This window comes from Trichomycterus rosablanca, chromosome 21, assembly GCF_030014385.1.
Source record: "Trichomycterus rosablanca isolate fTriRos1 chromosome 21, fTriRos1.hap1, whole genome shotgun sequence".
In the NCBI taxonomy this organism is placed as follows: domain Eukaryota; kingdom Metazoa; phylum Chordata; class Actinopteri; order Siluriformes; family Trichomycteridae; genus Trichomycterus; species Trichomycterus rosablanca.
In genome coordinates this window covers 22,129,216-22,259,982 of record NC_086008.1, presented here as the reverse complement: position 1 = coordinate 22,259,982, position 130,767 = coordinate 22,129,216, and the positions used below count along the sequence as shown (strand labels likewise).

General features: G+C 42.5%; 9 protein-coding genes and 5 long non-coding RNA genes across 19 annotated transcripts in view; 9 read left to right on the top strand and 5 right to left on the bottom strand.

The window, feature by feature from the left end:
- Nucleotides 1–2,730: 2,730 nt before the first annotated feature.
- LOC134335679 (uncharacterized) lies at nucleotides 2,731–7,199 on the bottom strand. Of its 2 annotated transcripts, XR_010015641.1 has the most exons (5): nucleotides 7,119–7,199; nucleotides 5,912–5,981; nucleotides 5,741–5,811; nucleotides 5,169–5,353; nucleotides 2,731–2,951 (listed from the first exon to the last, which is right to left on the bottom strand). It is a non-coding gene; the product is annotated as an uncharacterized LOC134335679 (long non-coding RNA). The 2 variants fall into 2 exon arrangements; XR_010015640.1 differs by lacking the exon at nucleotides 7,119–7,199 and having other exon boundaries at nucleotides 5,912–6,233.
- On the top strand, nucleotides 4,167–4,699 carry LOC134335680 (uncharacterized). Its single transcript, XR_010015642.1, has 2 exons — nucleotides 4,167–4,306; nucleotides 4,520–4,699. It is a non-coding gene; the product is annotated as an uncharacterized LOC134335680 (long non-coding RNA).
- Nucleotides 7,200–7,420: 221 nt separating the features above from the next.
- Nucleotides 7,421–16,386, top strand: LOC134335678 (H-2 class I histocompatibility antigen, Q9 alpha chain-like). The gene is made up of 7 exons (XM_063018265.1): nucleotides 7,421–7,577; nucleotides 11,960–12,217; nucleotides 14,269–14,541; nucleotides 14,834–15,112; nucleotides 15,201–15,320; nucleotides 15,491–15,523; nucleotides 15,604–16,386. Exons 1-7 carry the CDS (start codon nucleotides 7,514–7,516, stop codon nucleotides 15,696–15,698), a joined length of 1,122 nt encoding a protein of 373 aa, XP_062874335.1. The 5' UTR covers nucleotides 7,421–7,513; the 3' UTR covers nucleotides 15,699–16,386.
- A 321-nt stretch (nucleotides 16,387–16,707) lies between these two features.
- mmab (metabolism of cobalamin associated B) lies at nucleotides 16,708–19,512 on the bottom strand. 2 transcript variants are annotated; one of them, XM_063017838.1, is made up of 9 exons: nucleotides 19,285–19,508; nucleotides 18,670–18,734; nucleotides 18,465–18,558; nucleotides 18,327–18,384; nucleotides 18,041–18,113; nucleotides 17,848–17,945; nucleotides 17,701–17,765; nucleotides 17,205–17,264; nucleotides 16,708–16,857 (listed from the first exon to the last, which is right to left on the bottom strand). In XM_063017838.1, exons 1-9 carry the CDS (start codon nucleotides 19,383–19,385, stop codon nucleotides 16,773–16,775), a joined length of 699 nt encoding a protein of 232 aa, XP_062873908.1. In that variant the 5' UTR covers nucleotides 19,386–19,508; the 3' UTR covers nucleotides 16,708–16,772. The 2 variants fall into 2 exon arrangements, with proteins under 2 accessions (XP_062873908.1, XP_062873909.1); XM_063017839.1 differs by having other exon boundaries at nucleotides 16,808–16,895; nucleotides 19,285–19,512.
- A 2,153-nt stretch (nucleotides 19,513–21,665) lies between these two features.
- Nucleotides 21,666–26,691, top strand: LOC134335048 (BOLA class I histocompatibility antigen, alpha chain BL3-7-like). Its single transcript, XM_063017413.1, has 7 exons — nucleotides 21,666–21,962; nucleotides 23,721–23,984; nucleotides 24,521–24,796; nucleotides 25,407–25,685; nucleotides 25,774–25,887; nucleotides 26,058–26,090; nucleotides 26,179–26,691. The coding sequence occupies exons 1-7, from the start codon at nucleotides 21,893–21,895 to the stop codon at nucleotides 26,325–26,327; spliced, it is 1,185 nt and encodes a 394-aa protein (XP_062873483.1). The 5' UTR covers nucleotides 21,666–21,892; the 3' UTR covers nucleotides 26,328–26,691.
- An 834-nt stretch (nucleotides 26,692–27,525) lies between these two features.
- mvk (mevalonate kinase) lies at nucleotides 27,526–31,836 on the top strand. The gene is made up of 10 exons (XM_063017779.1): nucleotides 27,526–27,808; nucleotides 27,920–28,067; nucleotides 28,168–28,315; nucleotides 28,406–28,561; nucleotides 28,677–28,780; nucleotides 29,383–29,428; nucleotides 29,551–29,641; nucleotides 29,762–29,881; nucleotides 29,965–30,118; nucleotides 31,229–31,836. The coding sequence occupies exons 1-10, from the start codon at nucleotides 27,737–27,739 to the stop codon at nucleotides 31,378–31,380; spliced, it is 1,191 nt and encodes a 396-aa protein (XP_062873849.1). The 5' UTR covers nucleotides 27,526–27,736; the 3' UTR covers nucleotides 31,381–31,836.
- An 18,302-nt stretch (nucleotides 31,837–50,138) lies between these two features.
- Nucleotides 50,139–64,754, top strand: fam222aa (family with sequence similarity 222 member Aa). The gene is made up of 4 exons (XM_063017797.1): nucleotides 50,139–50,350; nucleotides 56,520–56,669; nucleotides 60,981–64,461; nucleotides 64,492–64,754. Exons 2-3 carry the CDS (start codon nucleotides 56,588–56,590, stop codon nucleotides 62,363–62,365), a joined length of 1,467 nt encoding a protein of 488 aa, XP_062873867.1. The 5' UTR covers nucleotides 50,139–50,350; nucleotides 56,520–56,587; the 3' UTR covers nucleotides 62,366–64,461; nucleotides 64,492–64,754.
- A 5,090-nt stretch (nucleotides 64,755–69,844) lies between these two features.
- LOC134335607 (uncharacterized) lies at nucleotides 69,845–70,354 on the bottom strand. Its single transcript, XR_010015629.1, has 2 exons — nucleotides 70,185–70,354; nucleotides 69,845–70,097 (listed from the first exon to the last, which is right to left on the bottom strand). It is a non-coding gene; the product is annotated as an uncharacterized LOC134335607 (long non-coding RNA).
- A 1,381-nt stretch (nucleotides 70,355–71,735) lies between these two features.
- Nucleotides 71,736–78,445, bottom strand: tchp (trichoplein, keratin filament binding). Of its 2 annotated transcripts, none has more exons than XM_063017746.1 (13): nucleotides 78,366–78,445; nucleotides 77,117–77,315; nucleotides 76,757–76,967; nucleotides 76,620–76,676; nucleotides 76,383–76,451; nucleotides 76,114–76,287; nucleotides 75,612–75,724; nucleotides 75,399–75,465; nucleotides 75,136–75,308; nucleotides 74,911–74,992; nucleotides 72,297–72,482; nucleotides 72,076–72,219; nucleotides 71,736–71,988 (listed from the first exon to the last, which is right to left on the bottom strand). In XM_063017746.1, the coding sequence occupies exons 2-13, from the start codon at nucleotides 77,305–77,307 to the stop codon at nucleotides 71,956–71,958; spliced, it is 1,500 nt and encodes a 499-aa protein (XP_062873816.1). In that variant the 5' UTR covers nucleotides 77,308–77,315; nucleotides 78,366–78,445; the 3' UTR covers nucleotides 71,736–71,955. The 2 variants fall into 2 exon arrangements, with proteins under 2 accessions (XP_062873816.1, XP_062873817.1); XM_063017747.1 differs by lacking the exon at nucleotides 78,366–78,445 and adding an exon at nucleotides 78,277–78,364.
- A 104-nt stretch (nucleotides 78,446–78,549) lies between these two features.
- LOC134335361 (uncharacterized) lies at nucleotides 78,550–81,359 on the top strand. Of its 2 annotated transcripts, XR_010015578.1 has the most exons (4): nucleotides 78,550–78,696; nucleotides 79,933–80,129; nucleotides 80,218–80,286; nucleotides 80,449–81,359. It is a non-coding gene; the product is annotated as an uncharacterized LOC134335361 (long non-coding RNA). The 2 variants fall into 2 exon arrangements; XR_010015577.1 differs by lacking the exon at nucleotides 78,550–78,696 and having other exon boundaries at nucleotides 79,161–80,129.
- A 1,548-nt stretch (nucleotides 81,360–82,907) lies between these two features.
- Nucleotides 82,908–87,527, top strand: gltpa (glycolipid transfer protein a). Its single transcript, XM_063017932.1, has 5 exons — nucleotides 82,908–83,040; nucleotides 85,577–85,635; nucleotides 85,716–85,849; nucleotides 86,103–86,253; nucleotides 86,441–87,527. The coding sequence occupies exons 1-5, from the start codon at nucleotides 82,938–82,940 to the stop codon at nucleotides 86,621–86,623; spliced, it is 630 nt and encodes a 209-aa protein (XP_062874002.1). The 5' UTR covers nucleotides 82,908–82,937; the 3' UTR covers nucleotides 86,624–87,527.
- Nucleotides 87,528–88,969: 1,442 nt separating this feature from the next.
- trpv4 (transient receptor potential cation channel, subfamily V, member 4) lies at nucleotides 88,970–105,856 on the top strand. 2 transcript variants are annotated; one of them, XM_063017784.1, is made up of 17 exons: nucleotides 88,970–89,127; nucleotides 91,883–91,974; nucleotides 93,709–94,076; nucleotides 94,441–94,607; nucleotides 96,109–96,261; nucleotides 97,994–98,134; nucleotides 99,004–99,302; nucleotides 99,595–99,774; nucleotides 99,884–100,042; nucleotides 100,449–100,541; nucleotides 102,794–102,867; nucleotides 102,994–103,159; nucleotides 103,487–103,553; nucleotides 103,925–104,226; nucleotides 104,343–104,470; nucleotides 104,742–104,854; nucleotides 105,322–105,856. In XM_063017784.1, exons 2-17 carry the CDS (start codon nucleotides 91,966–91,968, stop codon nucleotides 105,429–105,431), a joined length of 2,529 nt encoding a protein of 842 aa, XP_062873854.1. In that variant the 5' UTR covers nucleotides 88,970–89,127; nucleotides 91,883–91,965; the 3' UTR covers nucleotides 105,432–105,856. The 2 variants fall into 2 exon arrangements, with proteins under 2 accessions (XP_062873854.1, XP_062873855.1); XM_063017785.1 differs by lacking the exon at nucleotides 88,970–89,127 and adding an exon at nucleotides 91,616–91,637.
- Nucleotides 105,857–115,398: 9,542 nt separating this feature from the next.
- LOC134335664 (uncharacterized) lies at nucleotides 115,399–125,046 on the top strand. Its single transcript, XR_010015636.1, has 4 exons — nucleotides 115,399–115,468; nucleotides 116,276–116,331; nucleotides 120,045–120,157; nucleotides 124,540–125,046. It is a non-coding gene; the product is annotated as an uncharacterized LOC134335664 (long non-coding RNA).
- Nucleotides 125,047–129,510: 4,464 nt separating this feature from the next.
- The window catches only part of LOC134335760 (BOLA class I histocompatibility antigen, alpha chain BL3-6-like), a gene marked incomplete at its 5' end in the record, with an annotated part of 8,127 nt that continues 6,870 nt past the window's right edge, over nucleotides 129,511–130,767 (bottom strand). The window contains 4 exons of the mRNA XM_063018353.1: nucleotides 129,511–129,692; nucleotides 129,951–130,061; nucleotides 130,165–130,437; nucleotides 130,740–130,767. The exon at nucleotides 130,740–130,767 is cut by the window's right edge and continues 239 nt beyond it. Coding sequence (XP_062874423.1) covers nucleotides 129,511–129,692; nucleotides 129,951–130,061; nucleotides 130,165–130,437; nucleotides 130,740–130,767 — 594 coding nt within the window. The remainder of the gene's footprint in view (nucleotides 129,693–129,950; nucleotides 130,062–130,164; nucleotides 130,438–130,739) is intronic.

Here is a 130,767-nt window from a genome sequence, read left to right as displayed (position 1 = left end):
TGAAAGTAAATTTGTGTAAATGTGAGACTGTTGATGAGATTTGATGAAACTATAAAAGATCAGGAGCGAGAGGAGCAGAATCATGGAGTTCATGCTGGATCATCATCAGTTCAAGCTTTTCTCCAGATGTGGTAACAGAAATGAACTGATGATGCGCTGGTGCCTCGAATTATTTATTATTTAACTGGAAATGATCCAGAAAGTTTTCACATTTGTACAGTTTAAATCTCTTATATATGATCTCTGTAGTATCTACAGATTTGAATAATAAACTTTTTATATTGTTTATTTTGGTGCTGATCATAAATATGTGGACGTATTTCAAACCCTCAGAATCTTCTGTTCTTGCCCAAATCTGTTTTGATCATCATTACCTATTGATCCGCTTCATCAATTCTCACTGTTTTTAAATATCCTTTACTTTCCTATCCTATCTTTTTCTGTGTGTGATTGTTTAACTGGTGATAGTGCCCCATCACTGCAATTTACACTATATAGCCAGAAGTATGTGAACACCACTTAGCCTAGTGGGTAAGGTACTGGACTAGTAACCAGAAGGTCGCTGGTTCAAGCCCCACTACAGCCAGGTTGCTGCTATTTGACCCTTGAGCGAGGCCCTTAACCCTCAATTGCTCAGACTGTATACTGTAACTGTAATGTAAGTCGCTTTGGATAAAGGCGTCTGCTAAATGCCGAAAATATAAATGTAAATAGTTGCTACCAGCTATATACGATCATAATGTACACATGATAAGGTCATCATATGTTTTTCACTTTGTGGCAACAGTTTGGGGAAGGCTTTTCCGTTCCAGCATGACTGTGCAAACAGTCACTGAGGTACACACTAGCCAAGTCATCAAGTGCCACTGAATTCCCTTTATGAACTGAAACTAGAGTATCAGAGAATCTTCAGCTTTATGTTAAGTGAACAGCACATGATGGATAAAAAACACAAAACTATAAAGAAACACTTTTATTTGTGTGAAAGTAACAGAAGTATCAGAGCAGGTCCTCATTCAGTCAGTGGGGGTTGGAGCTGTGATCATACTAAGGTAAACACAATGTTGTTCATAATCAAGGTACATACTTCTGCAGATGCGTCACAAATCTGTAATACCAAACCGGCTTGGCAAGATTATTTAATAACAGCTCTGCCGTAAGAGACATGAGACGGACATCCACACCCTGAGCATGAAAGACATGCAGAACTTTGGACCATAGCAAGATGTGACATGGATCTCGTGTAGCTGGAAGTGTTTCTGTATTTGTGTTGAGTTTGTTCTTAGTCCTACTGGGCCAATTATTACTTTCTGTCATTTAGGTTGAGAATGACTGACTTTTATATTGAGATATTTGGAAATGTACAGCAGTTACAACCCCAATTCCAATAAAGTTGGGACGTTGTGTAAAACATAAATAAAAACAGAATATGATGATTTGCAAATCCTTTTCAACCCATATTCAATTGAATCCACTACAAAGACAAAATATTTAATGTTGAAACGGATAAACTTTTTAGTTTTTTTGCAAATATTCACTCATTTTGAATTTGATGCCTGCAACACGTTCCGAAAAAAAGTTGGGACAGGGGCAACAAAAGACTGGGAAAGTTGAGGAATGCTCAAAAAACACCTGTTTGGAACATTCCACAGGTGAACAGGTTATTGGAAACATGGAAACAGGTGAGTGTCATGATTGGGTATAAAGTCGTTCACAAGCAAGGATGGGGCGAGGTTCACCACTTTGTGAACAACTGCGTGAGCAAATGGTCCAACAGTTTAAGAACAACGTTTCTCAACGTGCAATTGCAAGGAATTTAGGGATTTCATCATCTACAGTCTATAATATCATCAAAAGATTCAGAGAATCCAGAGAAATCTGTGCAAGTAAGCGGCAAGGCCGAAAACCAACATTGAATGCCCGTGACCTTCGATCCCTCAGGCGGCACTGCATTAAAAACCAATATCATTCTGTAACGGATATTACCACATGGGCTCAGGAACACTTCAGAAAACCATCGTCAGTGAACACAGTTCGTCGCTCCATCTACAAGTGCAAGTTAAAACTCTACCATGCAAAGCGAAAGCCATATATCAACAACACCCAGAAACGCCGCCGGCTTCTCTGGAGCAACATATGCTGCCATCCAAGCAACGTCTTTTTCAGGGACGTCCCTGCTTATTTCAGCAAGACGATGCCAAGCCACCTTCTGCACGTGTTACAACAGCGTGGCTTCGTAGTAAAAGAGTGCGGGTACTAGACTGGCCTGCCTGCAGTCCAGACCTGTCTCCCATTGAAAATGTGTGGCGCACTGGCGGACTCACTGCAAAAAATGTGGAGTAAGATTTACTTAAAAAAACTTAGGAAAGTTTTTCCATGTACAAACTGCTAGTAAATTTAACAGACCATATATTCAAGTAAAAGTTACTCACAATTCTATCTGGATTTTACTAGAAATTCAAGTATATTTTAATAGCTGTATCTTAGTAGATTTTACTTAAACATTGCAGCACTAAAAGCATTAAAACATGGCTTATAAAATGCTATATTATATATATTATATATTATTAAAATGCTATATATTATTAAAATGCTATATTATAAAATGCCAAATAATTTTACATTATTCAATTCAACATCAATGATTATCATATACAAAAGCCACTATAACAGACAGACAACATTTTTTGTCAAACTTTTTTATTTGTTTTGCTCAATTAATGGAAATGCATTTTTACTTACAGTTCAGTGAACAAAATGTCTTTCAAACAGCGTGTTGTAAATGGAAAACAAACTATAAAAGTGTCACAGTGTAAGGACAAAATAAATGATATCAATCTTTTAAACACTTTTCTGAAAACTTGCAGTAAAAAAATAAAAATAGATTCAAGTAAAAGTGCAAGAGAAACCCTCGCTCCAGGTGTAGTTATCCTCCTGAACTCATCTTTCACCTAAGACAAAGTAAAAAAAAAAAACAAAGTTAGTAATTATAAAGTTTATGTAGAGCTCAGAATGTTATAATACATATTATAATTCAATTTTACTTTCTCAAGGTTTGCTCACAGGTCGCCTAATAATGCACATTTGTATTTGAAAGACCCGGGACTACACTCTAAGAAGTAATGTGTCATTTTTTCTACACAGCTACTGTGTCCTGCAGTCTGTAACACGTTTTGTGTCATTTCTGGCCCCTTTTTACACAGACACGTGTAAAGTAACTCCAATAGTTAGTCTACACATTTATGTGTAGAACTGTGAGAAAATACATTGTTTAAAAATATATATTTATTCAATTTTACTTAAATTTGTTGGATAAAATAATGGCATTTATGACTAAAAACATAGATTATTTCACATGTAAGATTTAAAATAAATTAATAAATAAAAATATGCGTTAACCAATCACATTTCTCCTATCAAGTATATCTGTGTTTCATGGTTGATTCCCTCTTTCTGGACCATGCAAGGAAAGGCAGCAGGACCCATCCTTATATCCTTATTGGTAAGTTGCAAAAGGAACTAATATTGACTTTGTTTTATTAATGTTTATGTAGTTCATGTTTATCAGTGTTTTGTTGTGTGTTTTATGAAGTCAAGCAAAGCTATAAAAAGTAGGTTTTAACCCTGTGACCTGTTTTAACAATCGACTTTAATTGACCATTGACTTAGTTAACTAAAAAAGGAGGCACTGAATTACATTAATATAAACCTAAGTTTGCTTTTCTGTTCCTATTGAGAAATAAATGTTCTGTTAAACCTGACTAGTCTTTCTTTTTATTGGTATTATTTATCGTTAGCCAACTGGCTAACCGTTAATTGGACTTTTAGTTTGCTCAAAATGGCACCAAAACAGACTGACTGTGGATAAAATTACCTCAGCAACCCTCTGTTTTTCGTTTTCTCAAGGTAATTTACTTAACTATGTGATTACACTGATTGAGTAACATTATTTAAGTTAAATCTCATTATGAGAAGCGAATTTTAATCATGCTAACATTTGTTTTAGCCTAGTTTAGCTCAGTTCGTTTTACTGAATCGGTTCTTTTAAATCATTTGTTTAAACGAATCGAAAAACTGAATCGATTGATTCATTAGTGGTCCTAATGCATTTGGTTCGGAAGTTCAGAATCGGTTCGGAAGAATCGGTTCTTTAAATCGAATCATTAGCAACATTGCTTATTGTTATTAGCATTAAAGTAGTAGTGGTGGATATATTTAGGGTAAAGCACAACCCTTCCAAAATGCATCATCCGATTTACTTTATTCTGGTAAAGGAAACATTTTAGCTTGTAGCTGTGGCTTTCAGGTGACTTGTTTAATAATTTGTTAAACAGCCTATGTGAATAATTAGACATCTGATGACAAATTTGGAGGATTATTAGTTGTGTTAGCTGATTACTCATTTGGTTGGTTGACTAATCAGAATGTTATTCAAAATATTAAATGTTGTAAACGCCTCAGTTCATATTTTGTAATGTGATTACACAGTACCTTGTGATATTGTTTGTCTTTCTTTTAGGACAGAGGAGCAGACGTGTTACGAGTTTTTGCAACCATCTTTAAGAATGGAAAAGTTCAAGGAAGATATATTTTGTACATTTACTGTTAAACTGTAATCTTGTTTTAATGTATTGTCACAAAAAAAGAATGTTATTTAACCATTGTAATATTATACAGTAAAATAAAATGGCTACATGTGTATTCGTCTTTATTTGACCCATATCACCCATTTTCTTGATTACACATAATCAACACACATTGTGTGTGTTAAGTATCCTAACACGGTGGGTGTGCAAAAACAGGATGACACATTTACTGTGTTTAAATCAACACAGTATGTGTCGTCCCTGAGCACACTCCGTACATGTGTTGAAATTCCACACAGTGTGTGTCGTTTTTAACACATGACTTTTTAGAGTGTACAGCCTCACACAGATTTATTTTTAAGTAGGAAAATGGGCTTTCATAATCATGAGACAAAAGAACTATTTTAGAACCAACATTTTAAGCCCACGTGCATTAAACGGAACAAGTTATCACGATTAACATAACTACATAACATTAATTCTGCCATGCTAACGGATGCTAATTTGGAGTCAATAGTGTAGAAAGTTAAACGACTTATTAACTGGCACGGTAATATAATTTCTTAAAAAATGACAACTTACCATAAAACAGTCCCCTTTGGCAAAAGTATGTCATCAACAACTGAAAAACTTAGACTCTAATGTAAAATTGTCCCTGTTGGCACCTACAGGCAGGATGAAGTTGGTAAGAGGTGGAAGTTCGTCCATGTAGGAGTCGACCCAGCTCTCCAGTTCTGCTACGTTCTCACCTCTGAACTCAGTCTTTTCTGGTTTAGAAGCAAAGAGAAAGTGGAAATAAACTTTCATTTCTAACCTGTGGGTTTAAATTCTTGATCTTCCAGCGGACACTGTTGAGTGCTTAAGTAGGGCTAAAATGGTATTGATAAAGATAGATTATAAACTATCAGAAACAAATAAAATAATACATTATTTTGTAGGGGTCTTGGGAATTTCACTTATTACTGTCATTATATTGGCATCAAAAACAACTAAATATTTTTTCTTCAGATGTAAAAACACTTAGAATTGTGTTTAAAATCGTGAATGAGAAGCAGAACTGGTTGTGGAGTGATAGAGATGTGTAGGATGATGTGGGATCTGGATGCTGAGCAACATCCAGGAGATAATAAAAAGTACCTGCTTCAAAATCGAACCTTAAAGATTGATTGAAGTGTGTTACTGATTACAGGGACCAAGAAGAAGCAGGCTGGAAGAGATTCTTGTGCTTAAATAAAACAAAGGTCAAGTTATTTGTCCAGATGACCAGAAGTTTGTTTATAAGAAAAGGCTGAGGAAAAAGGCAAACCCAACAACACTGTACCTACTGTAAAGCATGGTGGTGGTAGAGTTTTGTGCTCTGGAACTTCTTTGGCTGCCACTGGAACTAGTACATTGCTGAAACATTTTTAAATAGCTAAATCATTCTGAATAAGGTGGTGCAATCCATTAATATGTCTCATGCACTCTCAAATCTCAAACAATGTTTTTAACATCTTGTGGAATTCATGCCATGAATAAGCTGTTTTTAGAGCAACTGTGTTTCTGTTAGAATGTTTTTGATAAAGTGCTCTGCGAATGTACATATGTGTAATATTATTGACATCATTCATTTTAATAATTTTAGCAGCACCACCACTATAAAGATGTGTAATGTGGTCAGTTGATTTTCTAACCATGAAATTAGTTTTTTATTCATCAGCTGATGTTGATTTAATGTTGATTTTTCATCATCAACCACAAAGCAACAAATCTAACCACAATTTAACAATTTCAATGCTACTCTGGGTCAATGCTGTTCTGTGTCTTAATTAGTGTTGGATTAAAATGAATGCTCACATTTGTATCCTAGCTTTTGTAATACCATAGAATGTTTTCCTTATATGGTAAAGATCTTTGTGTCTTACAGCAAGAGACTATATGTGTAGGTATGTGTGTGTAGATGAACTAAAAATAACCTAATGACCGTTAACAACTATGTGTGTGTGTTAGACCCTGTCCTCTGAGCTTAGAGGAACAACTGAATGTATAGGTGTAGGTGGTTTTGAAATGGTTTTGCATGCAAGTGTTGTTTTACAGACAGCAGTTGACAGCTGAGAAACACCAAGATGGAGTAACCACAGCACAGATGCTTCCCTGTTCCTCTTTATGAACTGTGAAACCAACGAGATCAAGAACGGCTATGAGTGGTCAAGATGAAGACACCACTCACTTCCTCCTCCTCCTCTTAATAAAAGGCTGCACATGCCATGGATCAATGGACTTCTGCAGAGCTGTTCTGCATGCAAGGACCCTGAGCTCAGAATACTTTTACCAATTGCTTGTACTTATGTTTGAATAAACTTTGTCATGTTTAATTGAATCCTAGTGTCTAATCTTTCCTTGAATTCAGAACACGATATTAGCTGCTACAAAACATTAGCTAGCATTTTGGAATTACAATAGCGATTAATTATTACATTTTATTGATTTCGTTCAATCTAAAATAAATATGCAGTACAATTTGCTTAAAATAATAAATATTAAAAAGCTTACTTCAGAGGTTCTTTTTACTTAAAAAATCTCAAAATGCGTACTTTGGTAAGGGCTTCACAAACTTTTGTATTCAACTGTGTGTAAAACAGATTTAAATCTAATAAAATAATAAAATATAAACTTTCGTTTTTGTTCAGCCTTCAGCCTCAACATCAACCTGCAATTTTGATTTTACCTCAGCAACCGATGACGCGGCGACATCCTGAATTCTGATTGATCAAAATTCTGACGGGCTTCATTCTTATTGGTCAGATCTGGAATAGCTTTCTCCACCCTTAGAGCGGTGTGTCAGTGTAGTTGGTGTTTCTCTCCTGACTGGATTCGGTTTATAATCACAATAAAGATTTAATATTTTATATTTTATTATTATTATTATTTACTCTGGTTCCGGAGAAATGGACGCGTTTATCATGAGAGTTCTGCTTCTACTCAGCTGTGGGTTTGCTGCTGTTTCAGCAGGTGAGCACTAGAGTTTATATGTTAGTAAAAATATTAATAAATGATATAAAACATTACACTGAACATATTTATTACACAGAACTACAAACTATTACATATGTTTACACTATTACTCTTTATTTGTTCAAAACCAGGACATTTAATGTTTTATGTTTTATTCTTAGAATGTTAAATTCAGTAAATATGAGTAATTGTGTAGAAGTTTGTAGATCTGTAGTAAATGTTCTCACTTATATTCACACAGTGTTGAGTTTTGGTGATGATGCACTAAATGTTAAATGTGTTGAATATGTGGAACTGGGCCAGTGACGTCATCGTGTATACACTATAGAACTAGTGCAGGGAAAAACAAAAGTGTTAATTCATGGAGATTAAGGGAGAAAATCTGAAATATTTGGCTATGAACTGATGCTGTAATGTTATTATATTACATTTACAAGTAGAATTTTGGGTCTCCTGACTGGTCTTATGGTGTTATGTCCTGAAAATATGTTTTATATTTATTGTAAATGGGATTATAGAAAACAAAGCTGATAGAACATGAAAATAATTTGGTTTACAGGGACCAGAGTATTAATCTGTTACAGGGACCAAATTACTCATAAAGCCTCAGTTCTCTAAATTATTTTATTATTAAAATTATTATTTCGTGGCTAATAAGAACTAAAATGTTTCAGGCTAAATATAAAGTTTTTCTTGTTTAAAACTGGTAGATGTTGAATAAACCTAATAGAAGATTTTCTAACCTTTTTACTAAGAGTTTAAACTCACACTGATCTGTTGGCTGATTTTTAATGTCATGGAAGGTTTTTATTTGTTCTGTTTTAGAAAATAAATGATCAGCTTAATACAATTGACTGGATTTATTTCAGTCATAAATTCACATAAACATTTAAAAATAAAAATATTTTAAACCAAATTTAGTTTCATTTCTGAGCTGATGGAGGAGAATCTACCTGCTCACTGCTGATGATCTTTATAGCTGCTGATTATTTACAGCTGAATGTTTGGGTTTATTCTAATATAATGATAAATAAATAGTAAAGTAATAAAATTCTACTAACACGTGATCTAAATCCACCTTATTATTAATAATTATTAGAATAAAATCTGTAGGTACGGGAGGTGCAGAGATTCATTTATAATAAATAATAAACTAATAAAGAAAAACGTCACAATAAACACCAACATTAAACCAACAGCCTGAATAAAACTTTATTTACTCAGGAAACTAAAATTAAAAGTCATGAAGTGATAAATAATCACAGATTTAAATAAATTATTATTTATTATTTAGAAAGTTTCTCAATTGGTGGATTTCTAAGCTGATGGAGGAGAATCTGCTGCAGCAGGTGGATTAGTTATCAGTGAATATTCAGTAAATAATGTAATATTCAGATTTATTTTATTTATAATAATATAATTTTTAACTATTGATTCTCTACATGCAGGGGAGTTAATATAACCATATACGGCTTAATATAAATGTATTATTAAATAAATTAATTAATTAATATTTATTTAATATAAACACCAACATTAAACCAACAGTCTGACTTCAGTTGTGAGAATTTAACACTTTTATACTGTAAATAAAATAATAATATTAATAATAAAATAATAATAATAATAATCAGAGATCAGATCTCGTCTGTAACCTGATGGAGGAGAAACTTCCTGCTCACTGATGATGTAGATTATTTATATAACGTAGCTCCATGTTCTCTCCATATTCATCACACGCTTTATCCTGGTCAGGGTCACGGTGGGTCCAGTTCACCCCCTGATTTTGGAACAGAAGCTCCAACAAGCTAACTGTATAACGTTAGCGCCGATATAAGCGCTGTAGATAAATCTCTCCACATTTCTATAATCAGACGCTTTATCTCCTCACATCATCCAGCCCTGGTTCATAACGTTAGTGCAGATCCTCCAGCTTCATTCAGCTGTACAGAAGATCAGGGGTGGTGAGATGGAGGAGCTTTCAGAGCTTCTGGAGCTTCTCCTACACTGGAGCTGAAAGCAGAGAAAAACATCAGAATCCTCAAAGTGTCGCTCAGTTCAGTCCATCTGATGAGAAACTTTCAGTCATTGACTATCTGAAGCTCTTTCCTCCATCATCTGCTACTTTCACTTTCTGTACCAACCTGCACACGTCAGTTCTCCTCCACAACTGGTGATGCAGCCTGAATCCTGCATTCTGATTGGTCCAGATTCTGCTCCACCCTCCCCCTGGTGATGAGAGCCGGATCATTCCTGCTGAGAGAGACCAGGAGGAGAAGCAGGAGGAGACGCAGGAGGAGATCAGGAGAAGATCAGGAGTTCTCCTCCTCTGAAACCTCCACTGTTATTAGGAGGTGAAAGTGGTGGCTGGTTACTGTTGGTGTGTGTTTGATGGGATTTGGTTCTGGTTGTGATGTAAACTATGCTATTGACTGTTACTATGTTACTATGCACAAGTTTCTTTAATTTCTGCAACTTACTCGCATTTTTGCACCTTATTTAATTTTTAAGCACCTTATCGGCATTGCCGTTTTACGCTGCAAATGTACAACATGCCACTACCTCATGAACCATTGTACCATCTATTCACCATCATGTACTAACACTTGTCTTTAGTCCTGTCTTCTAAATTACTTGTTTAGATTAGGGATAATTAGGAATATATTTTGTAGTTATTTATTATAGGATTTTTTGTATTTATTGTTGTATTTACACTGTTTTGTTTTGTCTTGCACTTTTTGTACCGTGTTACACCGTGATCCTAGAGGAACGCTGTTTCGTTTCAATATGTACTTGTATGTAGCTGAAATGACAATAAAACCTCTCTGACTCTGACTCTGACTCTGATGGAGAACTGTAGCGTGGTGATGAACCTTCTGCTGCTTCTCATGTTTTCTCTTCATGGTTCCTCAGCAGGTCAGTTCAGGAACTGATTTTAGTTCCATTATTACAATCAGATCTCTTCAGCTCTCACGAGAAGCATCAGATCCATCAGAACATTCAGACTTTTAGATCAGACGAGAGTTAAAACAAGACGAGTCTGAATATTTCTGATGATTTCAGAGTTTAGATTAAAATCATATTTTTGATGTTTTTATTTCTTCAGCACAGTAAACCTGATCAGATCTGAACACAGAGACGTGTTTCACTTCCACATCGTGTTTTAGTTTCTTCTTTTATCCTACACACACACCAGCTCCACAATCATCACTGTGTTACCTAAAGTATGTGGACACCTGAGCACCAGCTTATTGAGATCACATTCCAACCATGTGGGTTCATATAGAGTATAGAGAGGACCTTCCCCAAACTGTTTAGCACCAACTCTCACACTCACACCTAGGAGTAATTTTAGTAATTTGCTTAATCCACCTTCTGCAGAGCACCTGGAGGAACACACACACACACACACAGGAGGACATGCCAAACACAGACAGTGACAGGTGTAAGGATCAAACCCAGCTATCCAGGATTCATGTTGCTATGCAGCACCCACTCTGTCAGGGTTGTTTTGATTATTTAAGATATTATATGACCAAAAGTATGTGGACACCTTTTCTATATAATGAGTTCTGGTGTTTCAGCCACATCCATTGCTAAAAAGTAAAAACAACAGTTTGGGGAAGGCCCTCACCTGGCCCAGCATGACCGTGGTCTGTAAAGACGTGGTTTGTTTTATTTAGCTTGGTGTGGAGGAACTTCAGTCCTGACCTCAATTTCACTGAACACTTTTGGGATGAATTGGAATGTTGATTGTGAGCCAGACCTTCTCATTCAGCATCAGTGCCTGACCTCACATACGCTTGTTTTATTGAGTAGGCACAAATCCTCATAGACACGCTCCAAATTCCAAATGTTATATTTTTTGGATTGGTATGTCAGAATTTACCATTCGGTCCCAATATTTATGGTCATGAACGTTTTACACAATGAAACAATCTCACGGTCGGGTGTCCACATACTTTTGGTTCTGCAGGAGCTGGATCAGGTGTATTGTGAGGCGTGTTGAGGGGATTTAAATAAAAAAGGTTTAAAACAAACTGCATGACGAGGTAAAAATGACCTGTTTAGATTCTACACTAAATATAAACAAACAAGCTGCTCGTTAACTGTTCCTGTATTAGATGATGATGATAAAAGTGTAATCTTATAAACGATACTCATTCTACCTGATACTGATGATCATGGAGACGCTGAGCGGATCATTCACTGACTGTAATAAAGGGGGCGGAGCATCAATTCACCAGCGCATCATTCAACTGAATTCTGATCTGATTCTAATTACATTCAATTATCTGATATTAATAAAACACGTCTGATTAGAAAAAAATATTGAAAATTTTTTCTTGTGTTAACAGAAAAATGTAAATATTTTACAGGAACTCATTCACTACAGTACTTCTACACTGGAGCCAGAGGGATTAATTTCCCAGAATTCACTATTGTCGGTATGATGGATGGAGGCCAGTTTGTGTACTATGACAGCAACATGAAGAAGATGATCCCAAAGACGGAGTGGATAAAGAAGAATGAGGGTCCAGATTACTGGAAGATGGAGACTGACAAACAGCAGGGAACTGAGGAGAGCTTCAAAGTTGGTGTCACTACACTGATGGAGCGCTTCAACCAGACTGAAGGTAAAAGTGCTGAATCCAGAACAACGTCTCTGTTCTCACATTCACATCTTCTAATCCTCAACACATTTCTACATCTATTAACCTTCAGATTTATTTCTACAGCTCTCACTAACACTTTCTCTCACTAACAGCAGAAATATGTGGACACCACTTCAACATCAACATGTACAAACTCCAGTCTGAAGCTTAAACACCAGTTTAGTTTGTAGAGCTAAAAGAGGAGGAACCTCCATCAGCCTGATGGGATTTAACCTCACACCCTTCTCTGTAACAGTCACATGATCCAGAACATCACAATAATCATAAGAACTTTATCATGTAGAATAAAGACGAGGGGGGGGGGGATCAGAGTGGGATTGTGGGTAATGAGATCAGTCCTGAGGTGAAACTCTCTCCTGCTGGAACGGTGGGGGGGGCGAGAAAGTGACACGCCCAAATTCATCTTTTATTTTCCCACCACAATAAGGTGAAATTCACACCTGTATTGAGGGAGGAGTTAAACCCACACCTGTATTGAGGGAGGAGTTAAACCCACACCTGTATTGAGGGAGGAGTTAAACTCACACCTGTATTGAGGGTGGAGTTACATTCACACCTGTATTGAGGGTGGAGTTAAATTCACACCTGTATTGAGGGTGAAGTTAAACCCACACCTGTATTGAGGGCGGAGTTAAATTCACACCTGTATTGAGGGTGGACTTAAACTCACACCTGTATTGAGGGCAGAGTTAAACTCACACCTGTATTGAGGGTGGAGTTAAACTCACACCTGTATTGAGGGGGGAGTTAAACTCACACCTGTATTGAGGGTGGAGTTAAACTCACACCTGTATTGAGGGGGGAGTTAAACTCACACCTGTATTGAGGGAGGAGTTAAATTCACACCTGTATTGAGGGAGGAGTTAAACTCACACCTGTATTGAGGGCGGAGTTAAATTCACACCTGTATTGAGGGTGGACTTAAACTCACACCTGTATTGAGGGCGGAGTTAAACTCACACCTGTATTGAGGGTGGAGTTAAACTCACACCTGTATTGAGGGAGGAGTTAAACCCACACCTGTATTGAGGGTGGAGTTAAACCCACATCTGTATTGAGGGAGGAGTTAAACACACACCTGTATTGAGGGTGGAGTTAAACCCACATCTGTATTGAGGGTGGAGTTAAACTCACACCTCTATTGAGGGGGGAGTTAAACCCACACCTGTATTGAGGGTGGAGTTAAACTCACACCTGTATTGAGGGTGAAGTTAAACCCACACCTGTATTGAGGGAGGAGTTAAACACACACCTGTATTGAGGGTGAAGTTAAACCCACACCTGTATTGAGGGAGGAGTTAAACACACACCTGTATTGAGGGTGGAGTTAAACCCACATCTGTATTGAGGGAGGAGTTAAACACACACCTGTATTGAGGGTGGAGTTAAACTCACACCTGTATTGAGGGTGAAGTTAAACCCACATCTGTATTGAGGGTGAAGTTAAATTCACACCTGTATTGAGGGAGGAGTTAAACTCACACCTGTATTGAGGGTGGAGTTAAACTCACACCTGTATTGAGGGTGGAGTTAAACTCACACCTGTATTGAGGGTGGAGTTAAATTCACACCTGTATTGAGGGTGGAGTTAAATTCACACCTGTATTGAGGGTGGAGTTAAATTCACACCTGTATTGAGGGTGGAATTAAACTGTGACGTGTTTGAGCTTCATTCTACTCGCTGATCCAAAATCACAGCGCAGCAGCAGCGTCTAAATCTAGATGGTTTATTTCCTCCAATCAGCTTCCAGATCTTCAGGAGCAGAAATGAAAGGTGTGAATGTGAGTGAATGAATGATGGAGATGAAGCTCAGTGTCCTTGTGTTTAAGTGTACAAGTGAAAGAACAGCAGAATTTTGTTTAAACTTTTCTAGTTTATTTCGGTTGGTCAGTACAGAAGCTCCACCCACTATCAGACATGCTAATCATAAAGCTAATCAGATCTAGCAGCTCTTTTTCTTAATATTCATTTGTGTGTGTGTGTGTGTGTGTGTGTGTGTGTGTGTCTGCAGGAGTTCATGTAGTGCAGTGGATGTACGGCTGTGAGCGTGATGATGATGGTACTGTTAGAGGATACGATCAGCACGGTTATGATGGAGAAGATTTCATCAGTCTGGATCTGAAAACTGGAACCTGGACTGCAGCAAACGCTAAAGCTGTACATACCAAACACAAGTGGGAATCTGCGGGTGTGGCTAATTACAAGAAGAACTACCTGGAGAAGACCTGTATTGAGTGGTTGGAGAAGTACGTGTCGTACGGCAGAGAGACTCTGGAGAGGAAAGGTAACGAGTTTCATCTTCTCTGTTACTGTAACTACATTCATCATCATCCAGGTTTATCTCTCAATCTGATCTTCATCCTGCACATCAACTTTATTCATCAGGAACCAGATCAGAACACACACACACACTCACACACTCTCATACACTGATCATCAGAGGAATGGTGTGTAACAGTGTGTGTGATTAAATGTGCTGAATAAAATGAGTGAAATTTACGCTGAATTCTTTCAAATTCTGCTGCTTCATGAGAACCAGAATCTGAGCAGTCCTGTTTCCCTCTGTGTTTCTGCAGATCGTCCTGAAGCCTCCGTGTTCCACAAGCACTTCCCTCAACCAGAGCTGGTGTGTCACGCTACAGGTTTCTTCCCCAGAGATCTGGTGATGTCCTGGCAGAAGAACGGAGAGGAAATGCACGAGGACGTGGAGATCACAACCACTGCACCAAACCAGGATGGAACCTTCCAGAAGAGAGCCGCTCTGAGAGTCTCACCTGAGGAGCTGAAGGAACATGAATACACCTGTGTGGTTCAGCACAGCAGCCTGGAGAAGGACTTAGTGCTTAAAGCTCCAGGTAGGAGAACCACGTTCCTGTAGAATCTCCACATTTCTATTGTGAAAGTGTGATTAGAGCTTCTAATAGAGCTTCTGTTCTGGTTCAGGTTCTGTAGATGTAGATGTAGGTGGAGGATCTCTTGGTATCATCGTTGGTGCAGTCGTGGCTGTTCTTGCTCTGGTTGCTCTGATTGCTGGAGTTTGGTTCTGGAAGAAGAAGAATTCTGGTAAGAAGATAAAAGTGATTTCAGGAGAACGAATGTCGAGACTTTTTGATTCTTAAACTGGATTTATTGAGTAAATGAAAGTAGATGAAGAACTTCAGGTCCATTCAGCAGTAGATCATCTAGAGTTCAGAGTTCCTGTAATAACTGCGGCTTCATCCTCTTTCTTTCAGGCTTCAAACCAGTTCCAGCAAAACCCAACAGCTGTAAGTGCTTTTTCTTTTAAACAAATACTTAATTTTACCAAGCTGTGTTGTTAATTTTACACCATTTTACTTTTATACAGCCTGTAAAATGGATTATGAACATCTCGGCTCTGACTCTACAATGTCATCCACATCCTCCAACGACTCTGATGCTCCTTTAATGAAGAAAAAATAAGTTAACCTGACAACTGGAACGAGGAGCCAGAGATGAAGAACTCTCTCAAACATCCACACACATCTGCAGATCTTTCCTTTTCTTCTTCTGGAGGGGGTTTATACTGAGAGTCTCTTATTCATGTTAGATGGAATTATTGGGGAGAGTTTTTTTTTTTTTAAAGCTGTATGATTACTTCTGTTCTTCTGAATCTGCTCCCAGAACTGCAGCTTTCTATCATTATTAACCCCACAGTTCCCAGAATGCACCAGGGCTGATGGATCTGTTCAGTTCCAGTGACTGAAGAACCAGATTCAAGCTGGTGGAGAAGCTGCAGGTTGTTTCAGGAGGACGAGGAGATGATTTACTCTCTATATAAAGTTCCTGTAGAATTCAATAGAAATTTTGTACGTTTGAATCCAGTGAAGTTGAAAATGTTTGATGTTGAAAGTAAATTGGTGTAAATGTGAGACTTTGTTGAAGAGATTTGATGAAACTATAAAAGATCAGGAGCGAGAGGAGCAGAATCATGGAGTTCATGCTGGATCATCATCAGTTCAAGCTTCTCTTGATGATGCGCTGGTGCCTCGAATTATTTATAATTTCACTGTAAATGATTCTGAAAGGAATTTGTACATTTGTACAGTTTAAATCTCTTATATAAGATCTCTGTAGTGTCTTGATAAATAATAAACTCTATTTTTCTATATGTGTGGATGAACTGATTATTATTACTGTCTTAATGCTGATCATAAATATGTGGACGTGTTTCAATAGCATTAAACATTTTGCTCCACCTACAAGAGCATCAAACCTTCAAAATATTCTGTTCATGCCCAAATCTGTCCTGATCATCATCACCTCTTGATCTGCTTCTTGTGTGTGACTGTTAAACAGATGCTAAAGCACAGACTGGCCAAGTCACCAAGCCACCGAATTGAATTACGTTCATGAACTGAAACTAGAGTATCAGAGAATCTTCAGCTTTATGTAACTGAACAGCTCATGATAGATAAGAAAAACAAAACTATAAAGAAAAACTTTAATTTATTTGTGTGAAAGTAACAGAAGTATCAGAGCAGAGTTTGCAGGTCCTCATTCAGGTCTCCTGTAGATCTTCTCCACGTTTCCTTCTTTAATAGCCGCATATCTGGCCAGTGTGAAGAGATAATCACTCAACCTGAGGAACCGAAGCAGAACATCAGAGCGGCACCAGAACTGAGAACCAAAGAACAAGAACGTTTTGGATTTAAAGTCAGTGTAAGCTCCACATATATTGTATCCTGCATCACTTTACATCTCCCTGGAGATATATGGAGGGTATATGGTCTGTATATAGCGTGGCGGCATCTACCTATGAATACCAGGGAGCAGTAACACTCTTCATATGAGCTACAGTGTTTACAGCTCTGTTAAGGAAAGGTGTGTGTGTGTGTGTGTGTGTGTGTTGCGCAAGTCATTTTCTGTTTCCTGTTACACCATGAATGTAAAGCAGCTCTGGATATAAAAAAGCTCACAAGTTTTTACCTGTTGAGATATTTGGAGACGTTGGGATCGGCCTCACCTGAACGCACTATAGGAGCCACACTGCACAGAATAAAACAAGTATTACTTATACCAGGGTGTCATAACCACAGGGCCGTAGATCACAAGTGGGCTGTAAACCAGAAAGCCAGTCAGTGGGGGTTGGAGTTATGATCATACTAAGGTAAACACAATGTTGTTCAGAATCACGGTACATACTTCTGCAGAGGCGTCACAAATCTGTAATATCAAACCAAACTGGCTTAGCAAGATTATTTAATAACAGCTCAGAGATATGAGACGAACATCCACACCCTGAGCATTAAAGACATGCAACCACTGCAGCGCCACCATGCTGCAACACTTGTACCTGCAGAACTTTGTACTATGAACTTCATAGTAAGGTGTGACTTCAGGTTTAGGTTGAGAATGACTGACCTTTATATTGAGATATTTGGAAATGTACTGCAGTTATATGGTGTGTGGGTGTGGCACTGACCATCGCTCAGCCCGGCGACACACAGCTCGAGCTACATGTAGGCTGGCGCTGCTTTTCCCCCCAGACTGCAGAGAATAAAACACAATAAGAGACGCGAGGACAGGAGCACTTAGATTTTAATGTAAAAATGTCCCTGATGGCACCTACAGGCAGGATGAAGTTGGTAAGAGGTGGAAGTTCGTCCGTGTAGGAGTCGATCCAGCTCTCCAGTTCTGCTACGTTCTCACCACTGAACTCGGTCTTCTCTGGTTTAGAAGCAAAGAGAAAGTGGAAATAAACTTTCAGCGCTCGGTCTCTGATTTTAATGCAAATACAGAGAAGCTGCAGGTTGCAGACGCACTTATGTGGCTCTCACGGGCCGACGAGCGAGGAGCGGCGATGTTCGAACCCAAGTCCTGCAGCACACACTGGATCTGGAAGATGAAACACTGAACTCACTAATGATACTCGTTTAAATGTTACTGTAAAACACTAAAACTTCAGCAAAACATCATTAGCATCAGCTCACGGACAGATGACCTTACATGAATGGAACTTTATCATTAAAGCATCCCCACACTTTTGGGTTGAGACCATTTTGGGTGAGTGCAGGGTGATATTGCAACAGTGCTCATGTCAGTACTCACCTTGTCCAGCTGATGGGTGAAGGAGTGACCCTTCTCCAGGCAGAACTCTCTAGCCAGTCTGAAAATAAAGTACGTTTGCATGATGAAGGCTTTCTCACATCACAGGGATCATCAGATGAACGAGCAAACACAGTTTACCCAATGACAGATGACAGCTCATCTGTGGTTCCCAACGCCTGGAAAATCTGATCCTCTTTGGGTCGCCTCTCTCCTGTGAAAGTGCCGGAAAATCCTGAAATAAAAAAAATCGTGGTGTAAAAATCAGAAACGATCAGATCAGGCTGAATGTTTTTATGTCTTGTGTGTACAAAATAAAGAAATGAAAAAAGGAAAGGTGAGGAACCTTTGTCTCCTGTTTTGGTGTAGATCTTGGGAATCGGCCGGTCATCCTCCGACTTTGTACCAAAACTGAGTGAGGTAAAAGAGTCACAGGTAAGAGGGGAACTGACACGTTTGGTTCTTTTTAATAGCAGTACGAGTAGTTACTCAATGCTTTAAGATGACAGAGTTCATTCAGTTCTACATGAAGCCGACTTTTGCAAAGTCTTTCCCCAGATGTTTAATCTTGTTAGAAGTCATGACTGACCCCGGACGCTGCTAGATGAAGTGTTTGTGGAACTGGTCATTATAAAATTTAATACCAACATGGTTTCTGAGGTCTTAGATTTGATCCTTGTTACTGTTTATAAGGAGTTTTGCATGTTCCCCACTGTTTTATCCCACCTCAAAAGAAAATATAAGATGGATTGGCTACACTAAACTGACCCTGGATGCATAAGTGTGTCCTTGTGTTTCTCAGTAGTACCGAACCCACCACGACCCTGATCAGCAGAACTGGTTAGTAAAAATAACTGAATATCACGATGTTCCACTGATGATCGCTGACTGAATGATCAGATCAGGTTATAAAGCCTCGGTGTTTCTGTATGAAGGAGAAAGTAAAAGTCAGCTCTTCTACCTTCTCTGTACGGAGGATATAATCTGCAGCCGCTGCCATTTTAAACCGGTTCTAACCTGAAGAGCACAGCGGCTAAACCGAACCAGGCACGATGACGTCATTGACCCGGGTTATATATGTGTGTAGGATAAATCAGAGCGGTACGGCTCTGGGATAAATGAAGCGTTTCTACATGTAAATAGAGTCCAGGTGTAGCGACCAAAACAACCCCCCTGCAGAACTGGTACCCCCTACGTCACAGCTACTATTCTATTGGCTAAAATAAACCACGTGGTAACGTGTGGCCGTTGACACGTAGTTATTTGAAAACGTTATCATCAGTTAGTTCGTCCTTGTAAACAACATAAGTAAACATGTATGGATTTTTATTTTAAGTGTTTGGATATTTATTTGAAGTTAAAACACACCTCCTGCACGTATTGAGAGCTAACCAGATTACAGTGAGAAAGTTCACATGAACACAGAGAGAACATGTCAAGCTATTCACACTGAGTTTGTTTATTAGGACTTTTAACGTCATGTTTTACACTTTGGTTACATTCATGACAGGAACGGTACTTACTCATTACACAAGATTCATCAGTTCACAAGGTTGTATCAAACACGGTCATGGACAATTTAGTGTCTGTGGGAGGACACCGGAGCACCCGGAGGAAACCCACGCGGACACGGGGAGAACATGCAAACTCCACACAGGAAGGACCCGGACCACCCCACCTGGGGATCGACCCATGACCTTGCTGTGAGGCGACAGTGCTACCATGCCGCCCCTATTCACATTGAGTAAAGCTGTCTTAAATTTAATTGGACACAGTAAAAATCTTGCAAAAGGGCATATTAATGTCCATGGTTTATAATTTTTAACTGTTATTAGGACATTGAACATTATAGTATTTATTAATAATCACTAGTTCTTCTCTGAATATATGAATTACATTTGAAACCTATTTCCTTTCATTGACTCCAGATTATATATATATATATAATTCCAATATTAGATTTGTAATAATTATGAGAAGTTAAATCAGTCTACTACGGAGCCCCTAAGGTGACATCCTCTGAAAAAAAAATAACGCGTGGCCACGACTTAGTAACGCTTTCCCACGCCTTATTAACGCGTGGCCACGACTTACTTAACGCGTTCCCACGCCTTACTAACGCGTTCCCACGCCTTAATAACGCGTGGCCACGACTTAGTAAGGAGTGGGAATGAGATCGTGGCCACGACTTAAAAAGGTTGAAACAGTTGAATATTGTTTACTCTGTTTACTTTCTTGACTATCGTGTCAATAAACAGAATGCATGATTAAAGCATTGTACTTGCTTACTTTATATTTATTACATCTACAACAGTAGCGAACATTAACGTGTGTATAAACATTACTATGACAACTCGCATACGTCTGTGTGTGCGTAACAGTTCCGTACTGAAACATAAAACCATCACACGTTCCATACATTAACACATGTTGTTAGGGGAAACAGTTGAATGTGGTGTGATCATCTGTTACACCCAGGAGGGAGACTGCATATTACATCAAGGCTCCAAAACAAACAATCTACGGCTAACAACATGTGTGAATGTATAGAACGTGTGATGGTTTTATGTTTCAGTACGGAACTGTTACGCACACACAGACGTATGCGAGTTGTCATAGTAATGTTTATACACACGTTAATGTTCGCTACTGTTGTAGATGTAATAAATATAAAGTAAGCAAGTACAATGCTTTAATCATCCATTCTGTTTATTGACACGATAGTCAAGAAAGTAAACAGAGTAAACAATATTCAACTGTTTCAACCTTTTTAAGTCGTGGCCACGATCTCATTCCCACTCCTTACTAAGTCGTGGCCACGCGTTATTAAGGCGTGGGAACGCGTTAAGTAAGTCGTGGCCACGCGTTAATAAGGCGTGGGAACGCGTTACTAAGTCGTGGCCACGCGTTATTAAGGCGTGGGAACGCGTTAAGTAAGTCGTGGCCACGCGTTACTAAGGCGTGGGAACGCGTTAAGTAAGTCGTGGCCACGCGTTAATAAGGCGTGGGAACGCGTTACTAAGTCGTGGCCACGCGTTATTTTTTTTTCAGAGGATGTCACCTTAGGGGCTCCGTAGGTCTACCGTAACCAGTGTTAATATTTTATTTTATACAGCCTTATAAAATGTACAGTATAATCCACACTTTCTTTTCCATCATCAGCTCCTTTTATTTACTGCATTAACTTGCTAAACTTTATTTAGCCCAACAACTGATGACGCGCACGGAATCCTGAATTCTGATTGGTCGAAATATGTTTCTGTTTTGTAAAACTTTTTGGCTAGATGTTCGCTGGGCTGCTACAGATGTGGAGGTTCGGAGTCACAAATCGGCGTTTGTTCTGGGCTCGAATAAATATCGATCCCTGATCGTTATGTGTGAGCTGTTCAACCACTCCATCCGAGCGACTCTCCCATCGTGCACAGACTCAATAAAACTATTCATATTTAAACTGTGGCTGCAGGAAACCAGAGTTTCATTACCAACATCAAACTTTTACTGAAAAATTAAAGCAGATTATTAATAGTTCAGTGTTTTTGATATGTCTTGGTTATTTTTGGTTCTGAGCGATGGTTCCGAGCAGTGTTGCAACAGAACTTCAGCTTTTTTTTACACTTTTGATTCACACTTCATCAGCAGGTACGTTCAATATTTCAGCAACATGCTAACTATTTACTAATGTTTAGATTTATTATTAGTTAAAGTGTATAATTAGTATAGTATAATTAGTAAATAAGTATAAATAAGTTCTTTATTACTGCTTATTACCTCCTGTTTAGTACTCTTTTAACAAATTTGTAAAATAGAGAACCTGACCACATAACATACACTCCTTTGCATAATAATGGCACTCCTGGAAATCATTTATTGCTGATTGCTTTGATTTTTCATGCAAAATATTTAAAAGAATCCCCCCCCCCCTCCCTCACACACACACACACACACACACACAGACACACACTAGTGCTGGCCTTGTTTGGGATGAATTGGAACATTGACTGTGAGCAAGACCTTCTTGTCCAACATCAGATCCTGACCTTACAAACGCATTTTTGACGAAATAGACTCAAACACAAACCTCATCCCCACTAAACACCTTGGGGATAAATAGAAACATTGATTGTGACTTTTCTTTTTCTTTTTTATTATTAACTTATTAGTATTGTAACATCATGTTTTACACTTTGGTTACATTCATGACAGAAACGGTCGTTACTCATTACACAAGGTTCATCAGTTCACAAGTTATATTAAACACAGTCATGGACAATTTAGTATCTCCAGATCACCTCACTTGCACTTGGACTGTAGGAGGAAACCGGAGCTCCCGGAGGAAACCCACACAGACACGTGGAGAACATGCAAACTCCACACAGAAAGGAACTTTTCTTTTTAACATCAGTGTCTGACTCACAAATGCTCTTTTCACTAAATTGGCTCAGATTCCCACATACAAATCTTGAGGAAGGCATTAACAGAAGGAATGCTTTTACAGCAATGCCATAATGCTGGAGTGGAATTGCAGTGGAACAATCAGGTGTCCAGGTGTTACTGCCTGATTAAGCTGAAGGAAGTAGGTGGATTTGTGTGTAAGCGTAGAACAATGAAAAGCCATGAATCAGTAAAGTGAAGAATCTAGGTGGAATTAAAAAACGTCCATACTGGTTTCTACTTGGAAATCCCACCTACCAGTAATTTTCCAGTCACTGTAAGAGTCAGCTGATCTAAAATGAGAGCTTCTCTTCATGCTTTATAGATGATCTGTCTGTATCAGTTTGGGATTCAGAGCATTTACAATGCTGTCCCAATATTTCTGCTAATGGATCTCACTTTTTTTTTTTTACAGTTGATATTTATTTATTCATTGCCTGTTTTACTAGGCATTGAAGTGATTGTAGAGGGCGGCACGGTGGCTTAGTGGGTAGCACTGTCGCCTCACAACAAGAAGGTCCTGGGTTCGATCCCCAGGTGGGGCGGTCCGGGTCCTTTCTGTGCGGAGTTTGCATGTTCTCCCCGTGTCTGCATGGGTTTCCCCCGGGTACTCCGGTTTCCCCCCACAGTCCAAAAACATGCCACCAGGTTAATTGGAAACACTGAATTGTCCTATAGATACCTAGCCGCTAGATGCACTAGTGCATTGTAGTGCCGGTCCCAAGCCCGGATAAATTAGGGAGGGTCGTGTCAGGAAGGGCATCCGGCGTAAAAACTGTGCCAAATCAATGAGCGATCATGAGGATGACTCGCTGTGGCGACCCCTGAAAAAGGGAAAAAGCCGAAAGAAGAAGAAGAAGAAGTGATTGTAGAGATGTGGACCCGTTCAAAATTTAAATATTTTTATTATTATTGGTCTGTGAAAATATTTTTCTTGGATTTGTGTTAATAGAAAATGTTTTATAGGAACTCATTCACTGAAGTACTTCAACACTGGAGTCAGAGAAATGAATTTCCCAGAATTCACTGCTGTTGGTATGGTGGATGGAGGCCAGTTTTCCTACTACGACAGCAACATAACAAAAATGATCCCAAAGACGGAGTGGATAAAAAAGATTGATGCTGATGATCCAGATTACTGGAACAGAGAGACTCAGCGCTGTCAGGGTGATGAGGAGAACTTTAAAGTAAATGTTGCTATGGTGATGAAGCGCTTCCATCAGACTGAAGGTAAAAGTGCTGAATCCAGAACCACGTCTCTGTTCTCACATTCACATCTTCTAATCCTCAACACATTTCTACATCTATTAACCTTCAGATTTATTTCTACAGCTACAGGTGTTGATGTGATGTGATGATGTGATTGGTCAGTAGAAGGTGTTGATTTGATGATGTGATGATGTTAGTGGTCAGTAGAAGGTTCTGTAGGTGAGAGGAAGGACAGAACAGGAAGTGAGCGGTACTCTCAGTGAGCAGGTAAGCTCAGTGCTGTTAATGTGATGAACTGATGATGAAGAAAAGTGAAGAGGAAGATGAACTCACCCACTATCAGTACAGAAGCCCTGCCCACTATCAGTACCCACTACTCCTCACCTTTATATGATATTCATTTAAATACATCCATTAAATCAGTAAATTCATTTCAACTTGTGACTGTCAGATAAAAATGGAGAGGAAAGTGTAGGGTGATGTTTTAATGGAGAGTGTAAAAGATGACGCTCAGGTGACCCCATCACACTAATATGTCTGTGTGTGTGTGTGTGCAGGAGTTCATGTACTGCAGAGGATGTACGGCTGTGAGCTTGATGATGATGGAACCATTAGAGGATACGATCAGTTTGGTTATGATGGAGAAGATTTCATCAGTCTGGATCTAAACACTCTCACCTGGACTGCACCAAAACCTCAAGCTGTAATTACCAAAAACAAGTGGGATCCTAATGCTGGTAATAATAATAACTGGAAGAACTACTTTGAGAAGGAGTGTATCTTTTGGTTGAGGAAGTACGTGTCGTACGGCAGAGAGACTCTGGAGAGGAAAGGTAACGAGTTTCATCTTCTCTGTTACTGTAACTACATTCGTCACTGAAAACCTGTTGCTCATTTACTCACTTTATCAACATTCACCACTATCCATCCACCATCTACACACCCAAACAATACACTTTTATTACGATTTAATTGCAAGTGAGAAGAATAAATGTTTAACTTTTCTAGAGATCAGATTTTCTCAGATCGGGTGGAACAGCAGTCTAGCTTGCTAGACCACTGGCCTGGTCAGCTGGTCAACAGACACAATTTGCTGTGCATGTGGGAGGTTCGGATGCATGGGAATTACGTTCTTGTTATTGGAACAGCAAATTCTACTGTCTGGCACAAGTGGGGGAGAAATTCATGAAGAATGTTTCTTCAGTAAAAAGATGCGGTTGGTGGCTCCACATGTGGGTGCGGTGCATGTGACAAATAATAGCAATTGAAAATGACAGGTGAAAAGTGAAAAAACTGCAGCATCTTTAACACTTTAATGGTAGTGTTGGACAATCTCATTCTTTTTTGTCTTGCCTATGTTAATCAGATACAACAGTTTCAAGCATATATTATTGACTGTACATGGTTAGTCCTGCTTTCTGTAATGTTTCTCTGTCTCTAAAGATCGTCCTGAGGTGTCAGTGTTCCACAAGAACTTCCCTCGACCAGAGCTGGTGTGTCACGCTACAGGTTACTTCCCCAGAGGACTGATGATGTTCTGGCAGAAGGACGGACAGGAACTGCATGAGGACGTGGAGATCAGAGAGACTCTACCAAACCAGGATGGAACCTTCCAGAGAGAAGCCGTTCTGAGAGTCTCACCTGAGGAGCTGAAGGAACATGAATACACCTGTGTGGTTCAGCACAGCAGCCTGGAGAAGGACTTAGTGCTTAAAGCTCCAGGTAGGAGAACCACGTTCCTGTAGAATCTCCACATTTCTATTGTGAAAGTGTGATTAGAGCTTCTAATAGAGCTTCTGTTCTGGTTCAGGTTCTGTAGATGTAGATGGAGGATCTCTTGGTATCATCGTTGGTGCAGGCGTGGCTGTTCTTGCTCTGGTTGCTCTGATTGCTGGAGTTGTGATCTGGAAGAAGAAGAATTCTGGTAAGAAGATAAAAGTGATTTCAGGAGAACGAATGTCGAGACTTTTTGATTCTTAAACTGGATTTATTGAGTAAATGAAAGTAGATGAAGAACTTCAGTTCCATTCAGCAGTAGATCATCTAGAGTTCAGAGTTCCTGTAATAACTGCGGCTTCATCCTCTTTCTTTCAGGCTTCAAACCAGTTCCAGCAAAACCCAACAGCTGTAAGTGATTATTATTCATACTTGGGTGGTTTAAAAAAAAGTAAAACAGAGTTTGTTGTTTATTGACCCAATATTTACTTTTTTACAGCCTCTGAAAAGGATTCTGAGATGAAATCTTGTACAGACGATGAACGGGGAGATGAAGTCTCATGTTTCAGTACACCACAAACTGCCTTGACAAGATATTTTTCAAAACAGCGCTTTTGTGAGAGACCTGTGGAGTTAGATGTATTCTGAACAAGAAAGACTTGCTCCCACTGCAGCATCAGCTCACAGATGGATGACCTCACATGATACGTCTACATTGTCTATGTTGATACGTTGGTCGAGTAATTATTTGAAAACGCTACTAGCCGACTAGCTAGTTTTCAATAAAGAAACGAACTGTTATTACCAAAATATCACTTATTATAATAACAGATGAATTGAGAAAAAATTAAGCTTTTAAAAGTGAAGTTTTATTTATGGTTGTTAAAACATCTCATGATTAGACTGGGGTTTTATTTTAGCACTGCGTATTCGCGACTCCTGGTGGTCAAATCCCGTAAATCTGTAAATTGAGGATTTTAATATCTGTACAGTCATTTCTTTATTTTATATGTCAAGTGCATTAATAATATTAAATAAAACAAATTATTGCATAAAATAAGTTTAACACAATAACTTGGTGTTGAACTTAGATGGTATTAAGTATTAGGTAACCCAAACAACCCAAATTATATCAACACCAAGCAAAATATTTACAGTATTTATATTACATTTGAGTTTTTTAACAGCTGACATTTTTGGTCTCTGTCGCTGTCCGTAGGCAGGTGAGTGTGGCTTAAACACGCTACTATGGATGCGCTTTAATATCAGTACTAGTCTTCTTACTGTAGTCTACTAAGTAGTGTACAACTGCATTCAAAACACTAAAATACTAAACAATAACGGCGTTTCACTGTCGACATTTGTAGCTCTCCGTAGTTTGTGGGCGGGGCTGTTCCGCGCTATACCATGGCTGTCTTCCAATTTCTACACTAGTGCCTTATTATATAGTCAACTAAATAGTGCACAAGTGTACAAGACTGGCGTTAACACAATAAAAGTTTACTGCGTTTTTTGTAAGTAATTTTTGTCCTTTGTGAGCATCCGTACACTTGGTATGATCGCTGTTTTATTTGTATACGGAAACCATACAAGAGTACACTAGGTAGTGCGCACTATAAATACAAATGTAAACACAACCAGTGAGTGGGCGGAGCAACACATGACACGAGCAGGCGATGTGTGTTCTGATTGGACGGACTACAAGCGTGCTTGCTGGTTCTGTCTCTGATTGGTCACTAAGCGGCGCTTTTAATAAGCTGCGCCACTAACGGGAGGAAGTTTGAGTTTTTGGTGATGACAGGTCGGTTTTCTGTCTGTTTATATATTTTTATTTATCACTTCTATTCAAATTCAGAGTTTCATGAGTTTAAATTGAATTCTGGTGATTAATTCGATACGCTGCCGGTGTTTTGCTTTAACACCCGCTTTGCGTAAGTCCACACAGCTTGTGATTGAGTCGGAATACGGGTGGGAGACGCAGTGATCTGGTACTGGTGGTACTGGTGGTACTGGTGCAGAGCTGCTGGTTCTTCAGCTGAATCCTGGTGCAGGTCGGAATGCAGAGCCTGCAGGTTTCTGCTCCTGGGAAATGCATCCTGCACGGAGAACATGCTGTAGTGCACGGGAAGGTGAGCAGCATGATGACTTTATAAACCATAAACATGGTGTGGGTTCATTTTTGATATTTCATCAGGCGTCTATAAACTTCTGAGCCGCTGATGTTGGTGTTTGTTGAACAGGTCGCTCTGGCGGTGAGTTTGAACCTGCGCACGTTTCTCCGGCTGCAGGTCACATCTACACATGAACTTCACATCAACCTGCCCAACATCAGCACCTTCATGCGCTGGGACACCGAAGCTCTGAAGCTCCTGCTGCCCCCCAGCAAAGGTACTGCGAGTCACCGCACTGCACCATCACAGGGCGTGTCCCAAATATTTCTCCTGGTGGTTGTAGATGTTTCTCCTGATGTTTCTCCTGGTGGTTGTAGATTCCTCTCTGAGCAGGACGGAGCTGGACGTCGAGCTGATGAAGAAGCTGCGTGATTTTGCCGGCGTGGCTGAAGGTTCCACAGACACCAGAAGCATGGCGGTTCTGTGCTTCCTCTACATGTACCTGTGTGTGTTCTCCGACTCTCAGTAAGATCTTCCTCACCTTCTACCATCATCTTCATTTCTGATGTGACATGTACAGCGTTATAACGTGTGTGTGTGTATATGTGATTTCAGAGTCCTGCCCAGTATGACGGTCAGCGTGTGGTCAGAACTTCCTACTGGTGCTGGTTTGGGTTCCAGTGCTGCGTACAGTGTGTGTGTATCAGCTGCTCTACTGTCGGCCAGAGGAACCATCAGCTCACCACACACACACCAGGAGGAGACGGTCAGGTAACACACACACACACACACGCACACACACACACACACACACACACACACACACACACACACGCTGGTTAATGTCGGGTGTATGTGGGTGTTTTATCTGGACTGTGTGTTTCAGATGGACTGAGGAGGAGCTGGAGCTGATCAATCAGTGGGCATATCAGGGTGAAAAGATCATTCATGGCAACCCGTCTGGAGTGGACAACGCTGTGGGTACATGGGGTGAGACACTCATTATAATAAAATTCATAAAAATAATAAAAATAATAAAAAGATGAAATTAATACTGATCATAATAATAAACATAATCATAAAGGACAATAATAAAAACTATAATAATAAAATAATCAAAACTAATGATATGAAGTAATAATATGATAGAAATGATAATAATAATATAATAATATAGTAATAATTATAATAATATGATAAGATGTGTAATAATAGTATTATAAAGATAATAATAATAACTCTGATGTAATAAAATGCAGTTAGTTTTTGTCCTGCATGTTTGCAGCTTCCACAAAATAAAAAACTATAATAAAATAATAAAACTATAAATAAAAAGCTACATTTTAGATTGAGCTCCATTCTGGTAGCGAGATGAGATTTTGCACCGTCCTGTTTGGACAGAGGATCCCTGCTGTACATGATACCCACATCCAGTCACGCAGTCGAGTCTCGGTTTTCAGAGCTGCTTTAACTTCTGTATAAAAGAAAAGAAGAATGTTTGTTCTGTTTGGCTTCATGCTGTGTGTGTGTGTGTGTGTGTGTGTGTGTGTGTGTGTGTGTGTGTGTGTGTGTGTGTGTGTGTGTGTGTGCAGGGGGCTTTCTGCGATACCAAGCTGGGAAAATTACACCACTCAGCAGGTAAACACAATGCTGTCCACACACACACACACACACACACACACACAGATTCTCACACTTAATAACACATGTTTTTGTTCTTGCTTTTTGGAATTTGGAACATGTTGTGATGTGTTGTGCAGGGTGCCCACGCTCAGGATCCTCCTCACCAACACCAAAGTTCCCCGCAGCACCAAGCTCCTCGTTTCCAGAGTCAAGGACAACGTCAACAAGGTGATTCCACCCGCACTCGTCCTGTTCATCAAAACTGCACTCGATTTGGAACACAGCCGGTCAGTGTAAGTACTCTCATTAATAATAATTACTGGCCTTTTCGGGTGTTTGTTGGTTCAGTACCCGACAGTGATGGTGCCGGTGCTGGAGTCGGTGGACGCCATATCCCGACTGTGCGAGCAGACTCTGGCGGAGATGACCACGCAGGGCGCCAGCGCCGAACACTACAGCACGCTGGAGGTACGAGCACGAGCCCACGCGAACACTGCTGTTTTCCTCACGGCGCTCCGGCTGTGTGATGACCTCACTGTTTCATCCTACAGGACCTGATGGACATGAATCAGCACCAGCTGGACGTTCTGGGCGTCGGCCACCCGTCTCTCAGCGCGCTGTGCCAGCTCACGCTCGCCCGGGGTCTTCACAGTAAACTGACCGGCGCCGGAGGGGGAGGCTGCGCCATCACTCTCCTCCCGCCAGGTGAGTGAGCACACACACACACACACACACACACACACACTTTTTTATGTATGGTCAGTTTGAATATACTCAGTTTCCCTGTGAACACACATCTCAGACCTGTGCTAAAACTTAAACCCAGGAGCTCAGACTCTCCGCAGTAGTGGGCTAGCATATTACACACATGTGCATAAATACAAATTAATACAAAATTAAAGCACTCAAAAATAGAAAATACAGATGTTTTGAAGTCCTTTTGCTTCATTTCAGCCCCCTGTTTTCTGTTTAATTTTTTTATTTGAAGGACAGAACATATTCACTCCTCTTATCATATCATCTTTATTTAAACTGTAGAATTAGTTTTACATTACAGCGTTTATCATTCACTAATTCAGGCCCTGCATTCTTTCAAGTGTCCACAAGGCGGCGCCAAAGACGCGACTAATGCTCATACATTGTGTGTTAGTGAGTGAATGAACGACTTTCTTAGCAGATATTAAGAACACATGAGCTGTTACTGAGTCAGTGTCATCATTTATAAATCAATAGAAATTAATACATTTATCATCAGTAATAGAATTATTGATGAGAAAAGCAAATGACAGCTGAAGGTTCTTTTGCTCCATTCCAGCATCACCAGGACCCCCTGTTTTCTATTTTATTTTAAGAGCAGAGAATATTCACTCCTTTATTATATCATCTTTTTTATTTTACCTGTATATACTTTTTTTACATTACAGCATTTATCATTTACTAATTCGGGTTGTGCATTCTTACTATTGTCCACAGGGGGGCGACAAAGACGCGACATCGTGTGTTAGCGAGTGAATGAACAGATCACAGGAGACTTTCTTAGCATCGCAGGAGATTAAGAACACGAGCTGTTACTGATCAGACGTCATATTTTATAAATCAGTAGAAATTAATACATTTATCATCAGTAATAGAATTTTTTTTACATTACAGCGTAATTATAATTCACTAATTCGGGTCGTGCATTCTTACGATTGTCCACAAGGGGGCGACGTGACTAATGCCCATACATGTGAATGAACAGATGACAGCAGACTTTTCTAGCATTACAGGAGAGTATAATAAAAGCTTCTCGCTCTTGTACGCTTGTTATTCCAGAGACGGACGAGTCGGGGGTGCGGGAGGTGGAGCAGGAGCTCAGACGGTTGGGGTTCGACTGCTGGGAGACGAGTATCGGAGCGCCGGGGGTCCTCACACACTCGCCGTCCTCGTTTCCACCCAACGTTAGTGCCATCCTGGCGGAGTACTGAGCAGCGACCGGGTGGAAGATGCAGTACGTTTGATTCGAGATGTAACGAAGACCTGTTGGTCGGCAGGGAGCCGCACAGGCACGATTGGCTGATTGGCTGGGATGGACCCCTGAGTTCACGTCAGGACATGAAATCAGGACAGAAATGAAAAGAAACATGTACAGATGAAATGCAAACAATACAAACCGAACCACAAATTTCCCCCGGTCTCAGTCAGACCACGCCCACTTCACAAAGAACTGCAAACAGTTCTGCAGGGTTAGCGAGTGCATCAGGTCCAGCGTGGAGAGCACCTGCTTCCTCCAGCAGAGGGAACCAGAGCGTCAATAACTAACTGTTACTGATCAGACGTAAACTTTTATACATCAAATAATATAAATTAATACATTTATCATCTGTAACATTTATTATTCAGTTTTAATTTAAATCATCTTAATAAAAATCATTTAAACATTTCAGTGTCTTAAGATTTATTTGATTTATTTTATCGTTAAAGCTTCACAGTTAATTTCTGACTCGCCCGATCCAGAAATGTTAGGACAGGACGTGTTCTGCCTGTGATGGGGCTCGATCCAGCAACCTCCTGATAACCGCTGATGAATTTAGATGAAAGAGATTTTTACTGATCACTGTTCACATCCCGGAACCCTGGATCTGAGGTATCAGGTGTGTGTATGAGGGTGAGGTGTGTGTGTGTGTGTGTGTGTGTGTGTGTAAAACGGGGAGGGGGGGAGGGGGGGGTGTAACGGGATTAGTGGTGAGAACAGCAGGTGACACACACACACACACTTCCCCCCCACACACACACACACTTCTTACTTTCTTTTCATTTTTGTGTGTAGATTAATTATATCTTAATTTTATCGGCACAGTTTAGAGTTGTAATAGTTTTATTTCTTTATTTTTCTCTCGTTTTGTTTTGTTTCTCTGGATTCCTTTAATCTTCAGATGTAAAGTGAACTTTCTCCACAAGCGGGCGCGCTGAGTTTCTTCCCTTTCTCTCCTTTATCTTGGTGCTTCTCTCACTCGCTTCTTTCTCCTATTTTTTCTCCTTCTCTCATTCTGCTCTCTCTTATTTACTCAAGATTCAAGATTGAAAATGGCTTCACAGGCACGATTCTCCTCTCTCTCTCACCCTCTCTCTCTCTCTCTCTCTCTCTCTCGCTTTCTCTCTCTCTCTCTCACCCTGTTGGCGCTTTAGTAAAATCCGGCCCCCCAGCAGCTGGCGGAGAAAAGGTCAGTTTTGGGAGAACGTCTGGAGTAATTGATTTCTCTCCTTTATCTCTCTCGCGTCTGTTTCTCTCTCTCTCTCTCCCTCTCGCGTCGCTTTATTTCATCCCTCTAAATGTCAGGCGGCTTCAGCGCCGCGGTCGTGCCAGACGGGCGGGAGGGAGCCGTGGGAGCGTCGCCGTGAACTTTAACCTTTCACTTAAAGCTCTTCTCTCTCCTCGTCTGTGTTTCGATGACCTCTGAGACCCCTCCACACACACACACACACACACACCACCCCGACGGCTCTTTATCTCTTTTTCTTTCATCACAGTTCCTGAAAAAACACCCCTACTGGAATGATTCCGCCCTCACCTGTCCGGTCTGTAATGAAACCTTCCCTTGACGTTTAGCTCCATGTTGATTTCCTGTTCTACATCGTCTCTAAGATGCGCAGTCGGGTTTGGATCTGGTCCCTAGTAAGGCGATTGAAATGCGCTGCGCTCATGGGCGTGGTCACACTAACATCTGCTCATATAATTTGGGTCCTTAAAGCGTAATGAATGAAGAGCATGAAAATTATTAATTGAGGTTCATTCAGACGAGTGGACTGGGCAACATACAGTGATTGTATATAATCAGCTCTGAGCTCATGTTGACGTCTCCAATGACCCGCATCTCCTCTACGCTCCAGCATAAAAGACTGAACTTTGACCTCTTGGTTCTGCCTGCCAGCGTTTTCTATAGGAGGTCGGGGTCGAGTGTGTGTGTGTGTGTGTGTGTGTGTGTGTGTGTGTGTGTGTGTGTGAAGGTCAGCTGACTCTGTCGGAATCTCTCACAGCAGCTCGTTCATTCATTTTCACTTGTAATGGTCACTGAGGAGGTTTGAGGAGGTATGTTCGTTGATTGTACTCGCTAGCTACGTTATCCAGCCGTCGCTATTTTGTTCCTGGCGTGATGATTGCGTTTTAGACGAGAGTAACATAATCATCATCATCATCGTGTTTTAGCCCTAATTACAGTTCGTGGCCGCCGCCAGGATCTGAAACGCAGCGCTAACGCTAGCACTTCTGACGCTGAATATCGGATCCCGTCTTGAGTTCGGTCCCCGTTAGCATCTGCGGCTCTCGGCGATCATGCATTATGTATCAGCCGTGATTAGCGATCATTACCCACAATCCTCCTGGTGCAGAAATCAGCCATTCAGGGCTTTCAGGGAAAGATGAGGGTCGTCAGTCCTCTCTCGCTCTCTCTCTCTCTCTCTCTCTCTCTCTCTCGCTCTCTCTCTCTCTGTGTATGTTTCTGGTGTTCTGCTGATTTCCGCGGCTCATCAGCGGAGGAATGCGAGTCTTTCGTCTCCCTCTCGTCCTGATTGGACGTTTCTCTTTCCCTCTGATTTCTCGTCTCGTGGTTCTGATGCGCCTCGTCTCTCGTCCTCTCTCGTCCCTGATTGCGCTCTCGTTCGTCCTTTACGCTAATTAGATTCCGCTGGCGATCAGGATGTGTGGTGTGTGTTTGATTGTGTGTGAGTGTGTGTACGGATTAGCGGAGGTAGCGTTCTCCTCCAAGCGTGTTCAGCTGCAATTTTTTAAGGCGTTAGAACACGCTAGTGCACCTCGAATACACACAAAGATACATAATAAATAATAAATAAATAAATCAGATCTCTGAGGTGAGCGGCTCTGTTCTGTTCACTAATCTGTTTCTTCTCTCCTCTTGAATGAAGTAGGTGTGATGTAGAACTCAGATTCTTCCAGCGTCTTGGCCACTGGTTCCATCGCTCAGCGCTACTGAGGTTCTATAACACGATGGAAAGCTTCTCAGGAGCAGAAGGAGGCTGGAGAGGCGACGGTGTCCATGATTCATCAAAAACTACCTGAATGTGATGTTCGACCCTCCACAGATTTGTAACCCAGTAGGTTCTGGTTTCAGACCCTTTTGGGTTCAGAAGAGGACTAATAGAGCTCTGTACCCTCGGTACTCGCCCCCCTACCCGCTCCCCCGCCTCCTCCACCCTCTGTAATTAAGAAAAACATTTAGCGGGAGATTACGGCGGGACCCGGCGTGCCTTTCTGCCTCGCCGCCTGATTAATAAAAGGCGGCTAATTTCAGGCACGGGCGGCAGCGCTCCAAAACGCTCGCTAATTACACATTATGAAGCGTGAAGGAGTCGTCCCCTCGCCTCCCCCCCGCAGGGCTCCAAACGTTAGCGTGTACGCTCTCGGCGGCTGTCAGGGAAAGGCCGGCGGGTTATACGGAAGCGCCGGAGATGAAGCTGTAAAGGAGGACGGACTGATAAACGAATTCACTTCGTCAAAGACACGTCCCCGTCTCCGCCCGGGATGCTCGTCCCGCGTGCTAATAAGTACAGCGATCTCACAGCGCTAGTCTGGTCAAGAAGCGCTGTTTTTCCGAAAGCCGGTAATTAGCAAGGTCGTGTGTTCTTCCCGCTCGCGGCAGCCTCTCATTAGCCAGCGCAGCTTTGTTTGTTAGCCTGATCTGATTCTGATTCCATTCGAGGGTTTATAAGTTTGGTAGGATGCCGGTCGGTAGGTGACGCGCTCCCGTCTGATACGCCTGAGGTTTCAGGGTCGTCTTACCGCCCGTCTCTCTTCCCCCCTGGGCGATCGATTAGCCCTGAAGCTCCGACAGCTGGGACGACGTGGAGATGAAGCTACGTGAACCTCTCACAGGGACGACTCCACCCAACTAGCAGTATTAGGTTTAGATAGATAGATAAATCACTTCATTAATCCCAAAGTTAAAGTCAAGTATTACAACAGCTTAAGGTACATCAGAAAATATTAAGTAAGTAAAAGACGATTTGGCGGGTTTAGGGTTTGGAAAACGCTTTGCTAGATTTTGCAGCATTTTGATTCACACTTATAACCACAGAAATACTTTTTGTTTACTGATCAGTTGATCGTCGTCTTTATTAGGACTGACTGTGGTCATGGTGGGTCCAGCACCCTCCAAAAAACATGAGGTGTGAGGTAAGGAAACCCAGCGTCAGTGCTTATCCATCACACAGCACCGAACACTCACACATTCATTCTTAGCTCTGTAATATAAATCTCATTTATTAATAGTTGTCCCATCAAGGTCAAGCAGTTACACGACCACTGTTCCACATAAATCCACCATACACTAATAACGTTTCCTATCGGACTACGATGGAGTTTAGAATAAACAAAAGTCTGTGATCATTTCTTGAAGTGGCTGGAACGCCGCCGTCCATTTTCTTCTCTTGATATGATCCCGGTTGGGAGTTGATCTTGACGTCTCGCTACGATTACGTGGTCAGCAGTAACGCGCGGCCGCCGCTGTAAACATGTTAGCAAAGTTAAAACCGCCGTCATCAGCACTTCGTCTAATCACGTCTTCAGTGGGAGGAAAGTCATTACTGCTAAAATCCATTCATTATACAAATTAAACGTTCTCCTCCTCCATCCTCCTCATCTTCATCATCATCTTCCTCCTCCATCCTCCTCATCTTCATCATCATCTTCCTCCTCCTTCACGCTGCCTGATAGGAAATCATCCGTATTGTTCTTCACTCTTTATCTCCGGCTTTGTGAAAATCCCCTGGTCTCAGAGATCAGAGTCGGCATTTCACTTATTATTCATTTATTCACTCATTCACGAATTGTTTTACCACTGCTTTATCCTGGTCAGGGTCACAGTGGGTCCAGTTCTCTGGTCAAAATGCAGGAAACACCTCGGACAGGTCACCAGACCATCACAATGCACACACACTTGGGTCAACTTTAGTAGCTCTAGTTAACCTGGCTGCACGTCTTCGTACTGTGTAAGGAAACCAACACAGACACATGGAGAACATACAAAACTCTATACAGAAAAGAGGGGAATCAAGCCCAGACCCTTCCTGGTGTGAAGTGACAGCTTTACTGTGCTGTCCCAATTTAATAACCCATAACAACAGCGTGGAACATTCGTTCATTCATTCATGATCTGTTTGACCACCGCTTTATCCTGGTCAGGGTCACTGTGGGTCCCATTCACCAGGCAAACAACAGGAAACCCCCCGGACAGGTCGCCAGTCCGTCCCTTTTGCCATCCTTACTGAGAGTGTAAGAACATTATTATAACCCGTCACAAACACCTTGAGGGGGTCTCAGAGAAAACGTATTATACACAATGTGGTCAAAAGTATGTGGACACCTGAGCGTAATCTGGTTGTACGTCTGATTTTATACCCACAAGCGAGTCTGTGATTTGGGAATTTGTGCCAGTCTATCGCAGGGCGCACACACACACACACACACACACACACACACACACACACACACACACACACACACACACAAACACACACACACACACTTTAAGCAATTCTAGTAGCTCCAGTTAACCTCCGGAGGTCAAATCGGTGAAGCGATTTTGTTCTAATTAGTTTTATTTTATTAATCTAGCTGATATGATCTGTAGTTTATTCACCTGCTTCTCCACCACCAGCCATCCGGGAATTAAACTACAGATCATATTTAGTTACATAAATAAATCTAAAGTTAATCAGGACGCCTGGTAAATATAATATGAGAACAGCTGGATGTTATTGTTAATAATGACAGGTGACTATATGTGGTACACAGAGGAAAGTTTTTATTAAGACTCCTAAATAAGTGTGATTGGATTTTTACAGAGACAGAAATAATTTCCTCTCGTCTGTAATAAATAACTCAGATCTAAAGCTTTTATTCTGTAATAAACGAGGGTCGTTACTCAGCTGCAGCTCATTACTTTTATTATCACGCTCAGCGCTTCAGTCGTTCAGTCATTAAGCTCGAACAGCACCGAGCGCTGACCCACTTCTCATAAACACACACCTACACACACACACACTCTCACACACACACACACTCACACACACACACACACACACACACACTCACACACACACACACACACACTCACACATACGCCGCACGAAAACAAACGCTGCTAATTCAGATGTCAAAAATAGAGAAAATAAAACTGGGACGCCTGTAATAAAGCGCAGAGGCGTCAACAAACACACACACACACACACACTCACACACACAGGTACAGCAGGCATCAAAAGGGTCGAAGGTCAAGCAGCAGGACCAGAACAGAGAGAATTTCTAATGGTCAAAAATGCTGGTAAACAAAACAACTAAATAAATAAACGCTATTTAAATATGTGATCATGTGACCCAGTTGTTTTCGGAAACCGTTTATGCACTTTTTTGTCCCTTTTCCTCCGAGTTTAGTCATAGCCAGTTCCTCTTCCTCTGCTGGAGCCCCCGGTGGTGTACGAGGAGGGTATATTCTGCCTTCCCTCCGGTGCGTGCATGCTCCACTGACCCCTTATGCACCTATACTTCGGTGGGTCGGTGCTGGGATTCTGGACACTCTGGCTGGGCGCTCCTAGCAGACAAAATCCTCCACTAGTCTGACGGGTGGGAAAAGACAGGACTAAAAAGTGGGCGGGGTCTTCGAGGCTGTGTTAGGACCCTGGTTAGTAGGCTAAGGTGCCTGTACAGAAGTGGAGGAACACATGCACCGATTCGCTGAAGTACAGGGGATAAGAAGAGGTCAGTGAAGTGCCGGAGGGAGGGCGTGTCGAGAGAATATACCCTCCGTACGCCATCAGGTTCTCCAGCAGAGGAAGAGGAACTGGCTACGACTAAACTGAGAGAAAAAGGGATAAAATGCAGAAATTAAACAATTTAAAATATAAATACACATCATGTGAAACATCAGACGTGGACGTTTTAAACAGTCCAAAAATTAAAACTGGAGAACCTGAGATGTCAGAATGAAAAACAGGAGGAAATAAATGTGTGAAATTCAACTTCATCAAATGTAGAAAAGCAAAAAAGAGGCGAGAAAATGGAGAAATAAAGACAGAAATAAAAGACGTGGGACGGTGACGCTCAGCAGCAGGAGGACGCTGGTTCTCGTCTCACCCTCAGCTGCTCCTGCAGGAAACAGACGTGTATTGAAATGCGCAGCAGTCAAGAGCGTCCTAATAATTACCCCCTTCTTCCCCCTCTCGCCCCGCCCCGCCCTCTACCCCCCGGCATTCAGCACTCCCAGACAGACTGTGACTGCACATCCTCCCTCTTTGATGCTCTGAGCCAGATGAAGTGAGTTATGGGGGGTAATTAGGGCACTTTGGGATGGGGGGGGGGTGAAGTCCTCACACCACAACATGTGAGTGTTAAACACACAGCTGATAGGTGATGAGGAGGGGGGGGGGGGGTGTTCAGGAAGGAAGGTGTTCAGGAAGGAAGTCAGACCAGTTTTATACTGGTGACTCAAACTGGTTTTGCTGATGTGATGTTTTGGTGACAATTCAGCTCTGTTCTGTCTGATCCTGTCTGGTTCTGTCTGATCCTGTCTGGTTCTGTTTGGTTCTCTCTGGTTCTGTCTGGTTTTGGAATTATAATGTTGATTTCCAGTCCAGTCCACCATCTCAGTCTTGTGGAAAGCTTTAACAGTGTTTTGGATCAGCTTTGTTTTAATGCTCATGTCAGGCGTCCAGATACTTCTGGTCATGTGGTGTGTAGAGCACTTCTGCTTTTGCTGTGGGATCAAACTGGTATTGTACTGGTATTGTGCAGGAATTTTGCAGCGAGGGCTGATGGGATTTCTGCGTGATGGAAAATGTGACACATGCCGATTGGGGTCGGCTCTTTTCCTCCGGTTATGACGCCCATCTGCTGGTGCAGCCGCGGGGAGACGCGACCTCCCCCTGAGAGGGGCCCGAGGGGTCACCAAGCTCGTCCCTCCATATGCTTCGGTCTCAAATCCTGATCCCTCAGAGGTCACATGGAGCAAATTCAGATCGACTTCCTCTGAGAAGCAGAAATCCACCTGCCGCATGATTTCAAAGTGCCGCACAGCTGAACACACGCAGAGGTGCTGAGATTAGTGTAGAGGAAATGAGAACATGAATACTGGAACCTCTTACAGCCCCAAGTGTCCAGAGCAGCACGAGATAAAGTGACAGGTGAGTAACAGCTGAGAGCCGGCGTTTCCTACAGCAGTGCTGAACTGTTCTGTGTACGTTCAGTGTTCAGTGTTACGTTAGTGTTTAATTACATGCAGTGTTATTAGTGTTTACAGTATTTAGTGTTCAGTTAGTGTTTGTTGTTCCATTTGCTGTGTTGATTCAAAATTCAGTATTCAGAGTTTATTCTGTGCAGTTGGTATTAAGTATGTTCAGTATTTGATGTTCAGTGTTTAGTGTTTTTAGTTTTTAGTGTATTTAGTGTTTGTTCAGTGTCTGGTGGTGGTTCAGCATTTGATGTTCAGTATTTAGGGTTAGTTTAGTATTTGATGTTTGTTTTATATTTGGTGTTCAGTATTTGGTGTTTATTTCAGTATTTGATGTTCAGTATTTGATGTTTGTTCAGTATTTGTTTCAGTATTCAGTCCGTGTTCGATAATGGTGTTGAACCTGAAGTGTTTCTGAACGTTTTGTTGAGTGAAATGAGAGATACTGGAGCACCGGAGCTCAGGATAATCCTCCCCATCTGCATGCCTGTTTTACCCCAGGGGATTGTGGGTAAAGGCTGAGACACCTGAGATAGCTCCGGGGGAAGGAAGGGGGCGGGTTCGGGATGGAAGGGGGGGGGGTGTTTGTGGCTGGATTTGAATGAGTGGAGGTCACAGGAAACAAATTCACTCAGCCGAGCGTCTGTCTGACCTCCCAGATACAGGAAACTCCAACCTACAACCACAAACAGGAGATCCACTCAAGATCTACTCAGATCCACCCAGAATCCCCCACCCCGTCTTCATCCATCCATCATCCTCTTCTTCAGCCACAGAGGACCAGACGTGAACTTCTAACCTTCATCATCTCACCTGCGTCTCTGTTGCTTCCCGGTGGTGTTTCTCTGTGATCCACTGGATCAGCCGTATTGATCTGGTTCTTTCCACTGTGTGCCGGGGACAGTTTCATTAGCCCTCGCTCCTCTCCTGACCCTGATTGATCCTGACGGGTGGAAGCGGCCCCGCCCCGTCCTGTACGGTCGCCTCCATCACCCCCGCTGAACGGAATCATCCTTCCATTAGGTGTATTGATGGAAGTGCATCGACCCGTTTAACCCGGATCGATTCAGCTCATCCTTCAGTCCCCCGCTGATTCAGAGAGGCTCTATAACCACCGACTGATGCTGCAGTGTACTGGTGCCTGGACACACCACAGCCCTGACCATGACCAGTCACCATGGCGATCAAAAGAATAAACTAATAATAATAGAATTAATTGTTGTGGGTTTCTGTGGAACGGTGCTGACGTGGACGTGTGGATTTAATCCCCACATAAGGAAGGTTAATCTGGTTAATCTGGTTAAATCGTGTGTGTGTGTGTGTGTGTGTGAGTGTGTGTGTGTGTGAGTGTGACTGATCTGCAGCTTCATCTCATCTCTCCCCTGCTGTCTCAGCAGCAAAGAACTCTGGGTAAACGCAGCCACACAGCTGGCGCTCCCCGCCTCGCCCTCGGTGGCCCCGGGGCCGTCGCCATGGTGCCTAATGCCCCGACATCACAGGATGAGATACGGGACGAGACGAGGCACACACGCACACACACACACGCACACACTCACACACACATTTATATATACATATACACACACACACACACACATTTATACACATGCACACACATTTATACACACAAACACACACACACATGTACACACACATTTATACACACACACACACATTTATACACACACACACATTTATACACACACACACACACATTTATACACACACACACACACACACATTTATACACACAAACACACACACACACATGTACACACACACATTTATACACACACATTCACACACATTTACACACACACACATTTATACACACACACATAAACACACACACACATTTATACACACACACATAAACACACACACACATTTATACACACACACATAAACACACACACACACACACACACTCATGCATGTAAAACTAAAGAGAGCCAATCAAAGAGGAGAAACATCAGAGAAAGCAGATGTTATGGGATGTGGCTATGCATAAATGTGTGAATGTGTGTGGTAATGAGATCTTTTGATGTACCAGATGAAGGGAATCAACATCAGAGAGAGACACACACACAAACTTTTATTGCACTTTGCTATGGTCAGGGTCACAGTGGGTCCAGTGACATCCGAAACAACAGGGCATCTCACACACACACACACCAAAAGAGATCCAAGCAGCCAATCCACCCTCTGCATCTTTTTGGGAGGTGAGGTTGCTAAGCAACAGCTTCTCTACCTGCATAACCAACACGCCGCCCAAAAGTCTGTCCTCACTTAAAACTTCATCCTGATCAGGGTCACGGTGGGTTCGGAGCCTCACACAGAAACACACCCTGGATGTCTGAGTCTCGTTTGTTTATACTAAAGTTCAAATCTGCAGCAAATCTACCTTCTGCATGTCTTCAGAAAGTAGGAGGAAAATGTAACACCTTCATGAGGTGTGGAGAACATACCAAATTTCAGACAGATGGGGACTGGAGGCTGCCCCGGACCCCAGAGGTGAGTCACTTCTAATATGGAGTCTGATGTGTGAAGTGATACAGAGGAAAGTGTGTGAGTGTGTGTGTGTGTGTGTGTGTGTGTGTGTGTGTGTGCCGCTGCGCTGGTGTGTATTGATTTGCTGTCGTCTCACTGAGCTGAGGTCTGTAGATTATGACAAACGCCAAACTAATGGAGCTTGATGGGCTGTGAACGGGGGTCAGAGATCACACACACACACACACACACACACACACACACACACACACACACACACACACACACACACACACACACACACACACACACACACACACAGGTGTGTGTTAGAGGGACGTCAGGATCTTTTATGGTTGGTGATACTTCAGCGTGTTTGTGCTCAGACAGACACCGGCTCATTTATCTTCACTCACTCGTATCCAAGGGCAACGTAGAGCGGCCAATCCACCTTCTGCAGGATTTTGTGAGATATTACAAAGAGATATTTTTGTGAGAAGCCAAAACACCTGAAGGAATCCCGCACAGATACACACAGTGTGAAGAACATGCAAAACTCCTGCAAAATTATAATTGAAGGCAAAAATAGAATTCAGGTGTGTGTGTGTGCCCGTCATGCTTTATTGCCCGTGTCGCTCGTACTGATCTCTCATACCCGTGTGTGTGTGTGTGTGTGTGTGTGTGTGTGTGTGTGTGTGTGTGTGCGCCGGCTTGCAAATCAGCTTTGATGCCTCCACTGAAACCCAAATGAGGGAGGAAGCTTCAGTGATCCAGATCCTCACACGCACACACACACACACACACACACTTACACACACACACACACACACAAAGACACGTACACACACACACACACACTTACACACACACACACACACTTACACACACACACACACAAACACACACACACACTTACACACACACACACACAATGACACTTACACACACACACACACACACTTACACACACACACACACAAAGACACGTACACACACACACACACACACTTACACACACACACACACTTACACACACACACACAAACACACACACACAAAGACACACAAACACACACACACATACACTTATACACACACACACACAAAGACACACACACACACACACACACTTACATACACACACACACTTACACACACACACACACTTACACATACACTTACACACACATACACACACACACACACAAAGACACACACACACACACACTCACACACACACACACACACACACACATGTTTAGCGCTGGTGGCTGCAGGTTAAGTGTGTTGTTGTTGTTGTTGTTGTTTGATCTTCACCCCCCCGACTCTCTCCAGCGCCCTTCACACCGGGGTCATAAACAAGCACCACTCCAAAGATCAGCGTCACCACGGCAACCGCACACTCGTTATCATTAGGCTGCTAATTGCCAGCCAGCGTGCTGATTGGCTGTAATTAGCGCTTAACCCTTCGTTGGCGGCGGACTCCGTCGAAACACGCACCCACCCGGAAACCCAGCCGAGCGCCCCTTAGAATCAAGGGTCCCCGTTACCATGGCGATTAATCATCATATTTCTCCTCGTTAGGCGCTTTTTAAGCTAAAGTGCAGTGAACGTCCGGCATCTGTTAGCATCTAAGCTTATTAGAACTTAACGTCTGCTAGCCAGATGCTTTAAAGAGAGATGAAAGCTAAACACGGTTCGCTAGTTGTTAGCATGAGTGTATAAAGGACGCACGTGTGAACCGTCGTCAGTTGGTTAAACACAGATCCAAAATTTTGCTACTTGTTAGCCGTTAGCATTAGGTCGTTACGTTTACCAAACACCCAGGAGAATAACACACAGGACACAGTGTTCTGTTAGCTGTTAGCGTCAGATTAGTGACGGTTGAAACACAGCCTGGTATTTCTTATCGTCCCGGAGGAACTAGCATTTTTAGCCAGTAGCGTTACGTTTGAGATGTTTCCAGGAGGAGTAGCATGTGTTAGCTTTTACTCCAGCGTTCCAGACCAGCCCCGGAGGATTACTGTCTGTTAGACTTTAGCATCTGGTTAAAGTTTCTCAGCGTCTGTTAGCCATATGCCGTGGGGATTTAGTCCGTTAGCTGTTTACTGTTATTTACATTTACATTTTCATCATTTAGCAGACGCTTTTATCCAAAGCGACTTACACAATGAGCAATTGAGGGTTAAGGGCCTTGCTCAGGGACCCAACAGTGGCAACTTGGTGGTGGCGGGGCTTGAACCCACAACCTTTTGTTTACTAGTCCAGTACCTTAACCACTGAGCTATCACTGGCCCTGTTATAAACTGAGCAATCTTTGTCTTTAGCATCATGTAGTCTAAAAGCTAAAAGGCTTAGCATCTAGTCTGGGTAGTGGCCAACCAGCCAACGTCTTCAGTGATGGAAAGCTGGACGTATCAGCAGATCCGCTTCAGTTATTTTATTAGCGGTTCTGTCATGATGCTGAACTTTGGGAGATTTCTGGGGTGGAAGAGTTGTGGAACCGTCCTGATCAGGTGCTACACAGTTCCAGGAATGGTTCCTGTTTGTCTGGTGTGAGTTTCTTCTAAACTTCATAAAGCTTCTGAGTTCCTGCAGAGTCTCTGCCTCCCTGAGAAGGTTCCTCTGTTAGAAAACCTCCAGGAGCTTCTAAGTTTCAGGTGATAAAAAAGCTTTGAGTTTCTTTAAAGCCTCCTGTGGTGTGAACTCACCTAAAGCTCCTGGGTTCCTGAGAAGCTCCTCCTGGTGAACCTCACCGTGAGGTGTGAAGTGGAGTGAAAGCGGCGCCGCGGCGGTTGATAATAGCTGCACAGCGAGCGCCGAAGCTCCTCACAAATTGATTTGTGGGTGTTAAATGGATGGAGGTCTCGGATGTTTCAACACCTCTGAAGCTCTGAGAGAGAGCTGAACAGGACGAGGACGGATTCTGATCGTCCGAAGTGGAACATGAAACACGACCGGCTGATACGAGAACCTCAAACCCAGAAGGAAACGGTTTCACATTTTCTTCAAAGCTGCTCTGGTTCATATTTTATTATTTATTTATTTTATTTCTGTATTTTCTCTGTTACTTCATTCCTTTAGATTCTGAGCAGAAGCTCTGAGGAGAAAATAAAACGTCTCACCAGAAGCAGAAGTTTAGGAGACGCTCTCACCTGCCTGCCTCATTTCAGAAGTGAGACGTGTGTAATGGAGTGAGGGGCGGCCGGGCCAAGCGCTGAGGGGACGAATCGATCCCGGTTCAGGCTCAGGAAAAAGAGAGATAAGATCAATTCTGCTCCATCGACAGGATGGAAAACGTGCAGCGTCTGAGGAGGAGACGGTGGGGGGGTGAGGGGGGGGGGGGCAGCGTCAGATGGGTAGAGGACGAGGGGACGAGGACGTGAGAGACGAAGACAGATGGACAGACTGAGAGATGAAGTGTGATGAAGGACAGCAGTGGATGTTATTCAGATTCAGATCTCGGGGTTTAGAATTATTCACTCTGAATAAAAAATATCTTTCATTTTTATTATCAGGATTTATTTGGATTAATTTATTAAACTTTCTGTAGTTTATTAAAACTGAAACTGTTTTGTTTTTACATCACAGCAAATATTTACACGTAATATTTAATAATAAAATGCATTTCAAAAAATTTGGGACAGGGGACAGGGTCAGTTGACACTGAATGCTGTGAAATTTTTAATAAATAAATAAATATATATATTATATATATATATATACAGTGTATCACAAAAGTGAGTACACCCCTCACATTTCTGCAGATATTTAAGTATATCTTTTCATGGGACAACACTGACAAAATGACACTTTGACACAATGAAAAGTAGTCTGTGTGCAGCTTATATAACAGTGTAAATTTTTTCTTCCCTCAAAATAACTCAATATACAGCCATTAATGTCTAAACCACCGGCAACAAAAGTGAGTACACCCCTTAGTGAAAGTTCCTGAAGTGTCAATATTTTGTGTGGCCACCATTATTTCCCAGAACTGCCTTAACTCTCCTGGGCATGGAGTTTACCAGAGCTTCACAGGTTGCCACTGGAATGCTTTTCCACTCCTCCATGACGACATCACGGAGCTGGTGGATATTCGAGACTTTGCGCTCCTCCACCTTCCGCTTGAGGATGCCCCAAAGATGTTCTATTGGGTTTAGGTCTGGAGACATGCTTGGCCAGTCCATCACCTTTACCCTCAGCCTCTTCAATAAAGCAGTGGTCGTCTTAGAGGTGTGTTTGGGGTCATTATCATGCTGGAACACTGCCCTGCGACCCAGTTTCCGGAGGGAGGGGATCATGCTCTGCTTCAGTATTTCACAGTACATATTGAAGTTCATGTGTCCCTCAATGAAATGTAACTCCCCAACACCTGCTGCACTCATGCAGCCCCAGACCATGGCATTCCCACCACCATGCTTGACTGTAGGCATGACACACTTATCTTTGTACTCCTCACCTGATTGCCGCCACACATGCTTGAGACCATCTGAACCAAACAAATTAATCTTGGTCTCATCAGACCATAGGACATGGTTCCAGTAATCCATGTCCTTTGTTGACATGTCTTCAGCAAACTGTTTGCGGGCTTTCTTGTGTAGAGACTTCAGAAGAGGCTTCCTTCTGGGGTGACAGCCATGCAGACCAATTTGATGTAGTGTGCGGCGTATGGTCTGAGCACTGACAGGCTGACCCCCCACCTTTTCAATCTCTGCAGCAATGCTGACAGCACTCCTGCGCCTATCTTTCAAAGACAGCAGTTGGATGTGACGCTGAGCACGTGCACTCAGCTTCTTCGGACGACCAACGCGAGGTCTGTTCTGAGTGGACCCTGCTCTTTTAAAACGCTGGATGATCTTGGCCACTGTGCTGCAGCTCAGTTTCAGGGTGTTGGCAATCTTCTTGTAGCCTTGGCCATCTTCATGTAGCGCAACAATTCATCTTTTAAGATCCTCAGAGAGTTATTTGCCATGAGGTGCCATGTTGGAACTTTCAGTGACCAGTATGAGAGAGTGTGAGAGCTGTACTACTAAATTGAACACACCTGCTCCCTATGCACACCTGAGACCTAGTAACACTAACAAATCACATGACATTTTGGAGGGAAAATGACAAGCAGTGCTCAATTTGGACATTTAGGGGTGTAGTCTCTTAGGGGTGTACTCACTTTTGTTGCCGGTGGTTTAGACATTAATGGCGGTATATTGAGTTATTTTGAGGGAAGAATAAATTTACACTGTTATATAAGCTGCACACAGACTACTTTTCATTGTGTCAAAGTGTCATTTTGTCAGTGTTGTCCCATGAAAAGATATACTTAAATATCTGCAGAAATGTGAGGGGTGTACTCACTTTTGTGATACACTGTATATATATATATATATATATATATATATATATTAAATAAATAAATAAATATAGAAATATATGTATATATATATACATTAAATAAATATAGAAAAATATTTAAATTATACTTTAAATAAATAAATAAAGTGTAAGTAGGTAATTACAAAGTAAGTAAAAGTAAATAAATAAATAAGTCTAAATAAATAAAAATAAATCAGTAAGTAAAAGTAAATAAATAAATATTTAAATAAAAATAAATAAGTAATTACATAAAAAACAAACAAATAACTAATAAATAAATAAATAAGTAAACAAGTAAGCATAAATTAATATATAAATCAATAAAAATCAATAAATAGCTCAGTGGTTAAGGTACTGGACTAGTAAACAGAAGGTTGCCGGTTCAAGCCCCGCCACCACCAAGTTGCCACTGTTGGGTCCCTGAGCAAGGCCCTTAACCCTCAACGTGCTCATTGTGTTCTGCTCACTGTGTAAGTCGCTTTGGATAAAAGCGTCTGCTAAATGCTGAAAATGTAAATGAAAATGAAATGTAAATATATAAATAATAACTAAATGGGTAAAAGCAAATAAATAAATGAATAATTACGTGTAAATAAATAAATATAAAAGTAAATTTAAATTCTAATGAAATAAAGGTTATTAAAAGTACAGAAGCGGATGCTCATTTATTTAAATGGAAGTTTTAAAAAATGTTTCTCAGTGTACGTTTTAGGGACTTTACCATCTGCAGTCCATAACATTATTAACATTATTATTTTGGCCGAGTCAGATGTTCTACTGAATGATTCTGACCTTTGATCGCCTCTGTAACGGCGCTGACTGCTGAATGTGAAGAAATGAATCAATAATAATCTGTACCGATCAAAGTCAAGCTTATAAACCGTTTATAACACTTCATATGTTTAATAAGCAACTTCCTGCCTCACGCTGCTCCTTTATTATTAGCCAGATTAGCATTTTCGTGTGGCGGTTTCAGTGGTAGGTGTGAAATTGGAGTGTGTGAGCGGTTCGTCCTTCACGCTGCAGATTAGCATGAGAGTAACACAGGTGAGATAAATAAATCCAGGGTGTCGAGAGAGGAACCCGAACCTGATCCGCTCACTCAATCACTGACTGAGTCCTCGTCACCGCCTGGTTGCACGCTCTGTATGAAACGTGCTAGTCTCTGGTACTCTGGGGTCAGCTGTACCGGACACTTCTGTCACTCACACACTGAGCTTTCATTCACGCCGGGGGTCTGTGTCAGCGTCACGTGACTCTGTACAATAGAAGTGGGATTAGAACCGAACGCTCGAGTGCTGCTGACAGCCTGAAATCATCTCGTTCAGATCCTCACAGTCAGTCCAGCAACACCCACACCAAACCCCCACTCTGTATAATCACATCATTCATCTCAGACTGAATGTTTAGTTTCATTTGATTTGGTGTCCATAAACTTTTTTGGCAGACTTAGATTTGATTTTAGATGCTCAGATCTGTTCTGGGTCTTTGTTGGTAGATCAGTTTGTATTTTAAAAAGCATCATCGATACTAAACAGTGTGTTTATTTAGTATAACAGTGTAGTATGTACTGTACTGTTTAGTATGCAGTATGCAGTGTGTTGTGTGTACTGTATAGTTTGTAGTACGCAGTATGTAGTGTGTAGTATGTAGTATGCACTGTGTAGTATATATTGTATAGTGTGTAGTATGTTGTGTGTAGTACACACTGTATTATGTAGTATGTAGAATGCAGTATGTATTATGCACTGTGTAGTATGCAGTATGTAGTATGTAGTATGGATTGTGTAGTATGTAGTATGTATTGTGTAGTATTGTAGTATGTAGCAGGCAGTATGTAGTATGTAGAGTGTAGTATGTAATATATATTGTGTAGTATGCAGTATGTAGTATGCACTGTGTAGTATGCAGTATGTAGTATGCAGTATGCAGTATGTAGTATGGATAGTGCAGTATGTAGTATGCACTGTGTAGTATGTAGTATGCAGTATGTAGTATGGATAGTGCAGTATGTAGTATGCACTGTGTAGTATGTAGTATGCAGTATGTAGTATGGATAGTGCAGTATGTAGTATGCACTGTGTAGTATGCACTGTGTAGTATGTAGTATGCAGTATGTAGTATGGATAGTGCAGTATGTAGTATGCACTGTGTAGTATGTAGTATGCAGTATGTAGTATGGATAGTGCAGTATGTAGTATGCACTGTGTAGTATGTAGTATGCAGTATGTAGTATGGATAGTGCAGTATGTAGTATGCACTGTGTAGTATGTAGTATGCAGTATGTAGTATGGATAGTGCAGTATGTAGTATGTATGGTACTAAACGGCTCTTGATAATCTGACATTAAGACGCTCACACCGTCACCGTAGCAACAGCTCTCCTGCGCTGTGATTGGCGAGCTCGTGTGAATATGTAAATCACCCTCAGTGCTGATTGGTCGGTGGGCGGGGCTGTGGGCTCAGACAGCTGGTCCCTGCCGGTTGTATTGTCAGTCCGGCGGAGCCGCTCGAGCGCGCGGTGGAGGTGTGGTGTCGCGGACTCACCGGAACTCTGATCAGTCGGAACATTCAGAATCACCGCTTTATAAACGAAACGCGGGGGGTGAACAGAGTCCGGGACATCAAGGTAACGGAATAACGGGGAGTAACGGAGCACCGCGAGGAGGACCATCCCGGGACAGAGCGGAATCTATACACGGATATTTATAGGACTGGACGATACGGATTATTACCGGTATTGTTGCCGCACTTCACTGGAAGGATATACCGATAATCCCGGGAGCGCGTGTGTGTGTGTGCGTCCTCGCGCCGCTGGGAGCTGCGTGCAAGTGTAGCGGAGCACCGAGAGATTTATGGTAAACACCTTCCTCCTGCTCATGTGTGTGTGTGTGTGTGTGTGTGTGTGTGTGTGTGTGTGTGTGTGTGTGTGTGTGAGATCAAAGGCTTAAAGTTAAGCACCCGCTAGAAGGCGGTGTGTCTGAAACTGTGCCAGAAATATGCGGACACCCGATAATCCAGCACATCTTCCACACCGGTCTAACAAAGCGTTTCTTTATCACGCTTTGATGTGTTAAAAGCGGAAATGGCCTTCCCCAAACTGCTGCCTCAGGGCTGGAAGTCTGTAGCAGGAAGCGTGTAGCCCAAACTATAATAGTGTGCCGCGGATCGTTGTGCATCCGCCACCGCACTTCACAGCCTCCAAATGCACATCTGTTATGGTAAAATCGTCATGATCATTTCTGCTATTATCCTAGTGATCAGGGTTGCAGTGGGTCCAGTTCCCTACAATCACTGGACACTCAAGCTCCTCTTGGAATGCGTTATAAATGTTGTAGTATGTCTTGTCTAGGTTACTAGTCGATGTTCCAGTTCATCCCGGACGGTCAGGCCCCTCTGTGCAGCTCAGAACTACTCAGAACAGGCGTCCACATACTTTTGATTTATCTGAACATTCCGAGCTTCACTGTTAATGTAATGAAACGAGATGAATGAGAATCTCAGAGTTCTTGGACGTGCCCCAGTCCCCCCGTCCCCACCCCGGGGGGTACGTGTGCGGTACTTTGGGGAGGCGGGAGGTAGCGGGTGACAGGATGGTGTTGATGGATGTTTCATTTGGGTGGCGTGTTATTAAAGCCGTTCCAGCAGAAGCTGGGAGATGAACGAGGGCCGGTTGACTGACGGGGCCCCGGGGCCCCAGAGCGGTTCCGCTCCCCTGATGGAACTCCCGAATATTTTTAGAGGAGCGACACGCCGAGTTAAATAGCGGGCGGATAATGTGGGTGTGTGAGGGTGCATCCCCATACTATTTAATGAAAGCTGTTGGTTCAAGTCCCACCACTGCCAGGTTACTACTGTTGGGCCCTTAAACAAGGCCCTTAATCCTCAAGTTTTTAAAAAGTGGAAGTAGCCTGGACTAGTAATCAGAGGTTCGCTGGTTCAAGCCCCAACACAGCTTAGTTTCCACTCTTGGGCCCCTGAGCAAGACCCTTAAACCTCAACCGCTCAGTTGCTCAAGCTTAGTAACTAAGGTACTGGACTACTAATCAGAAAGTTGCTGGTTTAAGTCCCACCACCATCAAGTTACCGCTGTTGGGCCCTTAAGTCTCCAGTTCTTGAATAGTGACCTGAGGATGTAGCCTAGAGGTTTAGCCGCGGGTCACGTCAGGTCAACTTCATCAGAGCTGATAAGAGAGTTCGTATCGGCCCCGTCCCAAATCTGCTCCTCCTGTGAACACGCCGCTGCTGTTTGTTTACTCAACATCTGTGTGTCTGGATCTCGGCCTCGTCCCAAATCTGCTCTGTTCTCACTCAGGCTTGAAACCAGAACCCGAGAGAGAGAGAGAGAGAGAGAGAGTCAGTGTGTCTCAGGGTCTCTCGACCGTTCTTCAGTTCTGCACCTACGCGTCTGAGCTGTTTGATTTTCCTCTTTACGGCTTCTGTCGTGCGTGTGAGTGTGTGTGTGAGTGTGTGTGTGTGTGTGAGTGTGTGTGTGTGTGTGTGTAAATGTGGGGGATGTTTGATGAACGTTACGCTCAGTGTAGCTGCTTCTGTTTCACATCTGTAGTTTACACACACACACACACACACACACACACACACACACACATAGTACACTGTGTGTGTAGGTTTGTGTGTGTGTTCTGTGTTTGTGTGTAAGTTTGTGTGTGTGTTTCTGTGTGTGTAAGTTTGTGTGTTTCTGTGTTTGTGTGTGTATGTGTGTGTGTTTGAGTTTGTGTGTGTTTGTACGTGTGTGTTTGTGTGTATGTGTGTGTGTGGATGTGTAAGTTTGTGTGTGTGTGTGTGTGTGTGTGTGTGTGTGTGTGTGTGTGTTTGAGTTTCAGGACGTTTGACCTCTTTATCACAAACACACAGCAGAAACAGAAACGACTTGTTGTGACACACGGTGTGGCGCAAAGTTCACACACACACACACACACACTGTTTCCACATCACTTTTATGTTGTGACACGCAGCAGTTACATTTATTAATCCACACAGTCGGGTCTGGACTTCAGTGCCACATCATCACCGCTGCTCCTCTGCTGAAACAGGAAGGGCGATCCCTAAACTGATGGGGGCAGGACAGGGCCCCGTGTTCCCTACAGCTGTGTGTAAACCTCTGACCTCAGGCAGGTTGTGTGTTTGTCTCAGAGCCGTTGGTTTATTACCTCACATCTGTTGTAAAAGTTTTATGGTGAGTGTGTGTGTGTGTGTGTGTGTGTGGGTGTGTGAGAGCCAGTGTGTGTTAATGTGTGTGTGTGGGAGCCAGTGTGTGTGTGTGTGTGTGTGTGTGTGTGAGTGTGTGTGGGAGCCTGTGTGTGTGTGTGTGTGTGTGTTATCTGATTTGCTGCAGTAAGCAGATGCAGCAGGTCAGTCTGGATTATCTGATCCCCTGTTGAGTTGAGTGGGCGTGGTTACCTGCCCGGGTGTGTGTGTGTGTGTGAGGGTGAAGAACTGTACGTGGGATTTTGTGCACCTGTTTCAGACGGGCGTGGCTCAAACATCATGAGTTTAAAGGCGCGTCTACAAACTTCTGTACAAAACAATTAACTAAATCTGTGTGTTTGTGTCTGAGATTCATCTAGTGATTCTTATTAATCATAAAGACCAGGGTGAGGTCACTTTAACTGTGTGTGTGTGTGTGTGTGTGTGTGTGTGTGTGTGTGTGTATTTACTGATGTTTATATTTACTGTATGTGTATGTGTAATACTGTGTGTGTGTGTGTGTGCATTTGTGTGTGTGCATGCATATTATTTTGTGTATGTGTGTTTACTAAATGTGTGTGCATGTAGGTGTGTACTTACTAAGTGTGTGTGATCTTACTAAGTGTGTGTGTGTGTTCACAAAGTGTGTGTGTGTATTTACTAAGTGTGTGTGTGTGTGTGTGTTTACTAAGTGTGTGTGTGTATATATACAGTATATACTGTATATGTGTGTGTATTTACTAAGTGTGTATATATGTGTGTGTGTGTGTGTGTGTGGTTATAGCTCAGCGCTGAAATGTTGCTAATGTGATAATTGCCTTTTTGAAGGTAATTGGGGTCTAACAAAACGTTCACACACACACACACATACACACACTCACATATATGCTCACACACACACTCACATATATGCTCACACACACACTCACATATACTGTATGCTCACACACACACTCAGTCTTTGTGTGGCTCGGCGTGGGTTCTATTGTTGCAGGTCGTGACCTCTCAGTGGGCGGGTCACTCCAAACAAACACTCGTCTCAGTTCTGTCGTCTCCTTTGTGTTCACGTTCATCATCAGCAGCACAAACCTTTCACCGGATTCTGAAACATGACTGTGGGAACTCGCTTCCATCCAGCCGCAGCACCATCAGTCAGGATTAGGTACAGATCCGTATGCTTCCTCCAGCATGCTTCACAGGTGCCCCTTTGCACTGGACGTGGTGTTTGTGCTTTAGAGCTACTAGCAGCGGAGGGCGTGTTTGCTCTGCTCTGGAGTCCAGTGGCTGTGTGCTTTACACCAATCATCTCAGACTCCTTCAGTACTGGCTGAGCTGTTGTTGCTCCTGGACAGCAGGGCAGAACATTCTGAACATTCCAGCCATCCTAATGCCAGCGTGTGTCAGGTGATGGCGTGACTCCGCCCTTGATTGTACGCACCTTCAGTAACGGAATCTAATGATTAGGACTGATGCTGGGATGAGTGGTTACTATGGTAACGGTTATTTAGGTAACCAATCAGAACGCAGGATCATAAATATGTGGACGGTGTCTTTGCGTCCTCGTTTGTGCTCGTAACGGCTCCCCGGGCGACGCCTGTAAATCCCCCGCCGCCGTCTGTTCAGCATGCCGTCAAACGAACGGCGTCTCTTTAGCATCGCAATGGCAGCCAACCTGCTGCTGAGTGTGTGTGTGTGTGTGTGTGTGTGTGGATGGAAGGTGCTCATGCATGTCATTTAAATAAACAACACACTCACACCCCACACACACACACATACCACCCCTCGCCCCCCCAAATCTTTGTCTCAGGGTCGCAGTCTGTGTCTCACCCAGCCTTTTTCTTCAGCTGCCATTCAGGTCATGCTAGCTTATACGCTAACAAATAAAGTGTGTGTGAGTGTGAGTGTGTGTGTGTGTGTGTGTGTGTGTGTGTGTGTGTGTGTGTGAGTGTGTGTGTGTGTGTGTGTGTGTGTGATTGAGCCTGACAGACGGAGCGTTCACGTTTCGGGTGAAAACGTTTCGTCTGCAGACGTGCGATTCCCTCTGAGAACGTTCTGCTCCGACCTCCGGACACGCACCGCTTAACTCTGACAAAACACACACACACACACACACACACACACACACACACACACACACATACACACACACACACACACACACACACACACTAGCTTCATCTTCTCTTCATGAGCCACTTCTTTTCACTCCCACTACACCACAAATTGTGTATCAAGTACAAGGAATTTAGTAGAAAGTCTTGAGTACCCACAACCCCTATGTTTCTCGGATCTGGTGTTCCAAAGGTCTGATGTTCCAGAGCTCTCCTGTTCCATGTGTCTGGTGTTTTCAGGGTCTTGTGTTCCAAAGGTCTGATGTTCCCAGGGTCTGGTGCTCTCAGGGTCTTGTGTTTTCCGGATCTGGTGTTCCAGAGCTCTCCTGTTCCCAGGGTCTGATGTTCCCAGGGTCTGGTGTTCCAAAGGTCTGATGTTCCAGAGTTCTTCTGTTCCCGGGCTCTGGTGTTCCCCCAGAGTCTTACGTCCAGACATCTCGATGTTTCCTTGGTCCTGAATGTTCCCAGTGCCCCGTGTTCCCAGTTCCTCGTTCCTGGAGCACTTTGTTCTCAGTGTTCTGCTCCCGGAGGTCAGATTTACATGGCTCACGAGGACACGATGGAAGGACGGCGAGACTAAATTTACCTGCAGGTGTGATTATGAAAACTAACAGAACAAGAACATGCCGATCTCACAGCGTGATCACGTGACCTCCAGGTACGAGTACTGAAGGACCGCGACCCCGGGGACGAGCGCGGAGGGGAAACGGGACCCGCGGGTGCGATTAGAGAACAGCAGGTCGCTCGGGGGACGTGTGAACCCCCCTCCCGGAGCGGAGGGCTCGTCTGTGCTCGCCGGCTCCGTCCCAATCCTCCCCTTTAACGCTAATGCATATTAATAGATTTAAAAGCTTTTTTTTTTGCTAGCAGCAGAAGGGAGGAGAGCTTTAGATCTTTAGATCTTTATCTCCGTCTCTCTCTCGTCCTTTTCATTCCGGCTGGCGTGTAATTTAATCTCCGCCCCGGCGTGACTGCTGGGTACGGACGCGTCCTCGGGGTGGCTGTTATCAGGCTTTTGTCATGCTAATGCCAGCGCTAACTGGATCTTCCTGTGGAAGGTCGGGGATTATAGCCGTGACGGAACGGAGAAGGTCGATGATGATGGAACTGACGGACAGGCTGATGCTCTTTACTCAGGGATCCAGCTGAAGCAGCTTGGTGGGGTTGGGTTTAGAACCCTCAGGTAGAGCAGCAGGGGGTCTAAGGGGATCTGATCTATAAATTAGGAGCTTTGGAAACACAGCTGACTCTGTCCACAGTCAAGTGAGCTTTACATCAGTGTGAGCTCAGATCTTTAGGTTGTATCATGTTTTACCTGTGAGTCAATTTTGGACGTCATCCATCCATCATCCATCAGTCATCAATAATAACGTCACACACTGTTTATGTGTGTGTGTGTGTGTTGGAGGCATCTCTTTTTTATCGAATCTGTCTAAAGGCTCCTTCAGCAACATAAAAGATGATGGATGTGTGTGTACACACACACACACACACACACACACACACACGGCACGCTGTGAGGAGATTGATTAGAGCCGTCACTCTGCCTCATGTGGCGCTGGCACCGTACACACACACACATACACACACACACTCGTCAGCATCATCAGCCCCATCAATCACACCCACCATCACACGCCGTGTTAGCCGTGATGCTACGTCTCCGCGTTACGCTTGAGTTTTAACGTTTGTCCTCTCCGTCCTGCAGGTCGTCCGGGTCGTCCGTAGCGAGCGCTGCGTGTCCGTGAGAGCGTGTGCTAGTGTGCGTGAGCCACCATGCTGGCGTGTCTGCAGCGGAGCCTCGACGCCCCCCGCGGCACCAAGAACCCGGAGACGCCACTGTCCAGCGCTCACAAACGTAAGTACGACACCGCCGCCACTTTACGTTTAGGCACTCGTGAGGTTGTGGGCCGCTTCTTTACCCGCTGAGCTCGATGTGTTCCACCGGACAGCAGGAGTCGCTGTTGTGTTCAAACATGAGCGCTCGGGCTGGACAGTCTGGTCATTTAGAGGTGCACACGTCAGTGTGCTCAGTGCAGGTCCCAAACCCGGATACAATAATGAGGGCTCGGGTCAGGAAGGGCATCTGGTGTAAAAACTGTACCGAGTCTGAGGCGACGCCTTAATGCGGAAGCAGCCGAAATATCTCATAGTGATGCTGTTGCCGTTGATGATTCTCCTTCTTCCTCCTACGTGCTAAACCTCATGTGGCGGTCCTTCTCAGAAGGGAAACCAGCTCATGTTAGCTCATGATAACGCTGTTTGCTCATCCTTGTTTATCACCAGTGATGGCCGAGGACGAAGCCTTGAGCCGGTCGTTCCGTGACCCTCCGGTTCACCTGTTCCAGCTCCACACAAACACCGAGTTCCACCCGAGGACGTCCGGAAGGTCACGCCCACACCAAGCTCTACTCCAGACCTCAACGTCCTTCAAACTCCTACTGTCATTTTTTAGCAGAACTACAGCTCATGGTCGAGGGTCAACAGTGACCTCACGTTTTCAAATATCTTTAAACGCTCCTCAGCATGTGATCAGCGTCGGAAGACGTGACCCGAGAGCACGGATGAACTGATGGAGGAGGAGCTGCGGCGGCGGTCGGCTCGGAACAGAATTAGCTTCACTTCCTCCTGTTTGTTCTGGGTGACGGAGGCGCATTCCTCGCCCCCGCGTCTCCTTTCTCCCCTCGTCTGATTGATAGATTAGTGAGGAGGTGCAGCTCGGGTTGGAAATGACCTCCGACAATACCGACTCTGTGTGTGTGTGTGTGAGTGTGTGTGTGAGTGTGTGGGACCTCAATAGAATGATTGTTCATCAGGAAATCTGCGGCCTCCGCCGTACGTGTGTTTCAGTCGCAGGTGCGAGTGTGTGTGTGTGTGTGAGTGTGTGTATGTGCGAGTGTGTGTATGTGCGAGTGTGTGTATGTGCGAGTGTGTGTGTGTATGTGCGAGTGTGTGTGTGTGTGTGTGTGGGGGGGGAGGCACAGCGGGCACTGGCACCCAATCAGCTGTGCATATGGCGCCACTCACCGTTCCACAGGAACCAATCAGCGAGAGGCAGATTATCTCCACCAGAGGCATGCTGGGACCTCACAGGGTCTCGCAGACTTTTCCGGAAACTCAATTGTGCATTGTGGGTAATTGTGGGTAATCTTATGCTGGTGAGGTCTATTCTGTACTGACCATTCGTACAGAGGCCAGTCGGGGGCGGGAGCAGCCATGGCAGCCGTTAGTAAGACAGTTCCTGAGGGGACTTGGAAGACTGGTTCTTATTCCTGAGCTGCTTCTAAGCTTGGTGGACTGTGTACAGTGACTCCTGAGGTCCAGCAGCTTCTAACTCATGGTAGATCTTTTTGGGGGTTCTTGGATTTCCTCCTGACCTTAGCAAAACAACCACTGTTCCATGATGAGCTAAAATTAACCGCTGCAGAGTGTTGGAACACTCAAGTTCAACTCCCAGCAGAGCTGCCGACCTGGCCGGGCGTCCACACAAACATCATTGCCTGTGTCTGAAGATGGGAGGGTTGTACAGGGTCTTCTGGTGCTGCCACCACCATATGTGACCTCCAGGACTGGTTCACTAGTCCCGGACGGGATCTCTGGTGACTCTTTGGCAAGGTCTGAACTAAAAACAAACTGTTTCTTTATGCTGGAAGGAAGTGTGGTCCAAGAACCACCAGAAACAGCCGGAACAGAGGGTTTACTGTCCACAGTCAAGTGAGCTTTAATATTGAATCAAGTTTGAAGCAGAAGCTTGGTGACCCTACACTTGTCATTGACCCTTGATTGATTGCTCTCCGAGTCGCTCATGTTTTGGTTTGTTGAGATGTTCAGTCGAGTATCTGAGGGTCTCTGAGCTCCTGGTGCTCTCTGAAGGATCCACGTCGTCCCCCGAGAAAGTCTTAATGAGCACCGAGGTGTCTGATAAAACCCATCCAAATATTCCGGCTCCCTCGCAGTCGCCTCTCGGCTCGGTTCCTGAAGGACGTCGCGACTTTCTGCTGACGGCGTCACTCTGCATCGCACCCGGAACACCGGAACCTTTCTGCCTAAAAGTCTCGTTTTGGACGCCGCCGCCGCTCCATTTATCAGCTGAACGAAGTGGCTGCTGCTCCTGTGCTGCTTGGAACTAAGCAGGCGTGAAATTGACTGAATAACGTTCACCTCCGTGCTCCCCCCTCCTCCCGCACCAGGGTCGAGCGCCACTGTCGGCGGATTCTTTTATTTTGACCACTTAATCTGTTTCCCAGCAGGGATTAGTCCGACGTTCTTCAGCTGACGACTCGGCATAATTTGGTTTAGCGGGAAAATCAGAGGTCTGGTTTATAATCTACATCGTACAAGGTGAAACCGGAAAATCTACTGGGTCATAAGTATGTAGACAGCACAGCAACCAGCTCTTTATACCATCGTTAGACGCTTCTGATAGACATCAACAACCTCCTGGACCCTCTCCGGTTGGACTGTTGACCACTTTCGTTGGCATAATTGGTATAGTCCATATATTTATAACAGGGTTAAAGATCAGGAGCTTCCAGTCCATTCCAAGAGCTTTGGTTCTAGCCTGATATAACCGTTCCAGAAACAGTTCCAGGTCCTGATAGAACACTAGGTTATGTCCAAGATCCAAGAAATGATCCACTACTCCAGGTCCCAGAGCGCAGTAGGTACACTGCTGTTGGGTTGGTTTAAACTCCATGTGATCAGTAGAACTCTCAGTCTTGCACAGCTGCTGGTTGACTGTGTACAGTGATTTCAGAGTTCCAGCAGCTTCTAATTCATGGTAGGACTTCTTTGGGGGGTTCTTGGGTTATATCTAGGGTTTCACTTGGGTTGTCTTCCTGTGCTTAGCAAAAAGACCACTGTTCCACACACTGTGTTGGTCCAGATGGTCTTAGGACCTACAGTTGCTCAGAGATATAGACGTTTAAGCTTGGATTAAGCTTGGTTGACTGTGTACAGTGACTCTTGTGTTCCAGCAGCTTGGGGTTCTTGGGTTATATCTAAGGGTTTTTACTTGGGTTTTCTTCCTGTGCTTGGTAAAAAGACCACTGTTCCACACACTGTGTTGGTCCAGGAGATCTTGGAACCTGCAGTCGCTCAGAGATGGTGTCCAGTGACCTTTCACCCTGCAGATTTCCTGCTCTCCTGCAAGTCTGTCTGAGCTGGATGTAAATAAAGCTGCACTGGAGCCGACAGGATGTGTTTTCGTTCCCACACCGACACTCAGTTCTGCTGCGCGGGCGGAATTTAGTTTCACAAAGCGCCGAGCTAATAGCGCCCGGGGTTCAGAAAGATCTCCGCACATCCAGTTCTCCAGAAGAGCCGTTTGTTTCAGAGCGAGCGTCCGCACGGCAGACGGGAGAACATAAAAGAGATGAAGAGATAATGATGGAGATTATAAACCTTCCATTGTGGTTTCCCAGCAGCACCTGCGGCTTTCATGCCGGCCCATTCACGTCTGCCATAATAACCGCTCTGTCCGAGCTCCTCTCCCGCGTCGGAAAACTGAAAACACACTCACACACACACACACACACACACACACACACACACACACACACACACTCTCTCACACGTGCTGTCTGGTTGAAAGTTCATTCCGGTTGGTGGATTAGCTTGTGCAAGCAGAAGCTTCCAGACTGTGGAATGTGAACTGCGCTGACCAGTCTGGAATCAGCTCAGAGTTCTGGGACTCTCACAGCTCAGCATTGCAGAACGTTTTGGAACGTGGTGGTCAGGGTTGTAGTTGGGTCAGGAACAAACCAGAAACCGTAGGTGCGATGCGAGAACACAGACTGGGTGGGGCACCTGTCTAGACAGACAAACCACACCTACACACAGATTAGGCATCTTTTTGTGAGGTGGGTGGAAGAAAACACAAGTGGACTTAGGAGAACTTCCAAAGGGAGTGACCTGAGCTTAGGATCAAACCCTGGTCCCCAGGACCCATGATTTTGTGTGGCATCCACTACAATTCAGTCTTTGTTTTAAACTGAAGTTGTCCTTTAAGGGTCAGGTTGAGAAACAATGCTGGAGTGGTCAGGAGGACCATGGGGACTCCCTGGATTAGAACTCTTCCAGATTTGGGGTGGGGGGACCTGTCAAAGAAACCAAATAAGACAAGTGGACCATCTATGAACATCTTATTAACGAAGACTTTCTTTTTCAGGGGGACCAAGCATGGCCGTCCAGTCTCCACGCTACCCGAGCACAGCAGAACTGGACGCTTATGCCCAGAAGACGGCCAACAATCCACTGTCCATCAAAATCTTTCCCACTAACATCAGGGTCCCTCAGCACAAGCATCTCAACCGGACAGTGAATGGGTTGGACACAACGGGGCAGCGGTACAACCCGTATCTTCAGCCGGGCGCCTATAAGGGTCTCCTGGCTGTTGTCAAGGTCTCATCCAAGCCATCATCATCTTCTTCATCTTCATCATCATTCGTTGCTTCCTCGAAGGCTGTGGTGAAGAATGCCGAGGGAAGACGGACTAAGCTCTCTCCGGCACATTTGGCTGTGGCTCCCTACAAGGTAGGCTTCAACACGGTGGCCCCGAAGCCACCCGAAGCCACAGGACTCACGGTGCCCCCGAATGTGACGGTTCCTGGCTCGTTGATCCCTCTACCGGGCACCAGAGGGCTGAACCTGGCGGCTCAGTCCAACCTGCCGTCAATCCAAAGCATCATCTACCAGATCAACCAGCACTGTCAGGCTCAGGCTCTTCAGCAGGTCTCGACACATCCAAGCCCCTGCAAGCAGGGTACCAATGCACTCGCCATTTCCTCCGGCTCAGGGGGGAATTATGCAAATCTGGTTCCACAAGGGAACCTGGGATATCCAGGGACGGTACTGCCGGGGCAGAACGGCGATGCCGCAAAGGTGGCTGCGTATTCGGAGAGTCTGGATTACATCCTGTGGCAGAAGCAGCATCAACAGCACCAAGCCGTGTTGAGGATGTACAGCGGCGGGAGTGCTGGAAGTAGCGTCGTTAGCAAATCCCCGGAATCATGTGTCCCGAGCATCCTTGTAGGCGGCTCGCAGGGATCTTCCTTCTCCAGGACGTACGCAGTAATGCCCAGCATAAGTGGAGGACCCGGGCTGGACAAACTGAGCTCGTCTCCTTTGAACTGTGCAGCGATGCCGGGGAGTTTGGCTCTGGGGCAGTATTTCGCACCTCCTTGGAACAGCGTCCTGGTCACCCCTGAAAGTGACTGCTACAACCCTCAGGAGTTGCCTCCCGGGGCAACAAGCATCGGGCACAAGGAGCTGGGCTTCCTGCCTCATTATCCTCACCTTCACAATCACCACCATCATCTCCATCAGCATGCGGTCATGGACAGCTCGGGGGGCGTGTGCTGCAGCCTGCCCAGCAAGGGCTTGTGTAACGCCTCGGTCCTCAGCAGCAGCCTGCAGTCTCTGGAGTACCTGATCAACGACATCCACCCTCCCTGCATCAAGAAGCAGATGTTGGGGAAGGGCTACGAAACCGTCTCAGTACCGCGACTCCTCGATCATCAGCACGCGCACATTCGACTTCCTGTTTACAGATAGAGGCTCCTGCTGACGGGGGAGAATCTTCTCAATCAGACGGTTTGGGGTTCCGTAGTGAACTGTGGTGGTTTTGCTTTGCAGGAAGATCTGTGTGGTAACCTGGATCACAAGAAGTATCAGGGAAAATTCCAAGGGAACAGCCTGCTGGAACCTGAAGTTTGGGATGTCTTGCTTTTTCTTGCCAGCAGGGATTTTTGTTTGACTTTTGGTACTCGTTTCATTTCTTCCGTTTTACAGAGGTTTGGACTGACCTGCAGAAATAAAAAGAAGGTTGTTTTTATGTTCCTACAGTACACAAAACATCAAGTGACCCTTGAGGTTACACGGTCGACTCTAACGAAGATGAAGACGAGGCTACCGACTCGACGCTGAGTGTCATTTAAGAATCACTTACGATTTCTTTTAAAGATAATTTAATTTGAAGTATAATGATGGTTATAATTTTGAAGTTGCACTGCGTTCGGGATCTTGTGAAGGGATCAGAAGTGTGTAGTTTAAATTTAACGTATTTATAAATCTTGAAAAACTTGAATTTATTTTTGTTTTGTTTAATATTTGTAGTATATAATAATGATAAGCATTTGGCTGCTAAGAGAAATTCACGTAAATGCTTAGTTTTATATATATATATATTTTCTTTCTTTTATTTGGTCATTATTTTTGATTGAGCTTGAAATCCTGTAACTCTGAAGGTCTGATCACTGCTCTGGGTTCTTGAGCGACCGCTACTAACACTGGAATCCACTTAGAGGTTTGAAACGTTTCCAGAAACCCTGTTTCCTAATTGAGTCTAAGACTTTTAAACCTTTGGCGTGACGTTAGAGACGTTTGTTCCCGGATCCTCAGGCATGGGGGTAGGTGTAGTAGAGGTAGTAGAGCGTCCGAAACTACCAAGAGGGAGTAAACCACCAAGAATTATCATTGTTTACAATAAAAAAGAATCCAGAATTTCATCTGTTGATGCATATTGTTTAGAAAGAGAGTCACGCTATACTCTACATGCATCCTCCACCACTGTGCTGGTGCCACCACATTTTGTGGTGACATTTAAGAGAATCCCTTTACAACATTTTTGGGCTCGGACCTGGCCAACTGTGCCTGAAGGGTGCCTGGTCAGGTCGGTCAAGAGCTCAAGCTACCCAAACCAAATCCCACTGTAGTACTCCAGTCTGTTCACTTCGTCAGATGTAGCCTAGTGGTTAAGGTACTGGAATAGTAATCAAAAGGATGCTGGATCCAAGACCCACCACTGCCAGGTTGTCACTGTTGGGCCCTTGAGTAAGGCCCTTAACCCTCAATTGCTTAGATAATATACCATCACGGTACTGTAAGTCCACTGTTGTCCAATGATGTCATTTAACTGGTTCCTTATGATTATGCTTGACTAGACTGGGTGACTTCTCTGTGCCCATATGCACAGGGCTAGTGTGACTCTTGACGTTTGTTGCAAAGTGTGTGGATCAGTGGTCTTTTGCCAAGGTTTGAGAAAAAATGGAACCATCTGTCAGATATGATCCAAGAAGAGCTAGAAAAGTGACACTGTCCACAGCCGAACAAGCTTGGAGTGCTACTCTAAAAGAAAGAGACTCTCGTCCTGCTTCTTTTAATCTGTCGATATGATCAGCCACAAACCTCAGCCGTGTGAAGCTTGCTTGACTGTAGGCAGTGACGCTTGTGTGGCTAGCGGTAGCAACGTGTCCCGAGTATTTTGACCCTCGATTTTCGAGGAGACGAGACAGAACCGGATTCCAGGTCGGTAACGGTTCGAGAAAAGTCGGTGTGGATTCGTTCCAGAGTCGCAGGCTTGTGCTCCTGCTAACGCTAGTGCTAATTAGCGATGTGAAGGCAAATTGCTCGGCCGTGTGATCTTATTTAAAACAGATGTTCAGGCTCTTCCTGTCCGGAAATCTTAAACAATCACGTCCGATCCAGCTGTGACGTCCCTGTCGGTGTGCTGCACTCATCCAGCTGTGGGGGCGCGGGGGGGTGGGGGGGGGTGAACACAGAGTGAATTGGTTTAGCGTTCCCGGCGCTGAATTAGCGTTTCCTTTGTTCGTCTGGTTTCATCGGGAGATTGAATGGCTAAATTGTGAGAGGTATGAGGGGGCGGGACGGGGGGAGGGGAGGTTAGTCTGGGTTCGTGCCAGAGGCAGAAAGACGACTGGATTTATGAAGTGCAATTATTTACATTTAATTATGTACGAAGGTTTTTTACTTTCCTCGTCTGAGCTCACACCAAAAAACCTGAAAAAAATAATAAAGAAAAACGTTTTTGATTTGTTTTGTTTCTTTGTAATTGTGGAACATTCCTGCTGTTCTGTATCAACAATTCTCTTTATTTTGAGTTTTTCTTTTTTCTTTTTGATGTCTTGAGGTGCAAAGAATAAATCTGTTGAGTTTATTTAAAACAAAAAAAGTGTCGTCCTTTTTATTCTGGTGATTTCAAACCTGATCGGATCAACCGAACTCTACATGTTTCAGAATCTGTGTTAAAATATTTATGATTCTTTATTTTTTAAAGGAAAATATATTTTGTGACATCACAACAACGTAGTTCTGGTTGTCTTGTAGTCATTTGGACGTATTTTGACCATGTTTGGATTAGAGATGTTTGAAATTCAGACTTTAAAATGACTGTCACATCTGAAATATTAAGAAAATGTACAGATTCTCTATATGGTCAAAAGTATGTGGACACCTGACACTCATCCCGTTTCAAAAACCTCAAACCACCATGTTTTACCTCATCTAATCTTTTATATTATGTATTTTTATGAACAGACTATGGATCTGTGGATCAGAGGCACATGATGAACGTTAAGGCCTGGCTCACGATCAACATTCCAATTCATCCCAAAGATGTACAACGTGGTTAAAATCAAAGCTCTGTGCAGAGATGCGTTCTCTGGATCCGAACTCGTCACACTATGTGTTTATATATCTATGTACACATGGGTCACGCAGGTACAGGAAAGGCCCTTCCCCAAAGTGTTGAGTCAACAGTTCACAATAAGTACGGCTGAGGAAACAAACCTTTTTAAAACTGTCAACACCAAACAGCCAAAATACTGTATAATAGACGCCACGTTTCAGTCACATTCCAGCTTTTGATACTGAAATCCCACTCGTGTCTACCCATGATGAAAGTAGGCTAGGTTAACAGCAGCTTAGCGCTAATGCTACCCTCATGTACTGCATTATTTATGGTGCGTTTTGGCACTAGCAGTAGTGGCTAGCGATAAGTAAGGAAATCACTCTGCTACTGAAATCCTACTCGTGTCTACCTATGATAGACGTAGGCTAGGTTAATAGCAGCTTAGCACTAATGCTATCCACATGAATCGCTATTGTTTTACTGTTGTTATGTTTTGGAGGTGCAGGTGTAGATTTGTATGTTTGGTTCTTGGTGGAGGACAGGGGTGAATTAAATCAGGTGAGGTGTTTCTGACGTGTTAGCAGGTGCACACCAGGTCGGTTTTGCATAGAAATGAGACGTCTGATGTTGTCAGGCTTTCCGGCATCTGGCGGGACGCGGCGTCTGCTTCAGCGTGGCGGGTGAAACCACAACCATCGCGGCTGCTGTTAGCGTCCTGATCAGATCGTCCGATTAAAGGTGTGAAGCGGAAGCTCCGGGCGAGTGTTTAATCTGTTCGCTCGGGGTCGGGTTTGTTCTGTAATGCTGTTAGCAGACTGATACTGATGCTCACCAATGCTAATATGATATCTAGCACAACGTTCTTTATTATCATCCAGACACTCAACTCAAGTTCCAGCTAGCTAACTAACCTAGCGATAAAATACACCAGATTTTGGAGTGTCTGCAAATTTGCATCTATTTACTTACAAGAGCATCGGAGGTCAGACGCTGGTGTTAGACGTCCTGATTTATACTAAATCTGCTCAGTATAGCTGCCATGGTCATAGTTGTGGAGTGAGGTGCCCAACAAGGCAATCAGGTGTCCACATACTTTTGGTCCTTTAGGGTCTCTCTGAAAACCTGGTGACCCGCCCTGCTTCCCAATACCTACCTGTTCAGCTCTTCAGTACAGAGGATTATAATCAGACCTGGAGCTCATGATCAGAATATTTAGATGCTATACACCCATTATGCCATCACAGTTTTAGCTTACTAAGCTAACACAGTTAGCTTCAGGACGTTTAACCCGCTAGCACACCGGCTAACGTCTCCCTCCGTGTACCGAAAACGCTTAAACCGTTCCTGACGCCCCAATTTACAAATAAACGACACTCCTATAATTACACCTTTATACAGATTAAACATCAATGAGAATGTATTTACATGTGAAAAGAACATTCGTTCCGCACTGCATGCTGGGATTGATCTTCAGCGCTGAGGAGGACTTGGACGCTCCCTCGTTATTCAGTCAGATCATCACTCAGAATTACGGCGCCTCAGTAGGAGCATTGAGCATTGGGGAGCGCATGAATTCGTTTCCATCACTGATTCTCTCACACGAACCAGCTGGACGGATCCCGTCACAGATCTTCTGATGTGGTTATTTCATGTTGAGCCATCTGGGACAGTCTGATGAAGCGTTCCTCACATCTCCTCTCACAGCAGGAGGACCTGGAGCTCGTGATGGAGCTCGTGATGGAGCTGTGATGGAGCTGTGAGCTTGTGTAAGTCCTTCGTGGCTCTGGAGAGAGAGACGTGTGAAGTGTGTCGGTTCACATCCAGAAACCAGCTTCTCACTCTTTATTAAAAGCCACCGAGAGACTTTTGCCGAGTCGAGCGTGTGAAAAGGGTCGAGGGTTCGGGGTCACGGGCTGATCCCCCCCCCCCTCCGATTCTTAACCTCTAGACAGACAGGAGGACAGATGGGTGAGAGAAGAATGGAGGTCTGTGAGAGGAACAGAGAGAAGAGAATTCCTCAGCTGCTGCGAATGCTAATGATGTAGTGAATGAGAAGTGTGGGTGAGAGAGGATGGATGGATGTTTCTTATTTGTCAGTATCAGTTGAGAACACTGTGCATACCTCAGGGTTCTGTGCTTGGACCAGTGTTATTCTCATGGTTGGAAATAACAAAAGCTACCAGCAGTGAACTTCATCTCCATAAAAAACTAATGAATAAATAATACAAAATAAAATAAAGGGCGGCACGGTGGCTCGGTGGGTAGCACAGTTGCCTAACAGCAAGAAGGTCATGGGTTCGATCCCCAGGCAGGGCGGTCCGGGTCCTTTCTGTGTGCATGTTCTCCCCGTGTCTGCATGGGTTTCCTCCGGGAGATCCGGTTTCCTCCCACAGTCCAAAGACATGCAGTCAGGTTAATTGGAGACACTGAATTATCCTATAGGTGAATGGGTGTGTGTGTGTGTGTGTGCAATGCGATGGACTGGTGCCCGGTGTTACTGTGTGCCTTGCGCCCATTGAAAAGCTGGGATAGGCTCCAGCACCTGGATAAGTGGATAAGAAAATGAATTAATGAATGAAAATAAAATAAATATCATATAAATCATAGACACTAAAGTGTTTAGTAGTTTAAATAAATGATTTAATACGGTGTACCTCAGGGCTCGACGCTCAGACCATCCTGTATTCTTACTCATTTGTTTACCACAGAGCTCAATGCTTTTAATAATTCTAAGTTTATTAATGATGATGAATTTGATTTTATCATCAGTAATGATGTATAAAAGAGAAGCGGTTCAGATCTTGACGTGATCTCTCTCTCTCTCAGTCTCAGGTTCCCGGCGGTGCTAGCGCGGTGCTAGCGCGGTTAATTAGCCGACGTCTGCTTCCCTTCAGCCGTCCCTCGGATGGAGTCGAGGGTTACGAGCGAGACAGGAAGTGTGAGGACGGCCGTGTGTTAGACTTCCTTAATTAAATGCTGTGACCCTGCAGGTCACGGTGCGGGTGAAGGTGCGCCTGTGCGCTCGTGTGTGTGTGTGTGTGTTAGTGTGTGTGACGCCCAGCCTTTATCAAACATCCGTGAAGCGTAAAAGTCTGGACGCCGTGGCGAAGGTCAGTCTGAGATGATGAGATCCTGTCTCGTGCTGCTCTGTCTGGGTTCTGTTCCGGAGAGCTCGTGGATTTCTGCTCGTTATTAAATTTCATTACGTCTCTATTGAAATTTCCTTGATTTAATAAAATGCCACCGTCTCATTATTTTCATCGTCCACATGAATGATCTTGTTAATTGGCCACGTCTGGGTCTTCAGTGCTTAAAAATACACTTAAAATTTACTATACACACACCATACTGCCAAAAGTATGTGGACACCGCTCAAGACACACCTGTTTCTAACACCAACCTGCTGCTACAGTGTGAGGTCCATAAACAGAACCCTGTCCTCCATGTGTGGGATCAAGCGCCTGACTACGACTGCACAGTTGCTCTTTTCACTCAATGGGTACAAATTCCCACAGACACCATGTGAATCCTTGTAGAAAATGAAAAACCTTCCCAGACTAGCGCAGGACGTACATGTTTCAGACATATTAGGAATGTTTATGTTATACAGTGTTTTTGAGCGGTACTGGTATATAATTATATACAGTTAGTGTATATATCTTTAACATGTATCTATATATCTACATATGTTTTTTAGGAATGCTTATGTTATACACGGTTTTTGGATCTGTACAGGTATGTAATTCTGGTGAATATATACAGTATATATATATGTATATATAAATGTTTATGTTGTACACGATTTTAAAGGTTACAGGTTACAATAAGTGTATGTATATATCTATATACACACAGTGTGTGTGTATATATATACAGTATATATATGTATATATATATATATATATATTTGTGTGTGTGTGTGTATATATATATATATATATATATATATATATATATATATATATATATATATAATGTTTACATTATACAGTTATGGATATTTATGTGTGTGGATATTTGTGTGTGTGTGTGTATACATATATTTACATATATACATATACATATATATATATATATGTAAAAATGTTACTAATGTTTACGTTATACACAGTTACGGATGGTTACAGGTACTGTATATCATTTCAGTGAGCGTGGTGGGAGAGGGATGGAAGATAATAAACTGGTTTCTTTTTCTGACCCCCCTCGAGTCTCTCACTCTTCCGGTCTCAGGATGGACGGAGAGGAATAAAAACAAGGACAGCTGCTCTCTCTGTGGAACCCTGGCACCATACACACACACACACACACACACACACACACACACACACACATAGGGAACAGGTCGAGGTCTGAGGCTCTCTGCAGCTTTGTTGACTCGTGTCTGGCTCTGGTGTACCTCAGGGATGAATGTTTGGACCATTAATTTTACCCCTGTGATGCTTCCAGCCGAACGAGCTCAGGAGTCCAGTGAGAGCCGCAGGTCGGACCGGTGCTGACGGGAAATATTAAACTTTCTGTCCTTTTCTGCCCTCTAGTGGTGAAATAATGGAATGTGTGATGTTTTCTACACAAGAGCGTCGATTAAGTAAGAAATAAATGGGCAGTTTGGGGAGAAAATCATTTTTAATCTTGATTTGTCACGTCAGGAAAATTCAAAACTAAAATAAATACAACAAATTGTAATTTATTTAATAAAATAATGAAAAAAGGCATTCTTTTCAACATGCTGCTCGTCCTGATTTCGTTGCCGGACAAGCTTTATGATTAATTTACAATTTTTTGTAGCAAAAAGCACGGTGACAGATCCACATTCTCCTCAGGTCCTCAGGTCCAGGCTGAACGGGGTCTGCTGCGAATCTGCAAACAGACAGAACGAATCATTTGGGGTCACGAAGCCCAGAAACGGTTCCCACACAGATCTGAACCGGAGGCGTCGGCTCTCACCCTCTCCTCGTAGCCTCGCTGGGTCATCCTCTCCTTCTCCAGCCGAAGCTCCTCGTCCTGGAGCCGGAGCTCCTCCCTGAGGTCGGCCTCTTCCTCCTCCTGTCTCCTGCTCTCCTCCCACTGCTCCCGGCGCCTCGTCTCCATCCTGTCTCGTGCTGCTCTGTCTGGGTTCTGTTCCGGAGAGCTCGTGGATTTCTGCTCGTTATTAAATTTCATTACGTCTCTATTGAAATTTCCTTGATTTAATAAAATGCCACCGTCTCATTATTTTCATCGTCCACATGAATGATCTTGTTAATTGGCCACGTCTGGGTCTTCAGTGCTTAAAAATACACTTAAAATTTACTATACACACACCATACTGCCAAAAGTATGTGGACACCGCTCAAGACACACCTGTTTCTAACACCAACCTGCTGCTACAGTGTGAGGTCCATAAACAGAACCCTGTCCTCCATGTGTGGGATCAAGCGCCTGACTACGACTGCACAGTTGCTCTTTTCACTCAATGGGTACAAATTCCCACAGACACCATGTGAATCCTTGTAGAAAATGAAAAACCTTCCCAGACTAGCGCAGGACGTACATGTTTCAGACATATTAGGAATGTTTATGTTATACAGTGTTTTTGAGCGGTACTGGTATATAATTATATACAGTTAGTGTATATATCTTTAACATGTATCTATATATCTACATATGTTTTTTAGGAATGCTTATGTTATACACGGTTTTTGGATCTGTACAGGTATGTAATTCTGGTGAATATATACAGTATATATATATGTATATATAAATGTTTATGTTGTACACGATTTTAAAGGTTACAGGTTACAATAAGTGTATGTATATATCTATATACACACAGTGTGTGTGTATATATATACAGTATATATATATATATATATATATATATATATAATGTTTACATTATACAGTTATGGATATTTATGTGTGTGGATATTTGTGTGTGTGTGTGTATACATATATTTACATATATACATATACATATATATATATATATGTAAAAATGTTACTAATGTTTACGTTATACACAGTTACGGATGGTTACAGGTACTGTATATCATTTCAGTGAGCGTGGTGGGAGAGGGATGGAAGATAATAAACTGGTTTCTTTTTCTGACCCCCCTCGAGTCTCTCACTCTTCCGGTCTCAGGATGGACGGAGAGGAATAAAAACAAGGACAGCTGCTCTCTCTGTGGAACCCTGGCACCATACACACACACACACACACACACACACACACACACACACACATAGGGAACAGGTCGAGGTCTGAGGCTCTCTGCAGCTTTGTTGACTCGTGTCTGGCTCTGGTGTACCTCAGGGATGAATGTTTGGACCATTAATTTTACCCCTGTGATGCTTCCAGCCGAACGAGCTCAGGAGTCCAGTGAGAGCCGCAGGTCGGACCGGTGCTGACGGGAAATATTAAACTTTCTGTCCTTTTCTGCCCTCTAGTGGTGAAATAATGGAATGTGTGATGTTTTCTACACAAGAGCGTCGATTAAGTAAGAAATAAATGGGCAGTTTGGGGAGAAAATCATTTTTAATCTTGATTTGTCACGTCAGGAAAATTCAAAACTAAAATAAATACAACAAATTGTAATTTATTTAATAAAATAATGAAAAAAGGCATTCTTTTCAACATGCTGCTCGTCCTGATTTCGTTGCCGGACAAGCTTTATGATTAATTTACAATTTTTTGTAGCAAAAAGCACGGTGACAGATCCACATTCTCCTCAGGTCCTCAGGTCCAGGCTGAACGGGGTCTGCTGCGAATCTGCAAACAGACAGAACGAATCATTTGGGGTCACGAAGCCCAGAAACGGTTCCCACACAGATCTGAACCGGAGGCGTCGGCTCTCACCCTCTCCTCGTAGCCTCGCTGGGTCATCCTCTCCTTCTCCAGCCGAAGCTCCTCGTCCTGGAGCCGGAGCTCCTCCCTGAGGTCGGCCTCTTCCTCCTCCTGTCTCCTGCTCTCCTCCCACTGCTCCCGGCGCCTCGTCTCCACCTGTTCGGGAGAGGGACGACGTGTTACACAGGTGACGCTGTCCACGGTCGAGCAAGCACACACACACACACACACACCTGTGAGCTGATGTCGTCCATGCGAGCCGTCCGCCGCTGTTCCCGCTCCTCCCTCTGCTGTAGTTTTTCCTCCTCGTCCTCCTCCAGCTTCCTCAGGAGCTCCTCTCTCCTCCTCTCGCACTCGTCCCGAATCCTGCGCTTCTCCTCCATCTGCTCCTGCAGCTGCTGCTGACGCACGCCGAGTACCTGCCACACACACACACACACACACACACACACACACACACACACAAATGATTCAGTAATGACTCAGTAATGATTCAGAAATTATTCTGTAATAAGTCAGTAATGACTCAGTAATAAATCAGAAATGATTCAGTAATGATTCAGTAATGATTCAATAATGATTCAGTAATAAGTCATGAATGACTCAGTAATAAATCAGGAATAATTCAGTAATGATTCAGTAATGATTCAGTAATAAATCAGTAATAAATCAGGAATGATTCAGTAATGATTCAGTAATAAATCAGGAATGATTCAGTAATGATTCAGTAATAAATCAGGAATGATTCAGTAATAAATCAGGAATGATTCAGTAATGATTCAGTAATAAATCAGGAATGATTCAGTAATGATTCAGTAATAAATCAGGAATGATTCAGTAATAAATCAGGAATGATTCAGTAATGATTCAGTAATAAGTCAGGAATGATTCAGTAATGATTCAGTAATAAGTCATGAATGATTCAGTAATAAATCAGTAATGATTCAGTAATGATTCAGTAATAAATCAGGAATGATTCAGTAATGATTCAGTAATAAATCAGGAATGATTCAGTAATGATTCAGTAATAAATCAGGAATGATTCAGTAATAAATCAGGAATGATTCAGTAATGATTCAGTAATAAATCAGGAATGATTCAGTAATAAATCAGGAATGATTCAGTAATGATTCAGTAATAAATCAGTAATGATTCAGTAATGATTCAGTAATGATTCAGTAATAAATCAGTAATAAATCAGGAATAATTCAGTAATGATTCAGTAATGATTCAGTAATAAATCAGTAATAAATCAGGAATGATTCAGTAATGATTCAGTAATAAATCAGGAATGATTCAGTAATGATTCAGTAATGATTCAGTAATAAATCAGGAATGATTCAGTAATAAATCAGGAATGATTCAGTAATGATTCAGTAATAAATCAGGAATGATTCAGTAATGATTCAGTAATGATTCAGTAATAAGTCATGAATGATTCAGTAATAAATCAGTAATGATTCAGTAATGATTCAGTAATAAATCAGGAATGATTCAGTAATGATTCAGTAATAAATCAGGAATGATTCAGTAATGATTCAGTAATAAATCAGGAATGATTCAGTAATAAATCAGGAATGATTCAGTAATGATTCAGTAATAAATCAGGAATGATTCAGTAATAAATCAGGAATGATTCAGTAATGATTCAGTAATAAATCAGGAATGATTCAGTAATGATTCAGTAATAAATCAGGAATGATTCAGTAATAAATCAGGAATGATTCAGTAATGATTCAGTAATAAATCAGTAATGATTCAGTAATGATTCAGTAGTAAGTCAGGAATGATTCAGTAATGATTCAGTAATAAATCAGCAATGATTCAGTAATGATATAGTGATGATTCAGTAATGATTCAGTAATAAATCAGCAATGATTCAGTAATAAATCAGGAATGATTCAGTAATGATTCAGTAATAAATCAGGAATGATTCAGTAATGATTCAGTAATAAATCAGGAGTGATTCAGTATAGATTCAGTAATAAATCAGCAATGATTCAGTAATGATATAGTGATGATTCAGTAATGATTCAGTAATAAGTCAGGAATGATTCAGTAATGATTCAGTAATAAATCAGCAATGATTCAGTAATAAATCAGGAATGATTCAGTAATGATTCAGTAATAAATCAGTAATGATTCAGTAATAAATCAGGAATGATTCAGTAATGATTCAGTAATAAATCAGTAATGATTCAGTAATAAATCAGGAATGATTCAGTAATGATTTAGTAATAAGTCATGAATGATTCAGTAATATATCAGGAATGATTCAGTAATGATTCAGTAATAAGTCAGGAATGATTCAGTAATGATTCAGTAATAAATCAGCAATGATTCAGTAATAAATCAGGAATGATTCAGTAATGATTCAGTAATAAATCAGTAATGATTCAGTAATAAATCAGGAATGATTCAGTAATGATTCAGTAATAAATCAGTAATGATTCAGTAATAAATCAGGAATGATTCAGTAATGATTTAGTAATAAGTCATGAATGATTCAGTAATATATCAGGAATGATTCAGTAATGATTCAGTAGTAAGTCAGGAATGATTCAGTAATGATTCAGTAATAAATCAGCAATGATTCAGTAATGATATAGTGATGATTCAGTAATGATTCAGTAATAAATCAGCAATGATTCAGTAATAAATCAGGAATGATTCAGTAATGATTCAGTAATAAATCAGGAATGATTCAGTAATGATTCAGTAATAAATCAGGAGTGATTCAGTATAGATTCAGTAATAAGTCAGTAATAAAACAGTAATGATTCACTAATAAGGAATCATTTATGAGTGAATCAGCAGTGAATCACTCAGATTTCAGGGATCCGTTACCTCCTGCATGAGTCTCTCTCTCGCTCTTCTCTCTCTCTCCCACTCGTCTTCTCTCTTCTCCCAAACCTTCTGAGCTTCTTCCCTGCTCACACACACACACACACACACACACACACACACACACACACACACACACACACACACACACACACAGTGAGTGAGCGACACCCTGTGATGGACGGGCACCCTGACCCGGGGTGAGAATGCAGGTTCTGAGGTTCTCACCGGTACAGCAGGTCGAATTCGGCCTCACGTTCTCTCTCCAGCTGCAGCTGTTCCTCCAGAACCTTCTTCATCCAGGCCACGTCAGCGACCGCTCTCTCTCTCCTCTCACTGTCCATCCTCTTCTCCTCATCCTCACCCTCCATCAGGGCCGCCAGGATCCTCCGGTCCGCCTCCTGCTCATCAACATTACCCAGGGTTCATCTGCTGTTCATCTCAGGAGGGAACATGGTGATGATGATCTCCTCCATACAGATGTTACTCACCAGCTCCTCCTGGACCTGCTGCGCTCGTCTCTTCAGCTGCGCTCGGTACTGCCGGCTCAGAACGTTCCTGCAGGAGACCAACGGCCAGAATCGATATCACTACTGGTATGTTCAATATACACAATTACCAGAACATCATCAGTCATGGTGACTTCTCTGTGCTCATATAAAACATGGAACAGTGGTCTCCTGACCAAGACACTTTCTTCTCACCTGAACTCAGATTTCTTCCTCTGCTCCTCGGCTCTCCTCCTCTCCTCCTCCAGACGCTCCACCTCCAGCCGCCGAGACAGAAGATCGTCTTCCTCCTGCTGCAGACGCCGACTCTGCCACACACACACACACACACACACACACACACACACACACACACACACACACACACACACACACACACACACACACACACACACACACACTTTCACTCTTCTGACAAGAGTTTGCATCTTTCTGCAGGAATTTGTGCCCAGTTCGACAAAAAAAGCATGCGTGAGGTCAGTCCCTAACTTGAAGAGAAGGCCTGGCTCACAGTCAACATTCCAATTCATCCCAACGTTGGTTAACAGGATTAAAATTCCTCCACACCAAACTGGTCAAACCAAAACGGGCCTTCCCCAAACTGTTGCTATGAATTTGGAATACCCTGGACAGGGCGCCAATCCATCACAGGGCTCCAGACCCTGATGTTGTGCCTGATGTTGTGCCTGATGTTCACCTCCTGCTCTCGGAGCTTCAGTTCCTCCATCTGTTTACAGAGGAACTCGGCTCTCTCTCTCTCCTCCCGCTTCCTCCTCTCCTCCTCCTGCTTCATCCTCTCCAGCGCCTCCCGCCTGCTCCTCTCGTACTGGTTCTCCAAGCGCCTCCTCTCCTGCTCGGCCTCCTCCTCCGCCTAGGGTGGAACGACAGCGCGAGTGCTACCTTCACCACATCTTCAAGATGCATTCATAACAGTGGAAATAAATCAAACGCATGAAGATCTGGTACCTGCTTCTTCTTCTGCTGCTGCACCTGCCACTGGTTCACCACATGATCCTTGTGTAGCTCTGATTCCACCTGCACACACAGGCGCACACACACAAGTTGCCACAGTTGGACCCTTGAGCAAGGCCCTTAACCCTCGAGTGCTTAGACAGTTTACGGTCACAGTGCTGTAAGTCGTTTAAAATAAAAGCGTTTGCTAAATGCTGACAATTTGGTTCCAGAGGGGTTCTGATGGCTCACCTGGCGCAGTTCTGGATCGTTCTTCTTCCAGTGTTCCATCAGGAGCTCCTGTGCAAGCTGCAGTGTTAGAACACGCAGTGTTAGAACGTTAGAACGCATGATCCGACCTCCTCGCTCCTGATCTTCACCCTCTGTACCTTTTTCCGTCGCTCCTCGCGGGCCGATCGCAGGTCCTCGGTTCTCTCCAGCTGTTCCCCGAGGGTGGCACTTCTGTCCCGGCTGGTGGCTTTGAGTTCGGCCTCCAGCTGTGCGTTCTCCTCCTGCAGCATCGTCTTCAGCCGCTCTCTGCGCTCCTCCAGGCTCCTCTGCTTCTCCTCCTTCTGACGCTCACGCCTGAACGCCCACATGCTGACACAGCAAGAAAGCCAAACTAGATTTTTTCCCAACACCATGTGGTCAAAAGTATGTGGACCGTGTCTGACCGTGAGCTTGTTAAACATGCTTCTCCATAATCATGAGCATTATTATGATATTTACAGTTGTGATGGTATGCTTACCTCTGTTGATAGGACTGCCGGGAGCTCCAGTGCGCCTGTTTGCTGCTGCGGACGTGCTGCTCTCTGAAATACTGCGAGTGGTTTTGCCACTGCCGAAGACGCCGCGCCTCCTGCTCACGCTGACGCACCAACTGACGCTCCAGAGTCCCGATCCGGCTCGGCCAGTGAGAGGAAAGGGTCGGCAAAGCCATCGAGTCACCTGAAATGAAGTCACACAGTCATGAAGTCAGGAAACTGATCAGGGCCGAGACGTTTCTGCTGAAGAAGACATCTGTATGGAACATGTAGAAATTAATCTATTTCTGTGGCTGAATTATTGGGACACAGTCTTCTGTTTGAGTTCCTCTACAGGTTTATTGTGCTTTTATTTATCATAAAGCGTCTGTCATAAATATACAGACAGCAGCTGAGATGATGAATCTGGTGCTCTTAAATCCTAATTACTAAACGTGATTGGATACAGATGGTGATTCTCTGTGCCCAGATAAACAGGGCTAGTTTGCCTGCACTCATCAGACATATAAACTAAAAAAAATACATGGAACAGTGGTCTCATGCCAAAGTCAAGAAGAAACCCTAACATGTAACCTTCTGCTTAAAGGCTACCATACAGGAATGAAGTAAACTGCTTCAAAAACGAGACATTAAGCTTTTTTAATTTAGTGTTCTATCTAGAAAACATGAAAACACATAAAATAACTGAAATTACTGAAGTTTGTTCCAGTCATTCAGTCACAGAAAGATTTGCATTATGTTCAGAACCTTAAAAAAACATCTGACTGTATCTGTATGAATGCAAGTGTAGAATTTAAAGGTGAATTATTTTAGGTCATAAAAATACTACTATTATTACATAAATCAGGATCCGCATCAGGTTAACAGTATTCCGTACAGTCGAACGGCATCTATATTAAAAGTAAAATAAGAGTGTCTTCTTTATTTATGAGTGCAAAGAGCACTAGACACAGTTTGCAGAAGTATTTATGTATATAACTGATTTGTATATATATATGTATATTATATAAATTAGATCTGTCCGGAACACTGTTAAAAGTGATTAGCAACATTAGCGTAATAACCGTTATTCAATAAAAGAGTGTATATACACCAGTACTAGTTTATATAACCTAATATAAACATTAAACTGTATATAATCTTACCGTGATTTACAGTAACTAACAGATTTATTCACTTTAATGTGCTTGTTATGATCTGAAATAAACCGTTTATTGCTGTTTCTCCTGGTTACCGTTTGAATTTCCTGGTTACGCTACGGCGCGCTGTGAGGCTCAATTCAGCCGTTTGTCGTTTTTATTTTAACGAACGCTTACTGTGAGCGGGTCCGTGTTTGGGCTCTTTGCACAACTACTTCCGCATTTTCTTTAGTGCTGCTCCAGCGTTTCCGGTTTGGCATTTCCGGTTTTCCACTACATTCGCAATGGCGGTATTTTTCAGTCGGTGTTTGCAAGAGCTTCCAAAAATGAACGTTAACGACATTCATCGGATATGTAAGAAGAGCAGTAAAGCCTGAGAGAAGGGCTTTAAACTGTATGCCTCGTCATACATCCACAACTACGAAGGTAAGGAAACGCTTATCTTATATTTAAGGTTAGCACACGAAGTACAGAAATAAGCTACTTAGCTAGCGTTAGCAAGGGTAACTACATTAGTGTTAGCTGGGTTAGTTTGTCCTGTTGACAAGTGGAAGTATTATGTTGAAACTGCAACTTGGCTGTTGTTCATGATATTTACTTCTAGGCATGTTTTCCATTAACATTATTACGTTTTATGTCTTTTTTCACCCTGTTATGCTGTAATGGTCAGTATTGCTAACACAGCTTAACAGCATGAAAACGTTGCTAATTTGTTTACTAACGACGAGGTATCTAGCTATCTAATGTACAAACTGTACAATTAATTTGTATGTTATTTTTATTCAGTGTCGAATAGGGACAGGCTGTGCGGGGAGGCCAGTGTGAGAGCCATGTGCTACAGATCCATGAAGAAGAACGAGTCAGCGCACAGTTTACGAGTAGGGAGGAAGAGTAGGGCTAAACCAGGGGTTTCAGACTTCACTCCTGTGTCCACAGCACTGCAGAGTTTAGCATTAACTTCATTTAATGTTCACTTCTTATATAACTGTCTTGTTCTAAAATTGGAAAAAGCTGTTGGCATCCAGGAGCTGAGTTTGACCCTCTATGGCAGTGTTTCTCAGTCATGTTCCTGACCACTCCATACAGTTTTAAATATTCCATGATTCAACGTACCAAGAATTCAATATACCTAATCTAGAGGTACCAGAAGTAGCATTAAGAGACACTGCTCTAGCAATGAACATATTGGCAATCCAGGATTCCTAAAGTCAGTCTTATGAACGCCATACTTAGCAATTTTTTGTGTTTCCCCCACATGACCAGCCTTTACTTAGGTAATGAGCTGAATCTGGTGGAAAAATCTGGTGGAAAAATATGCAACACATAGGGTTTAATGACTGGGTTGGGATCTCTTTTTGCTCTAAAGTTCAAATCAGTCTTCACTGTTCTTTGATGTTCTATGTTCTATATCCAAAACCTATTGCTATAAAATAAGCAAGAGGTTCCAGGTTCCATTCTTGGGGTGCTTATGCCCTACACATGTTTTTTCTCTCCATTTTAAAACACTTTACTCAGCCTCACCCACGAGGAACTTAATTTGTTAATTAGTTCAATCAGGTTTTAGATAAGTTAAAACAAAAAATGTGATGTGGGATCACCAGCACTGGTATAGGAACCCATGAATTAAACAAAGTCATTACTAATTTGCTTACCCCCTTACAGATCGGGCTACGTGATTCATCTCCTGTTGTGCTGACACACACACATGCAGTTCATGTGTTGCAGGCACGGCCCTATACAACCACATAGTGGCTTTGCTTTTTCAAACTGCACATTTCTCTCAGCTCAGTGTGCCAGTAGTTCCTCCTGTGCACAGCTGTACTGAAACCGAACAGCGCTGGCACAAACCTCGGACAATTGTAAGTTTATAATAATCACACTTGATAAGCATTCTAATTTAATGCACTGCCTGAAATACATTGCAGCAACGTTTGTCTCTGTTATTAGGGTGTAAAGCCAGGACCAATCAACAGCATGATCACCTGTGCCAAATCAAAAGTCTCAAGGCGTAGTTAGGTAAGGTGATTAATTACTTTACAAATCTGCTCATTAGACCTGCAGTTGTACAATTTACCTGCTCTAACACACCTGAAATGTATAAATAGTTATAATTAACTTTAATTTATTATTAACCTGAATGCTTATAGTTTGGGGTATTGTCTCTACTTAAATTTGTAGGAGTGGACTCTACAGGGGCATGGTGGGCCCTTTACCGGATCCATGCATGTTTAGAGTGGCAGAGGCTTATGAAAAATTCAGCCTTAAAGACAAGCCGCTGGTGACCACCATGGGCATGGACCTCAACAAGCCAGCTGTGCAGTGTGCATTTGGTATGGTGCAGGAGAGCAGTGTTCTGTCATATCAGCAGCCTGTTTTACCATCCTGATGTTCTATCAACCCCACTTCTGCCTCTGAAAGACCACCACCTTGATGCACCCACCTGTGCTTTTGTGTGCACTGAACAGGAGCTTTTTGATATGGCTCACAAAATTGAGGTGTCAACTCGGGAGCAGAGTTCTTGGGCTGAGTGGCATCTGCTCCGCAAGCCTAGAGTAACAAATAATTAATAAATAATAATAATAAATAATAATAAATATTGGAAACTGGAATTTGTTTAGACTTAATGTTTTAATGTACAAAGAGTATACAAAATATTTACAGAACCTGGTGTGTCTAAAATATGCTCTTTTACAGTTTAATAAATACATAATTTGTGGACAGAAATGAGAAAATGTAAATATTGAGTATTCTGTATACTTATTAAATTATAGGGCGGCACGGTGGGTAGCACTGTCGCCTCACAGCAAGAGGGTCCTGGGTTCGATCCCCAGGTGGGGCGGTCCGGGTCCTTTCTGTGTGGAGTTTGCATGTTCTCCCCGTGTCTGTGTGGGTTTCCTCCGGGTGCTCCGGTTCCCTCCCACAGTCCAAAGATGTGCAAGTGAGGTGAACTGGAGATATAAAATTGTCTGTAACTTTTCAGTAGAACTTGTGAACTTGTGAAGTGTAAAACATGATATTAAAATCCTAATAAACAAACAAAATTAAATCATATGTTTACTTAATAAAAGATTGTTTGTGTTTTTGTGAAACAGTGCATTGTGTTTTTATGTAAAGAACTGGTGTGTAATGCAAATTATTTACATGTTTGCTTAATTAAATCAGGAGCTGAATTTAAAGTGTTGAGAAATACAACAGTATAAATTACAGAGGGCATGGGGTCCCTAGGACTGGAGTTGATAACTACTGCTTTATTTTTTATTTAACCCATACCTTAACTAGTGCTTTGTTTTGATAGTTTGACAACAGGCATGCCACTGTAAATAACTGGCTAATGTTTACTGTATGGGAAAGGGAAATTAATTTGCCGTGGAGCCTGAGTGCTGTAGCTGTTCCATTAAAAAAAAGCAATGGTACTGCACCCTTCGTCAATCTTCTCCGATTATCTGGAATTTTTGGTTCAACCAAGTGGTCTGGTAAGAAATGTCTGCTACAGACCTTCGTATAAGGTGAAATAGTAAAGTGGTCCCGACGGATGTTTATTAGCCACTGCCTCCTGAGTTCACTCTGAGCTGGGAAGCTATGAAAACTTCCATTAAACTTCGCCGACGCCGAGCAAAGAGGAACCCAACAGTGCTCTGAATATTTCTTGAGCTGTTTCTGAAAACGTTCCGATTTAAAAACTTTACACCGGACACTCATTTTAATCTCACGAAGGTTTTGCATATGCCGATGAATGTAAACAATATTTGTTTTTCTTATCATTTTCCCCCTGTAGAACATGTTGGTCATTTTCTAATGATTTTTCCATGAGCTTTGACCAGAAATTTACTAGAATGTGTTTCAGTCCCAGAGAAAATGTGTTAAAATGTTACTGTTTAGCTTTATCTAATGTCTATTTATTTACTTTATTTATTTAATATTATTGCGTAACTACTAGTAAATTAACTTATCCAATGTGTGCTGATTAATGTTGACTATTATTACCTAATTTTCTATGCATTTTTAACTAAACTCATTTAAAAATACATTAATAAATCATTTTTTTGTGTATTGTCTGTTTTCTGTGGATTAGTTTAATGCTTGTAATGTATTACTTTTGAGTGTGTACATGAGATTTAACAAATAGCAAAAAATTTGAAGAGGGGCTTAGTTTATCAGTTTAAGTGGTTTGACCCTAGAAAAAGAACAGGAATCATAATATGAATTGTGGTTGATTCCTCTGAAAAAAGCAATTCAAAGAAAAGAAAAGATAAAACATTACTGCAGATACTTAAAAATACATTTAAATTCCACTTTAATATAAATACATTATCATTTAGCCAAATATTTTATGAATGTACTGGTATATTGTTGAATTAGTAAGAAAGATGCATAGAAATTGTTATAAATCAACAGAAACATTAAATATCACATAATTAAAGTAATAAAATGTGTAATTTAAGATGCTTCAGGATTAGCCCCGCCTCTTTGATCTGATTGGCTGTCCTCTTTTCACCTGTTATATAAAAGCTGCTGCTGTGCGAATCTGTCACTGATTCTCCTGCTGAGCTTTAAATATCAGTATTATATTATTTAATAAGTGGTGTACAGTGTTGGATTTTCCCTCTATTATTTGTTTGTTTAGTTTATTTTAACTTTTAACTTGTTATTCCTTTGTAAAAGCCCTGATGGCTCTCCTGATGGAGCACCAGTTCAGGCAGCTCCCGGCTGACAGGCAGGTGGAGACGCGACCTTTCCTGGAGGCGGTTTCCTACCTGCCGCCCTTCTTCGGTGAGTCTCCCATCCAGCCTGGCTCAATCCCAAATACACATGTAGCTCACTAAATATTATAGGGCACACTGGACAGACATTGTTTCAAATACGAACTACTATGCAATATACAACATATTTTACTCTAGATAAAGTGTCTTATTTTCTTATTGTGTTATTCTTACATTTGATGTGCGGATTTTGGCGTAGGCTTTACATTCCATCCTTGGTAGTGCACTTATGTAGGGAGTAAGGAGTAGTTTGGGATGCGGCCCTTACTCGAGCCTGATGTGGCTTTTAAATCAAAACTATCTAGAATTGAGCTCTAAACAACAATGTTCAAATAATATAGGCACATTTAAATCTGAAACATGTATTTCAAATTAATTATGTTCATTATATACTGTTTTGTTTTCTTATTTACTTACTAAATTCGTTTGTTAGAGGTTTATGTCTTCCATACCTGACTTCAGGTTAATGCTGATCTGTGTTAGATCATCTTAATATAAATGTAAATAAGTATAATAATAAGTGAGCATCTGATAAACAAGAATATTTTTCATTTTGAAATGTAATTATAATGTTTTTATTAAGTTATAATGCCCAGGCAGTGTAACAATAGTAGTTATAACACAGTTACTATAATACAATAAAAACTGTGTCATTAATAATTGTGATTGAACTGATCATATAAATAGGGCTAGTTTATATTTGTTACATCTGTAAAAAGTTTCCTTTAGGCACTCTGATCTTCTCCTACCTCCCAGCTACATGCCGGTATGTATATTGGCCATTTTAAATTGGCCCTGGGTGTGAGTAAGTGTAATTGAGCAAGTAAGTAAGGAACCCAGTGTTCCCCGAGTCTGATTTCATGATAATGTTTCTTCATCTTGAACCCTTTTAATGTCTCCACCATAGGATTTTCCACTCCTGACTCCTGAACTCCTGAAGCCACTTACACAACCGGATGATTCTGACCTCTATCCACCACAATGGATAATCAGGTTTTTTTTAGATTGGATTTCTTCTTGGCCCCTGAGAGGACAAGAAACTCCTTTTGCATCCGAAATTCAATCAGCTGGCATGGATTTTAGGTCGTGCAAATTGATTGGACTGGTGCGGTCTGGTTGCTTCAGGCCCGTTCAGACGTTCGTCTTTGTTTAGGACCTCGTGCGTTTCATTGATATGAAAAACACTTTCAAATGGGTTCGCCAGCCGAAACGGACACGCAGATTAGATGCTGGGAAAATTTAAAAATCAGAACTATAATCAAAGAAAATCTAATTGTCCTACTGAAGGCCTCGAAGGGTCTCGCACTTGTTCAGAATAAACGAGAGTGAATAAGTGAGTGAGAGTTTGTTATCATGTTGGCTTTTTGTTTGTGTCGCTTGTAATAATCACGTTCAGACAGAAGGAAGAGAACCAGGCGCTCGGGGGAAAGTGCAAACGCTTCAGTCCTGTGTGTAATAGGACACGACCGGCGGACAATAGCAGCTCTGCTGGAGCCTGTCACCGCCTGGCCCGGCTCTCTCTCTGTGGTGGACACCCACATGGGTCACCCCATGCAGAGAGACCAACACGGCTTCCGACGGCTCAGACTACACTCAGTCAGGTCATTCACAATCAGGAACCATCGCTGAGGAATGAACCTGGAAGCATTGAGCTGTGTGACACCAACACTACCTGCTGCACAAACATGCAGCACTAGAATGGTTCTAGTTATCGTGTTTAACTAGCAAACAAAACATTCATTCGTTCATTCGTTTTCCTTTATTCTGTCTGTGTTCTGTGTGTGTTAGTGCTTTGTGTCTAATGACTCAAGGAAAACTGGACCCACCACGACCCTGACCGGGCTGATGTGTTCATCCTCTCTAAAACTACAAAACAGCGCCACCTAGATTCACACAGCTCATTACGTTTATAGTGTTTGTATTGGGATCTGACACCAACTGGAAAAACTCACACAGTGGTTAGTTAGGATTAGTGATTAGTAACCAGTGATTAGTTTACCTACTATGACAGTTTCATGTGCTGAAGCCTCTGCACATTTAGGGAAGGCCCCTTCCCTTTTCCCTCAGTCAGATTCATTCAACGATCGCGGCCGGCCGCCCCGTCTGATGGAATCAGGTGACCGGCGTCCCGCTCGCTCTTTGTTGTTGCGCTCATTTCAACTCAATAACCTCCATCCTGATTCGCACCCTGATACCCCGTTCGGCCATGGTGCATTGTGGGTGGCGCTGAAAAATTCATGACCCGGCGTCTGCGCTTTGACAAATCTGTCATGCTCTCTAAAGCCGGTGAATTATTCAGAGCGCTGCTTCACTCTCCTTTTCATACCAGAAATGCTGAAGGTCAGTCAGAGGTCAGAGCGACGATTGGTTCAAATTAAAGGAAGAATTTGGCTGAAATAGAAACAGGTTCAATCAACCAGCAACGGAAAAGTTTGGTGTTTTTAATGAGCTCTAAAACTAGCAATTAAATCCATGCGTGGTTGTGTTGTGATTAGTTTGCACACTGTAATTACTGTAATTGTTTATTTCTTCTCACGTCCATCCAGATTGTCTGGGCTCGACGGTTTTTGCCCCCATCAAAGCCGACCTCGCGGGCAACATCACGGTAAGAGCGGCACGACACGGTTCGCAGACAGACGACCGCGTTCCTTTGTAACCGGATGAAGCATCTTTTCCTCTTTTCAGAAAATCAAGGCGGTGTACGACAGCAACCCGAGTCGGTTCAAGACGCTGCAGCAGATCCTGGAGGTGGAGAAGGAGATGCATGGCTCCGAGTGGCCGCGGGTGGGAGCTACGCTCGCCCTCATGTGGCTCAAGAGGTCAGAACTGAGCGGCTGTCGGTGCCGGGGTGTAAATAAACACGCCATAGGGCCCGTGAGCTCCTGCGAGAAATAAGAAGCCCAACAATCCACATTTTTATTAATTAAGCGTATTTTGTTTTGTGTTTCATTTTGATGCATCGTTTGTGCATTAGTAGAACCGGCTTCTGTTTCTCTCTATAAGTTACACTTCATGCTAAAATACTCGCCGTTGTGTCCCGTTAGCATGACAGAACGTTCTCGTTGCTTTCAGAGGGCTGCGCTTCATCCAGGTTCTTCTGCAGAGTTTGTTGGACGGAGAGAAGGACGAGAACAACCCCAACCTGATGAGGGTGAACATCACCAAAGCTTACGAGATCTCCCTGAAAAAGTACCACAGCTGGCTGGTACAGAAGCTCTTCAAAGTAAGAACTCATCACACGCTTGGTACAACAGTTTGGGGAAGGAACCTTTTCTGTTCTAGCATGAGGTTTGGTGGGTGACTGTAGGCCTGGCTCACAGCTGTAAATATTTAGGATGGGTGTAGTTCTAATCTCAAATAAAGCAGGAAAACCATCTTCTGATCCAGTCTCCTGTTTTCCTATCCTCTAGGCGGCGCTGTACGCGGCTCCGTACAGGTCAGACTTCCTGAAGGCGCTCTCCAAGGGGCGTGAGGTGAGGGAGGAGGACTGTCTGGACAAAGTGCGGCAGTTTCTGATCAACTTCACACCCACCATCGACGTCATCTACGAGATTTACTCCAAGATGAACGCCGAGCTGGACTATAAAGCCTGAGGCGCCGGCGCGCGTTCCTATTGGCCGTCATCAGACTGTTGTGTTTTATTGGGACCAGGACTGAATGTTTGTGTTGCTTCTTTTCTGCTTGGATCTTTCAGCGTGGGTGTGTGGACCAACCAGGATCCAGAGCGCTGTATCAAACCTTCATCTGAGGTTCTTCATCACTTCTGCTGAATCATGTCAAACGTGTCAGACGTCCTTTTGGTCCAGCAGGTGGTGTTTGTCCCTCACAGCTCTAGACTCATAGGTTTGATCCTCACCTCTGGTTACTTCAGCTGTGGAGGTAGTGGACTAGTGATCAGAAGGTCATTGGTTTGAGCACCATCACCAAGTTGACACTGTTGAGCCTTGGAATAAGGTCCATGACCCCTAGTAGCTTGCTTGTTATAAATTTATGGCAGTGGACTAGTAATTGGAAAGTCAATGATTCAAGATGATCCAAGTCCCACTCCAGTCTGGATGCCATTGTTGGGCCCTTGAGCAAGGCCCTTAATTCTAAATTGTTTGAAGCACTTTCAATAAAAAAGCTCACAGTCATGTGTCCACATACCACATGGGCCATAAGACATATTCTGTTTGTGTTGCACGGCTGGTTGGGTTATTAAGTTTAGGTTAATAATTGACATTCTGTGGAAACTAATTAAAGGTTAATTTCCTTTCTTAATAAATGAGCCTCTATTCAAGCGTAACTGTGCTATAGTAACAGACTGATATTGTAAGAAAGTCAGAAACATCCAGGCTGGTTATGTGAAGATAATATATAACATGTGTGATGGTTTAAATTATATTTTACATTCGAATGTGATGATTTATGTGAGGTGGGAAAGAATAAAAGTGTTATTTCATTTATTTTGATGTAATTATTAATATTATTGATGTAAGTGCATCATCAGACATTAAAGCTGGAGAAAACTGGACCAGTGATAGTCTGTGTCATTATCATACAGCGGGAGAACTTTCAAGAACCACGTTAAAAGATCATTTGGGGATTTAGTTGAGCTTCTAGTTTAGTTTAACATTTTAGTTTAGCTTTAATTTTAGGTCATAAAAACACAGGTTGTTCAGCCGGCTGCAATACCTCTCTATGAACGCACGGTGGCGTTGTAAGGTAAAGTACACAATTAAACAATTGGAACAGTAAACCCTATTACAGCACATAGGCAGTAAATGTTGTTTTTTACACAATAGTATTATTGTTGTTGTTCTTTTAGATGTGACTTTTTCAAATTTAGCTTTAATATGGCTGATAAACATGACACAATTTTCATTCACCATATTTATCAACTCTGGTCTTTATTTTCTAGTGGATTACTTTTCCATTTGGGTGGGATTGGGGTTCTAGCAACCAACAAATGCTGGAGCTCAACTTGACAAATAATAAGATTTAAATTTGTTTATCAAGAAGCTGAACTGGTTTGGTGAATGGTGGGAATAAAGTTAAGTTAATATAGAGCTGAACTGGTTTGGTGAATGTTAGGATCTTGGTTTTGTTTTATAATGTTGATAAATAGTAGCTGAGTTGAGTTAATGTGAAGCTGAACTAAACAATCTATCTATCTATCTATCTATCTATCTATCTAACCAACTTATCTATCTATCTATCTATCTATCTATCTATCTATCTAACCAACTTATCTATCTATCTATCTATCTATCTATCTATCTATCTATCTATCTATCTAACCAACTTATCTATCTATCCATCCATCCATCCAACCATCTGTCTGTCTAACTGGTTTGGTGAATGATGGGATCTTGGTTTTGTTTTAGTAGGAGCTGAGTTTGGTTAATGTGGAGCTGAACGTGTTTGGTGAATAGATGGTAGGAGCTGAGTTTGTTTAGTAGGTTGGTGAGTAGTGGTGGTGGTGGTGGTGGTGGTGGTGGTGAAGAATAGTAGTGGTAGTGAGTAGTGGTGGTGGTGGTGAGTAGTGGTGGTGGTGAGTAGTGGTGGTGGTTGTGGTGAGTAGTGGTGGTGGTGAATAGTAGTGGTTGTGGTGAGTAGTGGTGGTGGTGAGTAGTAGTGGTGGTGGTGAATAGTAGTGGTTGTGGTGAGTAGTAGTGGTGGTGGTGAATAGTAGTGGTGGTGGTGAATAGTAGTGGTGGTGGTGAATAGTAGTGGTTGTGGTGAGTAGTGGTGGTGGTGAGTAGTAGTGGTGGTGGTGAATAGTAGTGGTGGTGGTGAATAGTAGTGGTTGTGGTGAGTAGTAGTGGTGGTGGTGAATAGTAGTGGTGGTGTTGGGGATGAATAGGTGCGGTTGAATTGAGAAGGTTTGTTTATAAGGGGCGGTGAATATGGCGACACCCACTGCTCTGAGCGTCCTAAACTCGGTTCTCTTTATACTGTAGTAGCTCCGACATGCTGCTTCGTTTTCATACCGTGTTCACTCATATTTTCTGTGTGATTTCATGAAGAAACTTTCCGCCATTACAGCGAATTTAACGGAATTTTAACGGTTGGATTTTGGCGGGAAGCGCGCGGGGATTTAATCAGTTCTCTTCAGGTAAGATGGCTCGAGCTTTCTCACAGTTTCTACATGACTTTTTTATTCATTTATTATTATTTATACCTGCTCAACACATAAAACTAAATCATACAAATAAAGTACTGCTTAAATCAGATTCTGTTTCTCGAAATACACTCCAATTCCACACTAAAAGTGTGTAGATAAATAAACTCATCCGGGAATTTCCACTGGTGTTTTCACACCTTTTTTGTAGCCTCACTTGTCATGGCGTCTTTTAATACAACATTCGCCACTGATTCTGAATACCAGCAACATCACACCTATTCATCCCAAATTTACCCCTACTGTTAACCCTAAACAACAAACTGAGATCTTACCGTTCTTTCATCAAACCTGTTCAGTTCCACACCAAATTCAGTTCCTACCATTTACCAAACCAGTTCATCTCATCAACAACCAAACACCAAAATCATTCTGCCTTCTTCATATTTACTTTACTTTACTCGAACCCTCAACCTTCTGATCAATAGTTCAGTTCTTTAGGTATTGAGAAACCATTTGTACTTGTGAATATCATTTAAATTTGGCTAATTTCCCAAACAGAAGCCACTGTGACCAGACTGGTATTGTAAAACATTAAAAAATGACAATTATATATTATTAACATGTTATTACAAATAATAAATACACACTAGTCTGTGCTCTTTGTTATGTCTTTGACAGGAACATTTAAGCTCAGCGTCCAGCTCCAGGGTATGTCCAGGGTATGATTGGTTTGTTGGGCATTTGCTGTTTATTACGTTAAAATAAGGAAATATGTTCAAAACCTCCTGCTTCATTCAGACAAGCAACCAAACCCCGTCATTTACCCAGCGACCACAATGATTCGGAAAATATTGTGGATGTAGAAATGAACTATTACACTCATACCTGAAACATCAAACAGAACTTGTATTTACTGTCCAGATTAAGGACGACCAGAAGACCAATAATGAAGTATTTTTATGGACCAGTGGAAGGCGGACCAGGCCGGCACCATAATGGACGTCTGTATGTTTGGTCAGTTTTTTTTATATAGGAAACTGTGTAAATCTCCAGGAATGTTTCCGCACTGGATCTGAATGTTCTCGAGCCTGGACCAGGTTTCCTTTGAGAAGGGTTTCTCAGACAGTTCCTTCCTTGTAGTTGGGCTAGAGAGAGACCTAGCCTGTTCTCATCTCATCATTGGATTGGCAGCACCAGAGTAATGTTGATCTTTGGCATCACCACTGCTCCAGCAGACAGATTAATCTTTAAGCATTTCCTGATGCTTTGACTACACCTTCACATTGGTTTGCTGGTTTTTCAAGTTTAAGGAGGACCATCACACTTTATATGGGCACAAGGTCTCATTAAATTAGTTTTTATGATAGGAACCATCAGTAAAGACCATCAGTAAAGCTACAAGAGCTGTGTCTTGACCAATCCTGGTCCGAATGATGCCAGCTTCAGGCAGCTGCGTCCACTTTTTGGGTTTCTGAGGACTTTAGAAAGGGCCAGGTTCAGATTTTGGCCGATTCACCTACAGGGGAACGTGCTGGAGGCTAGCTTCATACTGGTAGCATTGATCGGTGTACAAGAAGTTCTTTCATCGTGTCTCGGTCCTGTTACATAGCGTGCGGTTCTCTGGAGAAACGACCTTACAGAAAAAAGTTTGAAGTTTTCAGGCCAAGTACCACCCTAATTACACCCAAAACTTCAGTACCAACATCTGAATCAACAAACAGGAACACACACACACACACACACACACACACACACACACACACACACACGCACACACACACACACACACTTCTACACAGCATTTTCCCTATTTCACAGTTACTGAGTGCTTGCTAAACATTCTAACTCTATATCAAGCTCATCTGTTAGCTATTAAAGTTAACATGTGCTTTCCATATGATTGGTGGCCTGTAGGTGACAGTCCAGGGTGCATTCCTGCCCAGTGTTAATAAAGTGGCTTCGGACCCTCTGCGACCCTGATCAGGACACAGTACAGAATGATAAACATTGTGCAGCGCTACAGAAGCTTCACTTCCCTCATGAGTGTCGGTGGTGAAACCGGTTTGTAGAGATCAGAGCTCCAGACGAGTGGGCGTGTGGAGGCAGGTCAGAACAGGAGGATTAGCTCCGTGTGTGTGTGTGGAGGAACTGTTGGAGTTTCCTGAATCTCCCATAATGCCCCTGATGTGTGTGGTGGGATCAGCGATGATGGATCGTGCTCGGCGAGCCGGACGTGCCGTTATCTCAGAGCGGCGAGATTAGGGACCGGAGCAGGATGAGTCAGGGCGTGTCGGGAAGTTCAGTCTGGGGTTTTACTGTAACTTGCATAAATATTCACCCCCCTGGGTAACCCCGGGTTAGTTCTGGTGCAAGCGGGCGCTATCGGAGGTTAAATAACGAGTTAAACAGGGTTCATCTGAAGATTCAACCAGGGATTTTCGTTCTTCTGTAATATCAGCGCCTGAGCTAACAAACGCTGAATAAACACACCAGTTGCAAGGGTGAGATGTCCAACTAGCTCGTTTATGTTTACATTTGCAGCATTTAACGAATGCTTTTATCTAAAGCGACTTATAATTATAACTTTTCAAGCAATTCAGGGTTAAGGGCCTCACTCAGGGGCCCAAAAGTGGCACCGTGGTGATGTTGGGGCTTCTAAACTGGCAACCTTCTGATTACTAGTCCAGTACCTTAACCACTTTTTAGCTGGAATCTGTAATGTCATGTTTGGTTCTTACTTTTTCAGAACTTCTCCTTTCACCTCCTCCTCCTCCTCCCACCTCCTCCTCCTTCACCCCACTGAAGAGGAACCGACGCACCACTCGAGGGATGAATGAGGTTTGTGTTTGGGATTTGGTCCCTGTGGAACCTGGAACAGGTCTCTCCTTCAGCCCCACCTCTAGTTCCGGTCTGGATAGATGGTGTAGAGTCGCTCAGAAGTTTACATACAGCTGTAGAACTTCAGAGGAACTCAGACTTCTCAGAGCTCTTTAATTAGCTGTTTGAAGGATTTCTAAGAATATGATGAAACTTTTGGGAAACCAGCAGAAGCGAAATACACGAGAACTTTGAGGAACTGGGCGATTTGAGAACCCAAAAAGAGGAACTAAAGCTGCTGGGAGAGCAGATTGTGGGAGCTAGGAACTCTGGGGTCTGGGTGAAAGCTGTTGAACTGATGAACTTGATCTGTGACCGAGGGCATCTGGAACAAGGAGAACTGAGGAACTAGAGGAACCAGGGGTACTAGGGCTATGAAATAATGAGAAACTAGGAACTTGGGGAGCTGAAAACAAGGACCTGGACTTTCATCTGAACAGGAGAAATATAGGAGATGTGGGAAAGAAGAACAAGGAACTTTGGGTAAAATTGGGAAATGAGTATGACCCAGTCATTAGTTCTCAGACACGTAGATGATATGAGTAAGGAGGACAGTTGTAAAACCATGGACTAGAGGAACTGTGGAACTAGAGATACTAGACCTGAGGAACAAGGAGCTTTGAGAACTGGGAACTTGGAGCACTGGGAAGCAGATGACTGGGCAAAAGCTGGGAAATGGATATGACCAAAAATATAGACGACATGAGTAAAAAGGACAATTGTAAAACTAAAGACTAAAAGAACTGAGGAACTAAGAATATTAGATCTGGAAACAAGGAGAACTGAGAAACATGGGTGACTGGACAGAAACTGATGACCAGAGGAGTGGTCAGGACAGAGCCGGGACAGGAACTGAGATAAAAAAAACAGGAAGTAGAAATACTCTTCTGCGATATAGATGGACACACAATGGACCATAGTTATGATTCCACTTCCTGTTTGTCTTTTAAAACGATCACTGCACAATATCACATTCTGTCCTGTCCGAATAATAATGGATTGACTTGTTTTTGAATTCTTCTCATCATTATCGAAGCCCTTCATGGCCTCGTTTCTCTTATCTCCACCCTAACAACCCTCACGCTGTCTCAGATCTTCCACTGCTGCCCCGCTAACTCCTCCACCATCTAATCTATGTAGCTCCAGCGACCGCACCTTGAACTCTGGAGCTCCCTTCCTCCCACAGTCAGGCGTCTTCACGTCTTCAAAGCTGCTCTTAGGTTCCAAACGTTCTCTCAGACCTTCACTCGTCCGGTTCCTCACCTGGTTCCTCAACCAGTTTAGAGGAACCATCATCAGGAACGTTCATATCAGCAAGACTTTGGGTGTGGAGAGCAGTTTAGCGTTCGGAATGATGATGATGAGCTTCTTGGAGATCCCATTCAAAAACTGGGCATATGGAGTTCTTTGCAGCTATAGCAGCCTCCACTCTTTATTGGAGCATCAGAATTGAAATCTGTGGCCATTAAGACCAAAGGTCTGTGAGGGCCACTGTAGTTCCTGTAGACCAAAATCATCAAGCTATACCTTCATGGTGGCACAGTACTGATCTATAATCTATTTAGATCACTTGTTGGTAATGGATATGTCTAAAACACCTCAACTAAAAACTTGAAGATATACTTTTGACCACAGCATATTTACATGGTGTCTCATGTCTTTGATTAATAATTGATTTTCTTTTTTCCCTATCAGGTGTCCTCAAACTTAATGAAGCGGTGCCGCCTGGTCAGGGCCGAGACTGACCCCATCTCCACCACCCACACCTCCAATCAGGATGCCCCGGCCGACAGAGAACCCGCCTTCCCTCTCGCCTCGCTGGACGGCCTGCTGGAGGGCGAAGACGCCAGTCCTCCCGCCCCCGCCGGCCGACCCGAGACCAAGCAGAACCTGCGCTACAAGTTCCAGGGCTTCAAGAAGGGCATCGCCAACCCCATGGACCTGCTGGAGTCCTCCATGGAGTCGTCCATGTCCACCGGGCCCAAAAAAGCCCCCATGGACTCGCTGTTCGACTACGGGACCTGCCGCGCCAGCAACCAGAAGCACCGCAGGAAGAAACTGAGGTGAGGAGGAACGTGGTCAAAAGTATGTAGACACCTGAACACGGGCTTGTTTGATTCCCTTTCTGGCACAAGTCTCCTATTTATCAGGGGCACTGAGAGCTCACCGACAAGTGCCAACCCCCTACAAGATGCTTGAACTGCTGGTAGCACCTCTGAGATTAGAACCCCCTCAGCTGTGTCCCACTTTATATTTCTCAGAAACATGGCGCCCCCTAGAAAAGCCCAAAATTTGAAGCTAAACTCTCATAGCCATCATATGAAGTTGCTTGTAATGCCACGTTTTCACCAGCGAGGTCGCCAAATCCCCAAACATCACATACGGCCGCTCTACAGTACGTCTAAATACCTGAACGTTTCTCCACAGGAACACGGAGAACGCGCCATCGTGTGACGAAGGTCCGCGGGTTCAGAAGGTCTTTAACCGCGCGATGCTGTTCGACGCCGTGTCTCACGCCAACACGGACGCTCTGGACGGCCTGCTGGAGTTCCTACAGAGTCACAACAAGAGGCTCACCGACGAGGAGTTCAGAGGTGAACGTTTACGCTAACGTAATGAAAATCACGTATCTAATTAACGTAGATGTAGACACTAGGGTATTGAGCACAACCTCTGAGACCCAGGTTCCAGTGTTAGCAGTGCTACCAGTCTGGTTGGGTGCTCTAAAAGTGCAACAGCGACACCTACTGTCTGGTTGATGCTCTGCTATGGGTGGTGGAGGAATACAGTAAGCATAGTGTGTTCCGAATCACAGGTGTGTTCTCGCCAGTGTGGATGTTGTAGTGTATGTCAGGGTAGGTCATTGGGAATCAGATACATCCCAAACTGAAGAAAAGAGGAGAAAAGCTCTACCGGAAACATCATGCTGATGGATCTCAGAACATCTTCACTCTGGTGTGAGAGTGTTTTCTCAGGCTCAGATTCCACGAGGAGGAGGAGGAAGCCTGACCCCTATCACTCCACTTCTGCCTCTGTTTCCTGCCTCAGTGGATTGTGGGAAAATATCACGAGGGAATGAGAAATCACAGCAAACTGTCTAAAACAGACACTCAGATCTGAAGAGCGGTGCAAACACTGGAGGATTCCGTTTGACCTTTAACCTTTGAGAGCGATTTAACATGTCAGTGTAAATTGCCACGGTTGCAAGTAAAGTTTGTGAACCCTTATTTACTGATATAATATTGAATATAACATCAAATTCAGACCCTGCATCATCAATGGGAGGAAGATCAGACCACGTTTCATCAATAAATGTACAAACGGAGGCGAATTCACAGGGTGCACAAACTTTTTCTCAGTCAAAATTGCTACCCTGAGTGAAGGACGGACGTAGGAAATGATTTTGTGTCGTTCCTCATGCGGAACTCGGAGACGGATTTGAATATGAAAAGCACCATGGAGCCGAAGATAAGCGTGAAGAGTGAACAGAGGATGGACAAAATAACGGAAACCTACAATAAAATAAATATATATTAACATATACAGTATATAGCGTCTGTTTTGAGTGGTGACCCCCAAAACGACCCAACGTCCTGCCTGGTCAGTGCTTTATTTACACATGGTGTAGTAATAATAGTAGACATGAAGCGCACTCTTATGTAATCGAATGAAGAGAGGATGGAGCTGCAACTGAATAAACAGCTCAAGATCATAAAATGATGAAACTTTATCAATTCCAGCTTTGATTTATCTGCCCAAGATCTAAAAAAAGCCTCGAAAGCTCAGTGGAAGCTGCTGCAATGTGGTTTTGGTGTCATGTTCTGCATTTTTGTAGCTGGGAGCTCTTTATTTCGTTCTCTGGAAAATTCTGATCCGATAAAGTGGCTGATTTACAGGAATAACAAAAACACAGAAGCAATTCCTTCCCGTTCTGAGGAAATTACTAATCGGCACATTAATAATGGGGCAATAATTTCAGCTTTATTAACCCGGGACTATAAAAGTGCTGATTTAATACTAGGTTAGTTTCAGGTCGTGACCACTGTTCCCTTTATGTGTGTGTGTGTGTGTGTGTGTGTGTGTGTGTGTGTGTAGAGCCGTCGACAGGGAAGACGTGTCTCCCCAAAGCTCTGCTGAATCTATACGGCGGGAGGAACGACACCATCCCGCTGCTGCTGGACGTGGTGGAGCAGACGGGAAACCTGCACGAGTTCATCAATACGCCCTTCAGAGACCTTTACTACCGAGGTACTACTGACTGCACATACACAACCCAGGTACAGAGCCACGCCCACTTTACTGAGACTGACAGGTACAGAGCCACGCCTCTTTTACTGTGTCTAAAAACAGAAAGTTGGCATTTCTTACTCCAGTGTACACATGAGTGTGTGTGTGTGTGTGTGTGTGTGTGTGTGTGTGTGTGTGTACTGAAGGGTGGAGATCACAGACAACACTGCAGCTCTTTCACAAACACACACACGTCTGTATATTTTGTGGTCTGTGCACCTCCCTGAAATTTGTGAGGAGGTTCAGAGGTGCCAGAGCTGGACTGATGATGTCATTGTTCCCCTGGTACGTTTAGTTTAGGTCCTTTCACCAAAATGTTGTGGCACCTGGGCGCCTGGGCGCAGCCACTTTAACCACGATCACTGCCAACAGGAGCCTGAAATCAAGCCTACAGCCTCATGATCACTGAACACCGTCGTACCGTTTGTACCAGCGCCAGCAAATATTCTCTGTGCCCAAAATGCCCTTGTTGTGTGTTAACAGTGTGAAGTGCAGCACTAACACTACTAAGTTCCAAACTGCCTCTGGATGCCACAGACACTAGAATCCAGTACTGGGAGGGATGTGGAACTGTAATAATGACAGTATATTTATCAACACTGTGTGTAGTTCATGGTGGTTGTGTATTGTTTGTGTGTTGGTTGTTTATGGTTGTGTAGTTCATTGTCAGTGTGTGTAGTTAGTGTATAATTTATAGTCGTTGTGTGTTAGTGTTTGTTTTTTATAGTTGTGAGTAGTTCATGGTGGTTGTGTGTTAGTGTGTTATTATTGTGTAGTTCATGCTGGTTGTGTGTTAGTGTGTAGTTCATGCTGGTTGTGTGTTAGTGTGTAGTTCATGCTGGTTGTGTGTTAGTGTGTTATTATTGTGTAGTTCATGCTGGTTGTGTGTTAGTGTGTAGTTCATGCTGGTTGTGTGTTAGTGTGTAGTTCATGCTGGTTGTGTGTTAGTGTGTCGTTAGTGTGTAGTTCATGCTGGTTGTGTGTTAGTGTGTAGTTCATGCTGGTTGTGTGTTAGTGTGTCGTTAGTGTGTAGTTCATGCTGGTTGTGTGTTAGTGTGTAGTTCATGCTGGTTGTGTTATTAGTGTGTAGTTAGTGTGTAGTTCATGCTGGTTGTGTATTGTTTGTGTGTTGGTTGTTTATGGTTGTGTAATTCATTGTCAGTGTGTGTTATTAGTGTGTAGTTAGTGTGTAGTTTATGCTTGTTGTGTGTTATTAGTGTGTAGTTAGTGTGTAGTTTATGCTTGTTGTGTGTTAGTGTGTTATTAGTGTGTAGTTCATGCTTGTGTGTTAGTGTGTAGTTCATGCTGGTTGTGTGTTAGTGTGTAGTTCATGCTGGTTGTGTGTTAGTGTGTCGTTAGTGTGTAGTTCATGCTGGTTGTGTGTTAGTGTGTAGTTCATGCTGGTTGTGTGTTATTAGTGTGTAGTTAGTGTGTAGTTCAAGGTGGTTGTGTGTTAGGGTGTAGTTAGTGTGTAGTTCATGCTGGTTGTGTATTGTTTGTGTGTTGGTTGTTTATGGTTGTGTAATTCATTGTCAGTGTGTGTTATTAGTGTGTAGTTAGTGTGTAGTTTATGCTTGTTGTGTGTTAGTGTGTTATTAGTGTGTAGTTCATGCTTGTGTGTTAATGTGTAGTTCATGCTGGTTGTGTGTTAGTGTGTAGTTAGTGTGTAGTTCATGCTGGTTGTGTGTTGCAGGTCAGACGGCGTTACACATAGCGATCGAGCGACGCTGTAAGCACTACGCTGAGTTGTTGGTGGAGAAAGGAGCCGACGTTCACGCTCAGGCTCGAGGACGATTCTTCCAGCCCAGAGACGAGGGGGGGTACTTCTACTTCGGTCAGTAACATCCCACTTTCATCTTGCTTTCATCAGCCAGACACACTGCGACCCTGACCAGGGATAACCTGCATGCTGTTCCCCAAACCTCTCAAATAAGCAGCCGCTCTGTTTTATGGGTTTGGAAAATGAAAAGAAAACAGGAAGTTCAGACTAATGAAAGGGAAGTAACTTCCTGTTATTGTGGGCATTACACTGGACTTGTAGACTGAACCTGTGATGGTGTGACTAACTTGTATGGAGCTTTAGATCAGGATCAGGTTTAGGATCAGGGAGGTCCTACAGGACATCATGAGCTCAGAGTCTGGCGTCTTACCGCTGGTTTAATTCTGAGCTCCACCCGCACAGACGCAGCACAGTCGAAGCTTTCAGAACTAAAACGTCATTACAAACCAAACAAACCAGGAGAACCAGTGAAAGGTTCTTCTGTCCTGCTGCTGGTCACCAACGTTCATTCATCAGGACTGGGAGGAGCAGCAGGAACACACTGGACCCCCTAAAATCTGATGCTACCTTACCATCGGTGTTCTGGGGTTTTTCTTTAACTTGATTAGTTTTTATATTTATTTCAATTTGACATTTTCCCTTATTTAGTCATATCCATATCCCTAGTTGGATCCCCTCCACTGCTGCAGGTCCTAACTCTGACCAAGGAGGGTCATACGTAACACACGCCCCCTCTGACACCTCTAGTAGCCAAACACTTCTTCTCACCTGAACGAGTGCAGTGCCTCGACCAGCCAGCAGAGGCCGCAGTTGCAGCAGCGATGAGGAACCCCTTCTGCCCGCCCACCCTCAGACACAGCAGATCATAGCTGTTGTTCTTGATGTAGCTGTTGCTGTAAGTCGTGTGTGTGTGTGATTACCAGGTGAGCTGCCCCTCTCTCTGGCGACCTGCACCAACCAGCCGGCGCTGGTGCACTACCTGACGGAGAACGACCACAAGAAGGCCGACCTGCGGCGCCAGGACTCGCGCGGCAACACGGCGCTGCACGCGCTGGTCCACGTGGCCGACAACGCCCGCGAGAACACCCGCTTCGTCACCAAGATGTACGACCTGCTGCTCATCAAAAGCGCCAAGCTCTACCCAGAATGCAACCTGGAGCAGGTGACCAACAACGACGGCATGTCGCCGCTGATGATGGCCGCCAAGCTCGGCAAGATCGGGGTGAGTCCGCGACGGACTAGACCAAAAGTATGTGGACACCCCTCCTTATTATTCAAGTGGTGTAGCAGCAGCACCCCTGACCTCAACCCTACCATCCACCTTTAGGATGAATTGGAACCCTGACCAAGAGCCAGGCATACTTGTCCAATATTAGTACCAGACTTCACATGCTCATGGTTAGAGGTGTCCACTTACTTTTGGTCCACTAACTAGGGAGTCGATTCCTTACCTGTACAGTTTGGACACAGTGGTGTCACCGGTCCCGATCTAACCCCTCCCGGTTCTCCGCCAGGTCTTCCAGCACATCATTCGGAGAGAGATCAAAGACGAGGAGGTGCGCTACCTGTGCAGGAAGTTTAAGGACTGGGCGTACGGACCCGTCTACTCCTCCCTTTATGACCTGTCCAACCTGGACACGTGTGGAGAAGACGTCTCCGTGCTGGAGATCCTCGTCTACAACAGCGGGATCGAGGTAACCCACGAGGAACCGTTAAAAACTCACACCCGAGGTCTTCTGATGTGAGAACCCGAGCCTCTGATTCACAGATCTTTGTGTGTGTGTGTGTGTGTGTGTGGTGTAGAACCGTCAGGAGATGTTGGCTGTGGAACCCATCAACGAACTGCTGAGAGAGAAGTGGCAGAAGTTTGCGGCCGTGACCTTTTACATCAGCGTGGTGTCGTACCTCATGGCCATGATCATCTTCACCCTGGTCGCTTACTACAGACCCTCAGGAACCACGGTGAGACGCCCACACACTGTACACACACTCTGTAAAGACTCTATTCCCGGTTAACACACAGCGTATTCTGCACCCAAAGCCTCTGTTTTTAGTCGAATTAGGGGGCTATGGGGTCCCAGTACCCAGGAGCACACCACACACGCCCAAATGTACCAAACCCTGGGTCCAAACGGCACCCTAAAGCACACTAAAAGCAAAGCTGCTGATACACCACACATTATCACCATATAGAGGAAGCAGGTGTTGTGCTAAATTCTGCACCCTGAACACAAACGTTTACACAAGGGGGCAAAATGCAGCCATAATGTGTATGTCCCAAAATGTGTGTGTTTTTTTGTATTAGTGTATGTATTGTGTATTATATGTGTGTGTACATTATTGTGTGTGTGTGTGTGTTCCCCGTCAGCCTCCGTACCCCTACGAGACCTCAGCGGATAAACTACGTCTGGCAGGAGAACTCATCACCCTCGGCTCGGGGGTTTTCTTCTTCTTATCCAATGTGAGTCAAACATACACACACACACACACACACACACACACACACAGGTCACTAAAACTATAATATGTAATAAACTGGAGGTTACAGTATATATTACAGGTTCATCTGGTTCTGAACTGAATCAGAATCGATGCTAAATTGATACTAAACTGATTCAGAACCGTTAGGGAATGATACTGAACTGATTCAGAACCGTTTAGACATGATACTGTACTGATTCAGAACCGTTTAGACATGATACTGTACTGATTCAGAACCGTTTAGACATGATACTGAACTCATTCTGAATCATTATGAAATGATACTGAACTGATTCTGAACCGTTAGGAAATGATACTGAACTGATTCACAACCATTTAGACATGATACTGAACTGATTCAGAACCGTTTAGACATGATACTGTACTGATTCAGAACCGTTTAGACATGATACTGTACTGATTCAGAACCGTTTAGACATGATACTGTACTGATTCAGAACCGTTTAGACATGATACTGTACTGATTCAGAACCGTTTAGACATGATACTGAACTGATTCAGAACCGTTTAGACATGATACTGAACTCATTCTGAATCATTATGAAATGATACTGAACTGATTCTGAATCGTTAGGAAATGATACTGAACTGATTCTGAATCGTTAGGAAATGATACTGAACTGATTCAGAACCGTTTAGACATGATACTGTACTGATTCAGAACCGTTTAGACATGATACTGTACTGATTCAGAACCGTTTAGACATGATACTGTACTGATTTAGAACCGTTTAGACATGATACTGTACTGATTCAGAACCGTTTAGACATGATACTGTACTGATTTAGAACCGTTTAGACATGATACTGTACTGATTCAGAACCGTTTAGACATGATACTGTACTGATTTAGAACCGTTTAGACATGATACTGAACTGATTCAGAACCGTTTAGACATGATACTGTACTGATTCAGAACCGTTTAGACATGATACTGTACTGATTCAGAACCGTTTAGACATGATACTGTACTGATTCAGAACCGTTTAGACATGATACTGTACTGATTTAGAACCGTTTAGACATGATACTGTACTGATTCAGAACCGTTTAGACATGATACTGTACTGATTTAGAACCGTTTAGACATGATACTGTACTGATTCAGAACCGTTTAGACATGATACTGTACTGATTCAGAACCGTTTAGACATGATACTGTACTGATTTAGAACCGTTTAGACATGATACTGAACTGATTCAGAACCGTTTAGACATGATACTGTACTGATTCAGAACCGTTTAGACATGATACTGTACTGATTCAGAACCGTTTAGACATGATACTGTACTGATTCAGAACCGTTTAGACATGATACTGTACTGATTTAGAACCGTTTAGACATGATACTGTACTGATTCAGAACCGTTTAGACATGATACTGTACTGATTTAGAACCGTTTAGACATGATACTGAACTGATTCAGAACCGTTTAGACATGATACTGTACTGATTCAGAACCGTTTAGACATGATACTGTACTGATTCAGAACCGTTTAGACATGATACTGTACTGATTCAGAACCGTTTAGACATGATACTGTACTGATTCAGAACCGTTTAGACATGATACTGAACTGATTCAGAACCGTTTAGACATGATACTGAACTCATTCTGAATCATTATGAAATGATACTGAACTGATTCTGAATCGTTAGGAAATGATACTGAACTGATTCTGAATCGTTAGGAAATGATACTGAACTGATTCAGAACCGTTTAGACATGATACTGTACTGATTTAGAACCGTTTAGACATGATACTGAACTGATTCAGAACCGTTTAGACATGATACTGTACTGATTCAGAACCGTTTAGACATGATACTGTACTGATTCAGAACCGTTTAGACATGATACTGTACTGATTCAGAACCGTTTAGACATGATACTGAACTGATTCAGAACCGTTTAGACATGATACTGAACTCATTCTGAATCATTATGAAATGATACTGAACTGATTCTGAATCGTTAGGAAATGATACTGAACTGATTCTGAATCGTTATGAAATGATACTGAACTGATTCAGAATCGTTAGGAAATGATACTGAACTGATTCTGAATCGTTATGAAATGATACTGAACTGATTCTGAACTGATTCTACTTATGTGTTAGGGAATGCTTTTTGCTTTTGTTGTTTTTAATGTCAACTTTATATATTGATTAATAAGATTCATATAATTTTATTTCTGGTTGTTTCAGATTAAAGATTTGTTCATGAAGAAATGTCCGGCTGCTAAGTCCTTATTTATTGATGGATCCTTTCAAGTCCTTTTGTAAGACACACACACACACACACACACACTGATTAACACATATAGATACAAACACCTGTGCACACACATTACTCAGCTTTACAGTATTGATTTCTCGTGTGTGTGTGTGTGTGTGTGTGTGTGTAGTTTTGTGTACTCGGTGCTGATTATGGTGACAGCAGCTCTGTACCTGGCGGGGGTTCAGGCGTATGTGGCGGTGATGGTGTTCGCTCTGGTGTTAGGATGGATGAACATGCTCTACTTCACCCGGGGATTCAAACTCACCGGGACCTACAGCATCATGATCCAGAAGGTACAAACACCCCCCACCACCACCACTATCATCATCATGGTTATAAATCATCTATTCTTCTGTAAGGATTGTGTAAATATGGTGAATTTACGTCAAAAAAAGGACCTGAGCGCAGAACATGCAGTTCAGTTCTCAGCCACTAGATGTCGCCACACATCCACAGAACACACACAGTCCGCCAAACATGAATTTTACACACAGGTGGTTTTAAATGTCTTTAAACTAGAACTAATGTTGGTATAAATCTGTAATATTTTGGCGTAAGCAAGTATTTATTGATGTCAGTGTTCTAAAGGACTGAAACGTTTCTTCTTCATCTGTGATTAGATTCTGATTAAAGATCTGTTGCGCTTCCTGCTGGTCTACTTTCTCTTCATGATTGGCTACGCCTCAGGTACCACCATCACCATCACCACTACTTCTACTAGTAATAAATGACTAAGGGTCAAAAGATCATGCCTTAAAAAGCACTGCTAATTGTTTATTGTTAAATTGGCAACCTGACCTGGGCAGTGAGGCTGTAGTTTCATGTTTTGTTCACTTTTTTGATAGACTGAACTGAGCCCTAATAGATGTTTAGTGCTTTTGTAGATCTGTGCTTCTTCAAAATACTTATTAAATTCATTTCATCAGTTCTGAGGACAGTCACTACCATAACGATAGACCTCATAAAAGAAACTGGCTAGAACTAGAGTTTAGGGGGTTGTTTACTTTTTCATTTGACCTCTGAATGGTCCTGTGTCCCTGTTTCCGCTCCCCCGTCAGCCCTGGTGACCCTGCTCAACGTGTGTCCCTCCAACGCCACGGACGTCCGGTCGGACCAGGCCTCGCACTGCAGGGACACGGTGGCCTTCAGCGTCTTCCTGCTGGACCTGTTCAAGCTGACCATCGGCACGGGCAGCCTGGACGACCTGATGCAGGGGGCGCAGTACCCCGAGGTCTTCCTCATCCTCTCGGTGACCTACATCATCCTCACCTTCGTCCTGCTGCTCAACATGCTGATCGCCCTGATGGGTCAGACCGTCAGCCAGGTGTCCAAACAGAGCAAGAAGATCTGGAAGCTTCAGGTGAGCCCGGCGGGTCGGACGCTCGGTGAAGGTTCTGCTGGGAGCAGATCGATGATCTCTGGTTGATCTCTGGTTGATGTTTCTGAGTGATTGATCTCTTTCTCTTTGATCCTCAGTGGGCTACGACCATCCTGGACATCGAGCGCTCATTACCGGTGTGTCTGCGCAAAAAGTTCCGCGTGGGTGAGATGGTGACGGTGGGGAGGAAATGGGACGGCACGCCCGATAAACGCTGGTGCTTCAGGTACACCAAAAACCGCTGATCAGTGGTGTGTGTTTGTTGTATAATGGTGTGTGTATAATGTGTGTTTGTTGTATAGTGTATATTTTGTATGTTTGGTGTGTGTGTGGTGTATAATGGTGTATAATAATGTGTGTATATGTGGTGTGTATGGTGTATAATGGGTGTGTGTGTGTGGTGTGTATGGTGTATAATGGGTGTGTGTGTGTGTGGTGTGTATATGTGGTGTGTATGGTGTATAATGGTGTGTTTGGTGTGTGTGTGTTGGGTGCAGGGTGGATGAGGTGAAGTGGTCTGACTGGAATCACAATCTTGGGATCATTCATGAGGATCCGGGACACAAGGAGCAAAACGAATCCACACACAACACAAAACGACTCCGCAGAGGTGGGTTTGAACACACACACACACACACACACACACAAACACACACACAAACACACACACACACACACACACACACACAAACACACACACACACACACACACACACACACACACACACACACACACACACACACACACACTTGTATGGATAGGGAGGGGTGAAGGCTGGCCACTTTTCCAAAAAAATTGTCAGCGAGTACTCAAACATTTGCAAGAATGTTCAAATGTTCAGTGGAAAACTGATCACAATCCAGTCATTTTAATGCCAACATCAGCCTCAGAGGAGTGGAGGCTGTTCAAGATGCAAAAACAAGAGACAGGATCTAATATAATAATTTTCTATATTTCCTAATTTTAATAATTTCCTTTGGGATAAATAAAGTATCTTTCTATCTATATAGTGTATAAGTAAGATTGTCCCAGCTTCTCTGATATTGAGGTTTGTGCTGGTTTTGTGTCTGTATCAGATCGCTGGTCCACGGTGGTTCCTCGAGCGGTGGAGCTCAGCAGAGGGAACAGAACCAGAGACCACGTGGTGGAGATGGAGCCTCTAAACGACAGAAACAGCTACAGCTGAAGGTGGGAACCGGACCGAACCGAGGAGGGGCAGAACTAAAGGGGTCTGAGAGAACAGCTAGAACCTCGGCACAGCAGTTCTTCTCGTTCTTCATCAGGAACGTGCTGCTGGTGGTGATCCTGAGGCTCAAAGTTCTTACTGGTCACCCAACAGAGACTCAGAACCAGCTGGTTCAAACCCACCACAGTGAAGAGACGGAGCAAAGGAACATCATCATGTCATTACCTCATCAAGTGATCACCACATCAGCGCATCATGTCATCACTTCTTCATCACGACATGATTTAATCACCAGAAGTGCAGAAACGTTTGCACACGACTGCAGCTTCATTCCTCGTGTGTTTTATTATCATACGACTGATTTAGTAGAAATGTAAAAACTGTTATTTATTCCTGTAACTCCAATAAAAGATTTTCTTTCATTATTTCTGCACTTCTACACTTTTGTTCTGTTTTAGTCAGGTGACCAGGTTGGTCAGTGTGTTAGGCGGCTGGTTGTAATGTTTGGACTGGTCAGTGTACATTAAACACCAGCAGTGCTTGAGGATGTGTTTTCTCTGGCTGTAAAGAACATCAGACGTGTTTACTGACTCTGTGAGATCCACCAGGAGTGAAGGTCTGTGGCCCCGGGTTTTAGAAACCCTGCAGTGTCACTTATATAATTATTATTTAATAAAATCTTTGGCTGTTTTTTTTTAAACGTTTGTTTTTAATGGGTGGGTACTAAACTAAAATTAAAGGCGTCTGCTAAATGCTGAAAATGTAAATGGTGAATCAAAGCTCCGCCCCTTTATTACAGTCAGTGATTGAACCGCTCAGTGTCTCCATGATAATCAGCATCAGGTAGAAGCGACTCTTCCTATCAGAGTTAGAGAGGAAACTGATGCGGTATCGTTCATCTATTACATCATCTAATACAGGAGTAGTCAGAGCAGCTTGTTTGTTTATATTTAGCATAAAATATAAACAGGTTGTTTACACCTCATTGCGCAGTTTGTTTTAAACCTTTTTTTATTTAAATTCCTTCAACCCGCCTCACAACACACCTGATCCAGCTCCTGCAGAACCAAAACTGTGTGGACACCCGACTGTTACCCCTTTTCCACCGACGCGGCACGGAGCCCGTTCCAGTTCCCGAACTTGATTTTGAACCGGTTCCGCGAGTTTTCACCAGAAAAAAAGAGGTTCCAGACAGTGAACTAGCGGGCCAATCTGGCACCGCAGAATACTTGGTTTTTCAGCCCGAACTGTGACGCGTCAGTGGGCGTCATGTTGTACAGCATAGCGCGTTAGCAATAATGGCTGGTGTCTCATATGGCGCTTAATGCTGCATTTTTATCTTTTAAACTTCACCTGATTACATTTTGAGCCAGTTTGCCGCTAATATTTTCAAAGCGTCTAACTCTGCTGGACTCTCAGCCCTATAGGAGAGTGATCACCAAACCCAGTCCATCAGCATCACACCCCTACTGTTAATGTTAAGGTACAACCTTGCTAGTCATGAAACACTTCAGTGTAGGTGTGTGTGATTATTCACAACATTTCATTAGATGTTAGAAAAAGTTTTTATTTACGCTTTTCTAATCAATTATAAAAAAAAGCAAGTTTATAGAGCACAACCTTAGAGCACAACGTTGCAAGTTGTTAGAGGCTTATGGTTTCAATGATTTGTAAAAGAGTAAAGAAAGGCAAATATAGCAGACCACAAGTTAGAAATGACTTCTAATCATTTTATTGGATTATTAATAAATACAAAACAGCAAACTTGAACTATAAAAAGACATACAAGAGTCACAACAACAATAATAAGTAATCAGACACTGAAAACAACTACATAAGTAATCAAATCAAATCAATTTTATTCTAACAATAATTCTGATCACCTATCCAGAGGTGGGCGAAAAACCTCCTAACCACCAATTTAAGGAGGAAAATTCCCACCTTGCCAGCATGTGTGCTCGACAGTGTTCTTCACCTGGATAGGGTTACAGTACAAGTACAGTTTCACCACACGTAGTGATGCAGGACAAGTAAAAATACAATTAAACAACATACCTTAACAAATGAGCTTATAAAACAAAACATTACATTGATTCTTTGTTTTCAACTCTAAACAAACTGGATAATTAAGCTCTACTGATTTTACTTTTACTGATCAAGTTGTTGGATTACAAGATTATGGACGTTGTACTTGATGATCAAAAGTCTTCGATGCGAGTGTGTGTAAACGCATGAATATGTGAATGTGTGCGATTAGGGATAATGTTTCGATTAACGTTCTGCTCCTCGCTGTCCAGATTCATCATGTGATCCATCTTCTGTCCTTTATGACTTTGCAAAAAACAGTGAGTTAATGTCATGCTAGTAACCTCTCCAGAGTCATCCAACAGTCCTTCTACATGGCACAATCTTAAACCTCATTCACATCATTCTATAAAATAACAATGATACTAATCTATACAACACACAGCAAAAGATTTTTAAAAAATCAGAACCTCAGCGCTCAGCCCTTCATCCCACCATGCTGTTAAAAGTGAGGAACCCGTTACAGGTTTTGGCAGGAGCCCAACTGATCAGGAGAAAGTCCTATGTAACACCTCTGTTACGCAGGTGGACCCCGGTCAAGCTGATGGACAACCCTCCTTTTAAACCTTATGTGCCTACACCAGAAGGATGGCACGGTGGCCAGTCGCCCCACCCCCCTGACGCAGACACATCTCCATGATTTACAATGTTATGATGGGGAACTATTTGCCCAAACAAGTATGTGGAAAAACAAGGTTAATAAGTGGGTCAGAATGAGCCTTAAACAATACGTTTACTAAGTGGGTGGAAGGATGAGGAGAGTCCCCACAGTCATATTCTAACACTAATGACAAATGTAAAGAAAAATCAACATAATTGTGATCTTATACAATTTGAAAGATCGAGTTTCATTACTGCAACAGTTACACATTTAACAGCTGCTTTAATACTTTATATAACGGTAGAAATGACATTGAAATTAAAATAATTAAACAAGTGTGAACCTTAATTAAAAAGGTTGTGGATCATTAAGATCTAGTCATACTCTTTACTGTTTTATACTGTAATATGATTTAAATATTGTTAATAATTAGAGACAGAACAATCTAAATCCAAGTTACCAGAGTCAGAAGAGGTAGAGAGATAAACACCCTCAGAGACCTAGATGCAGAGTTGGGTTGAAAGCATCTAGAGCCCCAAAGGGAGAGAAGTTTAAGGCAGAAGAGGTAGAGATGTAAACTCCCTCAGAGGCCTAGACGCGGAGTTGGGTTGAAAGCATCTAGAGCCCCAAAGGCAGAGAAATTTAAGTCAGAAGAGGTAGAGATGTAAACACCCTCAGAGACCTACACGCGGAGTTGGGTTGAAAGCATCTAGAGCCCCAAAGGGAGAGAAGTTTAAGGCAGAAGAGGTAGAGAGATAAACACCCTCAGAGGCCTAGACGCGGAGTTGGGTTGAAAGCATCTAGAGCCCCAAAGGGAGAGAAGTTTAAGGCAGAAGAGGTAGAGAGATAAACACCCTCAGAGACCTAGACGCGGAGTTGGGTTGAAAGCATCTAGAGCCCCAAAGGCAGAGAAATTTAAGGCAGAAGAGGTAGAGATGTAAACTCCCTCAGAGGCCTAGACGCGGAGTTGGGTTGAAAGCATCTAGAGCCCCAAAGGCAGAGAAATTTAAGGCAGAAGAGGTAGAGAGATAAACACCCTCAGAGACCTAGACGCGGAGTTGGGTTGAAAGCATCTAGAGCCCCAAAGGCAGAGAAATTTAAGGCAGAAGAGGTAGAGAGATAAACACCCTCAGAGACCTAGACGCGGAGTTGGGTTGAAAGCATCTAGAGCCCCAAAGGCAGAGAAATTTAAGGCAGAAGAGGTAGAGATGTAAACACCCTCAGGCCCCCCAAATATCATTTGAATGAATAACTTAAACAGTAAAAGTATAATCAGTAGAGCTTAACGATCCACTGTGTAAATATGTGACAGGGGAGAGAACATTTCATTCATGTGAACTTACACAGTTTAGAAGAAAAAAAAAAAACCTTAAAATGATTCACTGAGACATACAAGAGTCACAACAACAATAATAAGTAATCAGACACTGAAAACAACCACAAAAGGATCAATCAGTATGATTTTACTCTAACAAAATAATTCTGATCACCTATCCAGAGGTGGGCGAAAAACCTCCTAACCACCAATTTAAGGAGGAAAATTCCCACCTTGCCAGCATGTGTGCTCGACAGTGTTCTTCACCTGGATAGGGTTACAGTACAAGTACAGTTTCACAACACGTAGTGATGCAACACAAGTAAAAATACAAATCAAACAACATACCTTAACAAATGAGCTTATAAAACAAAACATTACATTTACATTAAAATGTAAAAACAAGTGTGAACCTTCATCCAAAAGGTTGTGGATCATTAAGATCTAGTCATACTCCACTGTTTTATATACCATGATATGATTTAAATACTGTTATGTTTGTGTCCTTCTACATGGCACAATCTTAAACCACATTCACATCATTCTATAAAATAACAATGATACTAATCTATGTAACAGCAAAAGAAAAAAAAATCAGAACCTCAGCGCTCAGCCCTTCATCCCACCATGCTGTTAAAACTGAGGAACCCGTACAGATTTTGGCAGGAGCCCAACTGATCAGGAGAAAGTCCTATGTAACACCTCTGTTACTCAGGTGGACCCCCGGTCAAGCTGATGGGCGACCCTCCTTATAAACCTTATGTGCCTACACCAGAAGGATGGCACGGTGGCCAGTCGCCCCACCCCCCTGACGCAGACACATCTCCATGATTTACAATGTTATGATGGGGAATGTTTGCCCAAACATGTATGTGGGAAAAACACCTGTAAGATGTACACGTCAGATTTAAACCTGTAAAATGTAAACACGTCACATTTAAACCTGTAAAACGTAAACACGTCAGATTTAAACCTGTAAAATGTAAACAAGTCACATTTAAACCTGTAAAACGTAAACACGTCAGATTTAAACCTGTAAAATGTAAACATGTCAGACTTAAACCTGTAAAATGTACACGTCAGATTTAAACCTGTAAAATGTAAACAAGTCACATTTAAACCTGTAAAACGTAAACACGTCAGATTTAAACCTGTAAAATGTAAACATGTCAGACTTAAACCTGTAAAATGTAAACAAGTCACATTTAAACCTGTAAAATGTAAACACATACAATGTAAACATGTCAGATTTAAACCTGTAAAATGTAAACACATACAATGTAAACACGTCACATTTAAACCTGTAAAATGTAAACGTCAGATTTAAACCTGTAAAATGTAAACACGTCACATTTAAACCTGTAAAATGTAAACATGTCAGATTTAAACCTGTAAAATGTAAACACGTCACATTTAAACCTGTAAAATGTAAACAAGTCACATTTAAACCTGTAAAATGTAAACACATACAATGTGAACACGTCAGATTTAAACCTGTAAAATGTAAACACGTCACATTTAAACCTGTAAAATGTAAACAAGTCACATTTAAACCTGTAAAATGTAAACACATACAATGTGAACACGTTGCATTTAAACCTGTAAAATGTAAACACGTCACATTTAAACCTGTAAAATGTAAACACATACAAAGTAAACATGTCAGATTTAAACCTGTAAAACGTAAACACATACAATGTAAACATGTCAGATTTAAACACAATGTAAACACGTCAGATTTAAACCTGTAAAATGTAAACAAGTCACATTTAAACCTGTAAAACGTAAACACGTCAGATTTAAACCTGTAAAATGTAAACACGTCAGATTTAAACCTGTAAAATGTAAACACGTCAGATTTAAACCTGTAAAATGTAAACATGTCAGATTTAAACCTGTAAAACATAAACACATACAATGTGAACACGTCACATTTAAACCTGTAAAACGTAAACACATACAATGTGAACACGTCAGATTTAAACCTGTAAAATGTAAACACGTCACATTTAAACCTGTAAAATGTAAACACGTCACATTTAAACCTGTAAAATGTAAACACATACAATGTAAACATGTCAGATTTAAACCTGTAAAACGTAAACACATACAATGTAAACACGTCAGATTTAAACACAATGTAAACACGTCAGATTTAAACCTGTAAAATGTAAACAAGTCACATTTAAACCTGTAAAATGTAAACACGTCAGATTTAAACCTGTAAAATGTAAACACGTCAGATTTAAACCTGTAAAATGTAAACACGTCAGATTTAAACCTGTAAAATGTAAACACGTCAGATTTAAACCTGTAAAACGTAAACACGTCAGATTTAAACCTGTAAAACGTAAACACGTCAGATTTAAACCTGTAAAATGTAAACACATACGATGTAAACCCTGTAAAATGTAGACCAGATGTAGATCCGTCAGATGACGACCCTCCAGATGACGACCCTCCAGATGACGACCCTCCAGATGACGACCCTCCAGATGACGACCCGCCAGATGACGACCCTCCAGATGACGACCCTCCAGATGACGACCCTCCAGATGACGACCCTCCAGATGACGACCCTCCAGATGACGACCCGCCAGATGACGACCCTCCAGATGACGATCCGCCAGATGACGACCCTCCAGATGACGACCCGCCAGATGACGACCCTCCAGATGACGACCCGCCAGATGACGACCCTCCAGATGACGACCCGCCAGATGACGACCCGCCAGATGACGACCCTCCAGATGACGACCCTCCAGATGACGACCCACCAGATGACGACCCTCCAGATGACGACCCGCCAGATGACGACCCGCCAGATGACGACCCTCCAGATGACGACCCTCCAGATGACGATCCGCCAGATGACGACTCTCCAGATGACGATCCTCCAGATGACGACTCTCCAGATGACGATCCTCCAGATGACGACCCGCCAGATGACGATCCGCCAGATGACGACTCTCCAGATGACGACCCTCCAGATGTAGAAATGGAAATTACAGCCACTATTCCATTCATTATCATGTACTTACAGAGAGGGATGAACCAGCAGCTTCCTGGTGTAGATCTGCTCCTCATTCCCTGCAATCTCAGACACAGAACACATCAGTTTATTTCTCATCATCAGCTAAACAATGAAAACTAAACAAGTGTGATCATCCAAAAGCTTTCAGCTCGTCACTCTTTAGTCTTTAAACGCTGTTAAATATCGCAGATCTTTATCAACAATAAATGTTTTACAACTTTAAACCCTTTTAAACACATTTACACAGTTTAACACACGACTCACTTCATACCACTTTATGTTTCACACGTCGTTCATTCAGCAAAACCTTTTATAGCCTTTAGCACCACGTTCAGTTTCACACCTTCAGCCTTTTATAGCCTTTAGCTTTTAACATTCAGTTTTAAACACCATTTCAAACCCTTTTCATTTTACATCATTTCAAACACCATTATATTTCATTTTCATTGCAAATACCTTCATTTTAATACCTTCATTGCAAATACCTTCATTTTAATTTTCATTGCAAATACCTTCATTTTAATACCTTCATTGCAAATACCTTCATTTTAATTTTCATTGCAAATACCTTCATTTTAATACCTTCATTGCAAATACCTTCATTTTAATTTTCATTGCAAATACCTTCATTTTAATACCTTCATTGCAAATACCTTCATTTTAATTTTCATTGCAAATACCTTCATTTTAATACCTTCATTGCAAATACCTTCATTTTAATTCTTTCATTGCAAATACCTTCATTTTAATACCTTCATTGCAAATACCTTCATTTTAATTTTCATTGCAAATACCTTCATTTTAATACCTTCATTGCAAATACCTTCATTTTAATTTTCATTGCAAATACCTTCATTTTAATTTTCATTGCAAATACCTTCATTTGAAATACCTTTTCCATGACGTACCTGGTTTAGGTGTTTAAGCTTTTCACCTTTTTCCTTCAGTACGACACGTTTGAACAGAGCAGCACAACTCCAGCAGCACCGTAATTCATTCATCCAAACACTATACGGTGTACGAGAGAATGAAAAGCTCGATCTTACCAAGTGTTGATTTAATTCCTCCTCTGGTAAAGTAAACGGAACCTGAATGATCCGCTCTCTCTCTGTTCCTCCAGATGGATCAGAACAGTTAGCAGCAACGCTAACACAGCAACCAGACCCCAACACGCCAAGTAAACGTCCTGCACACACACACACACACACACACAATCAGCACTAGTGTAGCAAAGCAGCAGAACTCATCAGAACAGCGACATGTGTGACGGTACCCCGGTTACAAAGCACTGAAGAGGGTAAAAGCTGCTCTTTTTAGCTTCAACATAACCGACAGAGTTCTTACGCACGTAAAAGTTCCAGACAGAAAGTCTTACAGTCTACATTAGCTTTAGTTTTTAGTCATCTAAACCTGACAGAACTTCAACAGAAAACCTCGACTCGTCAATTCTAATTGGTCCATCGCGTTCGATTGACCTCTACATCTGCCCATTGTAGACAAGCCAACAATGCTGCTAAGTAGCAACAGCAGGTGTACAAGTGTGATGTTGTAGCTTCTGGATTTATTCCTTTAGAATATTAGCTTCTGTCTGAGCATTGTTATTTAGATAGCTAGTTTACCCATGGTGCATTGAGACGTTAATTATTACTGCTTAGTTGTTTGAGAGGAGAAATGACTATCGGATTGGTATCGTATCAGCAGATACTCAGTTTGCAGTATTAAACATAGTGGTATCGAGCCAGCGCTAATCTACATGTAGAACTCAAACCTTTACTGTTATTAAATAAATAAATCAAATCCATTTTTAAAAATCACCTTCCCACCTAATCGTAATAATTGCTTTGGTTTAATCTTTGAAATGAAGGACAGTGTAAAATAAGAGGTTCTGAAGAGGTTTTAACTGGAGGAATTTGGAGTTAGGAGATTATAAACTTATATAAAGTATCTATTGGGTTGTGTTAACAGCACTGTTTGAAGTGTAATAAAATATGTAAGAATGAAACTACATGTTTAAATGAGACGTGCTGGAATACTAAATAAACCAGTTTCAGATCTTTACACAGTAAGAACTGAGTATTGGTATAAAACCATGTGGTGCTGATTCAGTCGTGTTGAGAACATTTAAAGTCCAATAATTTACCAAATCAAATGATCACATGACACCATTACCATCATTAAGAACACTTACTCTTACACACATGCTGGGAGACAGTTTACACAAGTTTATCATTTTACTGGAACGTCTTACACTGAAATCTTAGTCTCGGACTAAAATAATAATAAATATAAACACTAATTTATAAGAACTACAATGTTGTGTGTTTTTAAGAGAACTTATAAACAATATAAGGTAAAATACAGGTGGTGGCCTGCCATTGTACTTTAAGTTTACATTCTATTGTATATCGCCACTTCTCAAAAGCATATCGAGGTATGACTTTAGCCATATCACCATATGTTAGTAATGTGATCAAGAAATAAAAGATCACAACTAGCTGATGATACAAGTTAAGTTATTAAAGCTGAAACTGTTTAAACTGCCTCTAAATGTTGAGGATTAAAAGAAACTTGATAGGAACTAAAAGTTAAAACTTCATGCTGGTGTGTGTAGAGATCAGGTCGGTGTTACTACATACAGGATTACAGAACACACACACACACACACACACACACACACACACACACTCACACACTCACACACTCACACACTCACACACTCACACACTCACACACTCACACTCACACTCACACTCACACTCACACTCACACTCACACACACTCACACACTCACACACACACACACTCACACTCACACTCACACTCACACTCATCAATACTGCTGTGTACTGAAGAAGTCATTCGGATTGAGTGACGAAACGTTTCTCTACAACAAACTTGTGTCCAGATGAACTGATTCAACTTTGTGGATTTGTGTACCTGGATTATTGAGCATGCATCAACAGACTGCTGTGCACTACACACAAATCAGCTCTACACAGGAGGTATTATTTACTCTAACGTTAATGTTAAAACTAAAAATCGGATTTAAAAGTTTATTTGCAGCAGCAAAGGATGATTTGAGCTCTTGATGGAAGAAGATTCAGTAGATTTAGATTCTGTAGAAGAACCGCGTTTGTTCTGGTTTATATTAGATGAAATGAGCTGCAGAAAGGAGAGAAATAGATTTATAAATCTCTCTCACCGTGTTTGGTTTCAGGATCCGCCATCTTGGCCTGCTCCCTGTTAGCATAACAGCTAACGCTACAAGCCGACACAACAAACGAGCCAGAAACACTTTCTGCAAAGTTAAACACGAACATATGAATAAAAGCGCCACTGTTACACGCATATAATGAGAATAAAAAGAAGACCGAGATTGATAAAAGTTGTAACGCGCTTACCAGGAACATTCTTAGCTCGAGTTACACGCAGTAGAGACGCGCTTGCTCTCCTGCTCGCCTTGTGAAGGCTCCGTGTTCCTCCTGAGATACTGTAGCATGTAGCGCCTCTAGTGGTCAGGAAGAGACGCTGCAGCCTCATAACACAGCGCTCCTCCTGCAGGTTCCAGAAAGCGGCTCAGACCCTTTAGCCCATTCAAATCTCGAAACAATAATTTCGATGGTTTAAAGCCTTCTATCTCCGCCGTCCAATCACTGATTGTAAATCTGAAAACTGTCCCAGGTAGCTGACAACCCAGGCTAAAAGGCAATATCATTGGTCAAGCGGTTTGTGTCGTGGCCGGTTTGCATATTTAATGAGAAGGCGGAGAACTTATTTTTTTCATTCGCCCCGCTCTCACACGGACGCAGCTGAGACGGTCGACTGGATAACAACACAGAAAGAGAGATCCTGTCAGTGAAATAAGGTAAGATTTATTTTAAAACTGTTTATTAGTGTTATTACTTTTCATTTCTACTCAGAAAACTTGGCTTTAATGGTAAAATTGTAATATTATTAGTGCTTTTGAGAGCTGCGTTCTAACTTCAGTCAGTCAGCTGCACAACTCTCCTTTCTGAATGGATTGTAATGTGTTTTATGTCCATCTAGATGGAAATAAATACGTGTGGAGAGTTTATCAGATCCCTTTTTAGTCTCGTTTGTTTAGTAGTTTGTAAAGTATGTAGCAGTTTTACACAAATAAGGGAATAGCAGTGAGCTAAGCTACCGGAGACGTGTGTTGCATCCTGCAGCCATGTGGTTGGCACAGGCTGCTCTCAAACTCCAGAGTTAGATTTTATGCATGTAATCTTGAAATCAGTTATAGCTTATTTGTTTTACTTCAATACTGTCTAAAGTCTGCTTAGAAATCACCTTAGCTTTGCTCATAATAGCATTACATTTTGCATTACTTGCATTTAGCATGACTGGCTAAAGTAATTTAGCTGAGGCAGAAAGCATAAAGGTGGATTACATGTCAGTCTGGGCAATTTATAACCTTTATTTCCATGGTATATTTTATCTGTGGTCATTTGTACTTATAACAGAGAAATATTATTTTATCTATAAAATATTTCTGTGAAATTTGCATCATTTTCTAAAAGAAATGCTGCATTTATTTGAAAGAGTTATAGGTAGATAACATGTCAGTCTGGGCAATTTATAACTTTTTTTTTTAACCATAATTTTTTTCTGTGGTAATTCTTACTTGTATCAGTGAAATGTAGTTTTATCTATAAAATATTTCTGTCAGATTTGCATAATTTTCTAATGTATTGCAAGAGATATTTGAAAGGGACTAAAATATGGTATCAATTTTTTTGAAAGCTTTTTTTGAAAGCATACAGGTGCATAACATTTCAGTCTGTGACTATTTACAACATTTTTAAATATAACCATAGCATCAAGTTTTGTCTTGTAATTATTGCTCCTCTTAGATAATTATTATTATTTTATTTTTTTTATTTTATTTTTTTTAAAGACAGTACAAGCAAGACACATCAAGGATTTTCTTAACAATGCCTTTAGATTTTTCTTTTTCTTTTTTTTAAATGAACATATAACTATGTACATTCAGGGAATATCTTGCATTCTCAATAATAATACACACACAAAAATAAAATAGATAAATGAATACAGTCTAAAATAAATAATTAGAGTCTAAAATAAACTGTTATGTCTTTAAAGTCCATTGTGAGCCACAAACTATAATCCATTCAACTGTCATTGTCTAAACACATTGTTTCCATCACATCTGGCCTCATTTCTGCTAAATACTGAATCCACCTATTCCAATGATTTTTAAATACATCCATTTTAATATTTATTGAAAAAGTGATCCTCTCCATTGCATATATTTCTTTAGTTAGTTCAATCCAGTCATCTATAGCCTTTTTACTGGCTGCTAAAAGCACTGCCATTAAATATTCATCTATTTGTCCCATAACAGGGTAGATACATCCCAAATATAATACCTTACTACACATGGGCACAACTTTTCTAAATATATGCTGCAGCGCTTCCCTTATGTCTTCCCAAAACTTCCCCAAAAAAAAAATATTTGGACATTCCCAAAAAATGTGATAATGATTTGCTTCTTGGCATCCACATTTCCTCCAACACACTGGGGCAGTAGCATTCATGTGAGCTGTCTGCTGGGGTGTAATAAAATACCTAATAATATTTTTCCAGCAAAATTCCTTCCATTTCAAAGATCTGGTACTTTTCCATTGAAATCTCCATATACTTGTCCATTCCTCTTCTGTAATTATCATTACTCCTTCCTTTTCCCATTTTTGTTTGACATAATCTGTTGAATGTATATTCATGCTTAAAAGGGCTTTATAAATCTTAGAGATTGTTCTATAACAAGTTTCATCTTTAGATGCATATGCTTTAATTAGTAGTTCTACTATACCATTATGTTTAACCCTACATCCCTTCTTCACTTTCTGATCTAAATAATTTCTTATTTGAAGATACCTGTAAAAATCCTGGTTCTCTAATTGGAAATGTTCTTTTAGTTTTTGGAAGCTCAAGATTTCTCCTCCCTCAACTATAGTACACATGGCTGTTATTCCTTTCGTCACCCAAGTTCTAAATCTATTATCCAATCTATTTGGTGGAAATTCCGAATCATATGCTCCCCATGTGAGGATTTTAACACAGTCTTCCAAACTATATTCTCTAATAACGTTTTTCCACACTTTCAGTGTGGATTTTACCCATGGGTTATTGATTTCCACTGTGCCTGATCATTTGGATTGCACCAGCACACTATTGCTCGAATTTGTGCTGCTTGATAATAATTTCTCAGTGACGGTAGAGCCCAGCCCCCCTCCTCCTTTAATAGCTGTAATGTTTTAAAACGTACTCTAGGCTTTTTCCCCTGCCAAATACCAGTAGATGTGACCCGCCCGTTTCAGGTTGTGTTGACACCAAATGGTGACGTTTTCTCCAGGTTTTGCCTCCAAAGTCAAAGAGCCAAGAGTCTCTGAGAGCAAACCTTAAGGGTGGCATCAAAATCAAAACGTGACTTACAGTGTATCACAAAAGTAAGTACACCCCTCACATTTCTGCAAATATTTTATTATATCTTTTCATGGGACAACACTATAGAAATAAAACTTGGATATAACTTAGAGTAGTCAGTGTACAACTTGCTGTCTTCTGAAAATAACTCAACACACAGCCATTAATGTCTAAATGGCTGGCAACATAAGTGAGTACACCCCACAGTGAACATGTCCAAATTGTGCCCAAAGTGTCAATATTTTGTGTGACCACCATTATTATCCAGCACTGCCTTAACCCTCCTGGGCATGGAATTCACCAGAGCTGTATAATGGGTGTGTGTGTGTGGTGTGTATGGTGTATAATGGGTGTGTGTGTGTGGTGTGTATGGTGTATAATGGGTGTGTGTGTGTGGTGTGTATGGTGTATAATGGGTGTGTGTGTGTGGTGTGTATGGTGTATAATGGGTGTGTGTGTGTGGTGTGTATGGTGTATAATGGGTGTGTGTGTGTGGTGTGTATGGTGTATAATGGGTGTGTGTGTGTGGTGTGTATGGTGTATAATGGGTGTGTGTGTGTGGTGTGTATGGTGTATAATGGGTGTGTGTGTGTGGTGTGTATGGTGTATAATGGGTGTGTGTGTGTGGTGTGTATGGTGTATAATGGGTGTGTGTGTGTGGTGTGTGTGTGTGTATGGTGTATAATGGGTGTGTGTGTGTGGTGTGTATGGTGTATAATGGGTGTGTGTGTGTGGTGTGTATGGTGTATAATGGGTGTGTGTGTGTGGTGTGTATGGTGTATAATGGGTGTGTGTGTGTGGTGTGTATGGTGTATAATGGTGTGTGTGTGTGTGTGTGGTGTGTATGGTGTATAATGGGTGTGTGTGTGTGGTGTGTATGGTGTATAATGGGTGTGTGTGTGGTGTGTATGGTGTATAATGGTGTGTGTGTGTGTGTGGTGTGTATGGTGTATAATGGTGTGTGTGTGTGTGTGTGTGTGGTGTGTATGGTGTATAATGGGTGTGTGTGTGTGGTGTGTATGGTGTATAATGGGTGTGTGTGTGTGTGGTGTGTATATGTGGTGTGTATGGTGTGTAATGGTGTGTTTGGTGTGTGTGTGTTGGGTGCAGGGTGGATGAGGTGAAGTGGTCTGACTGGAATCACAATCTTGGGATCATTCATGAGGATCCGGGACACAAGGAGCAAAACGAATCCACACACAACACAAAACGACTCCGCCGAGGTGGGTTTGAACACACACACACACACACACACACACACACACACACACACACACACACACACACACACACACACACCTGTATGGACAGGGAGGGGTGAAGGCTGGCCACTTTTCCAAAAAAATTATAATGTCAGCGAGTAACCAAACATTTGCTGTAAGAATTTGAGGTACTTTACCCTCTACAGTGCACAATATTATGTAAAGATTCATATTATAAAATAGTAGTGCGCTGAGGTGTTTTATTATTGGCTAGCAAACAATTCCAGTGTTAACACCCCACCAGTCCAGTTTTACCATTCAGTATAATGTAGACCACTGGAGGTTCTTATAAGCAGTGTCCACTGATTTCTCACAAAATTCCAGTCAGCTAGCTTCTATGCTAACAATGCTACCAAACTCCAACTTTTCCTCTTGTTTAAAGTTCAGAACAGAAGATCATTTACGCTCTGCTGCCCCCTAGTGCTTAAAACATAAGGAACACCTACCTGGTTGGTACATTCATGGGTAATTTTATGATGAAGATGAAGGGTATACAATTACTGACTGTAGACCTCGTACCTGACCCTGATTCGTTAATTGAATTCAGAGATGCTGTCGGCGTGGTGGCCCATTGTGACATGGAAGTGTGTGTGTGTTTGTTCTGGTATGATGAGTTTGGTGTAGAGAAACCCTAGTCCACTTATTTAGTATGAATTAAAACTCTGGTCACAATCCAGTCATTTTAATGCCAACATCAGCCTCAGAGGAGTGGAGGCTGTTCAAGATGTAAAAACAAGAGACAGGACCTTATATGTGCGCTGCTCCGTGCGGCTGCCAGTCACAGTCTCTCTGTGTTTCTGCGTCTTTTTTGTCTGTTTTAGTGGTTTTTTTTGTGACTTTTCCCCAAACCTTTGTCATGTTTATGGACATTTTCATGCAGCTTTTTTAAGTTAAGTTTTTTAAAGTTCTTTAAGTTACTTTTTAGAGAGTTTTTTGGGACTTCGCTCGCAACATGTCTCATCGCATTGTCTACTCGCGGGATCAGCTGATCGCGCTGCGGAAGACGCCGGCTTTGTTTACATCTAGGACGGAGATCCCAGCAGAACTGAGACGGCCGTATCGTGGATGTAGAGCTGGGAACAAGCGGCGGGAGAGGAGAAGGAGTTATAAACCTTGTCTCCCTTCCATCATCATGGGTAACGTGCGATCACTGGTGAATAAAACGGACGAACTTTCCGCGCTGATCCGGACACAGCGAGAGTACCGTGAGTGCAGCATCTTATGCCTTACGGAATCCTGGCTGAATCAGAATGTACCGGACTCTCATGTTCACCTGAACGGATTTACTACTGTGAGGGCGGACAGAGTTTACCATCAGACCGGTAAGAAGAAGGGAGGGGGACTCGCTGTGTTCGTGAACAACAGATGGTGTAACCCTGGTCACATTACGGTGAAGGAAGTGATCTGTCAGCCGGACATTGAACTGTGTGTGATCGGAATGCGTCCGTATTATTTGCCGCGATAATTCACGAAAGTGGTTCTGTGTGCTGTGTACATTCCTCCATCCGCCAGCGCAGACATCGCGTGTGACGTCATTCATTCAGCTATTGCTAGAGTGCAGAACCAAAGTCCGAGTGCCTTCATCACAGTGTCTGGAGACTTCAATCACACTTCACTTTCATCATGCCTGCCTACATTTACCCAGTTTGTAAAATGCAGGACTAGAGAAAACAGAACATTGGACTTGTTGTATGCTAATGTCAAAGAAGCATACAAATCCACAGCTCTCCCTCCGCTGGGACGATCTGACCACAACCTAGTACTCCTCAATACACAGTACAAGCCCCTGGTCCAAAGACAACCAGCATCCACCATAACAGTGAGGAAGTGGTCACCTGAGGCTGTGGAATCACTGCAGGGCTGTTTTGAGGCCACACAATGGGATGTCCTCTGTGACCCTCACAATCAGGACATTGACGAGATAACAGCGTGTGTCACAGACTACATAAACTTTTGTGTGGACACTGTTGTACCCTCTAAAACTATCCGATGTTTTTCTAATAACAAGCCATGGGTTACAAGCAACCTAAAGTCCCTCCTGAACCAGAAGAAGAGAGCCTTCAGGACAGGGGACAAGGAGGAACTAAAGAGGGTACAAGCAGAGCTCAAAATAAGGATTAAGGAGGCCAAGGACGAGTACAGGGCTAAGTTGGAGGCCAATTTGGAGAAAAACGATGCTCGTGAGGTGTGGAGAGGCCTGAAAAACATCACAGGCTTTAATCAACGCTGCTCAGGAACATCAACATCAAACGAGGGCAGTCATGAATGGGCGAATGAGTTAAACCAGTTCTTTCTAAGGTTTGACAACGACTCTCCTCCTGCCCCATTGTCCTCTGCTCTGTCTCCAGCCATCTTGCATCTTAACACCCCAGCACAACAACAGCCATCATCATTCACAGCCCACACCTCCACCATACCAAACATTAACACCTCACCTGACATGAATGTTCCTTCCCCCAACCACACTCCGGACCAGTTTAGCAGCAGGGTACCAACTTTTACTGCTGACCAGGTGAAGAAAGAGCTGAAGAAACTCAAGCAGTGTAAAGCGGCTGGACCGGATGGCATTCAGCCTAAGGTATTAAAACTATGTGCTGAGCAGCTGTGTGGAGTCCTTCAGCACATCTTCAACCTGAGCTGCAGCCTAGGAAAGGTCCCACTCGGGTGGAAAACTTCTTGTGTGGTTCCTGTCCCCAAGAAGAAGCAACCAGTGGCACTAAATGACTATCGTCCTGTTGCTCTCACCTCCCACCTGATGAAGACACTGGAAAGACTGATGCTGGGCCATCTGAGATCACTGGTAGGAGCTGACCTGGACCCCCTGCAGTTTGCATATCAGGACAGCATTGGAGTGGATGATGCTGTTATCTATCTGCTGGACAGAATGTACTCCCATCTAGACACTACAGGCAGCACTGTGAGGATTATGTTTTTTGATTTCTCCAGTGCGTTCAACACCCTACAGCCTGTCTTACTTGGGGAGAAACTTCGGCAGATGAAGGTGGATGGGTCTATCATCTCTTGGGTAATGGACTACCTGACTGGTCGACCCCAGTTTGTGCGACTGCAGGGCTGTGTTTCTGACATGGCCATGTGCAGTATGGGGGCTCCCCAGGGGACTGTATTAGCACCGTTCCTGTTTAACGTCTACACCTCAGATTTCAGATACAACTCTGGCACATGCCATCTGCAGAAATTCTCAGATGACACGGCCATCGTGGGGTGTATCAGGAATGGGCAGGAGGCGGAATACAGGAAGCTGGTTTCAGACTTTGTTGACTGGTGTACACTGAACAAACTGCAGCTCAACATCAGTAAGACAAAGGAGATGGTGGTGGACTTCAGGAAACTCAGACCTCCCCTGGCACCAGTCACTATCAATGGAGCGGAAGTGGAGGTGGTTGACACTTACAAGTACCTGGGTGTGCACTTGGACAACAAACTGGACTGGAGTTTTAACACCAGTGCAGTGTTCAAGAAAGGACAGAGTCGTTTGTACTTTCTGAGGAAACTGAGGTCCTTTGGAGTGTGCACTAAACTCCTTTGGACATTCTACCAGTCTGTTGTTGCTAGTGCCTTATTCTATGCTGTTGTGTGCTGGGGAAACAACATCAACAAAAGTGCAAAAAACAAAATAAACAAACTAATTAAGAAGGCTGGCTCTGTTGTTGGAGTCAAATTGGACACTCTGGATGAGGTAGCAAAAAAACGGTCACTCAATAAGCTGCTTTCTATTATGGACAATACATCACACCCCCTGCACACTACAGTGGAGAAACAGAGAAGCACGTTCAGTGGTGGACTGATACAGCTGCGCTGTACTAAAGAGCGCCGTGTGAGATCTTTTCTTCCCACTGCAGTAAGACTCTACAACGATTCTCCCCATTCCAGGAACACTATGGATCTCCTGCCACCCGAACAGTGTTGATTTTCTTTTGCATTGCAATATCTTATCTCTCTTAGTGCAATATACTTTTGTAAAATAATATATTTTTCTCTTAGTGCAATAATATGTATGCGGCTGCTTATGATAATGTCCTGTCTTTTTGCTTTTGCCCTTTTATGTTTAATTGTGTTGTTTTTTGTCTGTCTTCCCTTGTGTAATTTGTACATTGTAACTGTAATTGTGTAATTTGTATAGTACTGTGACACTGCAATTTCCTTCGGGATCAATAAAGTCTTATCTATCTATCTATCTATCTATATAATAATAATTTCCTACATTTCCTAATTTTAATAATTTATTTAGGGATAAATATATATTACTATCTATATAGTGTATAAGTAAGATTGTCTCAGCTTCTCTGATATTGAGGTTTGTGCTGGTTTTGTGTCTGTATCAGATCGCTGGTCCACGGTGGTTCCTCGAGCGGTGGAGCTCAGCAGAGGGAACAGAACCAGAGACCATGTGGTGGAGATGGAGCCTCTAAACGACAGAAACAGCTACAGCTGAAGGTGGGAACCGGACCGAACCGAGGAGGGGCAGAACTAAAGGGGTCTGAGAGAACAGCTAGAACCTCGGCACAGCAGTTCTTCTCGTTCTTCATCAGGAACGTGCTGCTGGTGGTGATCCTGAGGCTCAAAGTTCTTGCTGGTCACCCAACAGAGACTCAGAACCAGTTGGTTCAAACCCACCACAGTGAAGAGACGGAGCAAAGGAACATCATCATGTCATCACCTCATCAAGTGATCACCACATCAGCGCATCATGTCATCACTTCTTCATCACGACATGATTTAGTAACCAGGGGTGCAGAAACTTTTGCACACGACTGCAGCTTCATTCCTCGTGTGTTTTATTATCATACGACTGATTTAGTAGAAATGTAAAAACTGTTATTTATTCCTGTAACTCCAATAAAAGATTTTCTTTCATTATTTCTGCACTTCTACACTTTTGTTCTGTTTTAGTCAGGTGACCAGGTTGGTCAGTGTGTTAGGTGGCTGGTTGTAATGTTTGGACTGGTCAGTGTACATTAAACACCAGCAGTGCTTGAGGATGTGTTTTCTCTGGCTGTAAAGAACATCAGACGTGTTTACTGACTCTGTGAGATCCACCAGGAGTGAAGGTCTGTGGCCCCGGGTTTTAGAAACCCTGCAGTGTCACTTATATTATTATTCTTATTTAATAAAATCTTTTGCTGTGTTTTTTTAAAAAATGCCTATGTTTTTAATGTGTGGGTACTAAACTCAGGAAAATTAAATATTAAGCCCATACGTGCACTAAGACAGACATTGTATGTTTTTATGTTAATAAAATACAGTATGTTTATACATTGTAAAATACATTTTAAATACATTTAAATACATTATACATTTAAAATACATTTATACATTTTAAATACATTTATTTATACATTTAAATACATTGTTCAGTGCAAATAAGACATGGCACTTGGTGAAGTAAACTTCATGTAATATCAAGAAAGAGGCTTGATTTAAGTTTAAAATTGCACAATCCCCCCGCCTTAAACCCCCAGCACAACCCCCACCCACCCCTTGGTCACTGCCAACACTTTTTATATTTGTTATTTGCATTATTCCCCCAATTTCCTTCCCAAGCTAGTCGTATCCAGTTTCTCTTTATCTCTACTGATGTTGACCTCCACTCAGCATTGACCGCTTCTTTTCACCTGCACCAGGCGAGTTCATATGTGGATCAGCTTTGTGTACAGAGAGACACACCCTGATCACATTATTCCTCGTCTCTGTGCAGCGCCATCCATCAGCCAGCAGAGGTCGTAACTGCATCAGTTATGAGAAAATCCCAATTAAAAATCCAATAATTGTTCATGTAGGCTCCCAGCCAGAATGGTAGCAGACCTGAGATTCAAGCTGATGAGTTCGAGAGGTCAGCTCTGTTGTGCTAGTGTATTTTACCACTGCACCACCTGAGCACCAGAATTACATTTTATAAACTAGTCTGGCAAGATTATTGGCAGCACAGACCCCTCCCGAAAAGCTTAAACATCAGTGCAGCACGATAAAGTCAACATCGTACTAATTTAAGTCACATGATGTCAGTGCTGCTCTGTAAACATGAACACAATAGCACTGTAAACTCGTGGCTCGTGTTCACTCTACAGGAGAGTAAAACATCAATACATTCATTCACTGTCTGTTTTAGCACCACTCAGTCCTGGTCAGGATTGCAGTGGGATTGATTCACTGGGCAAAAGGCAGCAAACACTGTGGACAGTCCATTACAGGGCATACACACATAGACACACACACACACTCATACCTAGAAGCAATTTTGTATCTCCAATTTACCTACTGCATGTCTTTCTATTGTGGGAGGAAACAGGAGTGCCCGGAGGAAACCCACGCGGACACAGGGAGAACATGCAAACTCCACACAGAAAGGACATGGACCTTTTTACTGTGAGGTGACAGCAATGCCCACTGCGCCACCGTGTGGCCCTCAGTAATCAAAAATAGTGCAACATGATTGCTATAAGCAATACTACAAGTAAACAAACACGTGTTCACTCTACAGGAGCGATATATAAACCTTTCATCCCCGAATCAATCGTTTCTAATAATTTCACATTATTATACAGACAGTGAAATAAAATAAACATCAAAGCATAAACATGTGTTATTACATGAACAAAATGTTTAAAAACAGTTGATACTTTCCGTGTCGTGAGCCTTCATATTCCACAAGAATGAGGTAAACTAGATGGCCAAAAGTATGTGGACACCCCGCCTAATAACCAAACTTAGTTGTTTTTGCCACATATATTGCTAATGCCAAGTTCACACTACACGACTTTCCAAGTCGTCGGGTCGCTGTACAGTTCACACTACACGACTGAATCTCTTGCACTCGGGAGTCTTTCAGTCGGTGTGTATTTCACACTACACGACTGATCGGAGATAGGGGGACACACTACACCATCCATCACCAACTGGAATCGCAGGCGAGCTTCTCTGGTCTCCCTTTTTTTTCTTCTTTACAAAAACACACGTGAGAAGTGACGAGGGGGTTTAATGACACCACGTCCAAAAACACACGTCAACAAGTGTCGAGAAATCAAAGTGTTTGTGCGCTGATGTGCAGCGTAAAATCAAGGAGGAAAAATAAACGAATCTGAGTGGATTTGGCAACACAAACAGTATGGATTGTTCTGTAGTAAGTTTTTGTAATGCAGCGTGGGTATCATGTTTTGTAGAGGATCAAATCAGAAATACTGTAAAAGTGTGTGTGTCGGTGTATTCTGATATAAACTATATTAATTAAGCCTCTGTCCCAGTGTTTACACTCCTCTCCTGCATTTCCCCTCACACTGTATCCTGCGTTCTCATTGGCTGTTCGACATGTCACTCATTCTCAGTCGCACAACTGAGATCAGATATCTGACACGCTAGAAAACTCAATCCAGTCGCCGAGCGCTCGGCGAGCCGGTCGGATCGAGGTTGTTGGATAGTTCACACTTAGCGATCGAGAGCCGAGTTTTGATCGGCGAGCAAACGCCGAGTTGCTCCCAGGCCGGCAAATCAAGCGCCGACCAGTCGCCGAGCGAAAATCAGGGCAAAAATCGTGTAGTGTGAACCAGGCATGACATGTAAAATAAACATATATGTTTGTTTGTTAGGATTGTAACGTCTTTGGTTACAGTCATGACAGGGCAGGTAGCTACAGGTTACACATGATTCATCGGTTCTAGGTTTTGTATACGATGACATAAATTTGTCTAATCAGTTTAGTGTTTTTTAGACACTTGATAAGAGCGTCTGCTTTGATTTCGGTTGTGCGCGGTATCACTCGTTCTCGTTTGTCTTTCTGTTACTCTGTCAGCACGTGTTCAATTGTTGTAGGTATTTTACAGTGGTCGCAGATCTGGGAGCGCTCTCCCATGCTAACAGGAGTATAAAAATTATATCAAGTAAATCATTTTAATGCTTTTACCAATGGTGGCAATGGTTTAATTTTTTATTCTTTTCCCTGAGAAGAAAGTGAGCTCCATAAAGACCTGGTTTGATTAGTCGTGTACAAAGGAGCTCCAGTTGCTCTACACAGAGCCCCCTGGTGAACGCTCAACACTTTTTAGATGAATTACACTCAGGTTGTGAGCCGAACCTTCTCTTTTGATTTAACATCAGTGCCTGACATCAGTCTACTGACTTAATGGGCATAAATTCTCAGACACACTCAAAAGAAGGAGAGAGAGATTAAACATAATGCACACGGTTTTGTAACGGCATGTCTGACAAGTTCATGTTCAGGTGTCCCAATACTTTTGCCCATGTAGTGTAGAAAAAATAAACACTTTTGTTATTATAAATCTTACTATAAAAAGTTAAATGCTGCTTATATTAAAATTCACTTTTAAAAACACCTGTAATGAATATATAGCTTTTTCACATCACTTTCCCTGGTGAGAGCTTGTGATGGCAGTGGGCTGAGCAGATCAGCCCAGACTTCACCATTCCTGCCAATTCTAGCCCCTAATCCATATTCTAAACCACTCACACTAAAAAGAGCAGTGGCTCTTCCCATCATGACCTTAGAGCAGTAGTCCCCAACCTTTTTCACACCATGGAACGGTTTCATATAAGATATAATTTAAAATAAAATTATACCTCGAGCATAATAAAAAACACAAAGTTCATAACGATACTACTCACCAATAATGGAAAATCAGTGTGAACCCTGAGAGATTTGGGTTCTTCTGCTCACTTTAGCTGCTTGTGGGTTTAATTTTTTGGTATCAAGTGACTGAAATAGGTGTTAAACATGTCAAGAGGAACAGATGGGTGTTATTAAAAGATAATCCGTTGATTAAAAAATTTAACATCTTTCAGAGGGTGATTATCTATTAATCAGAAAAAAAATTATTTATTCTTTCTGCAGCCGGTAATAAATGACCCATGGACCGGTACCATTTTGTGCCCTGTGGTTGGGGACCACTGCCTCAGAACATCAAAGACACAGTGAAGGCTGGAGTGGCGTCTGGTTTGGGATGCCAAACGTTCTAATTTTTAAACCTAGGGGACAGCGTTGTTCTCTTGGCTTTATTTAAAGCCTGAAGTAGCTGAGACTCCATCACACCTACAGCTTTGGTTCACTTTTAGCAAACAGTGTGGAGGGAGAACCTAGATTAATAAGCTTGAGAGCATCTTCAGTAGTGATGTAGCACTTACAGTGGGGGTAAAGCTGAAGCTTTAGTTTGTAATCCATTCAGCTTTTGTAAAAGAAATCAGATTTTTTTATACTGCACAAAATTCCCGTCTATACCGACGTCACAAAAGAAAGCTCCAGCCTTCAGACATGGTCATGATGGTTTAACTCACTTCTGAATGTGTTTTCAACAGGGGTTTTCAACCTGTGGGGCGTGCCCATCGAGTACCTGTAGTTCAAGTAGGGGCGTGGTTGCAGGTTCGCGGTCGGCACATGGAGAGGGGCTCATGTCCAAAAAGGTTGAAAACTCCCGAATTAGTGGATCCCTCTCGGTACTTGAGAGATCCGACTGAGGATTGTTGGCATCATCTTTATTTGTTATGTTGCATGAAAGAAAAATGATAGACAGTTAGTTATTATGAGAACTATGAACTCTTAATGATACACTACATAAGAAAATTACACTTCTACTAAAAATAAGTCAAATTTGGTGAAATGAGAGCAAAACTATCCAGCACAACACCACCTTTTATATAGCATTAATGATTAAATTATTAAGCTGTAAATTATCAAATTAATTCATGAATTATAGACTTAATTTATGTTTGCTGCTTAATTTACTCTTACCAGAATTCTTCTTTTGCTTCTTCTTCTTCCAGATCAGAAGTCCAGCAACCAGAGCAACCAGAGCAAGAACAGCCACGACTGCACCAACGATGATACCAAGAGGAACTCCACCTACATCTACAGAACATGAACCAGAACAGAAGCTCTATTAGAAGCTCTAATCACACTTTCACAATAGAAATGTGGAGATTCTACAGGAACGTGGTTCTCCTACCTGGAGCTTTAAGCACTAAGTCCTTCTCCAGGCTGCTGTGCTGAACCACACAGGTGTAGTTGTGTCCCTTCAGCTCCTCAGGTGAGACTCTCAGAACGGCTCTCTTCTGGAAGGTTCCATCATTGTTGGGTAACGTGTCATTGGGACTCACATCCATTTTCTCCCCATCCTTCTCCCAGGTCATATTTATTTCTTTGGGGAAGTAACCTGTAGCGTGGCACACCAGCTCTGAAGAATTGGAGTGCTTGTAGAACACAGACGCTTCAGGACGAACTGCAGAGACACAAAGAATAAAATTTTCATTAAGTGGATTTTGTCACTGCAGTAATGAACCAGGTATAAATAATAAAATGAATGGTTGGATAATCGTGATGACGATGATGTCGGGATGTATCTGATACACACTCATACAAGAATGACACCCATTACCCACAGTCCCTTCTGGTAAAGATAAGAAAAGGGATGCATCAGTGAGGAGTGGATGGATGATGATGACGATGATGAAGTGAGGAAGTGAGCAGCAGGTTTTCAGTGATGAATGTAGTTACAGTAACAGAGAAGATCAAACACATTACCTTTCCTCTCCAGAGTCTCTCTGCCGTA

Bases quoted from the DNA above. Each gene is read 5' to 3' on its own strand.
- trpv4 (XM_063017784.1), top strand. The intron at 99,303-99,594 runs GTGAGTCCGCGA...GTTCTCCGCCAG, and splicing joins CCAAGCTCGGCAAGATCGGG to GTCTTCCAGCACATCATTCG. The intron at 102,868-102,993 runs GTAAGACACACA...GTGTGTGTGTAG, and splicing joins GGATCCTTTCAAGTCCTTTT to TTTTGTGTACTCGGTGCTGA.
- mmab (XM_063017838.1), bottom strand. From the start codon at position 19,385: ATGACGTCATCGTGCCTGGTTCGGTTTAGCCGCTGTGCTCTTCAGGTT. The intron at 18,559-18,669 runs GTTCCTCACCTT...TTTTTATTTCAG, and splicing joins CACCAAAACAGGAGACAAAG to GATTTTCCGGCACTTTCACA. The intron at 16,858-17,204 runs GTAAAAACTTGT...TCGGTTCCTCAG, and splicing joins GTCTCCAAATATCTCAACAG to GTTGAGTGATTATCTCTTCA.
- tchp (XM_063017746.1), bottom strand. From the start codon at position 77,307: ATGGCTTTGCCGACCCTTTCCTCTCACTGGCCGAGCCGGATCGGGACT. The intron at 75,725-76,113 runs GTGAACATCAGG...TGTGTGTGGCAG, and splicing joins TGAAGCTCCGAGAGCAGGAG to AGTCGGCGTCTGCAGCAGGA. The intron at 71,989-72,075 runs GTGAGAGCCGAC...GTCTGTTTGCAG, and splicing joins AGCGAGGCTACGAGGAGAGG to ATTCGCAGCAGACCCCGTTC.
- LOC134335048 (XM_063017413.1), top strand. From the start codon at position 21,893: ATGGTTCCGAGCAGTGTTGCAACAGAACTTCAGCTTTTTTTTACACTT. The intron at 21,963-23,720 runs GTACGTTCAATA...AATGTTTTATAG, and splicing joins GATTCACACTTCATCAGCAG to GAACTCATTCACTGAAGTAC. The intron at 26,091-26,178 runs GTAAGTGATTAT...ACTTTTTTACAG, and splicing joins TCCAGCAAAACCCAACAGCT to CCTCTGAAAAGGATTCTGAG.
- mvk (XM_063017779.1), top strand. From the start codon at position 27,737: ATGCAGAGCCTGCAGGTTTCTGCTCCTGGGAAATGCATCCTGCACGGA. The intron at 28,781-29,382 runs GTGAGACACTCA...GTGTGTGTGCAG, and splicing joins CAACGCTGTGGGTACATGGG to GGGGCTTTCTGCGATACCAA. The intron at 29,642-29,761 runs GTGATTCCACCC...TTGTTGGTTCAG, and splicing joins TCAAGGACAACGTCAACAAG to TACCCGACAGTGATGGTGCC.
- LOC134335678 (XM_063018265.1), top strand. From the start codon at position 7,514: ATGGACGCGTTTATCATGAGAGTTCTGCTTCTACTCAGCTGTGGGTTT. The intron at 12,218-14,268 runs GTAAAAGTGCTG...GTGTGTCTGCAG, and splicing joins GCGCTTCAACCAGACTGAAG to GAGTTCATGTAGTGCAGTGG. The intron at 15,321-15,490 runs GTAAGAAGATAA...TCTTTCTTTCAG, and splicing joins CTGGAAGAAGAAGAATTCTG to GCTTCAAACCAGTTCCAGCA.
- fam222aa (XM_063017797.1), top strand. From the start codon at position 56,588: ATGCTGGCGTGTCTGCAGCGGAGCCTCGACGCCCCCCGCGGCACCAAG. The intron at 56,670-60,980 runs GTAAGTACGACA...TTTCTTTTTCAG, and splicing joins ACTGTCCAGCGCTCACAAAC to GGGGACCAAGCATGGCCGTC.
- gltpa (XM_063017932.1), top strand. From the start codon at position 82,938: ATGGCTCTCCTGATGGAGCACCAGTTCAGGCAGCTCCCGGCTGACAGG. The intron at 85,850-86,102 runs GTCAGAACTGAG...CGTTGCTTTCAG, and splicing joins GCCCTCATGTGGCTCAAGAG to AGGGCTGCGCTTCATCCAGG. The intron at 86,254-86,440 runs GTAAGAACTCAT...CCTATCCTCTAG, and splicing joins TGGTACAGAAGCTCTTCAAA to GCGGCGCTGTACGCGGCTCC.